This window comes from Gobio gobio, assembly GCF_949357685.1.
Source record: "Gobio gobio genome assembly, chromosome: 4".
In the NCBI taxonomy this organism is placed as follows: domain Eukaryota; kingdom Metazoa; phylum Chordata; class Actinopteri; order Cypriniformes; family Gobionidae; genus Gobio; species Gobio gobio.
This window is the reverse complement of record NC_137100.1, coordinates 5,325,391-5,435,004: the sequence shown is the minus strand read 5'-3', so window position 1 is coordinate 5,435,004 and position 109,614 is coordinate 5,325,391. Positions and strand designations below refer to the sequence as shown.

Here is a 109,614-nt window from a genome sequence, read left to right as displayed (position 1 = left end):
CTATAGACATATAAATACAAATGCACAAAACTGCAAGTTTATGACAAAAAATAGTCTGCAATTTGGCCTTTATTACTCATTTAATACATGTCTACATTACAAATTAAATAAAATTAGATATTAATCTACATTTCTGACAAATTACCAGGGTTACAGGTGTTACCACAGTAAATCCATGATAAATTCGAAATGCGAATTGTTGTTTGAAAATGATTTTGAATCGGCTCAGCTGATTTGCACGTTAGTGTTGTTTATTAAGTCAGCGCTGTTTAACTGGATTTAAATTAAATCAAATCACAGAGAGATTCAGTACCGGAGACCTCTGTGCCGAACTCGAACGCTTCTCATTGGCTGTTCAGTGGTCATGTGATCGAGACACTCAGCAGGTAAACACATTTGTTCAGAGTCAGAGCTCGTGAGTTGCGCAGAGCACAGGTAGCGCTGTTTCGTTCCGCTTTGGGCGCTGTTTCCCTGGCCTAAAGTCTAGTACTGCCACCTTGCGGTGACATCGTGAAACTGCATGATTTGTAAATGACGGGCCACATATAATACATTTTAATAGACGCGCTGCGGGCCGTTTGAAATTCATCCCTGGGCCGGACTTTGGACACCCCTGTCATACAGCGATCGGTCTGCACAGCGCCGATGCATCTCGAACAAGCCTTCCATCAACAATGGCGAACGTTGCGTTACTATTGTTCGCCGGTAACCCCGGCCCCTGGCACAAGCGGTTCTTACTTCTAGCCCAGCAATGTTTTGGTGCTACTTAAGAACCACTTTTCCTGGTTCAGAGCTGGTGCTTTGGGTGTGGAAAGAAAAAGAACCGATTTGAAACTAGGCTCTGGCTCCGAAGCAGCACCAGCACCAGCACTGCCTTGGTGGAAAAGGGGTATAAGTGCAAATATCCCGCCTTGTTGGCAGAGGTTATTTACACTAGCTCCGCCCACTGACGCCTGGTTGGGCAGGGCAAAATTACAGAAGACGCTGAATTGCTAACAGTAGCAATAGTGAAGCGTAAGGCGCGTGACAAAGTTGGCACAAATCGACCCGAGTTTGAATCCACCTTTTGCTGAACTCGCTCTTCTCTCTTTTCCCAGCACATATCAGATCGGAAAGGCATTTCTCTTCAATAAAAATGCCGAAAATATTTGAAAATTGGAAATAAAGTATTTGGAGGTTAGGGGTCGGTGTAGGGAGGGCTTTATTGTCCCAATAAGGCGGCATCCATTTAATCATTTTAATAAATATAATAATTTACACTGTTATTATTGCATACCGTTTAATGTACAACAACACTGAGGCGCAAATAGTATCTGCCACAATTTATTAGTATAAACAGCATCTAACTACTATTTACAAAGAAAACAGCTGTTTTTACAGTGTAAATAGAATATATCGCTTCTCGCACTTAGTGTAGATCTATTGCTATTCAAACTTCCAGAGTAAATTGAACGTGTCGCTGTATCCGGTCTCAACCACTTCCAGTCATTTTAAGCTGTACAAAACAGCTCATTATGCTTCTTGATATTTCAAACGGGTATTTCTCACCTTATTATTTGATGTATTTTAGTGTTGTAGTACTCAAGACCGGTTTTTTGAAGGTCTTGTCTTGGTCTCAGACTCAGGATTTTGTTTCAAGACCACAACTGCTGGGATATCACTGATGGTGCAGTGTCTGATTTATTTATTAACATCAGTAATGTGATTGGATGTAAAACTCACTGCTTCAGATGCAATCAATAACTTATTTCTAATTTGATTTATGTATTGTGCTGATTCAGAAATTAAAATGAACATGCTCAACAAAATTCAAAATATTATTGCAAAAAAGTACTTGTATGAGATCTGGATTTTTATATTATAACGTGATATAATTCAGCAATATCACAAGAGAGCTGTTTTCACAAATTTGCAAACATGATATTGCTTTTATACAAACATTCAATCTAATAAAAAAAACATTATTCTCTATTTATGCATTTGTAAGTTACCAATTCAGATGCATCTTCTGTGCCACCTCTGCAGTGCAAAGATGAATTTTGTTGTTAATGAGTTTATATGATTTGTAACAGCTCTATATGTGTATTCTAATTATAGTTATTGATTAAAAATAAGTCATTTCTCAGGCGGTAATGTCATGTGGATCTTTATGAATTCAAGGAGCCCTGGGGCTGGTTGTATAAACCGTTAAGACTAGTCTTACAAGTTAGACATACATTTTTTTCTTTAAGACTGTTCATCATTTTTTTTAAATCGGTTACATAAAAACATAGACTGGCCTAATTTGATACGAAAAGTAAGACTGAATGCCACTTGCCTAACTGCTAGTGGCTCATACTAGATCTTAAGACACTGTCTTAACATAATGGCTTAGTTTATGCAACTGCTCTGGGGCCTGTACCATGATAGTAGTTTAACAAACTCAGAGTTACAGGATTAGTTTTGAGTTGACAAAACCAAACCAATTCAATCAGGCTTTGTTGGTCCCATGATTCTCTGTCAACTCAGGCTTTGATCTGACATCAGTAGTGAACAGCCAATCACACGCTGTGGATCAACTGAGATTCACTTCTCTCTTCTGCACAATATTACAAGATTGAAAAATCTCAAATTTACACAGCAGGAAGAAAAGAGCTGTCTATAAAAGAGGACAACTTAAAGAAAAATCTTTCAGTGCGAGTAAAAGTTCTGAAGTTAGTTCAGTTGATATATAGAGAGAAATGAACATTTAAGCTCACGTGTAGTCATTTAATAGCTTTATTTATTGATTTTAAAGCTTATTTGTATGACCTTTATTTAGGCTATTTTAGTGTCTATTAATGATTGATTAACTAAAATGATACATGTATAATTGATCAAGGGTATACTAATTACATAAATGCTATCTAAATCATTCAAAAGTATAATTATTATAAACAAGCATTGTTAAAAGCCAGACGCTTTAGTCTTTAATAGCCATTTGCTATGTAGTGACCTTTAATGTGGAGTAGAAACTGGGGGAGTGGCTTTATTGCATCAGAGGTGTGTCAGTTTGCTCACAGCTGATTGGTCCAATTTCAGTTTGAGATGTCTTATCCAGAACATAACCTGTCCTGGAGCAGGTTAGCCGTGGAGCGCAAGTTTCTGTGGAGATGAACACTTTAATGGCACCTAAAACCCAGGATTAGCACAAACTAAGCTTAAACATATCTGGCTAGGCAGCTAAACCGGCTTCATGGTATAGACCCCAGGTCTTGTCTTGGTCTCAACACACGTTGGACTTGGTCTAAGATTTGGTGGTCTTGACTACAACAATAATGTAACCTATTGTCATAACACACTGGTTTGTAGTGCAAACAGTTTTATCTTTTACTGAGCTTTGTTATTCTTCTAATTATTTACCATAGCGGCTAATGAATTGGGAAATGGTTTGCCCCATCACTGCAAAAATAGGTGGATGTAACTTTAAAAAAAATTAAAAATAAAAATAATTAGAGTGAAAGAAATGCATCTTCCAAACTTTTTTTTTTTTGAGCTGTCGGGACGGATTTCGCGGGAAAATGCACGTCATTCGCCCGTGCGTGTCACGTTCATCACAACGAACGAGAAAAAGCTTGACCATAAATCGTTCAAAACGGCTAACCAACCGGAATCGCAGTTGTAAAAACAATGTCCTGTATCCATGTGTCTGACCATATTTATCTGAGCAGAAGAGAGAGGCAATGACTCGTGCAGTTTAATTTTTAACCTCTAGAGGGGGCAAAAGGTGCATAGATTGAGGTCTTTTAACATTTCTTGTCATTAAGCACTGATGATGTCTTCATAACCCATATCATCTGACACTGATGAATGATGTGGTGTATTTCTCTTCCAGAGAATCCCATTATCTGAAATGACTCGCACTGAGATAAACAATCTCTTGGCAAAGCTGGGCTTTTATAAAAAAGAGAATCCCGAGGACCAAGTGCCAGAGGAGTTTCGCTTCTCTCCAGCGAAGGACAGTCCCTTTGAGGGCCAGCCGTCCACCAGCCCAGCCCCTGAGACTGACCAATCAGATGTGGATTCCCAGCACACAGATCTGTAGCCCCTTATATAAGAGCGAGAGTGTGGGACGTCAGCATTGTGAGATCTGGTTGATTTACAATTACCGTGAGAACTAAAACTGAGCCAGATCTCCTCGTTAAATGTGGCCAAATTATTGCTTAAAAATAGTCCACCACACATTCAGGAACTTGATTTGAGTGGCATTATTCAGTTCAGACACTGATTTGAAATTATGCATTTAGAAGTTGCGAGTAAGTAGTTGATGTTTGTGGCAGTGAACTGTTCCGCGTGTTTGCTCTCACTGTTGTGGTCATAGCCTGATTTGTGTCCAGAGGGGACGTTAATGATGTCCACAGCTGTAAAAGCCTGACTCTGGCTGGGGACTGATGCTCCGTGTTCTCATGGGCACAAATCAGGCCTGCAGACAGACTGTGGGAGCGGAAAGGTACCACTGAGAAAATAAAGCTTTTAAATATCACTGGGAATCACTCTTTTTTTATTATTATCTAATAGAAATTATGTGAAGACCTAAAGTCAGGAATAAAATAAAAAGTTAGTGTATAAGAGCAATTTGACTATTATATTATTAATAATCACAACAATCATTATATATAAACACACACATATATATATATATATATATACACACACACACATATATTTATCTGTATATAAATACATATACATATATATATATATACATTACACATACAGATAAATATATATACATACACACACACGTACAGAAAAAAATAATAAAAAAAAATAAATATATATATATATATATATATATATACACACACACAATTAAATATATGTATATAAATATGAAAATATATATATACAGTCAAACCAAAAATGTTTTACTAGTGTGTGCAGGACACTATAGTTGTGTAAGTGAGGAGAGCAAAATAAAGCAAACTGTGACGTATTATACCCAAAAATTCTTCATACAGTGACAAACACTAAAATTTATAAAAATTTGGGAGCAAAATGATTCCGACACTTTGACCTGAGCATGTTTTGCTTCAGTGTTTTTTCTTTAATTGCTAATGTGACCTTTGACACCACAGACTGAACTAAATGAAGCATTGCTTGGTCATTGGTTGACCTAAACTGGTATTATCTGATTGTGTATTTAAATTTAACAGCTGATTGTAATCCATTACATCCCTTTCTATCTGACATTATCAAGATGAATTTGTTCCGACACAGTTTAACTCTGCGTTCTTTACATATTTTATTACCATTTATTAAACTATAGCAAATAAACTGTGAGAATGTTGGTGTCTGAATAAATTTTTGTTTGACTGTACATATGCGTGTGTATATATATTATATATTATATATATATATATATACAGTGAGGAAAATAAGTATTTGAACACCCTGCTATTTTGCAAGTTCTCCCTCTTGGAAATCATGGAGGGGTCTGAAATTGTCATCGTAGGTGCATGTCCACTGTGAGAGACATTATCTAAATAAAAAAAATCAAAAAGAAATCAAAATATATGATTTTTTAAGTATTTATTTGTATGATACAGCTGCAAATAAGTATTTGAACACCTTTCTATCAGCTAGAATTCTGACCCTCAAAGACCTGTTAGTCTGCCTTTAAAATGTCCACCTCCACTCCATTTATTATCCTAAATTAGATGCACCTGTTTGAGGTTGTTAGCTGAATAAAGACACCTGTCCACCCCATACAATCAGTAAGAATCCAACTACTAACATGGCCAAGACCAAAGAGCTGTCCAAAGACACTAGAGACAAAATTGTACACCTCCACAAGGCTGGAAAGGGCTACAGGGAAATTGCCAAGCAGCTTGGTGAAAAAAGGTCCACTGTTGGAGCAATCATTAGAAAATGAAAGAAGCTAAACATGACTGTCAATCTCCCTCGGACTGGGGCTCCATGCAAGATCTCACCTCGTGGGGTCTCAATGATCCTAAGAAAGGTGAGAAATCAGCCCAGAACTACACGGGAGGAGCTGGCCAATGACCTGAAAAGAGCTGGGACCACCGTTTCCAAGGTTACTGTTGGTAATACACTAAGACCTCATGGTTTGAAATCATGCATGGCACGGAAGGTTCCCCTGCTTAAACCAGCACATGTCCAGGCCCGTCTTAAGTTTGCCAATGACCATTTGGATGATCCAGAGGAGTCATGGGAGAAAGTCATGTGGTCAGATGAGACCAAAATAGAACTTTTTGGTCATAATTCCACTAAACGTGTTTGGAGGAAGAAGAATGATGAGTACCATCCCAAGAACACCATCCCTACTGTGAAGCATGGGGGTGGTAGCATCATGCTTTGGGGGTGTTTTTCTGCATATGGGACAGGGCGACTGCACTGTATTAAGGAGAGGATGACCGGGGCCATGTATTGCGAGATTTTGGGGAACAACCTCCTTCCCTCAGTTAGAGCATTGAAGATGGGTCGAGGCTGGGTCTTTCAACATGACAATGACCCGAAGCACACAGCCAGTATAACCAAGGAGTGGCTCTGTAAGAAGCATATCCAGGTTCTGGCGTGGCCTAGCCAGTCTCCAGACCTAAACCCAATAGAGAATCTTTGGAGGAGCTCAAACTCAGGCCAGAAACCTGACTGATCTAGAGAAGATCTGTGTGGAGGAGTGGGCCAAAATCCCTCCTGCAGTGCAAACCTGGTGGAAAACTACAGGAAACGTTTGACCTCTGTAATTGCAAACAAAGGCTACTGTACCAAATATTAACATTGATTTCCTCAGGTGTTCAAATACTTATTTGCAGCTGTATCAAACAAATAAATAGTTTTAAAAAATCATACTGTGATTGTGATTTCTGGATTTCTTTTTTAGATTATGTCTCTCACAGTGGACATGCACCTACAATGACTATTTCTCCATGATTTCTAAGTGGGAGAACTTGCAAAATAGCAGGGTGTTACAATACTTATTTTCCTCACTGTATATATATATATATATATGAATGTTTTGGATTTCCTATTTCAGCAAGTGCAATAAAGGACAAACACAATTTTTTGGTATAATTTATGGTTTTAATGATTACTATAAGAAACCATAGTGTAAGGAAATACTGAGTGAACAGTACAGAGTGTGTACAAACAATAACGTTCACCTTTGATTGTGAATTAATGCTAATTTGACCTACTGGTGCATCCTTCAAGTACCAAAGCACAGTCGCTCTTCTGGCGTGGCTGCAGTAGTTCGGTTATCGGCTTCATTAGTCCATGTTTTTCTCATTAAATTATGTGCAGTCATTAAAACAATTAACTAAATCCATCTTTAGAACCAAATATATAAACATCAATTGACCTTTTCAGATGCATTTACGACTAATACATTAAATTATTCTCAAATTGTCTCTACTCATACGCCGTTTAAATGACACTTCTTTATTGGCTGAAAGCCGTGTCGTAAAGATGTAGAAGCGAGACAGCTTTGTGTTTTAGGGACGTCATTGCTTCCAAATGAACTTCAGGAATATGAACGAATCCTTAAATACGCACCATCCACAAGTGCATCTATACATGCATGTAGCTTTGTTTGTGGTGTGTATCACTTCAAAATGAGCGTTTCCTTCTGACTAAGCAGGCGAAACGAACCCAAATGCTCGGTGTTCAGTGTAAAACCAAACGTTCAAATAGAAATATGAATAATTAGCTGAGTGACAAACACATTTCAGAACAGTTCATGAGCTGCATCTCGCGCTAAAGCAGTGAGATTAATGTTCTTGCAGCGTTTTTAAATAAACACAATATCGTATACAGGTGGAAACATAACAGTTTAAACAGAACTAAAACTTCAAGTAAACTTGTGAAAAAGCATGCAGGTCTGAGCTGCATTAACAGCAACAGTACCGTGGGACAGGTTTAAAAGCTTTTAAAACCAATCAACATAAAATAATGCTTCGTTTTTAGCATGAAAACTTAATTTAACTGGCAATTTTCTTCTCTTTTTACCATCAACAATTTACCTTTTTTAAGTTTAAAAGCACTATTCATAAAAAATACCCAACATCTTGTACGGGGGGAATTGTTTGGATCTGTCTGGAAAGTAAACACGTTGAAATGTAACAGGACGAGAATGGTTTTGATGAAAGCTTGAGTGTGGAGCATCAGAAGTCGGTGCTCTTCTGAGCCCGGCGGGCCAGCATCATCTCGTACTTGCGGAGATGGTGAACCAGCGACTGCACGTAAGTGAAGACACACTTGGAGTCTGGTTTCTTACCCATTATCATCATGTCCTCGACCTCCAGCAGGGGCATGCAATTAGCACAGGCCCTAATGTAAAGAGACAAAGACAGACAAATAACACAAGCGAAATGATTTCTAATGTGCTGTACATGTCTACTCTACTCCTGACCAACAGGGCGCAGCACTGCCATTTGAGACGGAGAGATTACTTTCATTCAGTACTAGTTAAAGCTGCAGTCCGTGACCTTTTGCGCTCTAGCGGTTGATAAACAGCGTGTTGCGGAAGAACATTGCAGCCGGAGCTACTTCTCTCTGTTTATATCTGTGGCGAGTCACGCAGGGACTGTGCTCCTCCGCAGCGCTTCCTACCAGACCGGCCTGAAATAGTCCCAATAAAAAACACTTATTATAAGTGTACCATAATGATTCAGGGTAAGACAAAACACAGTTTGGAAAATGGATTCATGTTGTACATTCTCATTATATCATTTTTGTATAAAAAGTTACGGACAGCAGCTTTCAGCTATAATAACAGCAATTACCACAGAAAAACATTTACATTTTCTTTGTGAAAAAAATTGATTTGTGTTAACAGAAATGCGCCTATAATGCAACGAGGCTGGAATAACACAGTTTTGAAACATTTTATGTGTTTAACGTGAGACTAGCAATTGGTTAAGTATAAACGGGTCAACAAAAAAAAACTGCTATTAGGAACCTTGTGGGGAAATTTTAAAAGAAAAAATTAAATAAAACTATATATAAAATGCATTATGAAGGTATTTATAATGTACATTTAATGCATCATATCTTTTCATAAATATTTGTACGCCAAACTTCATCTGAAACTGAGACATCTGAAATTGGTTGTTTGTCATGTGTTTTCATGCATTATACTTTCTATTATAACTTTAGTTACAATTATTCATTAAACTATACAATGCATTATAGGTGAATTACAAGGCATAAATAATGCATTTAAATACTTTAACAGTGCATTATATATAAAGGCTTTAGGTAAAGTGTTACCAAATACATTCTTCACTTAAAAACAGAAACCAAAAATATGCATATAGTTCATGAATGAAATATACTTTATTGTCCCATAAAGGGAAATTTTAGATGGACTTCATAGCCAGCATTGAACAGAACCTGATACATTATAAAATGTATAATGTATCAGGTTCTGTTCAATGCTGGCTATGAAGTCCATCTCAAATTTCCCTTTATGGGACAATAAAGTATATTTCATTCATGAACTATATGCATATTTTTGGTTTCTGTTTTTAAGTGAAGAATTTTCAGTGAAAATCAAAGATACAAAGTTATTAATAATATGCTTATCTTTCCCTTGCATTTTGTGAATAGGTCTACAAGAAAATATAGAGCCATTTTATATATTAGGAACCTTGCATAAATGTAATAGGGTGTTTGGAAATTTTCAAGAAAAAAATATATTAGTACGGTCAATAAAAGTTTGTGTTTACATAATATATGTGTGTACTGTGTATAATTATTATATATATATATAAAATTACACACACATGCATGTATATATTTAATATATTTCTTAAATATATACTTGTATGTGTGTGTATTCAAATATACATAATTATACACAGTACACACATGTAAACACTAACTTTTATTTTGGATGCGATTAATTGCAATGAATCGATTTGACAGCACTCAAATGTAAAACAAATATTCATATAGTTTGGTGAAAAAAAGTTCAATCAATGCATAGTATGAATGGCTCTACATGAAAATAAAATTCTATTTTTATGCGTTAGGAACCTTTATTTTATATTATGTTTTGTATAAATGCACATTTCTGTATTAAAACCCTTCAAAAATGCACCGCTCCATAGACTTCTATTATAAGTGCATTACTGTAATCAGACTTTTTTGCTCGTGTAAACAAAATGAGAGATTGTCTGTGGTAACCGACGCATGTTGTACTGAATTCTGAATCATTTATACTTTGCTACTTTTTAAATTCAAGTCTCTTGCAAAGGCAAAAGAGAAATCTTATGATAGCAAACATTTCACGTGCCAAGAACAAGCAAACAATACTGTTTGCTTCTGTTTTGTGTCCCATGTGCTCTTTAAAGTGCGAGCTAAACCGCCAGGCTTTGATTCTGTCGTCTTGTCTCCTCATTTTACACGTCTCTGAGCAGGACCATGTTTGGGCATCAGCGTCTTCGGTGCAGTTTGTCGTTTCATATGCTTTCCCTCCGTCAACCCAAGCTGGCAGACGCACAATATTTTGTTATGCTAATCATCAGACACTGATAAACAGCACGCTGAAGAAGCCCTTGTCATGGCGCGCGTGTGAGACCGAAAGGCCTTACCTTTTAAGCCGAATGTCTAGGTGAGGTAAAACTGAATCCAATGCTTACATGTTAACTTGCAGCTCCCTAGAAAGTATTTTGGCACACGATATAATATCAAACAAAAACCATCAACCCAAGTGGAATCTGTCAACAAATGATGCTAGACCTTTCTAAGAATTAATTATAATTTTGATACGTTTCCCCCCGTAATGCATATGAAATAAAACAGCTTTTATTAAAGGGATAGTCCACCCAAAAATGAAAATTAGCCCATAAATTTAGTCACCCTCAAGTCATCCGAGGTGTATATGACATTCTTCTTTCAGACGAATAAAATCTGAGTTATATTACAAAAGTCCAGGCTAATCCAAGCTTTATAATAGCAGTAATAGTTGCTCTGTTTTTGAAGTCCATAAGAAATGCATCTGTCCGTCAAATAACATCCCCACGTGGCTCTGGGGTGTTAATAAAGGCCTTCTGAAGCGAATCGATGCGTTTGTGTAAGAAAAATATCCATATTTAAACATTTTTTTAATTTTTTTCTATGGCTCTGCATCAGCCATCACTTCCGGCAAATAAGGTCAAAATGGCATGCTTTAATATGGATTTGTATGTCTGTGTGTTTTTACTCTCATTGCTCTCATACTCTAAAATATCCCCATTGACATGCATTATACGACTATCACACTGCAACGGTTGGAGTTTAAAATCTTCATTTGTGTTCTACTGAAGAAACAAAGACACCTACATCTTGGATGCCCTGGGGGTAAGCAGATAAACATTAAAATTTAGTTTTTGGGTGAACTATCCCTTTAAGTCTTTTTTCCAACGCAGTTTCCGTTGTAAATAGTGCAGCGCTTTTGAGATCTTCGGCAGCCGATGCTGTCCACGTGAGCACCACGACACTGCGTGTGATGACGCAGGAGCTGCATTGTATTTACAACGGAAACTCTCGTCGATCATAAATTTAAGGTTGTAATATCAAACAAACGATTTTAACGATTTTTAATTACCTTTCTGGGCCTTGAAAGTGTTATTTACATTGCTACGGAGAGGTCAGAGAGCTCTCGGATTTCATCAAAAATATTGTCATTTGTGTTCTGAAGATTGGTTTGGAATAGAGGATGGATACCCGACCCAAGCCCGATGGGACCCGTCGGTAACGGGTTTGGACAGATATTTAGAAATGATGTTCGGGTTCGGGTCGGGCTCGGTCACGTCAGCGCGATAAGGCATTGAACATTTGAAATTTAACACAGCTTATTATGTAGGTAGCCAATGGGCCAGTTTAACTTGATGCAAAGGTTTGTTTTTGTGATTAAAATAAATAAAAAATATTAACCTAACATCCATCTTCCTGTGTGCGGAAATTTGTTGACAACGCGCGTGTGCATATTGCATATTAAGCTACATGTGGCTAGCAGCGTAACTTCAGAGCCATCCAGAGTTCATGCAATCCTTTTTCTGCATAAAAACCTGGATTAGCCTAAACTTTGATGGATGGATTATGTAAAAATATCCCATGTTGCAGTTTAGTAGCCATACAGTTTTCGAGAAAAATGGTAAGTGATTTTCATTTCAATAAGCTGCATTTGTGTTCCGTTAATGTTTTGTTCTGTAAGCTTGGGCCATTTTTGGTAGACCTTTGTTCATTTAATTTCAAGAACAATTTTTATTGTTGTCAGCCACTTTAACATTGCAAATACACGTTTGTACATTAACACTGCACTGTGCTTACATACAGGTAAATCAAAATAATTAAATAATGATTCAATTCAAATGTGTTGTAAAGTTAAATTAAAACTGTACTGTACTTAAATGTAAAAAACAAACACTTTACTCAAATAAATATTAAATTCAAATGTCTGTTTTAACATTAATTTATTTCGTGATTCCTCTGCGTACCACTAAAGGCAGCCTGCGTACCACTAGTGGTTCTCGTACCACACTTTGAGAACCACTGGGCTATTTGATTGGGACTTGTGTTAACGTGTGCTTTGTTGCCCCGTGTGCGCGCTGATAGGCTCATCTATAAACATATCAGAATGCCTTCATACAGTTGCTTAATAAAAGCGGGCTTTCCACACAAACAAATGTACATATGTCATTAGAACAGAAAAAAAAAAAGATTTTAACTGTGTCAGGCTCGGACAAAAATATTTGAATGCCTGTCGGTCTCGGGTCGGGTTCGGTTACTGCTCTGTCGGTCTCGGGTCGGGTTCGGTTACTGCTCTGTCGGGCTCGGGTCGGGTTCGGTTACTGCTCTGTCGGTCTCGGGTCGGGTTCGGTTACTGCTCTGTCGGTCTCGGGTCGGGTTCGGTTACTGCTCTGTCGGTCTCGGGTCGGGTTCGGTTACTGCTCTGTCGGTCTCGGGTCGGGTTCGGTTACTGCTCTGTCGGTCTCGGGTCGGGTTCGGTTACTGCTCTGTCGGTCTCGGGTCGGGTTCGGTTACTGCTCTGTCGGGCTCGGGTCGGGTTCGGTTACTGCTCTGTCGGGCTCGGGTCGGGTTCGGTTACTGCTCTGTCGGGCTCAGGTCGGGTCGGGTTCGGTTACTGCTCTGTTGGACGCGGGCCGGGCTCGGACAGAAAAATGCCGCCCAATCCGCACTCTAGTTTGGAACGACAGAATTTTCATTTTTGGGTGAGCTATCCCTTTAGAAAGTCAAATGATTCGTTCCTGATCATGAATGAATCGGTTGAATCTCAATGACTTTAACCATCATTAACCGTGACTTGCTGCCACCTACTGGTGGTTTTAATTTTACATTTAAAGTATCTTTTCATGTTTTAAATCATTTCATATATTAACATTCAACGTTTCATATTCAAATCATTATGCATTTGTTGGTTATTCATTAATGTCCCTCTGAGCTGCACTAAACAGTCTAAAAGCATATAAATGCCACTTCAGACGCAGCTTCTGTGCGTCCTATTGCAAAGATGAATTATGTTGATACAGATTTAATTGGTAACAGCCTTATTGCATCTTATTATTCCAATTTAATTTATTGATTAAATGTAATAATTTGACGCAAAAGACGATAATGGTAAAAGGTAAAAATCCCTGTGATATATCGTCTAATTATGGTTATATAGAAAATATCGAGATATAATTTGTCAATATCGCACGCCCCTAGTTGTGCATAAGTATTTGATCATTTCAAGTAATGAAAATGGTTTAACTATAATAAACCTGCTCTCAGATCCAAATTAAGTGAAATATTTCAGAAAACCCCCCCGATATTTTCAGTATTGTGAATACTTTCAATGAATAGTTTCATCTAAAAGATAAAAGAATGTGTTTGTTCCATCATGTTCAGTTCAAATCCAGCCAGGATTGTCCGAGCTGCGTTTGTCCTCAAAGGTCTGATCTGGCTCTCACCGTTTGCTCTGAGTTCTGACCCTAGGAGGAGTTTTTGGTTTTGACCAAGCCCTTCTGCACCAATCCCCTGTAGAACTCCTGGAGGTACGTGTACACGCACTTCCAGTCCGGCTCCCGCATCCGCACCATATCCTCCACATCCAAAAGCTGCGGACAGTCGGCCAGCTTCCTACTCTCACGGCGGCGAGGCCACGGGGGGAAAGAGGAAGAAGAGGAGAGGACAGAGAAAGGACAGGTGGAGTGGGAAACACGAGGGCCAGTGAGGGGAGAGAAATGAGACACACAAGACAAAATCAAAAAAGCCACATTAAACTCTGTGATGACAGTGTTTTCATGCTTTACAATCACAACAAATACATGTGCAAAGACAAACAAAATCAAATAGAGCAACAATGCATCCATGTGGTGATCTCATTAGGCAAATGTGTCAGTGAACAAGAACATACAAGTATGGGGACAATAACGGCAATGCAACACGTAACCCTTCAGCTCCAGACAAACACGGTTTGTCTGACTGTAAAACAGCCTGTTGGGTGTCTGTAGAAGCTCAGTGAAGGCTCATGCTGGAGCAGTGGAGACTGCAATCTTTAAAGGCACACATCTGTTACTGCTCGTGAAAAAACAATACCACCCCAGATATTAGATAGACTTAAAAGGTGCAGTAAGCGATTTCTGAGAGACACACACCCAAACAAACACACCCTTTGTTGCTCCGCCCCTAAAATAACAAACACGCTATGCAACACATGCGACGACTAACAGCTGGTGCGCCAGACAGTTTGCACAAGTATGGATGAATGAGCTGTGATGCATTAGTTCTGTGAAACACAGCAAAACCTGCTACTCACGAACATCTGCATCCATTTTCAGGCCTTCACACTCTCTAACGCAGGACCTAATGCCAATGGGTAGTGACTTACCGGACATAAATATATTTTACCAGCCATTAAACTGTTCAAAATTGTAGATTCTCTATTCCTATCAGCTAAAACTAATAATGTTTTAAATGTATATTAACTAGGCTGGTAAAGACGAGCAACGGTAGTTTTCAGGTAGAGACATTGAATAAAGTAAATCAAATGTAAAATAACCATAGATTAATCCTTCAAAAGTTATTCAGGCAAGAGCAGCGAGTGTTTTTTTCTTTGTTCTTTTTTAAAATAAGAATATACACAGAATATAACAGGAATATTAGGCTGCTGTCACTTTAAGACAATGAACAGATCATATATACTGTTACACATGCTTTGTCTTTCGCGACTGTTTACGTTCACTCAAGCCATAACTGACTGTTCACTAGGAGATTGGCATTTTTTGACAATTTGGTGTGAATATGTGCATGAAATAGAGCTCTTTTCAGTCTGAGAAGCGGTTTTTCCCATCTACAGCTGATGCCCAACCTAAAACTGCTGGCAATGGTGGTGAATGAATCGCCAGTGCTCAGATACCTACAATTAAATATACAAATATTATTGTATCAAAACTACTACAAATATTATCAGCTATAATTATAGCACACCAAGTCTCTATAAACCGCGCGCGCGTGTGCGTGTGTGTGTGCGGATCCATACCTTAGACCAGGGTAATTCAAATCTTGCCCTGGAGGGCCAATGCGCTGCAGAGTTTAGCTCCAACCCTGATCAAACTCACCTACCTGTGATTTTCTAATGAACCTGAAGACATTGATTAGCATGTTCAGGTGTGTTTGATTAGGGTTGGAGCTAAACTCTGCAGCGCATTGGCCCTCCAGGGCAAGATTTGAAGAACCCTGCCTTAGACATACTGTCAGTCTCTGTTCAGGATCAACTGATTCACAGAAATTGGTGGTCTTCTATGTAATCTGTGGCTCCAGTATCGCTAGCAAAGCATCAAACTGAGCCACTGACATTCTAAAGTAAACTTCTGGTCTGGATAATCCCACAGCTCCTTGATAAGGAGGTGGAACTGGACCAATTATTTCCTCTTTCTTTTTCTCTTTTTAAGAAGAGAGAGGACAAAAAAATAATCCTCACTACTTGAAGACAGCATTTTGTATTGTTTTTGCATTTTTTTTTTCCGTAATGCATTCATTAATACGCATCGGACTCTTTCCATCTGAATTTTTCGGATCACGAATACAAAAAAACGCATGCGAAAATTTCGGACTCCGTGTGCAAAGGCCTTAAGGCTTTAACTTTAAATGCTGCGCTGGCCCGTCATCTGTCCTGAGCGCTGTTCATATATGTTCATGTTCCAACAATATTGCACTGTTAGAATGCATAAAAATGTTACTGGCCATCAGGTGATTGACTAGCCTGGCTCCGCCCTCCTACGTTCTTCCACTCAATTTTCATTTTCCTTCAGTTCTCCGTCTGGGATTGCAGTATATTCTCTGGTTTTCTCCGGTCAAATTTTAACCCGTCCAATCAGTGAACAGAGGGAGTGGCTGAGAACGATGACGTTGATGTCGTGCGCTAGTTTGAGATGACATAAGTCAAGACCAAACGTTAGCGATTGGTTATGGCAGATCCAGAGTGGCTCTGGGCAGATCCAATGGTTTTAAACCTCAAAAGAGTTCCCGCCTTCAAGGAAGTTAACGCTTGTCAATGGAGGGTGGCCAGACTCTCTGTACAAATGAAATGGACGAGAGTCTGGTAGGACCAGGCTAGTGATTGACCACATTTCATTTACTCGCCAACGGCGATTCTTCATGGCATTTGTCGCTTAAAGAGTGTTCATTTCAGGTCCTGCTCTAACATCTCTCCTAATAACAATATTAATGCGGGTTCTAAAGATCTTGCCTGATCGTAGCCCTTCTTTTTCCAATGATATTCCTCTGACCTTTTCTTCTTTGGTAATGTTTCAGTCTTTCTACAAATGTCCTGCATGCTCACGCTCTCTCTCTCCTCCCCCATCATGAGTGGACACGTCCCTTATTGCTGATTGGCTACAAGAGTTTTGCGGTGCTTGGTCTGGGATGCGTCTCCCAAAAGCAACAATGGTCGTTACCAACAATGGAACTTGTGACAATAGTGGACTAACTATGTTTTTTTGGGAAACATCCCTGATAGGTTCGATCCACTTTGTTTTTTCTCCTATTTTCATAGCTAGGATTATGTACAAAACACAATTATTTTCCCAACACACTTTTTTCAACTGTGTTTCTCAGAACGCTTACTGCACCTTTAAGGTGTTCTCAGACCTGTAGATTGTTTGCTTGGTTTCCAAACAGGGAATTAAATTGTTACTATATATTGCATTTTCTCTTTGGTTTGGTTTGCTTTCACAAGGCAACATTTCAAGATGCACCAAAATGTGCTTATGGAAGTCATAGGTGAGCTGCACGAAATGGGCTAAAAATCGAATTGAGAATTGTGACTGTGGTTTAAAATGCGATTTCATTTTTTTTTGTTGACGTTTTTCTTTGTAGGGCTGCACAATTTGGCCAAAATTGTATGATGATAAAATTGTATGATGATATATCAATATGGACATAATAATATATTATATATATATATATAAAATATATTATATATATATATAAAATATATTTTAAATAATTGTATTACTAAATAAATTGTAAGTAATTAAAAGAGTAAAAAAAAATATAATAATTATATTTTAAATAACAGCTGTAAAATTACAATACTAATATTTCTGGATTCCTTTTTTCAATTTTGTCTCATTAGTTAATGCATTAACTAACAATGAGCAATACATTTGTTACAGTGTTTATTAATCTTTGTTAACGTTAGTTAATAAACATACAATTGTTAATTGTTAGCTCATGCAAGCTCTGGTCCATTATATAATACATACACAACTATTGATGGGAATAATGTATATTAGCAAATGTTGCAATTATTCATTAACTAAGAATAATAAATGCTTTATTTCATATTTTCATGAACAAATGGAACCTTATTTTACCAAGAACAACCAGACTCGTGTGATTTGGCCGAGACGACTAAACGACTGAATCCACCTTGAGGTCAAACAGCACTAATGACTCGCAAACTGAAGCAATTACAGATGGTGCCTTTAATGATGATGACAGCCAGGGTAGTGAGATAAACCAGTGCTCACGGTCAGGTGAAGGAGAATGACATGAGGAAGTGTCTACTGGGATTACCTGGACACAGACCAGCCGGGTCAAAGGTAATGAAAGGGGAAGCAGGTTAAGGCCTATTCTCAGGTCACCAAACAATACTGACTTTGAGCAACGCTCTTCCGTTAGCAGACACTAGCCGAGCGTTCGGCTGGATGTTTCCCGTTTAGAAAGGAGCTTAAATGCATGAATGTTATGTTACTGGGAAATGGAAAAGGAAAGGAGCAGAGGAGAAATGCAAATAATCATTTCAAAAGCTAGTAATTAGGGTTTAGTTATTTAAGTGGACCTGACTCAAGGAAATGACAGCTATTAAAAGATGATTAATCTCAGAGGACTGGAGATGCAGATCAGATTAACTTGTTAATAGGTTCAGTTGTATTAAAACAAAACAAAAAGACAATGCAAGACGGATTATGAGCCATAACTGATGTTATATAGTTACAATACCATTCAAAAATTGAAGTCGGCACTATTTTTAATACTTTTATTCAGCAAGGAAGCATTCAATTGATCAAAAGTGACAGTAAAAACATTTTTAATGTTACAAAAGAACGCGGTCTCTAATCATAAATGTTTCTTGAGCAAATCCTCATATTAGAATGATTTCTGAAGGATCATGTGACACTAAAGACTGATGCTGAAAATTCAGCTTTGATCACAGGAAAAAATTACATTTTACAATATATTGCAAAAGAAAACAGTTATTTTAAACTATAATATTATTTCATAAAATTACTGTTTTTACTGTATTGATCAAATAAATGCAGCCTTGTTGAGCAAAAGAGACTTCTTTTAAAACCATTAAAACATCTTACCAGTCTTCTCCTGTGTTATTTGGAGTTTGACAGTAATAGAAATATGGGGCAATTCACTAAGAATCAATTGCATACACTGTCTGCATAGTTTCAAAATCTGATTCATAAAAAAAAAAACAAATATGCCTACAAAATGATTGCATGGCAATAGAGTATTTTTTCCATTCATTTCTCCAATAGGGATTTAAAAAAGGCTTGGTCAAAGTGTTATAAGTGCCATGAACCGATCCAACCAATACAAACTTTGATTGGAAGCAAGAAAATTGGACAAAAATACATTGACATAAGACTGTGTACTTAACAGCTTTCATGATGGAAAGAACTACAATCCCATGAAGCATTGCAAACAGCATAATCAAATTGGAGAAACTATTTGAAACAATGTAGGGAGACCAACTTGATTACGTCATTCACAGTGCTTCATGGGAGTGGGCGGAGCTAAAGAGATCTTTTGGCGATTTGTTTGCAGTGACTTAATAAATTAACAGACCATAAATTCTGCTATTAAGCACAATTCTAAAAAATAAGTTGAAATAATGCGGTTTGAATGCTTCAACAGAAGCAATTACCAGTGATTAACAACCTCATAGCTTACAGTAGGGCTGTCTTTAAAGGTTTACTAGTTATCGTTAAAAATCAATTTCCCTATGGAGAAAATGAATGGAGTTTTTCCTTTTATTCTCCTGCCGGTTCTGAGGGTGCAGCAGACCACCTCCACCTGGCAGATTTACTGTGATTGGACAGCATTACTCCACCACTGTGACATCCAGACAGCTTCAGCTCAAGATGCAGAAAGTGCATGTGACACGTCTGGATATTGGCCCGGTTATAAATGTCATTAATAATGTACACAAGCACTACTTGCATCAGGCCAATGTTTCTGAAATTCGGAGTGTTTTCTATTTTATGCAAATTGTCATCCAATGCAACAATTCATGTAAGAATGCATTTATGATCAGTGATACACATTTAGCATGAACTAAACACCTGATAAAGTTTGGCTGTGAACAATGTCAGAAGCTGCAACTGTTTAGTGAATTCGCCCCATAGTGCAAACATTCACAAATTGAATTGTATTCCTGCCGGGGCATTTAATGGCTCTTAATTCTTGCATGTATCTGATCATGTGATATGAGCGCATGGACTCACTCTGCTGTGCTGAAGGCCACCTCGAAGTTCTGCCTGCGGTTGTTGGGACTGAGGCTGGAGTAGTCGAAGGACTCTGGAAAGAAGTTATGCACCAGAGCACAGAACGCCATCCCGTCACTCCAGCTGGAGGAGAAGTTCTGGATGTCCACATTCTTCATGACATGTAGGAGAGAGAAAAAACATGGAGGCAGAGAGCAAAAGTTGGCAGTAAGAACGTACTCTTTCTCTTCAAAAGTTTGGGGTTGGTAAGATTTTCAAATTATTTTTGAAAGTCTGCATTTATTTGATCAAAACACTGTAAAAACAGTAATATTGTGAAATAGTGTTGTCAATAATGTCGATATGTATCTGAAGAGGTTCCAATACTCCGTTTCTGCTGTATCCATACACCGATACCACCTGTGCTTTCTCGCACTCAACTCTCTCTGACGGTGAATTGACACACACCGCCTACTCTCACTCACTCGTCTCATTCGCTCTGTGTTAGTAGTGCTTGTAATGCACATCATTTTACTGATTCCTGCAGGTTTCACATTCACACCAAAAGCGCATGCATTACTGATCTATAAGTGGCGCTCTAATAAAGTCGCCTCTCAAACAGCTCGCGAGTGGCAAATTTACTTCTTATTGCACTTAAATGGTCAAATAGACACACATTAGGTCACGGACACAGGTGAACACAGTCAGTTTTGAAATACGCATGTTGTGTATAGGGCTGTAATCAGATAAATATAAATAGAAAATCTTGGTCGACTGCTTCACATTTTTGTGGAAACCGTGACATCTTTTCTATTCTTTGTTGAATAAAAAGTTCAAAAGAACAAATATTTTGTAACTTAAATGTCTTTACTGTCACCTTTGATCAATTTAATGTGCCATTGATGAATAAATGTATTAATTTCTTTAAAAAAAAAAAAAATTCTTACTGACCCCAAACCTTTTAACGGTAGTGTAAGTATACAAATACACAAAAAAATAAGAATGAGAAATCAGAAACGAGTGAAACGAGTCTGTTCTTCACACAAAGCAATTGAGGCTTTATAATCGCACACTAATGCACTATTTTCCAAGTCTAGAACTGTTTTTAGGGCAGTTTTGTGGTGCTTTGTCGTCTTGACCTCACTCACTTTTTAATTGGAAGCACACGCTAAATAACTTCGATGGAGGAAAGAAGGTCCAAAATGCTTGAGGGTGAGCAAATGACGACTGTGGTTTTATTTTTCAGATTTTCTCCTGTTACCTCATAGGAACGGGTCTTGGATCTGCACCAGTCCAGCAGCATCTGTTTGATGGAGTTTGCGTTGGGCACACCAAAGCTTGTGGAGCGCTGCACCTTGTTTACTTGAGTAATTGCGGAGTTGCTGCAGGCAGAGAGAGAAATGTTGCTCAATGTGTGTTACTTCTTGTGAGCTAAATGAGCCTGAATGTGTCTGCAAACCATGCACTCACCCTCCAGAGCCTCCGGTGTTCTCAAGCTTCTCGATCATGGCTTTTCGCGCCTGTGCGGCAGATGTCTTGGGTAACGTCTGAGCCCTCGACAGCTCTGATCTCTCTGTCTGTCTGCGCTCAAGAGCTGATGATCTACTTGAGCTACGAGACGTGTTGTCCTCGCGGTCAAAAACACTAAAGGAAATAAAGAGACAGGGGAAAAAAGTAAGACAAAAGATCCCAATTATTATATAGTCATTTATATAAGGATTTATAGTCAGTGTGCTGCTTAATATTTTAGTTGAAACCATGATATATTCAGGATTCTTTGATGAATATCAAGTTTAAAAAAAAAATGGGTTACACTTTATTTTAAGGTGTCATTGTTACATTGTAATTATATATTTAAGTAATGAGTAATAATAATTAACACATACTTACTAGCGGTAGGCTTAGGGTTTGTTTTAGGGTTAGTTGCGTGTAATTATGCATAATTTACTGTTATTACTATGGTAATGTAACATATGTAACAAGGACACTGTAAAATTAAGTGTTACTAATTTTTGTAACATTGTAAATGTCTTTACTGTCACTTATGATATATCTAGTGCATCTATGATGAATAAAAGCATTCATTTCTTTTTAAAAACAACTTTTATTGACAAACCTTTGAACGGTAGTGTATGAAGGATGCGATCTGATTGTACGAGACATTACGTTAACTGCGTTATCTAACACCTGAATAGTTATTTTAAAAATGAACTTCATAATTGTGCACAATAAGACCAGGCCCAAAAAAGAAAAGTCATTTTTGAATTCATGTTGACTTTAAAACCCTCACCTTCCGACCTTCCTAGTGGACGTGGTGCTGGAGTAACTGTAGGATTTTGTTTGCACTGAGCCCTCTGAGATGAGAGAAGAGAGCGATTGATATGGGTGCTGATAGAAATTAAGACTACAAATACAAACAGAGCTCAATAAACTCACTGTCGGTCTTTTGAACATAGCTGGATTCCATGATAGTGCTGCGGGACGTCCTGCCGGTGTCATCTGCACACACAACCAATGACAGTGGGATGTAAAAGACAATTGGCATTCTTCAGAAATATTATTGATTTAACTGCACTGACACTATCGGATGAAAACAAAATTTGACCTGAATTGAGCTGGATAATGACACTAACTTTTCAACAGTTAATGAAGCGGATTGAACTAAACTGAGCTGAATGACAACACCATTGCCACCTTTAGAGCTGCTTTACAGCTGAATTTTACAATATTTAAAGGGTTAGTCCACCCAAAAATGAAAATTAGCCCATCATTTACTCACCCTCAAGTCATCCTAGGTGTATATGACATTAGTTATATAAAGTTATATAAAAAATGTCCAGGCTAATCCAAGCTTTATAATGACAGTAATAGTTGCTCTGTTTTTGAAGTCCATAAAAAATGCATCTGTCCGTCAAATAACTGCTCCACACGGCTCCTGGGAGGACTTCTGAAGCGAATCGATGCGTTTGCGCAAGATAAATATCCATATTTAAAACTTTATAAAGTAAAGTTCCGGCCGACCGCCTTCCCTGTTCAATTTATGGAAAAAGTCTTTAAAGGTCCGATCGAAAGACTAACACGACCAGGTCCGCTCGTCATGACGTCACGTACGCATCTTGAGTTTCACTTTCAGCTTTCAACACTTTTCCACGGAAGGCGGTCGGCTGGAACTTTACTTGATAAAGTTTTAAATATGGATATTTTGGTAACACTTACATTAGTTAACATTAGTTAACTACATTAGTTAACATGAACTAATAATGAACTGCACTTATAAAGTATTTATTTATCTTTATTAAGGTTAATTTCAACATTTACTAATACATCATTAAAATCTTGTTAACATTAGTTAATGCACTGTGAACTAACATGAACAAACCATGAACTGTAGGATTTTTATTAACTAATGTTAACTAACGCTGAACAGAGGTGTTGTTCACGGTTAGTTTATGTTAACTAATACAACCTTATTGTAAAGTGTTACCGATATTTTTCTTACACAAACGCATCGGGCAACATCGGGCTGTTTTTGAGCATCGACCGACTTTTTTCGGTGTGTTCCGCACCATTGGCTCTAGTTGGATGTCAATTTTTGGCCGATTCAACATGTAGAATCGGTGTTGGGTCGTCGGTAAGAGAGAGAACTCTGATTGGCTGTTCAGTTAAATGAATAACAGCAAAACAGCGAGCAAAGAAGTCAAAATGGTTGTTCTAATGTTATGTCATCTTACAGAGAGTTTCTGGGTGAATATTTTATTTGGGCAAATAGTTCTGTGGTGTTGGTTTGGTGTGTCCCTACCCTTACAAAACATAAACATAACAGGGGAAAGCATCAAATGAATCAAGAGATCACTACATTACTGCTGTGGTACCTGAGTGGGAAACACGATTGGTGATCTGGCTGGTAGTGGATCCGTCTGTGGACCGCTCGATCTTCTTCACCACCACTTCACTGGTGTCTGCACCCACCCGGCCTTTCTGAGTTTTCTCCACCCGCTGCTGTCGGAGCTCCTGCAGACGCAGATCTCGCTCCTTCTCTCTCTGGTCTGAGGACAACAGCGTCAGGATGATGTATGAAAGGAGGGAAGAACACATCAGTACTTCCAATGATCAATGCACAGGACTGTGTGTTCAGTAGGGATGCACCGAAATGAAAATTCTTGGCCGAAACCGAAAACCGAAAAAGAGGAAACCAAGGCCGAAAGCCGAAAACCGAAAGAAATTATGCCAAATATTAGTACCATTGCATTTGTGGCTATGACTGTGTACTAACTTTACTAAAATCAAGGCATTGCAATTGCATACATTAATATTAAAGTTTCAAAGAATAAATCAATTACAAGTTATGCCAATATTTATTTAGCACATTGCAACAATGCACAGTATAAAATAAAATTCAAACTAAAATGTTTAACTTGACCCCACTCATTTGTACATTAAATAATAATGTACAGGCCTACAGAAAGGTTTTTAAATGAAATGTTCTCTCATAAAAACAAAGTGCATTTAGGTCTAGTGCATTTAAAATTGTTCTCTGTAGGACTACAAGAAAGTGCATTCAGAACAAGTGCAACTGCTTAAAGATACATTTATTTTCTCTGTAGGCCTTTAACATAATAGTGTATCAAAACAAAGACTGCCATAGCCCATATGTTAACTGTAGAATAGGGGTGTAACGGTACACAAAACTGACGGTTCGGCACAGCAGTTTTACAAAATGGCTTTTTATTTATTTTTATTGGTTAACTGAAAAAAAAAAGTCTGTCCTTAAATGAATTAAATTATAACTAAAAGTTTATTGAATATATTGCTCTAAACTATATAGGGAGCCCTTACTTGCACATTAATATTAAAGGTTAAAAACAGAGCCCAAACTATTAGCCTAAATTCAGTTGCTATGTATTTTTAGGTCTAATAATCAACACTCAAATAACATCGTACACAAACATGTACACTTCACATAAGGCAGTTTTTGCAATAACTTCTAAATCTAATTATAAAATAGTTTTTTATCCAATTCGTTGTTGAAATATAATCATTTATACACAGTCAGTGTCTGTCATTTTATTTAAACATACATGAAATAATCAAGATATCATTAACAGGTTAAGTAAAATATAATGACTATAACGGCTAATATAGGTCATATATTTAGTGAAAGAGTTGATTTTTCTAGTGAACTAACAGCTGTGGACACTGAATGACTGCCTGAGGTAAATGATGCTAACGTTAACGTACATGACTGTTTAGTTTACAGCAGTTATATAGAGGTCTTTCCGCCGTTGAAACACTGACTGAGCGATTACACCACATATATACACATGACAGTAAGTTGTAATGTATCCTCAACACACCTTAGATGTTCATTCATGTTTATTCTTTAGGAAGAGATGATCGATCGCGCTCACAGATGATCGCGTTCACGCGCGCGCGCTGCCGCTAGATTGAAGTGTGTTCCGCGCTTAAAACATGCCCACTGTTAAAGATTGCGTTCGGTTTCACAGTGAAGTCTGGTCCTCTTCTCATCATGAGCTCTTCTCAACATGAGCTCTCGCTGTCAGTGCCTGTGCGTGGAGCAGACGTGGGTGTTTCTCAGATATACTGAAATACGTCCACACCGCGGACATGTTGCTTCAGACAAGCACGTGCAGGTCGCGGTTTCTGTTTGCGTCATCACAACATTTCGGCCATGTTGTTTCGGTGATAAAAGTCTTTCGGCCGAAAACCAAAAATGCACTTTTGGGGCATTTTCGGCCGAAATTTTTCGGTGGCCGAATATTCGGTGCATCCCTAGTGTTCAGGAAACCTTTTTGAAAACATTATTTTTGAAACTTTGGTGACAGAAACTACACAGGGGTGTGTGATATTTATTGTCTACGATATCACAAAATAGTATCATTCTCAACAAAAATATAGAAGATATATATTTGATGTCATATCACACACCCCTACACCTCAGATGAACATAGCACCATGTACACACATTTTATCAAGCAAACACAAATTTTATCAAGCAAACACAAAGCAAGCAGTACCATATGATTACAAACTAAATTCACTTTCATGCATGGTCAAACAACAATACAATGACAAATCACACGTGGCACTTGAGTGAATAAAAACACACCGTATCTCAAATACACACCAAATCTTTAGCCAATGAAGCTCTAACTGACCCTTGACTAAGGCCCTGGGCATTAGCAAGGGGTCAGTGGTGCAAACGCACACACAATCCAGAAACCCTACCCATTTCCTCCTGTGTGCATCCCAGCTTAGCCTCTGAGAGCAAAGAGGGAGAGAAACAGGGCTGAACCATAGGGAAGTGAAGACGACACACTGTCTAGAACTGATGCACTTTATATGTTGTCAGACACCCATCGGTATCTAGAGAGGAGAGCAAGAGATGAGTGCTGTACAATAATCACCTCGCTTTTTCTTTCGCAGTTCTCTCATTGCAGTCCTGATCATTTTCCTTTCTTCAAAATCTTTGCAATCGTCAAGCTGTAAAATCAAATGAAAAAACAAAACAAAATAACCCAAACAAATTAACAATAATATAATTATAAAGAATACTATCATACTGATATGCATTTCTTCAAGATGTCTTTGTCGATAAACAAATCAATGAATGTGAATTAATGAATCACGCACCACCAGGAACTTATTATTATCCAATATTAAAGGTCCCCTTCTTCGCGATTCCATTGTTCAAACTTTAGTTAGAGTGTAATGTTGCTGTTAGAGCATAAATAATACCTGTAAAATTATAAAGCTCAAAGTTCAATGCCAAGCGAGATATTTTATTTAACAGAAGTTCCCTTTCAAAGCCTACAGCGAACGGCTGGCTTGGACTACATCCTGGTACTTCCTTCTTTAATTACGTCAGTAGAGCAGTAGAACAGACTAACCTCCGCCCACAAAGAAACGCGAAAAAGGGGGCGCGGTCTTGTTGCTGTCCCACGTGGAGAAGCGGACGGTCGCGTGGAGAAAAGGAACTGTTGCGTTGAGTGTGTTTATCGCCATGTCATCGAGACGCTGTTATTTTCATCCAGGAGTCAAATCACCTTTGTTTGGCTTTCCCAGGGACGCTGTAGAGATTATTGAACGCATACATCTCTCCGTTAAGAGGCGTGACCTTTCCAACGTGCGCTAAGCTGCTGTCAAATTACAACACAGGAACCGCTTTCACGTGCGCTAAGCTGTGGTCGAATCACAGCACAGGAACCGCTTGCACAATCAGAACTCGTTACGTATTTCTGAAGGAGGGACTTCATAGCACAAGGAAATCACCAGCCGTTTTTAGGACAGTGGAAACAGCGATACACAGATAAGTAAATTGTGTGAAAAATACTGTTTTTTTACACGCGAAACATGAACACATGTTATATTGCACACTGTAAACACAATCAAAGCTTCAAAAAAACACGAAGAACGGGACCTTTAATATATATAATAATATCAATATAATTAATATATATCAAAGAGAGATCAGGAAAATTATGTGGAGAAGAGGAATGTTGCTTGCCAAATTTAAACTCGTCACAAACTAGTCAAATTTATGTGCATAGTGCTTTTCACAATAAACATAAGTTTCAAAGCAGCTTTACAGAAAGTCTTACTGTTATGTTAATAATGCCTTAACGTTGTGCAAGATTTAGGGTTGGGCGATATGATTTTACATCTACTGTAGCTTTATTGTATTTACAGAATAGTGTTGTCTATCAGTGCTGCAGACACATGGGTACACGTCTGAGCGTTCATAGACAAGTACGATATTTAAATATTGGTTGGTTTTGTTCTATTAAGAGATTTAAAGGAACAGTTCACTCAAATTAAACATTTTCCATTATTTACTTGGTTCTTGCTGCTTTCCGAGATTGTGAACTAAACGGTATCGCAGTCGTGCATCACAGAGCTGGACCAAGGCAAACATATATATATATTTTTATTAGTGTTGTGGCTTTTTCTTTGGGTTGTGGCTTGTTTTCGTTGTGTTGTGGCTTTTTTTCCGTTGTGTTGTGGCTTGATTTTGATGTGTTGTGGCTTGATTTATTAGTGTTGTGGCTTGATTAATTTGTGTTGTGGCTTGATTTATTTGTGTTGTGGCTTTTTCGTTGTGTTGTGGCTTGATTTATAAGTGTTGTGGCTTTTTCGATGTGTTGTGGCTTGATTTCGATGTGTTGTGGCTTGATTTATTAGTGTTGTGGCTTGATTTATTTGTGTTGTGGCTTTTTCGTTGTGTTGTGGCTTGATTTATTAGTGTTGTGGCTTTTTCGATGTGTTGTGGCTTATTTGTTGTGTTGTGGCTTGATTTATTAGTGTTGTGGCTTTTTCGTTGTGTTGTGGCTTGATTCCGTTGGTTTGTGGCTTGATTTATTAGTGTTGTGGCTTGTTTTCGTTGTGTTGTGGCTTGATATATTAGTGCTGTGGCTTGTTTTCGCTGTGTTGTGGCTTGATTTATTAGTGTTGTGGCTTGTTTTCGTTGTGTTGTGGCTTTTTCGTTGTGTTGTGGCTTGATTTATTAGTGTTGTGGCTTTTTCGTTGTGTTGTGGCTTGATTTATTAGTGTTGTGGCTTTTTCGTTGTGTTGTGGCTTGATTCCGTTGGTTTGTGGCTTGATTTATTAGTGTTGTGGCTTGTTTTCGTTGTGTTGTGGCTTGATTCCGTTGGTTTGTGGCTTGATTTATTAGTGTTGTGGCTTGTTTTCGTTGTGTTGTGGCTTTTTCATTGTGTTGTGGCTTGATTTATTTGTGTTGTGGCTTTTTCGTTGTGTTGTGGCTTGATTTATTTGTGTTGTGGCTTTTTCGTTGTTTTGTGGCTTTTTCTTTGTGTTGTGGCTTGTTTCCATTGTGTTGTGGCTTTTTCGTTGTGTTGTGGCTTGATTTATTAGTGTTGTGGCTTTTTCATTGTGTTGTGGCTTGATTTATTTGTATTGTGGCTTTTTCGTTGTGTTGTGGCTTGATTTATAAGTGTTGTGGCTTGTTTTCTTTGTGTTGTGGCTTTTTCATTGTGTTGTGGCTTGATTTATTTGTGTTGTGGCTTTTTCTTTGTGTTGTGGCTTGTTTCCATTGCTATGTGGCTTTTTCGTTGTGTTGTGGCTTGATTTATTAGTGTTGTGGCTTTTTCATTGTGTTGTGGCTTGATTTATTTGTGTTGTGGCTTTTTCGTTGTGTTGTGGCTTGATTTATTAGTGTTGTGGCTTGTTTTCTTTGTGTTGTGGCTTTTTCTTTGTGTTGTGGCTTGTTTCCGTTGTGTTGTGAACTTATGTTTGCTTTTTATATTGAGTTGTGTATGTAATTATGACTGTAATGACTCTTGAGTAACAAAATTTCAAGTGTCTAGTTTAAAATAAGACCAGATTTATGAGTATAGACCATAGGGTTTAAGAGCTGCAGACATTTTTATATCGGTGTCGTTTTAGAAAATTCTGTAAAATAGGGGTGCAAGTTAAGTGGTTAAATAACCCGGGGTGAGTAAATAATAAGGACATTTTCATTTTTGAGTTAACTATTCCTTTAAATATTGGTCGGTTTTGTTCAAAGCAAGAGTAAGTGATTCTCTAAATATATTAATGAAGATAAGATCGGATGTCGTAGGTGAAACAGTCTGAAAGGTCTGATGTTAGGGCACACGCCAGGAGAAAGTATTTAAGGGATTTAGATAATTAAGAGATTGTATATATGTAAGACTGTATATAATTGGTATATTAGTGTTCAGTGGGATAAATGAAGTACCATTTTGTCCAGGATCTCCTCGTCCTCAATGTCCTGCAGCTTCTCTGAGGTCAGCTTCTCACTTTGCGCCTCACTTTTGACGGAGGTCATGGAAGAGCCATTCGGAAGCACAGGGACTTCATGAGCCATGTCACTCACAGATTCACCCACAAGAGAAATGGGCTCCGTCTCCATCTGTGTGTGTGGAGGGACAGAAAGTCAGCAACATGACACCTGTATACATGATGCATTATACAAGGTACACTGTCAGAAATTACCATCATTTAAACAAAACTGTAAAAATTGGTTAATGGCAAGATTTCTTACTCTACAGTGAAAAACTGAAATGGTCTAATGGGGGAATAAATCTAATGGGAGATGTAATTTTACTGTAGAATGCTGTACATCAAGTCATCAATGAAAAAACATTTTGTGGAAAAGCTATTTGCGATGAACTTAGCAGCTGTGGTTTCCAGTACATACAATGAATCTGTTTTATTAAAGTTTTTACATTGAGAGAAAAGCTACTTATTTAAACTGGTCAAGCTATCCTTTTAACAAAGAACTGTATACATTTATACAAAAAATAAATCAATTCTAAAACCATGCATAACATTCCAAAGTTGTCACTATAATTGTAAAAAAGTTGCATGATCATCACAAAATTCATGTTAAAATGCATTTTACTGAAAATGATAATGCTGACCGAGAGATGCCTATTAAGATCTGATACTATGACACTAAAAACACAGTGATGACATTTATAACCCTGAGCAGCTAATCCCCAAAACAGGTTATAATCCACAGCAACACAATTGACACCAGGAATTAAGACTAGGGACAATAAAAATACCCGTCCAAAAATAAAACTGGCAAAGAGTGATGGAGAGATGGGCAAGAAAGAGTGAGTGAGTGAAACCATTACAGCAGAAAGAGGAGATGGAAAAAGGGGCTGGTGGAAGGCAGGGAATGTTTCTGAATCTGATCCATGTCTACAGCTGTGTTTACACAAAAGCCGTGGAAGCTCGTTGACATTTAGACAGGAATGAGAGCTCAATGATTTCTGTGAATGTCCCTGAGAGCCTTAGCCTGCCGCTCTCATCCGTGTCACACTCGGTTCTTCACTGATCCCTCCTTTAACAAACCGCCAGCGCCGTGAAAGTGCATGCCGGGTCGGACGGTTAGTAAAGGAGAGGGTTTAGACTAGAGCATTAGCACTTTGAGAGAATGGAAAGTAGGATATCCAAGGTATGGGATGCTTGAGACAAAGACAAAAAGCACAACTTTATGATCTGCATAAAGGCAAGTCAAATCAGGTTAATGCATTAAGGGTGTTAAATGTATTTAACGGCATTAGATTTGTTTAATTAACGGTAGTGTGCTAACTTTGGCAGTCTTATTAAAAAAACATTGCCATTTAATGCAAAAGTGCAATTTTCCAGATTGACCCCGAGTCTGGCATCCACTCACAGTGATGCACATCATCCAACACCAAACACATACAGAAATAGACCCTTATACCCACTGCAAATCTTGTGCCACAACGAGTTACCATCTTTTTACCTTTTACTAATCCCTGATTACCAAGGCTTTGCTTCACACCAGCCAACTCAGAGGGGATATCCAAGCAATAAACAACCCTTACTGTTTTCAAATCTAGGGAACTAATGTTCACTTTAGTATATGCATGCAAAATTAAATTACTACCAACTTTTCCCCTCCAACTGAACTACTTATATACTATATCTAGAGCGCAACTTGCCCTAAATCAAAAGATCCCTGGAAAATCTGATCTGACTGAATCAAATCTCTTCCTGGAAGCAAACTCAAACACTAAGACTTTCAATTAATCAGACAGCAATGGGCCACATGATTCATTATTTTTCAAATGTACTGTGCTAAGCCATAAAATCTATTTGAAGCATAACTTAATGCACACAAAATGAATTATTCATACTACTGTAGATGGGACTTTGGAAATTGGAAACGAGTGTAAACTTCCCATCAGTCTATTTTCAATGAAAGAAAATCTTAAGCATCTTAAAGTTTTAACTTGAACCCCTACATTTAGATGGCAGATTTTCCAGTCCACATTATTCACTATAAGTGCATATGACTAATAACACATAGTGGAAAAACGATGCTTCGAAAACGAAAACCATCCAAATGAAGACAGCAGATTTTCCATCATTCATAATAAGCATAAATATGCAAAATACTAGGTTTTCCCATTTTGCAAACGTTTGAAATATGCATCTTTCTGAGTCACAGATCACCTACAGGATGTAATCCTTTTTACAAACCACGTTTCAGGTCATTGCTATTAGTTCCCAAATCAAAAGAGCACATCCCAAGTGCTCTCTAGATATGGTTTGATTCGCAGGCAAGTCTGTTTTTCCCTCAAGTTGTTGCAAAACATATGTGCAGTAGTGATTCTTTGCCTCAGCAAGGACTGGAAAATACACACTCTTATACTACCATGCTATTGCTCCGTGAGACACTGGCGGTTGGAGACGATACAGGCGATGTGTGGAAATCCTCAGCAAAGGCAAGAGGCTGTAGCACTGGGTTTACTTCAACATCAGATGGATTGCCAATGGCTGGATTGACGTCTTGCTCTTCAGTTAGTTTCGGTCCAGGCAGTCCAAGGGCATCACAAAGCGCCAATACTTGCCTTGCAAGCTTCTCTTGCAGGATCCTTAAATTTGCATTTTCATATTGTAAGGTGGCAATTGCCTCGACAACAGGCGTTGTTGCTTCCTCCAGACGTGCCTCGATATCTTTGCCGAAAACCTTCAAATCGCAATGAATCTCTTGCACGGCTCGTTGAAGATTGAGTTCCAGCTCATAAAAGCGTTCATCACAGGCTTTTCCATCTTCATCTTCAACCGTCTGTAACAAAAGGTCGCCAATCACAGCCTCTAGGCCCGACTCGGCACAATCTTGATCCAGATGGAGCGGGAGACTGACTTCGTCGCCTAGATTAGGCGTGGGGTCCAAGCTGACACCAGGCATGGTATGGTTAGCAGCTTCTCTAGGTGCCAATAATGTGAAAAACTCAAATTATAGTCTATAAGAACAATCTGACCTTGCAACTACACAGAATACAACTAACTTAGACCCACAGTTGAAACAAAATCACAGCTCTTTATACCCCACTCCAAACCCCCATCAGCTGTCCAACACGTCAGCCAATGGCAAGCCTTGGAATTCTGTCGCCATGGCAGCTGGAGGCCCCAGAGCCCCCACTAACTCAGGTGCCAGTCATCTATTTATCAACAGTGGCCATTATTCCAGTAGGCAATCACCCATAAGCCCCTGGCTCTCTTTTTTTAGAGCTCTTGTCCTTCACACCTTTCACTAGCTGAGGACAAAGTCTGCAGGGCAACGCTGAACAATGTGAACGCATGCACATAGCTGCAAGTCCAAGGCACAAACAGCTAATAAAAGTGTCTGAAAAACCTTAAATCTTAGTAACAGATGTACTACATCAGCAGGGTAGGGTTGCACCAACCGCTCGCAAGTTCTCACTTAAATTGAAATGTACAGTCCACACTAGAGGCTTACTAACTATTAGCCAGTTTGTAACTAACTCAATTTTTCCGGTTGCACGGTTCCTCCCAAAGGCAGGGCATAGTTAGTAGGTTGTAAACTCTCTGCGTAGTTGCATATTGATGTTTTTACCCTCAATGATCCAATATCAGCCTTCAAATATGTGAGCAGAAGTTGTGTTGAAATGCTGTGAGTTATAGTTTATCCTTGATTCTAACTTCTACCACAGTAGATATATGGGAACCACTTTATTTTAGGGTTCAGTTCTCACCATTAACTAGTTTATTTTTTTTTAGCATGCATATTACTAGGATATTGGCTAGTACTTATAAAGCACATATTAATACCTTATTCTGCATGACCTTATTCTACATCCCTTAATCCAACCCAACACCTAAACTTAACAGCTACTAACTAATAATAAGCAATAATTAGGAGACAATAATTTATTGAGGCAAAAGACTGTTACCTTAATGTTTCCATTAAAATACAATACTACTTAATGATGAATAACATATGCTAATAAGATTCAAACTGAATTTAAAATGAATAATGATCGATATACATATACAAAAAAACATAAGAAATTACATTTATGACTGATTTTTATCAGATATGATATACACATAAAATTTATTCACAATGTTTTCAATCATAATGATAATCATAATTGTGCCAACCAGGCATGATGCAATAAAATATGAAAAAAATTACAATAACATTGTTTTTTCTAAAATGACCATTTTGATGAGATAATTGGAAGTAAGTAAGTTAGAAATGATGCATCTGTATGATAATTTATAGAACAGACTTCATGCTGACGTGGTAAATTTGTCAATACTGTACATTAAAGAAAAACCCAGCCTGGTCTCATTGGCAAAACGTACCTGTGGCAACGGTTTTGCAAACCACAAAATAACGTACTAATACGTACACTGCAGTTTCCAACAGAAATGAACACTAGAGGCAGTAAAACAGCAAGCACTTTTTTTTTCTTTTCTTTTTTTTACCATAGTCCATGATTTGTAAACAAATACATTTTGGAGTTTGCATCACTTAACCAGCTCCATATGTTCGGCTTTTCTGACCAAGCTTGCTCAGTAGTCAGCTGGCACAGATTTGTACTTGCAATGCTGAAAGCTCGGGTACGAATCCCGTGATAGACGCGTCATGATAAAAGAGCTCAAAGACGAGTTCAAAACACAAGCTAAAATGACATGCTTACAATTGTATTTTTGTCACATTTGCTTTTGTTAACACTATCGGGTAGGATTAGGGTTCAGTGTAGGTGTATGTTAAAAAAATAACGTAACAAAACGTTGCCAGATGCTTTTAGCGCGGCCAGTTGACATTTCACTTTGAAACTCTCGCGATATGAGCCAGGCTGGAAAAAACCCATTGTACAAGCACTAAAGTCCTGTTTCACGTTTCCTTGATTTGATGTGGCACAGCAGGTGTATCACTAAAACGTGCTTTAGCTGTCATTGGGAAACTTTGAGTGGCCAAAACCACCTCTGAACTCGTTGACCCATATGACAGATCATTCAATAGCATGACTGCGTCAGCATTTATTTGAGGCTCAGACCGCTATTCCAACCAGTCCAGTCTCACTCGAGAAACAATACCTGACCCTCAGATGCTCTGCTGCGACTTACTGACAGCCAAGCAACTAAAAATATCTTGCATAGTTTAAAACAGAGCATCTAAATATACCACTGCAATCTGTAAAGCAGTGCCCACAAAACAAGAATTAAGGCATGCACAGCCAGAAGGAACAGACATCACCTGGGGAAGGTTTAAGTTTAAGTCTGTTTTCCTTAGGCACCCACATATGAAATTAAAAACGACTTCTTCCTTCTTGGAAAGGGCAGTGAAAAGTACAGGTTGGCATTGTGCGGTGGATATCCAGAAATAGTCAGTGGGACTGTGTGGTTAGCAGCTAGCAGAATAGCACAAATTGCACAAACAGAAAGTATTTAAATATGCATGTTCACTAGCACTGAACATGGCATCAATGACATTATCCCATTCTACAAATACTAGGTTAATATGAATTTTGTTTTGCGCGACTAAAAGTTAAGCGTTGCAGGATTCATTTAAATACTCTCCTCCCATAGATTTGCATCTGAAAGGGAAACTTACAAATGCATATGCCTCAACAATAACTGTGTACACGCCTTTTAATCAGTAGTGTCTTGACTATATCATGACAGTAGACTATAAAGTACTTATACTACAGGGCTGTTGAATGCTGTTGAAGGTGTGCAATTGTTTTCAGTGAAACACAGATAAAGTAGTTCCAGCAGGTTTTGACCGCATTACAGCTCCATTAGCCTAACAAGCCAGAGCCACATTAAGATGTTGGGTCTGGGAACTCACCATTGGCAGGGCTCAATCCGAGGGGCGGGATAAACGGTTGTCTTTCAATAGCGCTACAACCAACCAGACCAACGAAGAAGGTGAAGCGGAGCTAGTTGATAGATTAAACTTTCACCGTATCCGGTCGGCAAAACTCAGAACACATCTTCCTTTCTTAAGAATGACTTCAGTGCCGTTCTTTATTCTTTTCTCAAAGAAAAGCTTAACTCCAAGAGTCGCTACCAAAGCCGATTCGAAAGACCGCTGTTCGCCAGCTTCTTTGTTTACAAGTAGCACGCGGTCTGCCGTCATTATGTTAAGCCCGCCCACCGACTCTATACACGACGTGATTGGCCTGACCAGAGTTTGGTTTTTCCAGCTCGCAAGCCAACGGAGAGTTGCTAGACTACCTTGACTGCAAATTAGATTTGTTGCTGCTAGGGTGCGTCTAGATTTCTAGGCTACAGTTCCATATCACTTCGTTATTTCAAACGGTCCTTACAGCCGACAACAGCAAAATAATCAAAACCCACAACGACACTGACCAAACAAATAAATACGACAAAATATTTTCATGTTTTTTGCCACACTACATTTTATTATGTACGGAAAGAACATACTCTCCCACTCACACACACACAAAGAGTACAGACACACACTCGCACAGAAAAATGTTGTCCGCGCGGCTCTGATGATTTTATCAGTAAAATACTTATAAGCTACATGATATTTCTCACTAGCGAGGGAATAACACCGCTGTTCTTGAAGCAGAAAAACTTAAAGTTTCACTGTTAGTCCTAGTGAAAACGCTGCTGCCGAAACACCATTGAGAGACGCACAGACTCAGGTCATTCACACACACTTAATCTTTCTCTCTCTCTCTCACTGTATTAATAACTGCATTAGTCTGCTATCAGTGGCCAAAGGCTCTGTTACTAGCTCTAAATTACGTTTTGAAACTCGAAATGGAGGCTTGAGATTATATGCGTAAGAAATTAGTCCTACACAAAAGACCGTTTTAAGGACAAAAATCTGACAAATGTCTTGAAATAATCATTATTTTTCTAATAATGCAACGGCTCGTTGTTAAAGCTGCACTATGTAACTTTTTCCGTCCGCTAGAGGTCGCCTGTTCAAAACAAAGGCGTAGTTTGATGACGCCACGTTTGAGCGCAGAATCTTGGGACATGTGGTCTCCACCTCACAGCCGATGTCACTTCCGCTTTTCCGGTCATGAGTGTGAGGTAACGCAGCTCTGTTTATCATATTAGACACATCTGAGTGTGTTGAAAATGATGTTATGACGTTACTCTGTGCGTTCTCGTGGCGGCTGCTATGACACTTGTTCACACTCCAGTGAGAGTAAAGCGTTTCTGCAAAATAAAACCGGAAAACGAGGGGAACGCAGATATGACGCCATCGACAGGCGACTCCCTCACACGTCTCAGTTCCTCGGTTAAAATAGCAATTTTCTCATGATTTACAAATAGTTGGAAACATTTGGGATATTGTAAGTACTCAACTGAACAAAATATATAACACTGGCCTAGTGGTTTTTGGATATTTTACAGAAAAAATTATACATAGTGCAAATTTAATAATTCCCTACATGAACTATAAAAAGTAGCTGAAATAACACAAAGACCGGCTGGTCCAGCTACATTAATGTTAAAAGGCCTAATAAAACTCATACAAAAAAATCTACATAGAAAAAAAATATTTTCACTAGGACAACAGCTATTAAATTCAAACAAGAATAAATTTTGGTTGTCGTTTGGTTTCTATTTCGGTCATGTCCTGCTGGATAACCCCACACACACCGTTATTTGCCCTCATTGGTCCATAATCCCCATCACATATTGATCGGCTGTGATTTTGTCAGCTTGATCAACATTTTTGTTGTCACACTGAAAACTTAATTCGCTGTGGTTGGGACAGTTTTAGATGATTTTTCATATACCGCTCCTTTTGGTTTTCACATAAGGGCTCTCCAAACCCTGCATCAGTGCTTAAAAGTTTGAACTGCATCTAGTACAACCTGTTCCTCAAATCACCATTAAGGAAATTACTTTAAAGGGAACATAGAAGCCAAGAGGAAACAAAATCCATTTTACGACCACCCAAATGCATCTGTTACGATCAACTTCAACAGTGCTAGACATTTGTCTGTCATCGCAGTTGTCATTGTTTTCGTAATAAAGCTCACAGAATGTGCACAACGGATCAGGCGAATGTTTGCTAGTACACAACACAGCAATCACATTCTACTCCTCAAATCCTACTCATATATTTACCTCTATACCAGATTGTCGTCTAGAAGTGTGCCTTCAAATCATGATCCCTGCTGTCTGTGTTTTCCCTCAAGGCTTTCTCTTTCTTCTCTGTCGCGTTTACACAGAGACATTAATCCCTCATTTGTGCAGAAAAGCCTCACCAACCTGTTAATGAACCGTCAGGACTTATCCTTTAACGAGATTACCACACTGCCCCACTTGCGTTAGAGATGCAAAGGGAATTACCAGCAAAATAACATCTACTTATTTACTTGTTCCTATGCATTACAAATATTTTACCTTCAATTAAATCACATAGGAACATCTTTTCCTCGCTTGTGAAAAAGTATGCTCGTAGTGTACTAATTTTAAAAGTATATTTTAAAAAGCTTTAGACATTCTACTAACTATAAGTAACTTTGCAACTACCTCTCATTAGAGTATTGGTAAAGAGTGCCACTGAAGTGCCTTGAAAACGCACAGCATTATTCAATGTGTCGACATAATTTCCACTGAAACAGGAAGACAGGGCGGGGCATATCGAACAGCTCCTCCCCTTTTTTAAAATAGCCAAAAGCGTTTAGTTTATACCTCAGCTCAGCCAGAGCTGTTGAGCCCAGTAAAGCTGCAGTTTCCTCCTAATCTCTAATGCTGCGTTCACACCAAACGCGAATAAAGCGTCAAAATCACATCTTACCACATCTAGTTGGAAACTTGAACATTTTGAATCCCTTCGCGCGTCCACAGCGAATTGGACGTGTGTATTAATCGAGCGTTTGAAGCAAAATAGACGCACGTTCAATGCGCTCCAGGAGAAATATGTCATAAAACACCACTCTGCCTCTTTTCATTTTCATTTAAAAAATATATTGAATATTAATAGCCACACAAATGTGGTCCTGGCTACTCCTACATTATCTTCACTGCATGTCTATTTAAATATCCTAAAAAATAAAGTTATGAAACTTCTCTTTGCCCTCAGTCAAAACGATTTGGCAGACAACAAATTATAGATCCATGAGAGCAAAGATCACCCGTTAGATCCACACAAGATGAACCACTACAGGACATCAGAGCCAGCGGCAGACGCCAGAAGGACTGGCCGAGGAAAGGCTGCTCTCGCCGGGGTTAATGAGCGCCGCTGATCGACTGGATCTCACAACTCAAAAAACGCCTGATTGTTTTTTTTTTTAAATAGGTCGATCACATGATCCGCTCTCTGCTATCGTGTCAATGGACTGACTCGATCAAATGATCCACTCTGTGCTGTCGTGACTCTGGACCTACTCGATCATATTATTGTACAAATTAATTCAACAGCCCTGTAGTATCATTGATAATAACTTTCACTAGTGTCAGATTCAATGTTACATGTAAAGTTGATATATTCATTGCAACTTCATCCTTACAAATGTGTGACTACAAATATATTTAAATATTTGACATTAAAAGTTTCAATAAAAAGGACAGTGAAGTATATTTTATATTGTCATTACATTCAACAATTTAAGACAATAAGAAATAATTATGAAATTTTACATAAAGATGTACTTAAGTACACCCTAAAATTCAGCTAAATGCATTTAAATCATGATCAATTTTAATATACTTTTAAGTGTATGAAAGCAAGTTATTGTATAACATTAAGTGTATTATTTTGAAGTATATTATTTCCATAATCCACATAACTTCTTTTAAAAGTATGCAAAAGTTTACTTTTTCACAAGGGCTATTATCCTTAATTCTTCACAAATTTGCAGACGTCAGCCCTTTAAGTGTTTTTTACACTCTGGCCTCTTAAAAGCTGCTGTATTAGCTATTAGGGGAGACCGAGGATGATTGTAACTCACAAAGGCTACACACACAGCACATTTTCGAGAGTTACAAATGCAAGACTGAATCAGAGTCACTCCCAAAATTGCTATGCTGTCAATCAAACGTTTTGGCATGTTGCAGCAGAAACACAATTGCCAACAATTTAACTTGTTTGGTGTCTGTGGTTTTTGACTGAAGTTATCTCAGTGATTGGAGATGTATTGTGTCAGACAATTTAAAGTAAACCACTTTCGACAGAGGTGCTGTGTTTTGCTCATGCTCGTAAAAGATTCTGCTTGTAAAGAGCGTGCTCTCTTTCAGTGTTGCCATGTCTGCTTTTTATAAGCTTAGTTTTTCCATAAAGACGCTTATTTATGGGCAGTCATGTTGTTTAATGCTTATTTAAAGAATACAGTCCCGTATTAGGTATTATTTTGGTGAGGCAAGTTGCTTGTTTTGGCCTTATTTTTCTAGAGAGATCTGGCAACACTGGTCTCTCCGGACAGTAATGAGACCACAGGGCTGATAGACAGATGAGTGATATGATACGAGTTCAGACACATACACTAAAAGAAAGAAGTGCCCCAAAACAAAGACCCAGCAAGGACGTATTAATTTGATTTAAAAATATATATATATTTCAAAATAAATTCTGTCTATCCAACAAAGAATCCTGAAAAAAATTCAATTGGGTTTTAATTTTTTTCAGGATTCTTTGATGGAAAGACAGAAAGAACAGCATTTATTTTGAAATATATTTATTTTTTAAATCAAATTAATACACATGCATACATACATACAAACAAACATATATGTGCATTGGGACCATAAATAAGGTCAATTTTGAATTATGCCGATGTTAATCTGTGAAAGCGTGCATGACATTCACAGGTCATTGTAGGGTTTCTTTCCCACGAACAGAGGAAACAACGTCTTTGGTCCTGGAGCCACTTCCTTTCTGAAGCTTTTGTGAATTGTTTACACTTGTCAACTGTTTCACTAGTGAGTGATGAGATGATTTGAAGTGTCAGATTTACACTGAGACAGTGCAGCTCAGAGGCAAGTGTCTCTATCAGGGAACACTACACTGGAAATACACTGTATGTGAGCACAGGAAAGCACTGTTACTCATTTAACGTGCAAAGGTGACGTTTACCCGATGGCCAATAAGGCAAAGCAGCAAAAAAAAAGATGGAAAATAATATTAAAATACTGACTAATATAAAAAGTGGAGCTCAAAATGGTGAGTATAGGCTTTCAAGGTCTCGTCTGCATGCAAATACGGTTTTGTTTTGTGTTAAATACCTTAACAGAGGATCCAGATGAGAGACTTGAGCTGGTGACTTTGAACGGTGTCGCTCTTAAACCAAGAGTCAGCTCTGAGAGAACAAGGGAAAACAGCAAAATGAGAACAGTGAAGACAGTTGACAAGATTTAGATGAGACTGAGCTTCTTAAGAACGACTAATGATGGTGTACGGCTTGTAAACATCACGCCACCCTAAGAAATATTTACACAGCACTGTTTAGATGTTAAATAGAGCTTCGGTCAGAGAGGATGGAGGGTGAAGTGGAGCCTTCAGTCTGTTATGTAAGCTGCCACAATGGCACCACATAGGGCTCATAAATTAGCATGGTCACATTACTGCTAATGTAAACACTGCTCAGCGCCCTCTGCGTTCTCTGGCTGTGTTCGGCAAGGGATACAATGCTTGCCGCATTACTGCCTAACGTTTTTGCTATTTGAAATAAAATGTAAAAAATCCTGAAAGAAAGGGGAATTTTTTATTTTTATTTTGTTTAACTTGATGTACCAAAATAACTACGGATGCATCAAATATCGGCCACCATATCGGTGGGGTTGGGTATCGCTTCTGCTTATTGATTCCTAATTTAGAGTCTAATAAGGTAAAAAAAAAAATCACATTCAAGTCTTATAGCAAAACATTTCATTATAGTTGAATACCATGAACAAAAATCAACAGGCTAGGAACTTTAGCCTATAGTTTAATAATGCTTGACATTTATATGAGTTAGGCTTTTTTGCTATGGTATTTTTTAAAGCAAATAAACACTCAGTAGTTAAAAAAGAACAAATAAACAACTGAGCAATTGCGCAAATAAATACAACTGAACAAAGGTAAGATTGAAATGAACATTTTCAGGTATTCAGGTACAGAAACTGTTATATGTAAAATAACACTGCACTTTATTAATAAAATAAAGGCTATTCATTACAAATATAGTAACAAAAGTTATTCTGTCTAGAAAAAGCAAGTGTATTTTCTCGTCTTTTGTTGTTTGATTAACGTTATCAAAGACGGCATCAGGAAAATCGTCACTTTAAGAGCTGCACGGATCCCATATAGGCTACTGACATGTCTTTTCATCTTTTTTTTCAACTTTCTTAAGACATAACGACTGTTTACGAGAATATTTTGACATTTTTGTTTGTATTTGTCTGTTCGCACGCTGTGCAAAAAGACAAGGAAGAGAACTCTATTAATTCACTATGAGAAGCCGTTCTGGGTGTGTGTGTGTGTGTGTGTGTGTGTGTGCAGCACAGAAAACACCACTCGTGTTTGCTCTTGAATGGTTCAAAAATCACAATAAAATCACCTTTTCTGTGCGCACATCACAGAAAACAGTCTTTTGAGCTTGAATGGTAAAATAAAAAAATAAAATTAAAATAAACATTCAAATGCGCACCCAGGAAGTGATAAGCGGGATCAAAATGTCAAGTCAAGTCAACTTTATTTATATAGCACAGTGTTAAACAGGAAAATAATGCAACAGAATTTTATTCGGCCGTCCAGCCGCTCTGGAGAAAACGGTGATGTCATCAGCTCATTTCAATTATCATACAGTAAAAATGTGGGCATTAGATCAGTAATTAGATCTGTAATTTAGTTTACTAATTAGATTTATTTGGATATTTAGTAAGAAAAAATTTGTCCCCAACTGAGCAAGCCAAAATGTGCGTTTCTTATCGTACATCTTATTTCTTTCTTATCTTATCGTTCTTCTTATAAAAGATATTTTGCGAGCCCTGTGGGACGAATCATTTCGGTTGCTGTTTCTCCACACGCTTTCAAAACAATTCCCCGTGTACTCGCGGGGGAGCCAAAGCTCGTTAAATATGCAAATCTTGGTTAATCGTTAACCAATCAGGAGCCTGCTTGCTGCTGTCACGTGGTAAAGTGACGTGACGAGAAACCCTGCATAATTTAAAAATACTACTATTGTGTCACAAAATGTAGTTTTAAGACTTTTTCAGGTGAGAATGTAGTTGTTTAAAGCTCAAATCTGTGGTTTATTTATAAAGAGAGCGCCTATTTAAAGTTTTTGGAGTTGTGAGATCCAGTCGATCTTTGGTCTCATGGATCTATAATTTGTTGTCTGCCAAATCGTTTTGACTGAGGGCAAAGAGAAGTTTCATAACTTTTTTTTTTTTTTAGGATATTTAAATAGACATGCAGTGAAGATAATGTAGGAGTTGCCAGGACCACATTTGTGTGGCTATTAATGCTTAATATATATTTTTAATGAAAATGAAAAGAGGCAGAGTGGTGTTTTATGACATATTTCTCCTGGAGCGCCTTGAATGCGCGTCTATTTCGCTTCAAACGCTCGATTTATACACACGTCCAATTCGCTGTGGCCGCGTGCAAATGGATTAAAAATGTTCAAGCGTCAAACTAGGCGCGGTAGACACTATTTTGGGGGGAGCATACATTTTGTGTGTAACAACCGCAATTTTGTCTTATTTCTGACCCTGTTTTGATATAAACAGTGGAAGTCGGGAATCGGAGTTGACTACAAAAAACCTGGAATTGAAGTTTCAACAAAAATATTAATCAGCACAACTGTTTTCAACATTGATAATAGTTTCTTGAGCTACAAAGCAGCATCTTAGACTGATTTCTGAAGGATCATGTGACACTGGAGTAATGATGCTGAAAATTCAGCTTTGCATCAAATAAATGCAGCCTTTGTGAGAATGAGACTTCTGTCTAAAAAAAATGTTTTTGGGTCGTACCCAACCCAAACCTTTGAATGCAAGTGTATAATACGCATGTTCAAAAGTCTCCAAATGTCTTGATTGGTTTTCTCCAAATCTAATAAAGTAAACTGCGTTAATACTGTTCATTGAAACCTTCACGTTTTATCCCAAGAGATCTGGTTTGCGTCAATAAATTCCCAATAAAAACCTCTTTGGACAAGAACCCACCGCTGATGAAATCAAAGAGTGGACATTGTTCTTAAATAAAGCCGTCTGCTCGGTTTACGGTGTCTTTCATCAGTTAGCGATTACATAATATGTCAGTTTCTTTATGTGGTTCAGTGAGACGGTAAACACTCTTTTACTGCAGGTCTATAGCATTAAATATCCTCAGGCTTTCACTGCCTGCGAGACCTTTCAGAGGCAAGGATGAGCAAAGCACTTCCTAATAAGGAAGATCTGACACAGCTGTGGCACTATGACAAATAAGGTCTGTTGATGATACTACGAAGAGACAGACAGAGAGAGAGATATGATGAAATGAGAAGAATAGTCGTGTTTATGCATCGGGCCGGCGAAAAAGGGTGAACTGCAATGTGAATTATGATTATATGACAGGGTCCTTAGGCACACATACCAACATATAATGGTTATTTTATATCATTGTGATGGTATATATGGCATAGCTATCCATGGTGTACAGTACCGTTCAAAAGTTTGGAAACTCTTCATCAAGAATACAGAAGAAAAAAAATATTATGAAGCATATTCAAATTATTTTATATTATAAATATATAATTTTTCGGCATCATTGGTCCAGTCTTCAGTGTCACATGATCCTTCAGAAATCATTCTCATATGATGATTTATTACAAATGTTGTAAACATTGTTGCTGCTTAATATTTTTTTATAACCTGTGATACTTTTTTGAGGAGTGATGAATTTACAAAGAGAACAGCATTTATTCAAAATAGAAATCTTTTCTAACAATATCCACTACCTTTCAAAAGTTTAGGTAGGGGTTATTTTTATTTATTTTTTTTGTTAAATAAATTAATAATTTTATTCAGCAAAGATGTGTTGAATAGATTTTTTAAAAAGTGATAGTAAAGACTTGTATTGTTAGAAAAAAAAATATTTTTGGAATAAATGCTGTTCTTTTTGTAAACTTCTTATTCATTAAAGAGTCCTCAAAAAAGTATCAAAGGTTATAAAAAAAAATTAAGCCGCACAACTGTTTCAAAGTTTTTTAAAATAGAAAACCAATATTTTGTAATAACTGTAATAATATTTTACAATAGTACAGTTTTTTTCTCTGTATTCTTGATCAAATAAATGCAGCCTTATGAGCAGAAGAGACTTCTTTCAAAAACATTAAAAATAGTAATGTTTCCAAACTTTTGACCGGAGAGAACAAAACATGTAATATGCTGCCAGGGCGTCTAGCAACTCTCCGTTGGCTTGCGAGAAACCAAACTCTGGTCAGACCAATCACATCGTGAATAGCGGGCTTAACATAATGACGACACTGCGTGCTACTTGTAAACAAAGAAGCTGGCGAACAGTGTCTTTCGAATCGGCTTTGGTCGCGACTCTTGGAGTTAAGCTTTTCTTTGAGAAAAGAACGGCACTGAAGTCTTTCTTAAGAAAGGAAGATGTGTTCAGAGTTTTGTCGACCGGATACGGCAAAAGTTTAATCTATCAACTAACGTTAGCTCTGCTACACCTTCTTCGTGGCTCTGTTTGGTTGTAGCGCTATCCTATTGCGTGCAGAGGGAATTTGAAAGACAACCGTTTATCCCGCCCCTCGGATTGAGCCCTGCCAATGGGTGTGTTCCCAGACCCAACATCTTGATGTGGGTCTGACTTGTCAGGCTAGACAAACATATCACTAGGAAAAAGTTTCTGCAATAGGAGACGTACTGTGGGTCTGTTTTCGTATATAATAAATAGGGATGCACGACATTGGATTTCTGCCGGTATGCCGATATTTTTCAACTCGTTTTGGCCGATGCCGATATCGATGCCGATATTGATACCGATATACGCTTATTTTTTCCCTTTGTTTGGAAACAACACCATTTTGAGCAACAAAAACAAAACAAAAATCATTCTGGTTTCAGTCTCCTTACTAAAAGGATACTTGTTAAAGATAATAAATCACTTTATTAACATTTATTTATTATAAGAGTATATTAAAAGCTCTGAAAATAATAATAAAATCATGACATTTTTCACCCCAGACAGATGTGGTTGTAACCTAAATATTTTATTTTTGGATTTAATGTTTGTGAAGTAACTTCATTTTATTACTGTAACAACAGCGCCCCCACTACATAACCTTCTACTGGGCGGGCACTAGGACCTGGAGGAGCTTCTGCTGCTGTGGAGGCTGCTGCATGCGCTAGAGTACACACACACACACACACACACACACACACACAAGGAGCTTCTGCTGCTGTGGAGGCTGCTGCGCGCGCTAGAGAGTGGGGAGACGCGATTGTGCTTGTTTTGGGCTAGTTTTGTTCTGAAAACCTGGCAACTCTGCATTGAACAGTCACATCCTTCTGTACACGCATTCACAAATTCAAGGCAACATTTAAAAACTGTCAATATAAAATAACCATACATGCAATGTATTTGCTTGTTTTTGCTTATTTAAACTCAAAGAATGGCCACACTGCTGACATGATCTGATCGCTATAGCACTCCTTGCACACGTGAGTTATTGCAGGCGCATATCAACACGGTATCATATCGGCAAGGCATATCGGCATAATTTTTTCATATTGGCCGATGCCGATTTGATATTTTAAGCGTTTATCGGCCGATTCCGATGTCGTGCTGATAATATCGTGCATCCCTAAGGACTTGCTGCTCAGAGCGCGCAGATGAAACGCAATAAACACAGTTATGTCATCTTGCTTTCCCAAACAACAGCTTCTGCCTCAGAAAGCAAGTGTGTAAGACAGTTCAGAGATAATTATTCCCAACCACTTTGACGACAGACTTTGAAAGACTTCAGAACATAATTTCAGATGCTGTGGCTATGCAAGGAGATTGGTCCGCTGGTTAGTCCAGTTATGCAAAGTCTTTTTCTTTTTAAACACATCTTGCCACATCTTGACTTTTTAGATGTGCATCTAAGAATTTATTTAGTTTTTTATTTTAAATGTGGTGGTTTATGCACATCGGATAAAAAACAAATCAAGCAAATTTTTAGAATTTATTCAGATCTTAGCGTTTCCATCCAGAGTTTTTTATGCAATTTCCAAAAATGTGCATTAAAAAATAGGTGGATGCAAACATGGTTATAGTTCACCCGTGTTAGTTAACGCACCAACTAATGTGACCTTATTGTGAAGTGTTTACCAATTCATCCAAGTGTTTGGAAGTCGAGAGCGTGCAATGCTGGTTCAACTGACAAGAAGTGGAAGTTAGAATAAACCATTCTAGGCAGTACTTAGAAAAGGTCTAATCTTCAAATTCACAGTATCATCAAGGACACTTCAGAGAAAAAAAAAACACTACTATTGCAACATGGAAAATACTTTGCTCAGATGAGACGAAGCTTTGGTCTAATCTTCATATAAAAATAACTGTATGGCTTAAAAGCTGCTAGTCACTATTCACTTTCATTTAATGTAAACAAACAGCCTGAACATTTTGTGAAACACTATTTCGACGGTCCACTGAAGACTTTCTGCTAACTATAAATGACTTTGCAATTACATGTCAACTAACTCTCATTTGAGTATTAGTAGACTGTCTGCTTAATATGATGCTTAAAAATGATTCAGAAAAAACATGTGACATTTAATGTTTTAAGTGTGTGCAGGACACTATAGTTGTGTAAGTGAGGAGAGCAAAATTAAGCAAACTGTGACATATTATACCCAAAAATTCTTCATACAGTGACTTCCAGTAAAATTGATATAAAAAAAATTTGGGAGCAAAATGATTCAGTCACTTTGACCTGAGCATGTTTTGCTTCAGCGTTTTTTCTTTAATTGCTAATGTGACCTTTGACACCACAGACTGAACTAAATGAAGCATTGTGTGGTCATTGGTTGACCTAAATTGGTATTATCTGATTGTGTACTTAAATTTAACAGCTGATTGGTTAATTGCAATCCATTACACACCTTTCTATCAAAGTTATCTGACATTATCAAGATGAATTTGTTCTGACACAGTTTAACTCTGAGTTCTTGTCATATTTGATTACCATTTATTAAACTATGGGTGAGTTGCACTAACAAGGATTCAATTAAAATCAGTTTAGAGCTAATCCCAGATTAACAAATCGGGGGTTAGAATTTAACCTGCGATTAAAACCTCCATTTATGATAAATTTTCGCCGCCATGATGGATTCGCCATTGACAGCAACAATACTAATATTCAATTTCCTTCTTTATTTATTGAAACTAGAAACTCTCTCTCTCTCTGACATAGTTCTTGCCGATAAAGGAAATAAAGTGAAAAAATGTCAGCTGTCTTTATAAAGCGCTACGTAGAGAGACCGTTAATGATCAAGCAGGCAATGAAAACATTGCTGCAGCGCGTGCTGATTTCATAAGCATGGAAATATATTTATAGTATCAATTAATGGAGTATATTGTGGCAGCGTAACTTATGACAAACAACTGTCATGATTGGCGGAGTGACTATCTCCACTCTTGACAGCACCGTTTGATCGCGATAAACTCACGGGTCGCCGCAACCTTCACATTCTGACAGCTCAATTCGCATTATTTTTATTTTTTATTTGTAATAAATATCCCTCTGAGACCTGACGAGAACACGACCTGTGTTCTATGTGCATAGTTTAATTATTTTATTTAAACCTCCTCAAATGCAAGTTTAAAATTAATCCATAATTGAGATTTAAATCTGAGTTTAAAGTTGTGGAGCAACAGGATTAAAGTTGATCTATTTTAAATATAAATTTAATCCAGGATCAAAATGATGGTTTAAATGTAAACCTGCTTATTTTTAATCAAGGTTTAAAGTTTGGTGCAACAGAATTATTAGATAAACCTTGATTTAATCTAGATTTAAGATTAATCCTTGTTGGTGCAACCCACCCTAAAGCGAATAAACTGTGATAATGTGAGAATGTTGAAGGTGTCTGAATACATTTTGGTTTGACTGTATGCTTTATTGTGATGCTCCCCAACAGACATTATACTGTCTAGAAGAAAATTTGCATGTACATGTCAACTTATTCGACTAACCCAAACCCCAACCTAACGGTCTACTAATGCTCTCACGAGAGTTGGTTGGCATGTAGTTGCAAACTTACTTATAGTTAGTAGAATGACTAAAGTGGACCAATACAGTGTATCCAATTGTTAAGCTCCACAGAAAAATAAAAGCAAGGGTTTCAAAGGATATGAGGGTGCATACAGTACATGGGATAATTGAATTTTTTTGGCGAACTATCCCTTTAACTACACTCATTAGGACACTAAAATGATATCCAAGTGAAATTGGTGAAATCCACTCCAACTTAAAGTTAAGTTTCCACATTTTCCATATTTTAAAGTTTATATGCAAAGCCACTAAATAGGCGTACTCATTCATTACTTGAATCATGGAGAAGGAATGCGTCAAACTATTTCATTTTAGGGTGAAATTTCCAACATGGCTGCCAAACTGAGAATATGCACAGCTTGCACTCCAGCTCGTTCCATCAGCCCGCTCGCCATTCCTCATAAAAACATCTGTGAAACGCATAGTGCTTTCCAAATAACCTGGATCGCTACTAGCTTTCCATTTTCCAGCTTTCTAGGCCTGTGATCCAACCACCCTGGGCAAAAATCCAGAATTCATAAAGAATTATTTTAGAATCATCATTTGAAAACCAAAACTAATGAAGCATAAAATAAAATTCCAAAACAAAACTAAAAATCGAGATCTTTCAGAGCAATAGACAAAATGCACCAAAAATGTATTTCCTTTAACTCTCCATTATCAATAGGCTATTCAACACAAGAGATTACACATTAACAAATAGGATTCAAAAACACCTGTAGGAATATAAGAAATAGGACCTTAATTTCTTAGGACTAGGATTCTTTAAAGGAACACGCCACTATTTTTGAAAATAGGCTCATTTTCCGTCTCCCCTAGAGTTAAACAGGTGAGTTTTACCGTTTTTGAATCCATTCAGCCGATCTCCGGGTCTGGCAGTAGCACTTTTAGCATAGCTTAGCATAGATCATTGAATCTGATTAGACCGTTAGCATCTCACTCAAAAATGACCAGAGAGTTTTGATATTTTTCCTATTTAAAACTTGACTCTTCTGTAGTTACATCGTGTACCAAGACCGACGGAAAATGAAAAAGTTATTTTCTAGACCAATATGGCTAGGAACTATACTCTCATTCCTGCGTAATAATCAAGTAACTTTGATGGAGATGGAAAATGAGGCTATTTTCAAAAATAGTGCCGTGTTCCTTTAAGACTGAATGTATGGTTAAAATTAATCTAATAGAATGGTCTGTTCTGGATATTTTACACATCCTTTGTATGTCTTGACTAAGGAGATCAACCGATCTGTTTTAGTAGGCCCAGCTGTTAGAAAACAGTGATCTGAAGATTTTCATTTCATTTTTATAAGATTCTAGGGTTGTCAAACCAGTACCAGTTGGTACAACAACAAAAAAACACACAAAAAAATTGGTACCAGGCTTATAGGCGCTGCTTTTCAACACTCTTGTTCGTGTTTGAGCACTCTATGAGCGTCAAAGGTTTCTATTTAAAGCCAGTTTTTACAAGCATTGTAGCCAATCACAATCATACCTGTTGAGCACAATTGCCAATCAGAGGTGCAAACGCAAAAAAACAACAAAAAAAAACAAAGCACAACGATTTTTGAAATCATTGATCATTGAAATGGAAACTGCAACGATTTACAGTAATAACCAATGGATGAGACAAAATGCGACAAATTCTTTAAAAGTACTTAACCGGCTCTGGTACCAAAATTGGAACTCAGAACTGCAAAATTTTACTGTAATGGTATTGGTGCCGACTACTAAAATTTTGCTACCGAGATTATGAGACATAAACTTCACTATTGTGTTTTTCAAAATTTGGCACTGCTTATTTCAGAACCTCACTCAACTCAAATCAAAAGATAATAGGGCTGCAACGACGCGTCATCGATGACGTCGACTACGAAAATACGTCGACGTGCGTGAAATGCGTCGACGCGTCGGCGGCACATTATTTACGTTCTAGAATAGAACAGAAGATCTAGAATAATGGCAGCTTCTGCTCCCGGGCATAGTGAAAATGATCATTTATCATATAAAGCCAGACCGCGACATTCAAAAGTGTGGGAGTACTTTAAACAGAAGCCGAGTAAAACTGTGCTTTGTTCGCTCTGTAACGCCGGTTTCACACTGCGCGTGGTGGCAGAAGCTGTGCGCGTGGAGAGCGGGAGCTTTCACACTGCAGTCAGTGTTGCCAAGACCGCGTTTTTTCCGCGGAATTGGGCTACTTCTACACTGTTGCTACACTGTTGTCTCATGTCCGCGGGTTGAAGCGATCCCAATTATGTGATATTTAGCCCCGGGAATGAGAATTTTAGCAGGCAGCCCTGCAAAAAAAACCCACATATTTAACCCCCCGAACGCAATGTTTACCAGAGAACCTCCCCGAAACGCGATTGGGCTTGTTTTGGGCTAGTTTTGAGTAACGAATGGGTGGGTTTTGTTGTCAAAACCTGGCAACCCTGCTGCCAGTGTTCTCTCGCGCAGCTGAACCGTGGCGCGTGTATTGCAACAGACGGTCACATTTTCCGGTGTTCTTCTCCGACCCCAGTACGTCTCGTGCCTTTATTTATTATGGGCTGCATATATCTCCTGTTAATGCAACCTGGTTCCCCTCTGTCCCAAACACATATGCATAATAACATGCTGTATATAGGTAGTTTACATGATTAAAGTAACATTAAAGTTAAGATATGCCTCTAGCTTTAATCATTTAAATATGTCTTTGAAATTTGGGCAAAAACTTCTGGCAGCTTTAGTCGTTGTTTATGCACATGTATATCTTCAAAATAGACGACTAGTTATACATTAAAACTATGCTGAAAGCTCCTGTATGTGAACCTTTTGCAGATAAATACAAGTGCATTTTCGTTTACTATTGACACAAATCAATAAGTAAATTATACTCAACTACTATAGTAAACAACTTTTCCTAATTAGGCCTACTCTGTATACATTTTATGATGAATAGTATCATTATACATGATGTTTAAAATGCTTCTTGTGTCCATATATTTCATTATAAAATGGCATACTATGTACACTACCCTTCCTGAAATACAATTAATATTGTCATCATTCATTGATTTCATGTTAAAATAATATACAAATTCACTACCCTCTTTGAAATACAATAATCAGTAAAAAAGAATCATAAAATCAATCCGGGAAAATAATCGTTAGATTAGTCGACTAATCGAAAAAATAATCGTTAGATTAGTCGACAGAAAAAAGAATCGTTAGTTGCAGCTCTAAAAGATAACTACTAAAGGAAAGTTTAGTACTTGGCAACACTTTCCTAGTGTTAAGCCCCCTAAACATTAATTTGAGGAGAAAAAACATGGTGGGTCTAAATGTCTTAGGTGAACGTGAACAGTTGAGAAAAAAAATGCATGTGTAGGGGTGTCGAAATTAATCGTTTCTTCGATGCAGACGAGGACGATTCGGTATCAGTTCAGAAATAGACCATAACCGATTTTAATGTACTGATTCTTTTCAGATGTCATTTGTCGCGTACGCGCTTTGTCGCGGTAGCATACAATGGCAGAGGGAGGCGAGACGCGAGTAATTAAAATTCTTTTAAAAACTACTTTTAAAGTCGACATCTGGGCACATCTCGGCTTTTATGAACAACCTGGTAAGCATGACCTGGAGAACACACGCGCTGTGTGTAAACCAAAACTATCTGATTTATCAAAACCATTTCATTTATACTTGGGCACATAAATGTATATGGATATAAATCCGATCTTCAATTCCTGCACTATATGCAGATTTAATGGAGTTCACGTCACTGAAAACAACAGATATGAGCAGCATTTTATTGATCATCAGCTCATTTCACAATCAAAAAAACTCTCTCACACGTTCATTTTTAGCATTGTTGCAAATTTACATATTTAGTTTCAACAACCAGATGCATTTAGTCTTTAGTTTTGACTGTAATGCGGCCAAGACCACCTCCTGAAGTGACTTTTAGTATTTTGTGTATTTGTTCTAAACGCTCCTGTTGTCCTCTGTGCCGAGACTTGAGTTTTGTTCGATACATTCAAGAAGCGGGTTTTCTTTGAGCAGGTCAAATTAACGGTTCAGTTCATATAACTGACTGACAAAATTGTATACATGAGGATGCAGTGCATCGTGATATCGAATTGAACCGAATCGATGGCATGATAATCGTAATCAAACCATGAGACCAGTGTAAGTTCACACCCTTAATGTGTAAAAAGAAAACTATGCAGTGTTATTTTACATTTGATTTCAATTTCTGAACTTTATTCAGTGCTAATTTGCTTATTTGTTCTTATTGTATTACTGACTTGTCTTTAATAATGTTTGAAAGACACAGAATAAACAAATTTGAAATCTAAATGTTTGACATGCAGAATTGCAAACGCTAAATTTTGTTTTTGTTTTTGTTTTTTTAACCAAAGTGACACATCACAATGTATACATTTTTACAAGCCGATCCAAACCCGTCAATTAACCCAATAATTGTTTTGGACCCAATACTCATGATTGTGTACATTCGTGTTTGTTTTACGAATAGCATTCGATCAGAGTATCATCCTTTGCTTACCTGTTCTCTTTGGAGCAGCGGATGTGATGAGTCGAGGGGTCATGTTTGCAGCCGTAGAGGACGATGACAATGAGGAATGTGAAGTTGGGTTTCGTCCCTCTCTGATCTCAATGCTAAGGAAGGTCTTCATGTTGGACTCGGGTTCACCCCAGGTAGACGCTTCTCCCTCAGGAGTCTGCACTTCTTCTGATCTGCTACACGCACGCCTGACATTTTCAGAGCCACCGTGTGAGCCGCCCACTGCGGCGTGTGATTGGTTGGAGAAAAGCTTGGGCTGGGCTAGCATGTTCTCAGTGGCATTCCTCTCTTTCTCTGGGATGGAGGAAGAGCAGGACAGGGTGTCCTGAGACCTCTCTGCAGACACTGTGTTTGTATAATGAGAAGAACTGTGGCCGCTTCTAGGTACATTCGTAACAGGTTCTGCAAACTTGCGCATCCTGTCACGAACAGAGTTTGCACGAACGAAGGGCCCAGAGTATGAGGCTTTGTTTTTAAAATCTGGAAAGAAAAAAAAATAGTATTAAATGTCTATGTACTAACAATTAATCATTTGATACAATGCACCATGTACATGTTTTTACATTGCAATTCTGTATTTAAAAATACCTGCATGTAATTTATTTCTGTTGACTGTTCCCTTACCTCTGAACCACCAAACCTGTTCCTAACTGTACCCATATCCACCTCAAAAGCAGCACAAGTGTTTTGCAATACATCAACACAAGTACATTGTACCTAAGAATCATTGTTTGGTCACACTTTAGATTAGGGTCCAATTCTCACTATTAACTCAGAGCTCAGATCATATTAGTCTTGGAAGAATTTGATGTGAAATGTTAATTATTAAATCTCTGACATTTGATTGTAGACTTTGGCATCTTGGCAAATCCGATCAAGACTCTAGAGGGGTCACACGTGACAATTCAGTTTTTTTCCCCTGGTAGAAGCAAGGAAGTAAGAGAATTAACTCTTTCCCCGCCAAACACAGAATTTTCCGGGTTTCTGTGTTTTCATTGTTATACGCTGGTTCTGTACTCATTCAGAGTTACGCATCTTCTGAATGAGTACAGAATCTCCTGATCAAAACACATGCGAAGAAGACGCAAAAAAAACCCCAAGTGATCGTATGTAAGCAGATGCATATGTAAAATAACGCGATTATCAACATTAAACATCATATAAATCAAAACGGCCTAATGTTACTGGATGAAATGTCGACCCAGGACGAGCTCTAGGACTGTGAAGCTTTGGGGTGTTGATGGGACTCCATCTACTCCACCTGTGTTTGATCATCGCTCTGAATCTGATCTGGATGTAGTCTTTGAGAAAAACGTGATTTTCTCAGATTTTTGTTTTTATATTTTTTTGTTTAATATATTGTTAATATTGCATGCTCAGATATTCATACAAGAAAATATTCTACGGGCCATAACATTTTTGTGAAAATGACACAAAAATGAAAATTCTGTCATGAATTACATCAAACCATAAGCCTTTCGTTTTCTTTGAAACACAAATTTGCAGTTTAACAGTTTAGAGCAGTTTAATTCAAGTCTTCAGAAGACACATGATCACTTAATATGATGAACAGATTTAATTTAGGCTTTATGTCATATAAACACTGATCAACGCACTCAAATAGCACTCAGAAGTTTAATTTTAGGTTAACTATCCCTTTAAACATAAGTCTTCACTTGCCATCCATTTAATTTAATTGTGCCAAGAATAAACAATTGTGATTCTAAGGATATTAATTCCATCTCTTTTGGGATTTTTCATCCCTACGGGTCATGCAGGATGTTTTGGTTTCTTCAGAGGGGGGAGGAGACAGGAAAGACTGATTAAAGCTTTACACCGGGCGGACTGGCCCCTAAGACTGTGAATGTGGTAATGGCCCTATTAGGTCATAAGGAAGAGTAAAGATCTTGGGATACGGCCCACTGACTGTGAGAGGATGACATCTCGATACTTTAAGCAAAAGCAGAAGGACATCAACTTGGCCATATGTGCTGCTGGGCAACTATACTGCCAGGTATGCAATATATGCAAGCTGGATTTGAAAAGAGAAAGATAAGTAATCTAAATCTATAGGACACAGGCTAAATCTATAATTAGATAACCTTTAGCTGTAGTGTATGTATATGTGGGCATGCAGAACTGCTCACCGGTATCCTTGCCGTTAGAAAGAGAAGTCAAAGGAGCGTCTCCACCTGATGCAACCTGAAGAAAAATTATTCAAAATCACTTTCTCATCGCATGACGTATACTTCCCCCCAAAAAATTTAGCAGCAAAAAAAAAATTCAACATTGATTAATAATCAGAAATGTTTCTTGAGCCGAGAATCATCATATTAGAATGATTTCTGAAGGATCATGTGACACTGAAGAAAATTCAGCTTTGCGTCACAAGAATAAATGACATTTCATAATATATTCACATAGAAAGCAATTATTTAAAATTGTAATAATTTGTATCACAGTTTTTACTGTATTTTTTAATCAAATAAATGCAGCCTTGAGAGAGACTTCTTTCAAAAACTGTAATACAATATTTTACCAACCCCAAACTTTTGAACAGTAGTGTATTTACACTACATTATAAGATTTGTAACAGTATGTTATAAGCATAATAAGTTGTAATAAGCATATAACTCCAATTGATATTCTTGGCTCTACATATGGCTCATATCAATGCAAGAATGAGAGATTATTTTGGATTGTTTTATTATCAGACAGGTCAGAACTGTAATAGCACACACTCTTCAAAAAGCAACAGAATTTGAGGCATTGTGTCTGTTGCAAGTGAATCTTAAAAATCCAGTAACCCTAAATATGAGCAATAGTAATTGTGATGATTCTCTCTGTCACATCTGAATGTGATGACACTGTTATGAGGAAGGTCTGGATGGATTACAACTGGACTATTAGGGTTGGATACCGTTCACATTTTAACCGGTACCTGAAATTCGATACCGGTACCCAACGGTACCTTTTTTTGATACTTTAGGGACGTTTACATCAATAACCTGTAAGTCATTCATAGAAGTGTTACTGACATTTTGCCAGAGCTGCCCTGGTCTCTGTCTGCCATTGTCTGTGATGTTTGTATACTGTAATATTTACTAGTAAATAGTAGGCTACTAGCTACTTAAATTTAATTAATAAAAACCACCATATTATTATTATTTATTTATTTTTCATTTCTATGAAAAGATTTCCCACAAATGATGTGTTATGTCTTCATTTGATTACCAGAAAATACACAAGACATTTAATTAATCTATCAAACAAAGTGCTGCACAACTGAGCTTTATACGGTTCAAATTAAAACATGAACAACATTTTTTATTTATTACTTAAAAGATAAACTTTTAATAAATTATTATTATTATTATATTAGTATTATTATAAAATGGTTTTAAATTCTACAGTACAACAGTAATGTATTTGTCGAGTTAAACCGAACTTTTATTTTGACGGGTTGCCGTGAAGAGCTTTTGAGTTTCTGTGTGTTTATGATATGACGGTAGTTTCTCTCAAGAGACACGGTAAAATGCTCATAAAGTGACTCTCGTGGGTCTGGAGATGACGTTTGTGCGTTCATGTCTTCATATGAGACGGCAGAGATGGAAACATGCGACCGTAATGCGCAATTCTGAGTGTGTGTGTGTGAGAGAGGTAAATTAAACCGTGCCTCTGCTCCATTCATTCGCACAGACACACGCAGGATTCGTGATTAAATAGTCTTTTTGCGGTTTAATATTCACAGACACTAGTCTATATCACCAGAAAATTGTTCTTGAAACTTAAATTAAAATTTAAATAGATTACTGGAGTGTGTTTTATAGGAAAACACTATTTCATTTTTTTTTACTTTGAAACTTCAAGTTTATTTCAATGGGTTTCTTTTTATTTGTATTTTTTATGAATTTTACTAGCAATTTCGGTTACTCTTTTATTTTAAGGTGTCATTGTTACAGTGTAATTCTACATTTAAGTACAGATTAATAATAATGAACTACATGAACTTATTATAGGGTTATGGTTAGGATTGGGGTGTTTTAGGTTAGTTGAATGTAATTATGCACAATAATTACTATAGTAATCACATAACGTCACCTTCCTAAAATAATTGCCCAAGTAATTTTTTCAGGTTTCTCAGAAAACACAAAAAACTGAACCAATAACTTCAGAGGTTGAGAATAGATTGTCATTCTTCTTGATGCAGCTGTCATCTTGAAAAGCTTGTAAAATTGCCTAAGTCTCATTGTCTTTAGACTTAGGCAAAATAAAACGGCTAAGTCACACTCTTGACATAGGCCATTATATTCTACCGGGGTAGAATTCCATGACCTGTTCAACTGAGGATGTGGGTGATTTTACCAGAGGTGGCCAGCATCATGAGGAGATTACTTTTGCAAAAAAAATTACTTTGGTATTTGTTTTAGGAAGGTGACAATATGTAACAAAGACACTAAAATAAAGTGTAACCAGATAAAGTGTAACCAGATAAAATGTAACCGAAGATTGGTGTAGAAACAATTTTTCACTTTGTTACACTGTAATTATACACTTAAGTACTGAGTAATATTAAGTTACTACGTGTACTTATTATAGGAATAGGTTTAGGGTTAATTGCATGCAATTATGCATAATTTATAGTTATTACTATAATAACTACATGTAACCCTGTCATTGTATAATTAAGTGTTACCCCCTTTATTTAAAGGTGTCGGTGTTACAGGGTAATTATACATTTGAGGACTGAGTAATTGACTACATGTACTTACTATAGGTGGGTTAGGATTAGGGTTTGGTTGCATGTAATTATGCATCATTTATAGTTATTACTATTGTAACCAGGACACTGTAAAATAAAGTGTTACCCAATTGTTTTCAATGTACAGGAGGAGAGAAGATAAAACAGGACAATCTCAAACAGAGACAAATAGTACCTCCTGGTGGACCAATCAGAGCAAGAGTTCCTTTCATTTCCGCTTACCTTCTGTCCGGCGATGTCTTCAGGTCTTTTACTGCTCATATTCAGTGAGAATTCTTGTGAACTTGTTGCGCTCCTAAAGGGAGTCGTCTTCACGCCATTGTCAAGTTTCTTGAGCTCTCGATCCTCTGAATTCACGCCAGACAAAGATGCAGCCGCTCTCACGTCCTCCCCGGCTGGGCCTGACCGCGATCTTTGGTCCCTCAGAGGATCTTCGGCAGTAGACAGGGATTCATGACTGCGGTCCGAAGCGCTGGAGTTCAGCCTCGTTCTCTGATGGGAGCTGTGGCTGTCACTCGACTCGCCGGAGTCTGAACGCTCCCGGTACGAAGGAATGACCTCTGATGAGGGCGAGCCATGGATCCTTTGGGTCAGAGGGCAAGAGACTTTCTCTCTGACCAAAGGATCTAGTACTAAAACCATGTCAGGGTTCGCACCTACAGAAAAAGAGACAGAGGCATAACTGTAAGTGCACTATTACAGAATATTTGAGGTTAGAATAAGGGTGATTTCACAATTGAGTCTTCTTTAAAAATACCAACCTCAGAGTAGTTTAAGTGTACTAAAAAGAAAAAGTATCCCACACCATTCCTGACCTTCAAAGTGGACTCAACCTCATTGAAGTCCACTTCAGCTGTGACTAGAGCTAAGTCCCAATTCAAAGACCGAAGGCTATCCCAATTTCAAAGGCTACTTCAAATGCGTCCATTTCTCGGGCAATGAAGGATACAACGGATGGATCCTTTGAGGCCCTAGCCTAATCCAGAATTCAAGCGACAAAAACATTCATAGGCTAGACCGTCCCATTTAACAACGCTCGGTCCGACTTCGAAGGATGCACCCTCTGAATTGGGACACAGCTTAGGTCTCAGTCTCAGCTCGCTTTCCACTCATAACATTGATTTTATAACTTGGACCACTACAAAGTTATAGCAAATATGATATTGATTTATTAAAGTGAATTGGTGAAGTAAACCTTTTGACTACCGTTCAAAATTATGGGATCAGTAAGAGTTTGTTTGTAAGAAATTCATATTTTATTCAGCATGCATTATATAAAACAGTAATAAAAGGCATTTAAAATGTTACTTTTTTAAAAATTGAGATTTATACATCATTTGAAAGCTGAATAAATAAAGCTTTCCATTGATGTATGGATAGGACAATACTTGGCCGAGATACAACTATTTGAAAATCTGGAATCTGAGGGTGCAAAAAAATCTAAATATTGAGAAAATCGCCTTTAAAATTGTCCAAATGTCCTTAGCAATGCATATTACTACTAATAATATATTAACAGTAGGAAATTTACAAAATATCTTCATGGAACATGATCTTAATATCCTAATGATTTTTGGCATAAAAGAAAAATCGATAACTTTGACCCATACAATGTATTGTTGGCTATTGCCACAAATATACCCGTGAGACGCACGACTGGTTTTGTGCTCCAGGGTCACATATCAGAATGATTTCTGAAGGATCATGTGACACTGATGACTGGAGTAATGATGCTGAAAATTCAGCTTTGATCACAGGATTAAATTGCAATATAAAAACTGTTGTTTTAAATTGTTATAACTGGGGCTGCCCCCTAATAGTCGACTAGAAGATTCTTGGTCGAAATGTTGTTAGTCGTTCTGTCACAGAAAAAAAAACTCCACAGGAAGTGGCAAAAATCAAGCAAGCTGTGACGGACAGATTGTTAACGGCAGGAAATCCAAACATTCGCCCATCATTTATCAACCTCAAATATAACTCATCACTTGAAACCAAGCGGCAACCTCCCTCAGTTTCTCTTGAAGCCAATACGGAAGTGACTTAAACTGCAATTCATTGACTGGCCACTAGAGACAGGCTCCAGAAGGAGCAGAATCTCATTGAGCTCATGTTAAAATGCCCAACTTTACAGCAGAAGAAAACATGTTTACAGTCTGCTACAAACTGTGGTTTTGGTCTCTACGGCTAATTTTGCCCTTCATGACGACTGTGAGGGGGGTGAATGTTTTTATTACTCATTCGTTTATATTATATAAAGCCTTAAAGTTCTGATAATTAAGGGTGTGGTCACTGAGTGACAGGTGGATTGCCGTTTGTCTGCTGTCTGTTAGTCATCGCGTCACCTCAGCTCCAGCCACGTCCCGCCTCTTTGCCCATTTTCTGTTATCCGGGAGTGAGGGCCAAGTATTTATCCGATCACTTGTCATTTTTGGTCGTACTGATAGGAGTAATGCAAACTGAAAAGGGTCTACCTTCATTTCTGTAAACTCACAATAACAACAAAACGTTGTACTTTTGCAAAATAAAGAAAACAAACAGGATGCGCTTTCTGCCGTCTCGTACACATAACTCTGTATCGGCATGTAAAACAAAAATTAACCGAAACTCAGAGCAGGGCTCTGAACCAGTTCAAGGAACGAAAACCGGAAACGAACGAAATTTTAAGAGGAACAAAAACGAAATCAAAATCAATTTGAATCGTTCTGAACAGAAACGTTAATTTGAAATGACCATTAACCGGTTAATAACTTTATTTTATCGTTCTGTTTAATATTTTAATCTGGCAATGACCAATCATGAATAGAGTAGTCCAGCATGTGACGTTGACGGGTCAAGCGTGAGTGAAATGTCATCTGTAAATCTACCGGTAACGCAAGTCAGTATGAGCGCGCATTTTCATGCCTCAAGTACATTTCTTTCCCCACTGAGGTCTTCAATGAAAGCGCAGGTATTGGAGGACATTCTTTTCATACGTTTAAATAAGCAGTACGGACTTTAAGCTCAAATAGACTGATTTAGGCTAGTTTGTGGATTCCGTTTAAGCCTATCCAAGTATAGCATCTATCAAACATTTTTCCTATAATCTTTCAGATTGCCAATACAGGACAATGTTTTTTATATAGAAGGTTGATGCTTCGTATGAAATGGTATGTTCTATTGCATTAAATGATCAAGCTTTATTAGCTGACTGAATTTGATTATGGGATGCAGACGTGTTGCGCAGTGTTTGCTTTGAAATTACCAGTTGACAGTGCATTAAAAGAGCAATGGTTATCCAGTTTATTTATTCTTTATTCATGCAATTTTTAAAACAAGTCGTGTTGAAAAGAAAAAGTGATGTACAAAGAATGTTATCACTCTTCTGAAAAGAATAGGCATATAGAGGGCCACTTTCCGCTCCATTAAAACAGGTCAATATTTGTCCCGCTGTTTATGCTTTGTAATTAAATGCATGTATTTCTGTTGTGGTTTTAAAAATTTTATTAAATAAATATTCAAGTTGAATTATCATGCGTTATATTATTATTGAGTGAAAATAAGTCTTTATTAATACATGTTTGTTTGTTTGGCTAAATTAAATTAAAATAACGTTATTAACCGTTATATTTTCAAATCAAACCGTTTTCGGAACAGTTTATTGAGGAACGCAAAAACGGAAACGTTAAAATATCGATTCTGCTCGGAGTGAACCGATTGATTTTTTTTTCCGTTTTTAAGCCCTGACTCCGAGTATAGTTGCCTCACAGACATGAGAAATATATCTATAGGAAGCTTGGAATGTCAAGCGATTGTCAACCAATTCAGGTGGAAAACAAATATTCTCAGATTATGTATTCTGTATGAAACGTGCATATAAGCGTGTCCACTGCTGAGATGACGAGTCCGCATCGTCGACTTAATTTATTGATAAAGTTTTTTCTGATGAAGAGATTATAATAATGTTTAGACTCCTTCTGGTTTTTTTACGATACAGTCATAATCATAACGTTTGCCGGTGTGCTGTGTGTGTTTGAGCACTGATTAGGCTATGTGTTATATATAGGCTATTAAAGGCTATTATTATGATTTATGGCTTATTCATGAAAAATCTTCAGTCAAGGACAGCCCTGGCCAGAATATTTCAAAATATTAGTCTTATTATGTTTTTGAATAAATGCAGCCTTGGTGAGCATAACACCATAAAAATAAAAATCATACCGACCCCAACATTTGAACGGTAGAGTAGGTTTTATATAAACCGTGCCACAGACTTAAAACAAATCATTTCCCACTGCTAAATAAAGGTTGTAAGTCACATTTCTTCCTCTAAAATTATGTTAAGCTACAATAGCCTAGTGTTGTTGGGGGGGGGGGGGGGGGGGGGGGGGCATCATATCAGTTTCTGAATATTATAGACTCTAATTTTACTCTTACCTTTTCCAGTATTTATTAGGGGTGTATCAGTTCACAAACATTACAGCTCGGTTTTAAAATCTCCATTCTGTACGTTTTAAGTACAACAGAGGAAATTTTTTTTTTTATATATATATATATAAACAGTGAACAAACTATGTCTGACCTTAAATTTAAAAGTCTGTCAATATTGCTGCAACTGGAAGCATCATACGCAGTTTATGGTGCTGTTGTAATTGGGGGAAAAGATTGGAAGTGCTTACAACTTTTGGACTTACACTTTTTAGACTAAGTTTAGTATTATTGCACTACCATTCAAATCCCAATTTAAAGCGAATGCACACGACGTCACTCATTCATTGAAGTCTGTGAAGTTAAACATAGATTCGCTAGCCGTAAGATGCAAGCTATGCACTGAGGAAAACGCATCTCAAATGCATTAAACGCATCTTTTTTAAATACAGGAACACAACAATTAGATTGCATTGTAGCAAAGTCCCTTCACTCGGCGGCCATCTTTGAAACGCCTCTCAGCCATACAAGTGGAGCTCCTATCTCTTTGAATGGGGAAACATCAAACTTTCCAAAAACTGTTCGCCAATCGTACAATTCAATTTCAGATTTGAAATCACCAATGAAATCTGACAACAACGTTTCATAAATTGTGTTTCTAAATGCTTATATTAATAAAAAAACTGAATTTGTTAATTGAATGTATGAATACTGCATACTGAATTTCTTTCAGGAGACTTGCAAGACTTTCATTAGCATGTATGGTGAAATACTAGTTCCTTTTCCACATATAAAAGCAAATATATGCAGCCAGGCACAGACAAAACGAACAGAACCAAGCCAAAGGAATGTCAGATGGTTATTGTAATGAGCTGTGCATGCTGGGTGGAGATAGGACATTTCCTTTCACATTTCCTGAGTATATGCACACTCAGGGCGAACAAGGACAGAGATACCCAGACAGAGAATCCATGGTGAGCACAGGAAGTGACATTGGTGTCAAACCTTCAGCTAAATATTTGACAACTTGGCATGTGTACCAGCTCAAATATGCAGATATAAACTCAAATTGGCTACTTTATTATATGTGGCTGTTATTGAAAGCTTCCAAATTTAAAAACCAGAGACATGAGACATTTTTATAGTAGCAAAAGCAAAGACTGCGACATGTCAAAATGCTCATCTGACTGATAATACGAGTGTGACGCGTCGGTCACACGCTCTATCTGTAATGAGAGAGAGCTAATGCTCTTTTAAGGTAACAGTGTTTCTGAGCAGATCCCTGTAATTTGTAGGAAAGCAGTCGTGCCGACATCCTGATACTTTTCACATCTGGTCAGGAAGTATCGTTGTGTTTCCACCATTCTCAGATCTCAGAGCAAAGTCTGTGCTTTTGGGCTGCTTAGTCTACGTCTTGTGTTATTTTCACTGCTTACAGAGTCAGGATATACTCCTTAAAAGGTCTTTTCAAAAGAAGGTTGTCTTATATTGAAGATTTATGATTATCATGAATGTCAAACATTTACTATTCAAATATTTGAAATACGAAGTGCAAGTGTGATAGCTTGCAACTTCAACTATATATAGCGTAAAAAAAACGTTAATGGCGATCAGAAAGCCCCTGGCTAAATTAAGAGTAAGTGAATATAAATGACACGTCTTAGACGTGTAACTGTGTTGAGGCTCAAGTGCTTAATTTGATTACCATCTTGTCTGCTTTGTTTACCACAAGTGATGTGGCAGGCAGTGAAGTTCAGAGATCCAAACCCCAGACGCATTCTTCAGCACAAAGAGCGGCTCTCCACACTCTCAGACAAATGCTAGGCTATAAAATAGTGCATGGCAAAGCCAACAAAGTCCCTCAATCATCTCTTTGGATAAACAGATTGGTTTCAGCTGGTATGGAAAACAGGTATTATAGATGCACTGCGTCTTTTATTGAAAGAATAATTCACCTAAAATGGTAATTAACTCCAAAAATGACACAAAAGCACTGGTTCATACGACTCTTTATTTGTGTAAGTATTAGATTAACTATATATTAAGTCGTTCATTCACGTTTTTCATGTAAATTGTATATAATTGGGATTTGTATGGAAGCCCATTTCAGCCACATAAGGAAAAAAACTTATTTTGGTAAATCAATTATGACAGAAAAGGTCAAAATGATCAAATATTAGGTCAACTTTTTTTATCTCATAATTTATGACACAGTAGTATCTAGTATCAATCATGGTTGACAATTTCGACTACAGACTTTATACAATTATGCCTAAATATGTCACAATTTTAACTCTCTCATAATGACTTAGTATCTCATTTCCACAGTCATAATGCACCCTTCGCCAGGAGTTTGATTGACAGGTGATCTGACCAATCATAATCCGCCATTTTTGTCCGACAAAGCAGTCAAGAGAGTTCGTAGATTAACGTTGGTGGACTTGAACTTGAAAAACGGTGTGTACTGACGTCTTTCCGCGGTTGAAACAACATTCCTTCTGAAGTTCATTCATGTTTATTTGATACTATAAATTAACTAGAAGGAAGAGATGATCGTTCACATCTCGAGCAGCTTTAACTGAGGCGCTACAGCGACCTGTCACCACACATTAAAGAGACACAAAACGGTATTTATTGTTTACATTTATTTTAAAAAAAGACAACATTTTAGAGTTGAGACTTTGTTTGATATTAAAAGTCACCTGCTCTGTCCTGTCTGTCAGTGCGTTGTCAGTGTCCTCTTTGCTCTGCGATGTGTTTTTCACTACGTGAGAAAGTGTGTGTGTGTGTGTGTGTGTGTGTGTGTGTGTGTGTGTGTGTGTGTGTGTGTGTGTGTGTGTGTGTGTGTGTGTGTGTGTGTGTGTGTGTGTGTGTGTGTGTGTGTGTGAGAGAGCGCGGCTTGTCGGACATAGCAACGGTAACTAAAGGGGGCGGAACGGTCAATTATGACTCAACTTCTCAATTATGACTTTTCTCATAATTATAACTTCGTTATTTTTTTTGTCATTGACATTTTATCAATTTTTTTTACTTATTTTGACTCTCATAATTATGATTGTCATAAAAAGTCATAATTATGACAGTCAGTCTTTTCTCATTTTCAACTTCTCATAATTATGACTCTCTCATAACGCAGTACTTCATAATTTCGACTTGCGTTATAATTATGAGTGTCAAAAGCCTGAATTTGTCATGATTATGACTTTCTCAATTTCGACTTTTGAATAGGAATAAATAATTGCCAGAAAGAAATAATACGTGTGACTTATTCCTTTAACATTTTTATATATGTTTTATTTTCAGATTATCCCAATACTTACTAAAAAATACTAACATACTTTTAGTTAAAAGCCTGACGTCCCATGGTATTACCACCTGACACGATCACTGTACCACCACAGCACTATTTCTATGTGAAATGAAAAAGCAGCAAGACAGTCTCCCTTTATCCAATTTATAAACGTCTTCAACTCAAAATGTGCTTAAGTCTCTGACCCCAAACTTCAAAATACTTGCGAGACAAAAGCATGTCCCCTCCCTAATTCGCCACAATGCTCTTCCCTGTCCTGTCCCAACCCCAAACTTCCTTTGTCTCCATCTGAACAACAAACAGTGGCTTCCCAAAATGTCTAATTTCTGCACTCATTAAGGCCGTCTTTGCTTGGCGCTGCTCTCCCCCTGGCCAAAATTACTGGGTTGAGCAGCTGAGTAAGGACCACTAACATCACAAATGTCAGGGTCACAGGAAAGGAGTTTAACTTCAACAGACTGAGTGTCTAAATATAGGGGTTGACCTGGAAGGGGGGATGAAAGTCTGTTTGGTAGACATAAATGAGCTTTACACCCCCCTCGCCATAGTCTACTTTGGTGTGGAAGAACATTCTATACTTTTTGGCAAGATTAAACTCTTTTCTCAGATGAGTAAGTGATTGTTTTGTGTGAGTTAACTTGCCTTCTCTGTGGTTCTCAATTCTCTCAGATTGGCTGATGAGCGCTTCTGCCTTGATGTTATCCTGCACGCTCTGCAAAAAATAAACAAATACATAAACTTAAATACATTGCATCTGAAGTCATATTCAAATGATAAAATCATACTGAATAGGAGACCAAGATAAATGTGGCCAAAACACAAAATTCCATTTCAATAGCAATTCAACCATCAGAACCGCATTGATTTGGGACAGAACAAAGTAAACAGAGCTGCACAATTCTGGATAAATTGAGAATCACATTTTTTTTGTTTAAAATAGAGATCACGATTCTGAATATACAACTAAGCAAAACAGTATATTACAAAAATATATGCAATTCAGTTCGCTAAAAATTCACTCTCAGAAAAAAAGGTACGAAATATGTCACCGGGATGGTATACCCTTTAAAAAAGTTCTAATATTTACCATTTAGATATTAATATGTACACTTTTGGTACCATAAGTATGTATCTTTAAGGGTGTGTTCACACAAACCGTTTGGCCCTGGTCCGTTTAGTGTTCACATTGGCATTAACACCGAACATAAAGGCATATGTATGATTGGTCAGGTTTTATTACGTATATTTTGCGACTGAACATCCAAAACAATGCTGTGCTCTGGGCTAAATGCGCTCGTTGTTTGTGCGTATCCTATTTTGACCAGCTGAGAACTCGTGAAGAGCTTATAAAATGTGTCAAGGAGTCAAAACAGTGGCAGGAATCCCTCCGTCACACACACAAACCAAGATCTGCTGCGAGGAGACGCGGTTCTGACGGCTGTACTGAACTGTATAGGGTCGCATCTTGTGACAATGTGTCCCATATTTGGTTCGTTTGCACGTCTTTGGTCCGTGTTGCGTTCATATTTCAGTCGAACCACACAAGAGTTCGTTTGGAAGCGGACCAAGACCCATCTTTTCAGTGTCTCTGTCCGCACCAGGGTTCAGATGAACCGCACTAACAGAGCAATCGCACCAGGGTTCGTTTCAATTAAACCAAACAAGACACGTGTGAACACACCCTAAGGTACTAATATGCACTCTTTAGGTACAAAGGTATACCTTTTGAAAGGCTACCGCCCCAGTGACAGCTTTTGTACCTTTTTTCTGAGAATGTTCAATGACTCAGCGTTTTTGAACGAATCTCTTGAATCAATGACTTGCTCTCAGGCGTCTCAGTCTCCACTGGGCTTGACTAAAATGATAATGTAGTTACAACCTTATTAAATAACCCTACTAAGAGTAGCTGCTGTACAGTACTCATATTGCTCCTCTCCTTCTACTCTAAGTAGGGGGGGAAATACTATGGAAGTCAATGGGTGCCGTCACTTGTCTGGTTACCAACATAATTTAAAATATCTTCTTTTATGTTTAACAGATGAAAGAAACTCATACAGGTTTGGAACAACTTGAGGTTGAGCAAGTGATGACAATTGTCATTTTTGGGTGAATGATCCGTTTAAAGCTCAAGTAAGTGTTGCCAGATGTCACAAAAAAAGCCCATTAAAAACTCTATATAAATACAAATACTTGGCAAAACTGTACCGGGGAACAAATATAAACAATAAAACTACTATTGGCAATATCCTAAAAAAGTAAAAGGTTATTAAAATAGTTCAATATAATATATTTCGATAGCCTATTATAAATTGATTGATGAAATAAAACAATAACATGAGAGTAAAAAATACTATAGTATGGGGGCTGTTGAATGCTTGAATCTGATTGGTTGATGAATGTTCTAAGGTGTGCAATGCACCCTTCGCCGGGAGTTTTATTGACAGGTGATCTGACCAATCATAATCTGCCATTCGCCAAATCCGCCATTTTTGTCCGACAAAGCAGTCAAGAGAATTTGTAGATTAAGGTTGGTGGACTTGAACTTGAAAAACGGTGTGTACTGACGTCTTTCCGCAGTTGAAACAACATTCCTTCTGAAGTTCATTCATGTCTATTTGATACTATAAATTAACTAGACGGAAAAGATCAGTTCACGAGCAGCTTTAACTGAGGCGCTACAGCGACCTGTCACCACACATTAAAGAGACACAAAACGGTATTTATTGTTTACATTTATTTAAAAATGACAATATTTTAGAGTTGAGTCTTTGTTTCATACTAAAAGTCAGTGCGTTGTCAGTATCCTCTTTGCTCTGCGATGTGTTTTTCACTGCGTGAGAACGTGTGTGTGTGTGTGGTGTGAGAGCGCAGCTTGTCGGACATAGCAACAATAACTAAAGGGGGCGGGTCTTTGCGAACGGTCAATTATCTTCATTATCTAACAGGGAAACGCACAGCTGAAGTAGTTCCCGCATTACAGCTCCATATCACTCTGCCAAATAATTTCAGTTATTTCAAAAGGTCCTTACAGCCGACAAGAGCAAAAGAACCAAAACCCACAATCACACGGACCAAGCAAATAAATATAGTAAACAATAGGATAAAAACGACTAATTTCCATTTTTGCCACAAAATTACGTTTTATTATGTACGGAAAGCAAACTCTTTCTCCCGCTCTCTCTGCTCTCCCACACACACACACACACACACTAGTGCAGAAACGTGTTGCCAGCGCTGCTCCCACGGTTTTATTAGTAAAATAGTTTAGCGACTTAAAAGCTACATGACATTTCTCACTCCGCGTCGCGTCATGACCGCACTACTACCTCGCGTGTGCATTATTTTTAGAATATTTCAACGGCCCGTCGTCAATTATTCCTTACTTAAATCAACTTCATTCAGAGTTTAATACACCTATGAGTTGTATTAAATATCAATCAATAGAGGGCACAAGTTTTTCTTATATATAAGGACGGGAGGCTTCAAGGACAATAAATTAAATAAAATTCAAAAACAAGTTTAGAATTCAATCTAAAATCCAATCTATGCATAGCCTAGAAATCTAGACGCAACCTAGCGACAGCAAATCTAATTTGCAGCGAGGGTCGTCTAGCAATTCTCCGTTGGCTTGCGAGCTGGAAAAACCAAACTCTGGTCAGACCAATCACGTCGTGTATAGAGTCAGTGGGCGGGCTTAACATAATGACGGCAGAGTTGACACAGTTTCACGTGCTACTTGTAAACAAAGAAGCTGGCGAACAGTGTCTTTCGAATCGGCTTTGGTCGCAACTCTTGGAGTTAAGCTTTTCTTTGAGAGAAGAATAAAGAACGGCACTGAAGTCATTCTTAAGAAAGGAAGATGTGTTCTGAGTTTTACTGACCGGATACGGCGAAAGTTTAATCTATCAACTAGCTCTGCTTCACCTTCTTCGTTGGTCTGGTTGGTTGTGGCGCTATTGAAAGACAACCGTTTATCCCGCCCCTCGGATTGAGCCCTGCCAATGGTGTGTTCACAGACCCAACGTCTTAATGTGGGTCTGACTTGTCAGGCTAATCTATGCATATATTGAAACAATTCAATCAATTCAAATTCGAAAATGTATTAAGCAGCAATTATTATTTAATTTTAAGCAGCTGATGCTCGTTCAAACGCAGAATTATAGAATATATGAGAATATAAATAAATACAAAGAATTCTCTCACAGTGAACCAGACTGAACCTTTAAGCTTTTGAGCTTGTATGTGAGTTGTAAAGAAGGCTGAAAGGACTAAGATGTTTAGTGTTAGCTTAACGCTGTGGACTTTAAGTCTTTTTGGCTTAACGTGATTGTCTACCTGCTGTAAAAGGATTAACAGTTATAAGGTACAATAAACACCAAACCGCAGTTAATCAGCAGCCCAACACAAACAGAAATAATCAGGCATTACACGAGGTCATGCATTGGAGTGTTTTTGTTTCAGACCAGCTGAAGTGTTGAGAGAATGATTTAAACCTAACATATGTAAATGACCATTTTGTCCCAGAGTAAACCTGCAAGATTTTACTTGCAAACAGCAAAGCATCATTTCTCCGTTTGTAAAAAACAGATATAAAGCACACAGACGCAGACGCAGCTCAGCAGCAGTCACATCCATATGTCTACACTATAATTACAAGATGCTTGCCATGAAAAACACATGAGAAATGGCTTTTTCTGAAGTTCAAATCGAGGTTGCCATTCAAATTTTAGCCTGTTCCTTACACAAAGCTGTCGCGTGGCTTTCAAACACTTTGATTATAGAGCACGAGTTGCATGAACAACTTTTACTGTACTTTTTTGGTCTTTTAGGAGCTTGAAAGCCCCGGCTCCCCATTTACTTTTATCATGGAAAAAGCCGCTTCCCTCCATAGACGAAAGTCAGTCATATATGTGGTTCTGAGTGACGAGAGGATGAGAAAATTTTCTGTGCATGTGTATGTGGTAGATCCTTAGTGACAGGTTTAATTTAGTAATCATGCTAAAGCAGTTATAGAGGAACTCAGATAGTGACCAAAGTAAATTGTGAGCCAAATGGACTCTCCTGAACTCCCACAAGATCTCTGCTTCTCTCCTACAAGCATGAAAAACATTTTTCCCCCAATGCCACATAAAGCTTTACATCTTCTAAATTGTCCAATTTTGAGGTAGCCGAGTGCAAAAAGCTCATAAGATCTAGTGTGTGTGAAGCAGTCGGTGTCATTTTCCATGAGCGTCTGGATAAGTCTGGTGAACCACACACACACTTAACTCATGATGAGTGAAATACAGTAGCAGGGCCTGTCATTTTTGCTCCAACACATACACACACGGTAAAATGAGAGAAGAAGAGATCACACACCACATTCACAGGTCAGTTTCCCTTTGTCTCTCTCAAACAATTCGAGGGAAATTTAATTTTGCATTTTTAGATTTATTTACATATTTTAGTTTCCTTTATTATGCAGACACTACGGTTCAAATGTTTGGGGTCAATCTTTTTTTTTTTTTTTCAATCTCAAGGATGAATTAAGTTGATCAAAAGTGACAGCAAAGACAAGGATTCATATTTCAAATAAATGCTGTTCTTTTGAACTTTCTATTCATCCAAGAATGATGAAAAAAATGTATCATGTTTCCACAAAAATACGCAAATGTCATTGGGAAACAGTCAAGCCAAAACGGTTTTCAACATTGAAAATAAATGTGTCATGAGCAGCAAATTGTCATATCATAGAATGATTTCTGAAGGATCATGTGACACTGAAGACTGGAGTAATGATGCTGAAAATTCAGCTTTGGTCACTGGAATAAATTACAGTTTATAATATATTCACATAGAATACAATTATTTTAAATTGTAATATTTAACAATTTTTTTTTATAAAATACATTTGTGTATGTGTGTATACACAAAATTACACACACACACATACTAAAAATGTGGTATATATACACCTTAGTCATTTAATTTTGTACTACTGAAAAATGTAACTTTAATTCTAATGTAAATTCATTAACATTTGAGCAATGAATACAGTTAATTAAATGTAAAAATGTATGGCATTTAATCCATATTAATGAAACAGTGGAAGCTATGACCCTTATGTCAACAGCACAATATTTATAGTAACCCATGATAAAACCCTTCATGAAAGACTCATTTACCTTCTTCTGGAGTTCCTGTATGAAGCTCTCAGTCCACACGTGTGTACGGCACATAAAAGGCAGCACTCAGTCACTGAGCTCAAGCTACCGTACACACACACACACACACACACACACACACACACAATCACACTGGCCACTCCCCCTTCTTCCTGACCACTCCCACTCTCTTCCTCCTCACATCCCACCCTTCCTGGTTAACTCAAGTCTCTTGCTTCTCATTATATTGCAGGTCAACAGATAAACTGCAGACGTGGACCCCTCAGTTTCAAACTTTGCACCTTAAAGTGACATAAAAACAGTCTTAAACTGCCAAATCATATAATCATATGTATTTAGGGAATCTATTTTTTCTAATTATTTTTTTGATTAGAACAAATTCATTTTTAGGGCTTTATAAATAGTCTACATCTAGTAATAATTTCATATTATTCAATGAGTTCATATACTGTCCGTGTATGTTCATATTCATATACTTCATATACTATATCAAAATTGAAACTCAAAGTCAAAACCAGCCTCCACACTGGAGTCCCATGATTCCCAAAGCCAGTCTTTGTACACAGGAAAAGATGTCAAACTGAGATATAACAAAACGAAGCAAACAAAACATGAAAGCACAAACGCACAGACCTCATGTCACAGAAGGAAAACGTTCAAAAGGAGAATTCTGCTGGTAAACACGAGGGAATCACTCAGACAACACACAGGAAAAACATTCATACTCTGGGACTTAAGTGAAATACTGTATACAAAGCAGATGTAAATATCAAGAATGAACAAGAGGGCCCATTCTTTCCCTTTTTGAACATATTGTATCTGTCATTTGTGGCGCAATATATGAAAAGTATTAAATCAAAGCTACAGTTTTAAAATATTTATGTTAAAACACTATTTCCTTGCTTACTTAAAGCTAGTGTTTATCTACAGAAGACTTAGGGGTCGTGCAAAAGATGCAACATGTGAATGCTCAAGTTCGTTATTTTAAAGGGGTCCTATTATGCTCCTTTTTACAAGATGTAAAATAAGTCTCTGATGTCCCCAGAGTGTGTATGTGAAGGTTTAGCTCAAAACACCCCACATATAATTTACAGCATGTCACTTTTTGAGGGTGAACAAAAATGTGCCGTTTTGTGTGCGCCCCTTTATATGCAAATGAGCTGCTGTTCCCGGCCCCCTTTCAAGAAGAGGGCGGAGCTTCAAGAGCTCATGTTGGCAGTTCCGATTACCTCACGCAGACACACACTAAAACTGTCAGAAACTGTTCAGCCTTTTATGTTCAAACCGGAGACAGTCAATGATGGAGAGACTCGAGAAGAAGTGACAACATGTAGAATGAGACATTTCTGAATGGTTAGTTGATGAATTTATGTAGCTGATGTGGAGTTAACAATCTTCAAGGCACTTATTAGCATCAGGGCCTGAAATTTACTTTTTTTGACCACCAGCCACTGTGGCAGGTGGATTTAAAGCAGTTACTTTTTAACAGCCACTTTTCTTTTTTTGCCTCACAGGGCTCGACATTAAGCCTGTTCACATCCTTGTCCTGAATTTGTGTGTGTGTGTGTGTTGTAAATAATTTATTCTGAAGAAATATTCTCAACAGATCAATCTTATTTGACATATTTAAATCTGCATATCTTTGATATTTTTACCTTTTATAAAGGGCATTTTTTTTCCATAATCTTATTAAATATAGGCTATGCTTCAGCTTTCAGTTTATATTCTTAAATTTGATCTATAAATTAAATTAGAATAATAAGACACTATAGGGCTGTTACCAATCAAATTAAATAATTTACACTGAAAAATTACAACTGCATTAAAAAAATGTTATGAGATTGCTTTAAATATTTTGAATATATACAATTAACTAAGAAATGTTGGAAAGAATGTTTAAACATGAAACTTAACAGCCAGTAGGTGGCGGTAGGTTTTAATGAGCGAGTCATTGAGTCGATTCGTTCAAACGGCTGATTCATTTAAGAATGAGGCAGTCGTTTATGGTTAGGTCATTGAATCTTTGATACAAACGATTCATTCAAACGCTGAATCATTCAGTAACACACTGATGCTGTGAGATGCGTTATGGTTCTGCTGTGGTCTTTGTTTGGAATGATTTTCGCTGCTGAAATCGAACAAAAACACTCAATAGTGCATCTAAAATGTAAGTGACTTAATGTTAATTAATTGATTTCTCCGCGAGAGGCTGTGCGATCAACAGCGCAACATTGTTACAGTCAGTTTATTATACATTACAATAGGCTAAATATTATTATCCACTATGGATCGCCACTTACACTAAATTAATGCAGAATCATTCTTGCATTTTGGTGATTCCCTAGTTGTTTTTTGTTATTGACGTTTTAAACTGTCTAGTAGGGCTGCTCGATTATGGAAAAAATCATAATCACGATTATTTTGGTCAATATTGAAATCACGATTATGTAACACGATTATTTCACATGACTTTGGGAATGTGTTGTATTTATTAAAAATACACCTTTCAACAATTCAATTGAAATTGTAACATTTGTTGTACTTTTTGAACTATTAAAATAAATAATATAACATATATTCAAATCAAAGTATAAAAGTATTCACGTAAAAATGATAACCACAAATAAATAAGATCAACAATATGGTTCGGCTATGCTTTTCATGTACGTCTAACATTAGTTTTCAGGTACAGAAATGTATCAAATGTAAAATAACATTGCATATTTGAGTGCATAAATTAAAGATTAATCCTATTAAACTTACAAAAGCTATTCAATCAAGAGCGGTGAGTGATGTCCTTGTCTTTTGTTGTTTGACATTAAACAGACAGCAGTAAAGGCTACTGCCCCTTTAAGACCTCGCGTCTTCTTTATCGACTGTATAAAGTTCACTTAAGGCATATACAGACTATGTCTGCTAAGATACTCATCAAGATGGACATGTTGACATACGTTTTGTGTGAGTTTGTCCGTTTAAGAGCAAGACTTGAAAGAGAACTCAATATTTGCGCGCTGAGAGACGTGTGCGCGCTCTCGGATGACACAGAGACACATTTTCTCACAGCGCGCGCGGCTTCTCATTCTAAACCTAAACCCTAAAGCACTAAACCCGGGTGATGACGGTGAAAACGACTGGTCATATTCGAAAATATGGCAGCACTCGCAATCTCGCATGCATTGAACAAAGTTTACAAAGAGAGAATTATTTGAAAAATATGAAGGAAAAAAAGGACGTTTACACGGCAACCCTGCTCTCGTCAGTTTTTGTTTCTTTATTAGATTGTCATAGGTCACTCTGTTTAATTTTCAAGTGGTTAAACAAATTCGTGGTGTTGCCTTGCGTTGCAGCCACTACCATGTAGAAAATCTTAGCATGTTTCTGCTCGTCGTCTGATTCCTCGAAGCCAAACTGTTCCCAGACAACGGAGTTGGTTTTGCCTTTTTTGCTCACCAAACGCTGCTGTAACTGCCCTCCTTCTGCCATCTTTACTCGCGCCGAGTTTTTAAATTCCAGCGGATGATATGCACACGAGACTCACGACCTGAGATAGATTTGTGGGTTCGAGAGGGGCGGATGTGCGCGTGCGCGTTTCATTCAGAACGCAAGACAAAATAATCGTTTTTTCTCGATTGTACTATTTTGGTGATCGTTGGGAGGCAAAATCGAAATCGAAATCGAAATTCGATTAATTGCACAGCCCTACTGTCTAGTAAAATTCTCTTTCACTTGCCCCTTCAAAAAATCCACTAGTCCCACAAACATTGTTCTTTAACTTGTAAGAATACACATTTAAAGGGTTAGTTCACCCAAAAATGAAAATGATGTCATTAATTACTTACCCTCATGTCGTTCGACACCCGTCAGGCCTCCGTTCATCTTCGGAACACAAATAAAGATATTTTAGTTGAAATCTGATGGCTCTGAAAGGCCTCCATTGGCACAATGCACGGTTCACTCTCAAGACCCATAAAAGGTACTAAAGACGTCGTAACAAAGTCCATCGTTACAGTGGTTCTACAATAACTTTATAAAGTGACGAGAATAGTTTTTGTGCGCAAAAAAACCCCTAAATAACGACTTGTATCATGATGACCGATTTCAAAACAAGGCATCATGAAGCTTCGAAGCGTTATGAATCAGTGAGTCGATTCAGCGGTTTGAATCGCCAAAGTCACGTAATTGCAGCAGTTTGGCGGTTTGACACACGATCCGAATCATGATTCGACTCACTGATTCATAACGCTTCGAAGCTTCATGGTGCCATGTTTTGAAATCGGTCATCATGATATAAGTCGTTATTTAGGGTTTTTTTGCGCACAAAAACTATTCTCGTCACTTTATAAAGTTATTGTAGAACCACTGTAGAGAGATGGACTTTGTAACAACGTCTTTAGTACCTTTTATGGGTCTTGAGAGTGAACCGTGCATTGTGCCAATGGAGGCCTTTCTGAGCGATCGGATTTCAACTAAAATATCTTCATTTGTGTTCCGAAGATGAACGGAGGTCTTACGGGTGTCGAACGACATGAGGGTAAGTAATTAATGACAGAATTTTCATTTTTGGGTGAACTAACCCTATAAGTGCTGTCAAGTTATGTCCCATCTCACCAACAGTTTAATACTCGCACATCCAAACGTCGAGAAGGGCCTCATCTTCTTTCTGATCGTATAAACTTTCCGAAACAGCAGTCACATCCTCTCAAACTGCCCAATGAATCACTCAATTCTCATTGGCTACCTGCCAATGTGGCAGTTAGATTGACAGTGTTACCCGCCAATTGCAAAATTCACCCGCATTTGGTGGGTGGTCAGGTGTTAATTTCAGGCCCTGATTAGCATATTCTGTCATGATAATCTATAAATCGCTGGTGTGGGAACTGTTGTAAGATGCACAGAGCCAGAGAATATCTGCTGCATGAAGAGAGAACAGGTGTAGTTTAGTTTAATTACGGGTATAACTCATTTTGTCATCATGCTTTTATGGCATGTGTGTTCGTACTGTATTGCAATAAATGTGAAAGAAGGATGCGACAGCTTGAGCGACTCCCAAATCTACTACAACAACTCTTCCTCTTCTCAACATGGCCTTTGTTGCGTGTTCCCGGGGCCGGGGTTTATGTACATTTTAGGGTTAGGGATGTCACTAACTCTTGAATACGCTCATAGTCCCTACCAGCCGTTTGTTGTAGCTCTTAAAAAGAGATTTCTCTGAAAGAAAATATCTCCCTTTGCTTTGAACTTTGAGTGCCGTATCTTTGCAGATGTTGCTTATGCTCAAACAGCAACATTACACACTAACTTAAAGCGAAATCATAATTAACCACCTATTTCCAGGTGCGTCTACGCCACAACGAGATAAAAAAAAAAAACATGTGACAAGAACATAAAGACTAATTTTGAGTAAAAAGAATCTTGCAAACAGCATATTATGTGCACTAACCAACACTTTGTGTGTTGCCTTTGTCCTGAGCATCAACTGAAAGAAGATGGGTGGGAAGTTTTGCATTAAATTTCAAATGTTGATGGCAAACTCACTGTTACATGTCCTCTGTGACACGAAAATAACCTGTGCCATATTACCATAGGAGACTTTATTCCCTCATTGAAAAGCTGCTTATGAAGATGTGATACCCAATAAGTGAAGATATGATCACACTGGATCTCCTTATATCTTTCTTTCCCGTTGCTGAAAACACATCACATTTGGTTACCTGTTAGTTTCAGTAAACGTACTAGGCGTTCAGTTGGATGTGGGTAATATTACAAACAATTATAAACGGATACACAGGTAAGGGTGCTGATGTTTACTCTAAAGTCTCGCTGAGATACTGCCTGGGAAAGAGCAATGGAAAGAGAGGAGTAACTTGAGGATAAGGAAATGAAATAAACAAATTTGACATGGAGGAGTGGAGAGGGACAAGGGTAGATTAAGGTGAAAGAAGCAGCACATTTTTAACATTCCCCACATTTCAGTCGGCGGAGAGATCTGATTTAACACATTAAAGTCACTGGAGGACAAAGGTGTGTGTGTGTCATATGGGAAGTTGGAATGAAAAGAAAGTGAAAGCAAAAAAAGTAGAATAAAGTAAGAGGATAGAAGGTTGCTAAAATATTCAGTACACCTATTTGCATATTCAGAAAAACTTTTTGCAAATGTTCTTTTAACATACTTTTCAACAAATTCATACATTTTAGGTGTTATATTTTGTTGTAAATAAGGGAGTAACAACAAAATTGCATTTAGCGACCAGAAAAATCTTCATTATTTAATCAACTAATGTTTCTAGAGCCAAAACCACATTTTAGAAACTGTTTGAAATGTTCAAAAAACACATTCTTTTTCCCATATTCTCCATTGTTGCTGCTCCTTTCTTCCCAGGCTGCGTTCCACTACACTTTTTTTAGACATGCACTTGCGAACTTCCCCTCGAGGGAATGCCCGCCACCCTTGCAGCCCTCCACTTCCTGAAGTGGACGAGGGAAGTTTATAAAGACAGACCCTCGTCTCCTCGATTTTGACAGAGGGAGCGAGTCTACTCTTCAAGTACACTTCAAGCAACTCTATATCCCACAATGCAACTTAATTGTGACTTCACAGCAGATCACGCTTAACTGAAGTGTATGATATATTAATTATTTTGAGAATTAAAATCACAAGTGTATAATATTTTAATTATGTTGAGATTTAAATCGCATAATACTTGTAGCTACCTTATGTTTACAGTCAAAGTGTATACTATTGAATTTTTTTTTTTCGTTTGTGTAATTTTATTGTTCTCCAACAGCTCACATACCTATGATTTTATATATTTTCTACAACAACTTATATGCATATAGAATGGTGCATAAAACAAATTCATAATTAAAAAAAGGGTTCAAATAATAAATCAACTCAAGTGATCAACGCTTAGTGCGTTGCGTTTAAATCTTATGCATGAGTTCCGCCAGTAGTGTGCACTCCTGCAACGCAAGCAATGGACCCCGCAAAACGCCAGGCGTAAAAGCGTAATTTTTATGCTGTGTTCACACCAAACGCGAATAGAGTGTTAAAATTGCGTCTACCGCATCTAGTTAGACGCTTGAACATTTTGAATCCATTTGCGCATCCACAGCGAATTGGACACGCCTATAAATTGAGCGTTCAAGGCGCTCCAGGAGAAATGTCATAAAACACCACTCTGCCTCTTTTCATTTTCATTAAAAATCTATATTAAACATTAATAGCCACACAAATGTGGTCCAGGATTTGGCAGACAACAAATTGTTGATTCATGACACCAAAGATCGCCCGTTAGATCCACACAAGACAAACCACTACAGGACATCCGAGCCAGCGGCACAAAAACACAAGATAATTTTTTTAAATAGGCGCTCTCTTTATAAATAAACCACAGATTTGAGCTTTGAACAACTACATTCTCACCTGAAAAAGTCATAAAACTACATTTTGTAACACAATAGTAGTATTTTTAAATTATGCAGGGTTTCTCATCATGGCACTTTACCACATGACAGCAGCGAGCAGGCTCCTCATTGGTTAACGCGGCGCGAATTGATGCCAAAGTTCAGATTTTTCAACCTTGGGCGTCAGACACGAATTCGCTTCAAACGCGTGAATGCACAAAAAGCACCACTCGCGCATAATGCGCATATCGCGCAAGACGCTCAAATGAGGCAGAATCGCGTCCATCGCGCCTTGCGAAACGCGTCTAACGCACCGCAGAAACCTCCAGACGCGCGTCAACGGGCCTTTCCATTGACTTAACATGGAAATCACTCGCGCCAGACGCTCTATTCGCGTTCGGTTTGAACGCAGCATTAAAAAAAACGCCTCGGGTTCGTTTTTTTATTTTGACGCGGTGCGTTAAACACTGGCCGACCAATGATATCAGCGCTTTTGTTCACGTGCCTGAAGTTACAGTAAAACACGACTTGGCACCTTGTGTACCGGGAACCATCTAATAAATTTGTACGTTCACTCGGCGCATCGACAGTGACAATCGCTTGGGTGTGAACACTCAAGACGCGCCGAAAAACGCTGGTGTTAAGGGCGCGCGACATTCGTCCCGGTGTGTTTAGGCCTTCAGGGAGTTCAGAAACACTGATATAGGTAGAGAAGAACTCCCTTTGTAACTTTACAGATATTTTTCATGTTCAATGTTGCTCAAACAGCAACATTAGACACTAAAGAGAGTTGAACATGTAAAAAAGCTTAACAGGTCCTCTTTAAACAAACTTATAATACAAGTGTATTTATCTGAGCCTATAAAGATGTCAATAAAGATGCTTTGTCCACTACCTAAACATAAATCACATTTGCACAGTGATATGCCATTATATTCATTACATAATTTTCCATATATGTACTTAGATTTTAGTGCAAATTATTAGAAAAACAGAAAACTTTAGTTTAGCGTCCAATTCTCACTAGTTGTTTATTAGCATGCATATAACTAGGATATTGGCTCACTTATAAAGCACATATTAATGCCTTATTCTGCATGATCATTTTCAACATCCCTTAATCCTACCCAACACGTAAATGTAACAACTACCTTACTAACTATTAATAAGCAGTAATTAGGAGTTAATTGAGGCAAAAGTCGTAAATAATAGTGAGAATTGAACCCTAATCTAAAGTGTGACTGAAAAATTATATAAAATCCTAACCCTGACCCTATTTCCCACTTAAATTGAATTCATGAACTTTTGAAAATGCTAAAACAATCTCCAGTTGAGCGTCTACAGATTTATCTCCCCTCATTCCACATTAATCCACAAACTTCAGCCTAGTTATCCCTGAGATTTGTAGCTTCTGATATTCACCACGCCACATTTACTCACCTGTAGGTCAAAGCTGCTTTGAGGATTTTGTCGTCGCTCTGTTCTTTGGCCAGCGGTCTGAACCTTCTCTAATGCTCCTATGAATGAGAACGGGGGGGAATGTAAACACACACAGACGTATAGAGATATTTTCCCAGCCCTTTAGATGCAATCTCACCTCGTATCTCCTCATCTCTCAGCCGGCGAATGGCTGCACGAATGAGTTTTCTCTCTTCATATTCACTGGTGCTTCGCAACTTGAAAGAAGGAAAGAAAAGAAAATAGAGGGCAAGACACAAAAACAGTAGTTAGGTTGACATGACTGATACTTAGACCCACACAGAATGTGCATTGTGCACCCACAGAATTCCCCAGAAAGAAAATCTTGGTATATTTCCACAGAATTCAAACAATTCAACGCAAATGGTATCATGCAGATTCCTCAATATAACTTTTTGAAGTGCAGTACTCTCATCTCTGTTTACCATATTTAAATAATTTTGCATATTTTTTTACTGCAAAGAACTGGGCAGGAACACTACATCAATTCCATGTGCAACTGCTAATAACATTGTAATAAAATATCCCATTATAATCAGTGAAGCTGTCTACACTGGAAGTACCCACAACTTCTACACTAAAAGTGCCCAGAGTACTTTTGATCGAAAGTAGGGATGCACGATATATTGGCCTCCATATCGGTATCTGGCGATATATAACATTTTTTATGTTACTTCAGATGTGCACTGTCCGACATGATGGCTTTGAATTGCTCGAAATATGATTGAAATCACTTCAAAACGGAAATTATGGTTCAAAATGTGCAGCGCAAGTCTGTCATATAGACTACATAAAATTATAATAAAAACATTATAATTGTGCGCTTGGGACGTGGCTTTTAATGTTGACACTTTTGTTTTTGTAATCAGGCGCTCAAAAATTACGTATATGAAAATTTGGATTTAGATTTATCTGCCAATATATCGGTTATCGACTCTCAAATATAAAGAATTATCGGTTATCGGTATTGGCCAAAATGTTCAAATCGGTTCATCCCTAATCAAAAGTCACATTAAGGACATCTATAATGTTACAAAATATTTCTATTTCAAATAAATGCTATTCTATTGACCTTTATATCAGGGTTCCTACACATTTTCCATTTCAAAATTCCATACTTTTCCAGACTCAAATTTCAAAACCTCCCTGTAGATTTTCAGACCATATTTAACATAAATGGTTCATACTAGGGATGCACTATATATTTATATCTGCCACCATATCGGTATCTGGCTGCCGATATAATTAATTATATTCTAATTCTTAATGTTATTGTTATCGACCCCATAAGAAAATTTGGCCGATATATTGAAGTTACTGAGGCACATCAGATGTGCACTGTTCAACATGATGGCTTGAATTGCTTGAAATATGATTGAAACCACTTCAAAAAAGGAAAACATGCAAGTCTGTCATATAGACTACATAAAATTATAATAAAACATTATATTTGTGTGCTTGGGACATGGCTTTTAATTTTGAGACTTTTGTTTTTGTAAATAGGCTCTCAAAAATTATATAACATTTTGGATTTAGATTTATTGGCCTATATATATTAAGAATTATCGGTTATCTGTATCGGCACATCCCTAGTTCATACAGCATTATATTTGGTATAAAGTAGTCATCTGTAAATATTTATTTTCTCAGGGGGGTTTTCATTGCTTTTCTCGAATTAACAACATACAGAGCCCCTAAAATAAAATAAAAAAACAAGACTTTTGCATGCACACAAGAAACTTTTCCGTGCCCTTGAGAAACTATTCACATGTGCACTGAAATGTGTTCCCTTTGTGTGTAACTGCCATCTTACTATGAAGAAAACAGAAGCATGGATGCACATGAATTTGCCAGGTTCTTGGGTCTATAAAAAAGACTGGTACTATTAAAAAAAAAAAGTGTTCAAAATGTGGCTTTTGTTAGGGCAGTACATCATATTTAAAGTCTTAGGTCTGCTTTAATACATACTCTGTGGCAACCAAGAATCCAACTCTCAAAATGGGCTGATGGTGCAATAGGTGGCTCAGTGTGTATTGTCCTATATGCTAAGTTTAATGGTTTCTCATGCTCACACAAAAGTCTGTATGGTCTATTATAGAAAACTAAATAGGGGCAATAGTCTGGAATGAAACAGCATTCAGAATTTATACTTTAGTCAATTCATTGCTTTCATCAGGAACAATACACCTTTTATACATAGAAACAATAAAACTTGAATGTAGAACAATGAGACTTCATTTGGAACGGGCTCATTGCAGCCTTTTGTTTTACACTAACAAAGAACTTCAAGTAAAACATTCCATGCAGGGCAAAAACACTTATCAATCATCTCCAGAAAACAACACAATCTCACTGAAGGAAATGTTGACAGGAACAACACAAGAGCATCATCAACAAACATCTTTACACATGGCCTTACCAGTCCAGTAAGTTCTTCAATGTCATGTATAGCCTGAATCTTCCCTGATAGCATGTCTAAGGAAGCGGTCAAATCAGGACTGCAAATACAAGCAAACAAGATCATGATAAATGCAATGGTTCATGCTGTGCAAAACTTTTCATTGCATTTTATACAAAAGATTTGAGCATTTGCAAATTTCGCATTTCAGATTATATTTCAATAAATAAAGCTTCATACCAGCACTGGTTTTCTTTATCCTCATGTCCGTGCTGGTGGGCACGTCTGAACCGCTTACTGGTTAGCGCGGCCTCCATTTCTTCAATCTCACAGCGCCGCAGCTCCCGAATTGCTGTCCGGATCAGACGCCGCTCGTCTATATCGATAGTTTTATCAAGCTGGAGAAACAGAGAGCAAGCAAAGTTAAAGTATGTAAAAGACTATTTTGGGGACGCAGTCAGTGGGGTAAGCTGCGCCACTTTTCACTTTACATTATCCTCTAGGCACAGGGATCCAAGATAAAAAACTAATTATACATCAAGATATGCATGCTATAATTTGAACACTCGTTGAATTATGGAAATACTTCATTTATTTGTGTAAGTAGCTCATTTATGTTTATATTATTCCAGTTGTCTTCGATTTAATGAAATGTATTTAATGCATTGATTCTTCTTTTTCGGTCTCATTTTTGCAGCACATTTTCTTATATTCATGCATTTACAAGCCAGAAAAGGGATAAATACTAAGAATATTTTAAAAGTAAATAAATTTGAATTAATTTTACTATTCATTACACATATACATATTATAATATGAGGAGCTCTTTTCCAAAACGCTATAAATCCATTTCAATAGTTTTCAGGAAAATAGTTTTTTTTACCTAGACCCACACATTTTGTGAATATTCAATTTATCCTGTTAAAATGTTGTTTTGGCTCAGTCTGAACATGCTGAACAATGATTATTAAATCAAACAACAATATTGTTGATGATAAATTCAAAGTTAATTAATTTTTTTTTTCAAAACGCTATAAATCCATTCATTATTTTTCAAAACGCTATAAATCCATCAATTTTTTTTATTTATTTATGGTTTGTCTTTTTTTTTTTTTTTTAAACAACAACAAGAGAACATGCAACATATAATCAGGGACTCATAAATTAATATAAATTATTGATAATAATGATAACAATATTCAATAAGTTATTTAGTAATACATATTCAATATAAATATAAAACATATATTATACATCTAAATATAAAACATATAATACACATAAAAATACAGTCATTTTTAGTAAAGTGTAAAACCTGTAACAAATAGGACCAACTTGTCCACTACATATGCATCGGAAAAAAAAACGAATTATTATATTCAATATTCAACAATGCATTTAATAGTGCATACAGTAAAGTGTCTAACCTGTAAAACAGTAGGACCATTGTCTGCTATACATTTTTTTAAATCACATAGTGTGTGTGTGTGTATGAGATGTGCTTTGAGTGTGTGAGAGGACAGAGTGAGTGTGTATGCGTGTGTGTGTGAGAGTGAGCGTGAGTGAATGCGAGTGTGTGTGTGTAAGTGAGTGAGTGTATGCGTGTGTGCTTGTGAGTGCATGTGTGTGTGTGTGTGAGTGAATGCGTGTGTGTGTGTGTGTGTGTGTGTGTGTGTGTGTGTGTGTGTGTGTGTGTGTGTGCGCGAGCTCGTGTGAGTGAATGCGAGTGTGTATGCGTGCAAATGCTAGCGTGCTTATGGTCCTGGACTTTCGGACGCTTTCTTGTCACTTGCGTGATGTCCATGAGATGAAGTATGGCGTGATCCTGGTCAACCTTGTTTGGTTTTTCATAAAAATAATTTAAATGTATCCTCAAATCGTCCGGCGACAGCCTCTCGGCCTGACAGAAACCTTTGGCAGCAGCTTTGTGTTGACATCCCACTGTTGTTATCAACGCGCTACCTGAGTGACAAAACTTCTTTTTTTGTTGTTTTTTGTGATTTTCTTTGTCCAGTCGGCGTTTTCTACCCCCAGGTGTAGGTCACACTTGCTCATCAAGGCCATCAAAAGTGTTATCAGAGTTTAAAGCACTCATTTTTATGAATGAATGAACGTAAACAAACAGCTGTTCAGAGTGCCGCCCTGTTGGATTACGTAGTACGTTCATCGAATTCTGATTCGTCGAGAGGATATATCGTGTTTAGGCTAAAAATAGGTTCGGCGTTTATCGCGTTTTGGAAAAGAGCTCTTCATATGTATATGTGTAGTAACATGAATAGTAAAATGAATCATTCAAATGATATATCTTTTGATTATATTTATGCATTTAATAATTAATGACTAAAACGTCTTATGGTAATTGGAAAACATGTTTGATGTATAGTTTTAGGGAAATTTGTTTTGACAAAATTAATTAATACCTGCCTTGTATTTACTTTGCAAAAAAATGTATCACACATTTTTAGTTTGTCCTTCAAAATATATATTCTTATGACAAGCATTGTGCACAGTGGCCTAGATTAAGAGGGTGACACATTTACCCAGCGACCCATCTTACCCCACTCTCTTTAATTGAGACCATGACCTGGAATGTCCAGATGAAGACACAAAAGCAGGTCATCTGTACAGCAGGTGAATAATAAGGGCTCTATATTCACTCTAGAGCATTGGCATGCAATCTGTGTAATCTGTGAATGCTCTACATAACAGAGCCATATTTGCAGAATAAAATGTTGGAAACATGCATGCAGCCGTTCTCAAATTATTCCATTGCCAATCGTCAATCTGTTACAGAGGGATTCAGCACATGCACAGTTAGCTTTTCATGTGCTAGAAAATCTATACCCAAATTAGAGATGTCACAGTGAGGAAGTTTTCACACTGGTATATAAACTTGTGTTAAAGGTCCCATGGCATGGCATTTTTCTATTATTTTATAGTGTTTCCTGAGGTGTACTTATATTGTTAGTATGATTTTTACATCATAAAATGTCATAATTTAGAAATAAAAGGCATTTTTTCTATACTGCTGTTTGCCCTGTGGCTGACTGCCCTGCTTCAAGAGGCGTGTCTGCTGTGAGACTTCAGGAAAAACGCCCACTGTTGTGATTGGCTGACATCTTTGCATTTTAAATGAGCGGAGGGGGCGTGGTTTAACGAGGCACGAGCAGGCACGAGTCTGCCAGAGACAGATGGACCTGTGTTCACTTCACATCAGTTCTCTCAGCATGCCTCAGTTCAGGGTGAACTGTTGTAGTTACTAGAATATACTTCAGGTTATTAGTTTATTTCTAGTCAGAGGGGCTGTCACTCATGTCAGAAAGTTAGTAAATTATGGATCAGCGCTGACTCGAGACGCGAACCGTTTAGAACGATTCAGTCCGATTTGGTGAACTGGTTCGGTTCACTAAAAAGAACCGATTCAAAAGAATGATTCGTTCGCGAACAGGACATCACGGAGACGGAGCGATTGCTAACAAAGTTATTTATAGTAACTACTGAGTTATGAGAGCGTTGTCTGTCAGCGCGAGTTTATTGTGTTTGTATCTGAGAGTTCTGAATAAACACGAGTCCCAGTCACACCGAGTCCGTCTTCATCATTATTCTACCAACTTTGTAACACATGCAATGTACCATTACAGCGAGATGAACGAGTTAGTAAGTTTGATTAAAGCATTATTTCTAGATATGTTCCAATCATATGAATAGCGTCAGTGATGCGCATTGAGTAACTTACACAGCGCAAACAAAGACACAACAGCAGTAATCGAATGTAATCCAGTTTATTGTGGGGAAAACTGGCTAGCCTAGCCCAGATACCCTCACGCTTACCCCCCTTCTGCTTAATCTCACGCCGCGTTTGGTGCCTCCGCTGTGGGCCAGATGCAGTACTGGGGGTCGGGGATGTTGAAGGCCGAGCTTCGGCGTGTGTGAGGTTTATCTCTAAAGATGTTTCTGCTGATGTTAAACAGAAAAGACTGTATGCACATTTTAGAACAGATAGACGCGACGAGGACGTACAAAACACTGACTCACAAGATAGAAAACACGAAAACACCGTTCTGTCGGGAGAGAGAGAAGCCGCAGCGTGTGCACGAATAATAAATAATTAGCTACACATCAGAAATCAATGATCACAGATCAGAAGGAACTGAAGAAAGACTTCTGTTTTCATTTGTACATCCAAACACTGAGAAACTGCCAGTTCACTCGTTCACAAGTAACGTTAATGATCTCGAGTGTTTGCATGGGCGTGCCAGATTCTCTGGGCGGGGGAAAGGGAGGAAACCGTTCCTGCTTGGACGTCAAACCAGGAGGCTTCAGGATTGGCTAGTCTGGCCTGTCATTTTCTCAAAGGCAGAGAGAGACAGCCAGAACTCGGGTTTACACCGATCAACATTTCTATCCACTTGGGGACAATATTCAGGCTAGGGGAACTCATATTAATGTTGAAATACCTCATAAAATGAAAATTTCATGCCATGGGACCTTTAAAGGAACACTCCACTATTTTTAAAAATAGCCTAACTTCCACCAACATGACAACCTGCTTGCACAGAGAGTGTGCTGGGGACTATTTTCAGGCGCTGTGTAACATCATTGCGCCGCTGCACTCATGTTACGGCAGCAAAGCTCCTTGATTATTACGCAGGAATGAGAGTATAGTTCCTAGCCATATCGGCCTAGAAAATCACAACTTTTCACTTTCCGTCGGTCTTAGTACATGATGTAACTACAGAAGAGTCGAGTTTTAAATAGGAAAATATTGAAAGTCTTTGGTCATTTTTTTGAGCGAGATGCTAACGGTCTAATCAGATTCAATGATCTATGCTAAGCTATGCTAAAAGTGCTACTGCCAGATACAGAGATCGGCTGAATGGATTCAAAAACGGTAAAACTCAAGTGTTTAACTCTAGGGGAGTTGGAAAATGAGCATATTTTTAAAAATAGTGGCGTGTTCCTTTAACACTGGGTTGGACATCTTGAATGCTCGCTTGATTTTCACTTTTGCTTTTAAGTTCAGTTCGGTAAGGATACATGTACCATTGCAGCCTTTAGATGCTACTATAATTGACATGCGCTTTGCAGTATTAACGTTAAAGATTAACTAATTAAATGATTGTTAATTTGAATGAAAATTGACATCTGTCTGCGTGTGGTTAGGATGTTACTGTATACCCGGGTTTAAAATAAAAAAAGAGCTGTTGGAGGGCATGTGCCTTGGTTTATGGTTTATTATCAGTAGGAAACATGTGTATGGGGTAAATTTACATCCTATGTAATATCAATACGTCCATATATTAAATGTCCTTTGCGAAGAATGACAAGGTTTTTGAGTGATAAATATTTTGTGAACACTTCATAATATAAACAAACAGAACCATATTAATCAAAATTAAATCTACTATTAAAGTTATGCGGTCATATTAAACATTAAACTCTCTACTTTTAATTTTAAGTAGTCATAGACATTAGTTTAGATTGAGATGAGCTAGAATTTAGTAAACTAAAGTAACCCTAAATTCTCATAAGGAGAAAAAACTTAAAAACATAAATTCCATCAATTTTTTCGTTAATGAAAATGCAAGTTCTCCCATTGTGCTCCACAGAAGTAAGTCTTACAGTTTGAAATGTCATGAGGATGTGTGTATTCTATATTCTGTCATTTCACTAGTACATCGATGACAGTTAATAATTATGTCATCAAGTCTGAAAAATAAAACTTGTTTGCATTGATGCCAAAAGACCATCTCTGAACCCAAGTCTGATTTTCTCTATTGGAAAATAGGTTGGTCTAGGAAGGTGCGCCATCATCTTCATTCCTTTCAATATTTTACCAAGTTGGAAGGGAAGGTGGTGACGGCATGGAGAAACAAATGCAAAAGCAGCTGTTTGGCAGTTCAGCAGCAGCGTTCAAATATTCATGATGACACTAGCTTTTGGTATTGCTAAAGCATACGCACTGCAGAGTTATTATACAGAGTATTCCCTGACTGTGAAAACAGATGACAAGGATGAGCGCATTCACATCTGGTATTAAACAGTCCTCAGGTGGTCCGATTACAAGTGAACAGCGGTAGCTACAGGTGCAATCGGGATCCAACATGTCTTGGAGATGACTAGCAAGATCCAGTCACTCAAAGGTATGCATTTGGCCAAAATGCTTGGAGATCACTGGGTTCAGACTACACAATATCAGGCAGATTTGGACACAATCCATTAGACGTAGGGTGTCGTGGTGAATCATAAACGACAATGGGTGTCAGGACGCAAGAATCAATGGTTTTAGCTCATACAGTGGCCTACACTCTCAGAAAAAAAGGTACAGTGGAGGTAAAATTTTTACAAAACGTATAACTGTTCCTTTAAAAAAGGTACACAATTGGTCTTTAGGGTACGATTATACCACCGTTTTCCTCTACTTAGAGCAGGGGTAGGCAGGTTCAGTCCTAGAGAGTCCTGCAGAGTTCGGCTACAACCCTGAAAGACATCTCTAGAAGCTCTTATTGAGAATTAACAGAGGTTTAGATGTTTTATTGAAAATAAACGCCATTATGGTGATCAGTGTTTCAATTAGTAGGCCAGTTTGACTCTTGGCTTTTTATGTGAGTTTGTGGTTTTTGTTACAGTGTTAACAAAACACATAATCTGTTCAAATCAAAACGAGCCAAAAACAAAATCTCCACAATCTGCTTTTGAAAAAATACACCAGAAGTGCACAGGCACTAAAAGCCTGTCAAACAGCGCCTGGTTACTGGTGTTATCTTTTGATTCTTATTGCGCTAATACTATCAAATACACACAAGGTTTACATAAACACAGTTGTTTATGTGTGAAAGTAAACATTTAATGTGTCTGTATTAGACTAACATAGGCGCTTGTCCTTAAAAGGATAGTTCACACAAATTAAAATTCTGTCATTATTTGCTCACTCGAATATTGTTCCAAACCTATATTCATTTCCTTGAAGAATGTGGGTAGCCAAACATTTGCTGGTCCCCATTGACTTCCATAGTAGGAAAAGCATATACTGTGGAGGTCACTGGGAACCAGCAACTGTTTGGCTAACCACATTCTTCAAAATAACTTTTTTAACAGAAGAAAGACACTCATTTGGGTTTAAAACAATTGAGAGAGTAAACGATGACAGAATTGTCATTTTTTGGGGAACTATTCCTTTTAAATGTTAATAAATAGCAAAAGATAAAGAAGAAAAACACTAGCTGCTCTTGACCGAGAACTTTAATACATTAGTTTTAATAAGAATCAATGTATAATTTATAAAGTGAAGTCTATGTAGTGTTTTATTTTTATATTTGTTCATTCCATCTCCATCAATGGTCAGTCAGTAGAAATTGTCAACAGTTTCAGGTACCTTGTCGTTATTTATGGACAAATGACAATAAATAAGTTTTGACGATCACATCACAGACATTCATAGACGCTGCCAACAAAGACTATTTGTCATACGTAAACTCAGGACTCTCTCAGTCAAACCACACATCTTGTTTCTCCTTTACCGTAGTATCATTGAACCCATCCTCCTGTACTATGCCACCTGCTACTTCACCATGTTCTCTCTAACTCAGGGGTGTCCAAACTTTTTTTAAAGGGGGCCGGATTCGATATTGTGGACATAGCCGGGGGCCGGTCCCTTTTCTAGCCTATTATATAAATATATATATATATATATATGACATGTTTTGTTTCTTTGAAACATGACAGATTTTACAAAAGCTTGAGCTGACAGTAGAGTAGCTTGAGATAGGACACAGGAAATGTAGATATTTAACAATATCTGTAAAACTTTCATCAACCAAAAAGTTTTAATGGGTGAAATTTTAATATTATTACAGAGTTAGAACTCTATTCTTATTTAAATTTAATAAGTGCTCTATTTAGATCACCACAGGTAAAACCACACTACAAAACACGCTTTTGTGACTTGGTATTTCTGTCTTTTTTCCAGTCTAAATATCTAAAAATTCTTAAATCAATATGCTTTTACTAGGAAAATTACATATTTTTTATTGATTCCTGGGGGAAAAAATCTAAATGAATTGAGTTATTGCTTGAAACAAACTAAATTATCTGCCAATGGATTAGAAAAATAATCTTCCAAAATCTTCCTTAAAGATTCCAAACAGAAACATAATTTTTCTTACCCCATTGCCAGATATATTTGCTTGTTTTAAACAAAAACTCACTTAAATTTTATTTTATTTTCCAGAAAACAAGAAAAAATATCTAATGTCATTTAACTTATCTCGTAACATCTTGATTTAAGAATTTTTTGATATATTTAGACTAGAAACAAGACAAAAATACTAAATGACAGCATTTTTTGCAGTGCACACAAGGCAAAAAGTAATACATACACATTATGTGTTACTACAGTAAATCCATGATAAATTCGAAATGCGAATTGTTGTTTGAAAAGTATTTTGAATCGGCTCAGCTGATTTGCACACATTATGGTGCGTTCACACCAGACGCGAATGAAGCGAATAAATCGCTTCAAAACGCTAGTTGGACGCTTGAACATTGAGTTTACTCACTTCATTCGCGCGTGAAATTTACTTCATTCACGCGTGATACATATATGTATTATATATTAGTCAACAAAATGGCCGTCAAGACATGCAGTGCACACATAGCAAGAAAATCAATTGAAATCAATTATCAAATGCTGCAATTTTAGTGGAAAAGATTGAGTTTATCAACTAGCCTAAACAGTAGAGTTATGAGTCAAACCTATTTGCCTTCGATTTTGGTGATGGAAATACATGCAAAAGCAGTGAGAGAGAGAGAGAGAGAGAGAGAGAGAGAGAGAGAGAGAGAGAGAGAGAGAGAGAGAGAGAGAGAGAGAGAGAGAGAGAGAGAGAGAGAGAGAGAGAGAGAGAGAGAGAGAGAGAGAGAGAGAGAGAGAGAGAGAGAGAGAGAGAGAGAGATGAGAGAGAGAGAGAGAGAGAGAGAGAGAGAGAGAGAGAGAGAGAGAGAGAGAGAGAGAGAGAGAGAGAGAGAGAGAGAGAGATGTGAATCAGCAGTCCATTCCAGCCACAGCGTGAGTATGCCCATATATGGACACAGACCTCATAACCCCGCCTCTGGACTGTGATGTTGGCTAAATGAGAGCGGTGAAGGGCAAAGAAGGAGAGCTAGATAATGAGAATATTAGTGACACACATTCAGGAAGATGAGCAATGACCTGGAACACTTACTAAGGCAATGAAACCCAACATAAACATTTCCCTATAGATGTCACTTCCTTAAAACATTCCAAAGGAAATTCAAGTTCATTTTGGTTATCCAAACAGTCTTAATAGTGTGTTTTTGGTATTCAGGTAGCCATCAAATGTGGGATTATCTTTTCCAGTGCAAAAAATCTAAGAATATACTTAATGCCCACTTTTACAATAATAGTTCAGCACTATATGAATGACCACACAGGCACATTTTGTTGACGTTTGTGGTACATCTGAGGTAAAAGAAGCTTTTCAAAGTACATTTTTGGAACAGAAGGGCTGTTTCCACATGTAAAACCCTCAACCAAAACAAACTTTAAGTCCTCTTAAAACTTTAGTTATAAACAGTTTGGATAGAGCGGTGTCTATAATTCACTTGACCTAATATAGGTATGAACAAAAGTATTTTTTTTTCCAAAACTGACTAAAAGTTGGGTTATCTAAAGGATTAGATGACTATAGAAGTGACTAATTGCAAGTCTCTATATAAAAACTGATCTGATTGGCGGATTTAAAGGTCATTTTCAGGGTCAGGGAACACAGGACACAAAAATCACCACGTTTACAAAGTACTGGGCTGCAGCAAATTTCTCAAATCATAGCTTTAAAAAATATTGGCTCAAATAAACAGAGTTGCTCCTGTAGAAAAAGACAACAATAAGAAGGGTTAGATAATATATGTAACCTTGGACCACAAAACCAGTCGTGCGTCTCACGGGTATATTTGTGGCAATAGCCAACAATACATTGTATGGGTCAAAATGATCGATTTTTCTTTTATGCCAAAAATCTTTAGGATATTAAGATCATGTTCCATGAAGATATTTTGTAAATTTCCTACCGTACATATAATCAAAAAAGTATTATTAGTAGTAATATGCATTGCTAAGGACTTCATTTGGACAACTTTAAAAGGCGATTTTCTTAATATTTAGATTTTTATTAATATTAAATATTGTCCTATCATAACAAACCATACATCAATGGAAAGCGTAGAGATGATGTATAAATCTCAACTTTTTAAAAATATACCGTACTTATGACTGGTTTTGTGGTCCAGGGTCACATATGACAACTAAAACTTCCCCTAATTTTGAGCAGACTGCTTAGAAATACGTTAAAAAAAATCCTGTTCCTGCAATCTCATTCAAACTTCCTGCATTATCTCATCCAGCACCTGAGCAGTCACAGACAGAAGACGTCAAGTCACATGACAACATGAATCATATAAAGACCAGATGCTCCGTTATCCACAGTCAGGATGTGAAAAAGAAAGATCCTAACTGATCAGAGTGTTCTTTCCAAAAGTCTGTTGGGCAAAACCATTTGATTTTATTAAGTGACAGTGACTTTTGGCGATGTGACGGGGGTTTGTCCACACGCCAAAGTTTAAAGGGCTAGTTCTCCCAAGAATGAAAACTCTGTCATTCATTAATCATCCTTAAAGGAACACTCCACTTTTTTTGAAAACAGGCTCATTTTACAAGTCCCCTAGAGTTAAATAGTTGAGTTTTACCGTTTTTGAATCCATTCAGCCGATCTTTGTATCTGGCGGTAGCACTTTTAGCATAGCTTAGCATACATCATTGATTCTGATCAGTCCATTAGCATCTCATTCAAAAAATGACCAAAGACACTTTCAATATTTTTCATATTTAAAACTTGACTCTTCTAGAGTTACATCGTGTGCTAAGACAAACTGAAAATGAAAAGTTGCGATTTTCTACACCTATAAGGCAAGGAACTATTTTCTCATTCCTGCGTAATAGTCGCGGATCTTCGCGGCCGTACCATGGCTGCAGCAGCGCAATGATATTACGCAGCGTCTGAAAGTAGCCCAGCTAGGTAACTTTCAATGTGACCGGCACTAAGTTCGTGTAGTTGCAGAGAAAGTTTCAGGCTTGCAAATTGTGTTGTGGATTTAGCTGTGTGATTAGCCATGGTTCTGTGTGTTGTAAAGGGCTGTGATAGTAAGTCGAAGGTGTAACTACCACCATGTTTCACAGAATACCAACGAATCATTGCGCCGCTGCAGCCATGGTACGGCCGCGAAGATCCGCGACTATTACGCAGGAAAGAGAAAGAAGTTCATAGCCTTATAGGTGTAGAAAAACACAACTTTTCATTTTCAGTTTGTCTTAGCACACGATGTAACTGTAGAAGTGTCAAGTTTTAAATATGAAAAATATTGAAAGTGTCTTTGGTCATTTTTTGAATGAGATGCTAATGGACTGATCAGAATCAATGATGTATGCTAAGCTATGCTAAAAGTGCTACCGGCAGGTACAAAGATCAGCTGAATGGATTCAAAAACGGTAAAACTCAACTATTTAACTCTAGACCCTGAAAATGACCTTTAAATCCGCCAATCAGATCAGTTTTTATATAGAGACTTGCAATTAGTCACTTATATAGTCATCTAATCCTTTAGATAACACAACTTTTGGTCAGTTTTGAAAAAAAAAAATGTTTTGTTCATACCGACACCCCAAATCAGAAAAAGACTTGTAAACTGAGCCTGTTTTCAAAAAAAGTGGAGTGTTCCTTTAAGTCGTTCCAAATTTTTGTTTAACTTTAAAATAAATTAAGATCTTTTTCATAAAACCTGTCCCTCCACTGAAAGTGTATGCAACCAAAACTTTGGCACTTCCAAAAGTTCATAAAAAACATAAATCTCATCTATACATATTTAGTGGTTTTGTCGCATTATGATGAACAGATTTAATTTAAACTTTTATTGACTTATAAACATTGTTCAATGCACATCCATAGAGCACATAAAAGATGGTAAACATAAGCTCAGCCAAACTTTTTGAAGCATCAGAGTAGGGCTAGGCGGTATGACGATAGACATTTTACACCATGATAACAATATATATGCTATATCGTGTATATTGCGGTATATATATCAACCCTCTACGCACACCTTCGCAATAGAATCGCCATTGGCTAGTACATTTTTTTGTTTAGTCTTTAGTCATTAGAACTAAAACTGTTGGTAACCATGTATGAATGCATATTTGTCATTTAACTGAACTTTGGACTGGTGGTGGTGCTTAAGATATTGTTGGTGTTTCTGTAAAAAAAAATAGATAAAATAATTATTATATTATTAAAAGATAATAATAATACTACTACTAATTCTACTAGTTATTTATTAGCCAATCGCTAATGATGGATATTATTTAATCGCCCAGAGTGAAGATTTCCTCACATATGCGAGTGTTTTACTCGCATTGTAGAGGGTTTTATATGCGCATCACAACACTATTGACACTTCAGAATGATGGAACGCATGAATGAGAATATAAAGAGTGGGACGTGTTTGATGTTAAAAAGAGTTATAAACGCAACATATCCTGAAAAGCAAAAGTGTTATTAAGCACAATAAGCAGTGAAAGAATTGCACAGAAAGCCGCATCTTTCAGCATGCAATCGCAAATTCAGTTCTCTTTCACATCTTATTGTGCTTGAATGGTCGAACACACGCAATTATGTCAAAATGCCCATCGTGTGGAGTATTCATGTAAACATAGTCTGTCTGAAATTCAACAGCTGGGTGTAAACTGGGTGTGTATCAGTATAATCCGTGCGTTTGTTCTTAAAGGCTGATCTGAATATCATTTTTTGAGCTTCGGTAGTAATCAATAGGGGTGTGACGAGACACTTATCTCACAAGATGGTTTAATGTTTAAACTCATCATCTTGTAAAGCATGTCATTTCATGTCATATGAATTATCATATGCAGTAAAAGACAACAAGCACTGTAAAGGTTTTGCCAAAAACTTTCCTGTATGATTGTCTCTTCAGACCTAAGAACTGCACATGAGCTTCTTTTGACCTCCTAACTTCCCACAAATTGATCATAGATATTAAGTGCAAACAATAACCATATACCATAATCAAAGTAGCCTACTCAATATTCAAAGTGAAAATAGAGAACACATTTTTCTTTAAGTATGATACAGAGCTAAGAGATGGTTACAACGAGCTAGCTTTTATATTGGGAGATATTCGCGTGCCTCAGGGAGCCGCTTTCAAACAGCGATATTGAAAATCGCATTTGAATGCGCGTTCCCGTTTATTTTCAATTTCAATTTTGTGTTTATGCGTACTCTATGAATAGGGAGCGGTGGTGCCGAACGCGCATTTTAAAATACAAGTCTGACGCTTCTGCTGCCCAACGAATCCTCTGCCACGGTCCAGTCCACTAACATGAAACACACGCTCAATGCAAGCGCTTCACTAACACGTAACACACACTCATAACCACTGTTGGGGAAAGTTACTTTGAAAAGTAATGCATTACCATATTGCGTTACTCCCTTAAAAAGTAACTAATTGAGTTACTAATGCGTTGCGTTACTTTTTCTCACCTGGGCTGGGCTTGTTTTTCTAAAAACAAAAAATATAAGAGAGCGAGAGAGAGCGCGAGAGAGAGAGAGAGAGAGAGAGAGAGAGAGAGAGAGAGAGAAAGAGAGGAAAACAAACAAGCATGCAAATGGTAATTATCGCGGCCGGAAAAAATAGAGCTCTTTATTAAATTTTTTTTATCATGCGATTAATTTATTTATTGACTATCGCGAAACAGGCCTATAGTCTATTCGTGTCTCAGCCGCGAAGCTGAGCTGATCCTATGTTTGAGCTGCACAGAGCGGCTGAAATGATAGTGTGTCAGTTATTATAATATGGCAAAAGCAATTGTCTAAATTATGTTGCATATTCCTCAAAAGTTCTTGTGATGATATCACTAGTTGACAACATAGTACTATATTTTCGGAAATCATAGGCTATGATATTGCGCAGGTGCACATGATGCATTGCTGTCAGAGCCGACAGACTCGTGTGTCAGACTCATTTCAGTCCAAAATAATCAGGTCAAAAACGATTTAATATACTGCAAATAGCCTACTAGTTTTTGTTTATTTATAATTCATTTAGGCAGTCAACAAGGCTACCAAGTTCTGCGCAGCTAATTCATTTAACGTTTTTTTCCTAACGTCATTTTAAGTCGATTTTTAGTAAAAAAATGTAGGACTTCAGTCGACCAAGATTTTCTTTTGTTGATTACAGCCCTACTTCGGAGGGAGGGGGCTGAACATATTCTTCTCACTAATAAAGGCAGGAATCGAGAACGGACACTGCACTAGTGATACAAAACACATAGGTCTGTTACATCCAAGTAAAAAGCTCCAATATTTCACAGTAGATTCATTTAGATTGATAATAATAACAACAACGGGTAATAGGCTTGCTGTGATAAGCATAACACTGGTTTAACAGGAATAACAGGTTAAATAATAATAATAATTACTGTATAGTATTGTATTTCGCCAGATTTTATAGTGTAAACATATAATGAGAACCGTTTCAAAGGGGATGACAGGTGTGCGCGAAAACAACAACAACAACGAATATTCGAATCTCAAAATTGAAAATCTAATACCAACCCACCGAACAAATATTTGAATATTCTGGTCCAGCCCTAGTGTTTACACTGGCACAAAAAAGAATTTTTTTTTTTTACTCGCATCTGACACAAATTGGAATTTGTTGCACGTGTAAACCCAAAAATCCCCACGAGATCCGTTCTTTTACGCATCTGATCCAAGCCATTTCCAAAAGTGGTTTTAAATCAGATACATATCCGATATCTGGACCCGTATATCCGATTTCCCTTTGAATACCAAGGCGAAGTCGACACATTTGCTCACAAAGATAGCTTTTTAATGTTGTATTATGAAGCAGACGTGCATGTATGCACTCGCTCGCAGCTTTTTTTATTGAGGTGGGAACTTTATAAAAGAAAGAAATTGCAGGCTCACGCAAACATTCAGGAGCTGGTTTTCAACCTCTGCCCAGTGTGCTTTAGGCTTCATACTGAAAGCTTCATTTTATTTCTCAGCAATGAGGTGATAACTTCGCTGTAATTAAACCAACAAGCTGCACTATTAGGCTACTCGCTCGTTCTCTTTCCCTCGCTCATTCATTTATTTGAATTCATTCAAATGTAATCTTTCAGCGCTACTTTACTTCACATCAGAATTCTAGATAGACGAGCCGTAGATAAAATTTAGTGATTATACTATACCCAAATTTTACATGCGTTTCTCTAACAGCTAAAAATAAGCCCTATGGTCAGTCAACAAAAAAGTTGGAGAAACCTCCACATTTTCCACAACCCATGAGGGACTGTGACACTTCTGACCTTTGTGGAATCGTGTCTCAGTGACATCCAAACATTCTGAAGAGGGGAGAGTGGAAAATATTTGAAGGGGGAGATTTGTGCGTTTGTGCCGTGACTTTCCTTCGGCTCACTCACACTTTATTGAAAAGACACGTTCAGTTTTTAATTGTAGTGTCTGTTCTCTAACTAAACAAAATGATTTTATTACTATGAAAATCAAAACAATGTTGGGGGCGGTGTGGGAGTGGGCAAGTGATATAACCAGTAGCCGTGGCTTTGGGAGTGGCCTCGTAGGGCAGCGAAGCAAGTGCATTCTGGGAGTTGTTGTCTTTCATCCACGAGACAAAAATAAATTCTGTCTTTTCTCAGTCTAGAAGGCACCAAATTCAAAAATAATTTCACATTTCTACTACATAAATGGCCCAGTTTAAATACACATTCATCTTCCCAGCGCTGAAGTGCCCCTTTAAGTATTTAATACCAAAATTCTTACATTAAATATACATATGCATAACAGTTAACAAAGTAAGTTAAAAAAACAATGCCATGTAGCTATTTCAGCTATTTAGGACTTTTTTTTTTTTAGGAACTTAAGAGGAATGGTGAGTGGTTTTCCATTTAACATGCACAAACTATTTACATTCCACCAATTTAAAGGGATATTTCAACCCAAAAATGGCAATTCTGTCATCATTTGCTCACTCTCAAGTTGTTCTAAACCTGATAATTTGAAGAATGTCAGTAACCAAACAGTTGATGGACCCATTGACTTCCATAGTAGGTCAATAGGGATTATCAACTGTTTGGAAGAAAGACATTTAAACAGTTTTGGAACAACTTGAGGGTGAGCAGATGATAGAATTTCCATTTTTGGGTGAGCCATCCAATTTTACTATTCACATGTGAGCAAGAGACAGCACTAGGGTATTGAATTGACTTGATACCAAACTACTTGTATATTTGACATCCCTATTTTTACAAAGTTCCTAGCAGGTCAAGGCTGGTCATTTTTTGGGTGATATTTGGTCTAAATGCTCTAAAAGCTGGTGGTGCCTATAGTTAACTTTATAGACCAATTTGTTCAAGCTGGCTAAGCTGGTTGAGACCCAATGAACACCAAACTATGTACCAGCTAGTGGTATAGTTAATTATCCAAACCGCCTCATGCTGCCATGACCAGATTTTTCCAATGAGGTGCCCTTTCTGTAAACTTAACTATGCGTTAGGAAATAATGGTGGAAGGAAAAAACGGATGGTATTTGTATATCCCTATTGCTGTGAATGCAGGTTTTGTGCTCTGTGTTATGAGTCCTTATGCATTGATGGTTTAACCCATGCCTTACAATGTGGCTTTATGAAGCTCATGACTCGAGTCACAGAAGTGATTATTCAACTCTTTGGGAATTTGTGACGCTGTCCTTCATTGGAAATTTTCCATTAGGATCAATCCTGAAAAGCTGTCTCGTTGTCAGTGAGTTTTGACACCACATTCGCTCTTTTCAGAAGCGATTTGTGCGTGATGGCATATGCTGCAATTACTTTACGGACACAGTAAATAATTCAACGTTTTTTTGTGATTACCACACCTCTAATGCAATTTGGTCTGTAAAAACACATGAATCCCTTATCAAAGTACTAATTAACAAACCTGTCATATAGATTTTAATCTGCAGTCAATTTAGCGTTGCTTGAACGTGCAGTGGCATGTTTAGTTATTTAAAAGTTAACATCTTTCCTATATTCTTGAGTCCCTTCTTGATCTATATCACCAATTTGTAGGGACTTTTACCACAAAAAAAATGCCTTTGGGACAAATGAGATGTAATTGTGTATTAAAGGGTCATGAAACCCTAAACCAAATTTTTTGAGATTTTAACAGAAGTACACTCACCTAAAGGATTATTAGGAACACCTGTTCAATTTCTCATTAATGCAATTATCTAATCAACCAATCACATGGCAGTTGCTTCAATGCATTTAGGGGTGTGGTCCTGGTCAAGACAATCTCCTGAACTCCAAACTGAATGTCAGAATGGGAAAGAAAGGTGATTTAAGCAATTTTGAGCGTGGCATGGTTGTTGGTGCCAGACGGGCCGGTCTAAGTATTTCACAATCTGCTCAGTTACTGGGATTTTCACACACACAACCATTTCTAGGGTTCACAAAAAATGGTGTGAAAAGGGAAAAACATCCAGTATGCGGCAGTCCTGTGGGCGAAAATGCCTTGTTGATGCTGGAGGTCAGAGGAGAATGGGCCGACTGATTCAAGCTGATAGAAGAGCAACTTTGACTGAAATAACCACTCGTTACAACCGAGGTATGCAGCAAAGCATTTGTGAAGCCACAACACGCACAACCTTGAGGCGGATGAGCTACAACAGCAGAAGACCCCACCGGGTACCACTCATCTCCACTACAAATAAGAAAAAGAGGCTACAATTTGCACGAGCTCACCAAAATTGGACAGTTGAAGACTGGAAAAATGTTGCCTGGTCTGATGAGTCTCGATTTCTGTTGAGACATTCAGATGGTAGAGTCAGAATTTGGCATAAACAGAATGAGAACATGGATCCATCATGCCTTGTTACCACTGTGCAGGCTGGTGGTGGTGGTGTAATGGTGTGGGGGATGTTTTCTTGGCACACTTTAGGCCCCTTAGTGCCAATTGGGCATCGTTTAAATGCCACGGCCTACCTGAGCATTGTTTCTGACCATGTCCATCCCTTTATGACCACCATGTACCCATCCTCTGATGGCTACTTCCAGCAGGATAATGCACCATTTTCCTCTGACTGGCGCTTCAAACAGTGAGATTGCACACAGTAAGTGAGAGATGCATTAATGGATAAAAAACGAGCGTTATTTCCGCTTCGTATGAGTTTCTGCGTTGTCTACGTTCTCTTCAGTTGATCCTGAGTCTTCACACAAACGCGATTCATCCACACTGTGAGTGTAACCGCTCTTTACGGCCATTTAACCTTCCAAACGGCTTATAAAAACTCCACAAAATAAGCCTCAAAAGTTACCAAAGTTATGCAACAGCGTGTTCATATATATTTTCGATGCAGAGAACAAATTGAGTGTGCATTTAATTGTCCATTGATTTATAGCGGTCACAGGATATATATGTATTTGTGTAACGTGAGCTTACAAATCCATGTGTGTATTGTGTTCTGTGTAACTTGCATTTGTGGGAAGCTTTGATGCTTTTAATGAGAGCGAAATAAAAGTCTGAATCAGAAGCCGTTGATGTGCTGTCTCCACTCGTCCCCCTCCACTCCGCCGCTAAACCACGCCCACTTTTATAGCATTTTTCAAAACTGTGGTGAGAACTGACGGCTGCTGCAACATGACCCTTTAAATGTAAAAATGACGACATTACATTAAATGACATTTTAGGTCATTTGAACACTAATGTACTCACATTGGAGCATTATGTAATATTGCATATGCATAACTGCAAATTGATAAGAAATTCCACCAGCAAAATTGAATAAACATTTGTCTTATCTTTGTAATAAACCTGAATTCTTCAGTTTTATGCCCACACAAGCAGAATGCCAGAGTAAATTGATAACTGGGCCACAACTCAATTGCAGAATGTATTAGTTTTTAATTCTCATGGATTTTTCCCACACATAGCTTATAAGATACGCAAACTTTTTTTGGTGTATTCCCAAATGTAGAAGAATGCGGTGGTTTTTACCAACGTAGCATGTAATGCTGTCACTCCAGTGTCAGATCCTCCTGATATAGGCAGTTGTTTAGGGCATAATCGTTGTCTAACGCTGCTCCCACATTTCCATTCCCAACTGTTCTCCCTTCCACTTTCACTGGAAATGATTTGTTCCCTTCCAAGCACCTTGTATCTCGCCTAGGGCACCATGTTCGTCAGGACCGCCACTGCACTGACTCAACAGAAACCAGTCAGATGTCTTTTTTGTTTCCAAGACTCAAGTTTGTCCCATGTAAGCGCACAGCAAAGTTTTGTTCTTCTGTTAGGGGTAAAAATAAGTTTGAAATATGCAAGCTTTACACTATACTGTTAGCAAACACGACGTTTAGATCAATATGGAAATATGCATTCGGCTTCCGCTCAACAGCAAAATGAACATCAGTTAAGAAAGCATCTGATCATAGCAATGTGGATGTTCTCCAGTCATGTCATGTCGATTTATAAAACACTTTATACAATAGATTGCTTTAAACCCCTTAAATGTCACCGCCCCGCTGGCGGAATCATATATTTGAGTAATTGTCATAAATTATGTATCATTTGAAAGTTTACGAACTCAAAATTCATCCTGTGAAAACCATTTTGAAATCAGACGTTGCGTTACCATGGAAACGGTACTCTAAAACGGGCTCCTCCCCTAGTGGGCGGCGTCATGTTTCGTATTACAAAATGTATTTTAACTACTTTATAATCAAAATCTTTTCTAATCTTGACAAAACACATATCGTCGGAAAGGTTCCAAATTTGGTGACTTGATATTTGGACAGAAATTAACAGGAAAATGCATTAAAAAAGCAATCAATGGAATTTAGATGACACCCGGTGGCTAGTTTTGGTACAGCGCCTAAACAAAATCTCATGGGGACTTCAATTTCTGTGATATCAACTTCAAATTTGGAACACATATTGGTTAGACATATGGCTTCGATTTTATAGTAAAACTTTTTTGTAAAATATACATATTTTATATAAAATAAAAATATTACAGTATTTTTCATTTACAGTAAATGTAATCAGCAATAATCTGCCGAGTGTCTGCTTTAAAACAAGACCAAACTCTATAGGTCTATATTCCAAAGCATTCTTGAATTACAGCCCTTTATGTTTGGATAGCGCATTTTCATGACTATTCTCAAAAAGGGGGGGTTAAAGCAAGCAGCTTTACATTATTAAACATGAAAAACAATGTCAGTGTCGCTTTCAACTAGAACTTCAGTTTCTGCTATAAAGTGGCTCTCTTGTTTTTACTCGCGTCTGAAAAGAAGAAACGAACCAGAGAAGAAGAAGGCGGAGCCTCAGAGCCACGCCCACCTATTACGTAATCACCATGGACCAATAGTAGTTAGAAGGTGTTTACCAGCCTGAACGAACCTTTCCAGAAAGTTAGCTTTGGCAAGCTGTTTCAAATTCCAGAAATTATCTCCAAACAATAGAGGTGTAACGATACCCTCGCGTCATAATTCAATAACGATACTGAACTCACGATTTGGTATTACATTGCGGGTGGAAACGAATAGGCTTGGACTTGGTGCTGGTAACCCAATGCACAGCTCAATGGTGACACCAGAATACAAATATTCATGATTCTGAAGCTGAAAATACACAATTATTTTAGGCAGATTTGCTTGCACTCGGTCACTGACTAACATAAGGCATTTGGCATTATCAGCAGGACCCACAAATATCCCCCCATTGCATTATTATACATTACATTCAACAGAATATATAGTAATTTAATGTAGTACTAACACCAAAACTGTAAAAAATTATCATCACCATCCACATATGTATTGCAATATATTTTGACACAATATATTGTTACACCCCTACCAAACAAACTTTGTTTTGGCCTGATTGTGTTCAAAATTGTCACACTAGTTTGTTCTTGGAGTATATCAGGGTCTTATAATGCAATTTTGTATGCGTTTAGCGGACTCCAATTCATCCCAGACATTATACTGACATCTATCCACCAGGATGCATTTAGTCTGTTTACTATTTCCCGCTGCTTCACACCTCATCTGTCTGTCTCATATTGCGCACGCTGACTCAAGCTCTGTTCTGTGTGACTGCTTGTTTTGACATTTCATTTTTCCACTCATACTCCTTCTGTTTGGACTGTCTGGCGGATCACACACACACACACACACACACACACACACACACACACACACACACACACTGATCTGTGCCTACGCTGCTGACTCATGCTCTGTTGTGTCTGTAGTGTGTATATATATTGTGTCCATTCAGCTTGTAAAATGCCTTGAGAACCGGCTGAAACTGCTACATTACGTAAACATAATCCCATTATTAAGCGCTTCGAGTGCCTAGAAAAGCGCTATATAAATGTAACAAATTATTATTATTATATTATTATTAAAGGGTATTCAAAAGTTCATAAAGAAATCGTAAAACTAATCCATGAATTGAGCGGTTTAGTCCAAACTTTCTGAAGATACTCGATGGCTTTATATGATGAACCGATTGAATTTAGGCTTTTATTCACATATAAACATCAACTCACACATTAGTTGTGGTAAACGGAAGCTCAAGCATGTTCGCTTGACGTGTGAGAACCAATGAGGTTCATTCACGTGTTACGCATCACGTTTGGGCTTCAGCGAGAGCCAATGAGGTTCATTCTCGTGTTACGCATCACGTTTGGGCTTCAGCGAGAACCAATGAGGTTCATTCTCGTGTTACGCATCACGTTTAGGCTTCAGCAAGAACCAATGAGGTTCATTCTCGTGTTACGCATCACGTTTGGGCTTCAGCAAGAACCAATGAGGTTCATTCTCGTGTTACGCATCACGTTTGGGCTTCAGCGAGAGCCAATGAGGTTCATTCTCGTGTTACGCATCACGTTTGAGCTTCAGCAAGAACCAATGAGGTTCATTCTCGTGTTACGCATCACGTTTGGGCTTCAGCAAGAACCAATGAGGTTCATTCTCGTGTTACGCATCACGTTTAGGCTTCAGCGAGAGCCAATGAGGTTCATTCTCGTGTTACGCAGCACGTTTGAGCTTTTCAAGAACCAATGAGGTTCATTCTCGTGTTACGCATCACGTTTGAGCTTCAGCAAGAACCAATGAGGTTCATTCTCGTGTTACGCATCACGTTTGAGCTTCAGCAAGAACCAATGAGGTTCATTCTCGTGTTACGCATCACGTTTGGGCTTCAGCGAGAGCCAATGAGGTTCATTCTCGTGTTACGCATCACGTTTGGGTTTCAGCGAGAACCAATGAGGTTCATTCTCGTGTTATGCATCACGCTTGGGCTTCCGCAAGAACCAATGAGGTTCATTCTAGTGTTACGCATCACGCTTGAGCTTCCGCAAGAGCCAATGAGGTTCATTCTCGTGTTACGCATCACATTTGGGCTTCAGCGAGAGCCAATGAGGTTCATTCTCGTGTTACGCATCACGTTTGGGCTTCAGTGAGAACCAATGAGGTTCATTCTCGTGTTATGCATCACGCTTGAGCTTCTGCAAGAACCAATGAGGTTCATTCTCGTGTTACGCAGCACGTTTGAGCTTTTCAAGAACCAATGAGGTTCATTCTCGAGTTACGCATCACGTTTAGGCTTCAGCAAGAACCAGTGAGTACGCAAGAGGTTTGTTCTCGCATGCCAAACAGGTTCGGTTGAGCTTCTGATTATGTTCGCTGATCAATGTTCATATGTGAATAAAAGGCCTAAATTCAATCTGTTCATCATATAAAGTGATTGTGTCTCTTTCGAAAATTTTGACTAAACCAGTCAATTCATATGGATTAGTTTTACGATCTCTTTATGAACTTTTTAAAGCGTCAAAGTGGTAGTTGCATAGCTGTCAATGGAGGGACAGAAATGTTTGTCATGTTTGTTTGGAACAACATGACATAAACCCTTTAACACGCTCATCTCTATGGCATGAATGGTCATGTAATGCCAGCAAAGTGGACATTTATTAAAACAGTGTTTTTTGTCCCTGTAACTTAGACTGATGTTTTTTTTCTCTCATGTGAGTGAACATCAGTTTAATGACATTTCTAAAATATGCTGTTTACATCTTTACTTCAGAATTTACAATTTATCTGTCAGAATCATGTCATGTCTGCCAACTAGAAATGCACTGATACAAAAACAGAAAGCATTTTTAATATTATTGCTTATATTTTAAACGTCTTTTTGCTTGTTTTGATATTTTACTATAAACATATATCATTAATTACGTAGTAAATTCAAGTTTCTGAAATGTATTTGGGGAAAAAATAACAAATAAATAAAATATTATTGGCAAAATCATCATTGTTATTGTTAAAGTTTAACTGTAAGACGGTTTTCAAACGGACCTCGTTAATTTATAACCGCTTTACAACATGGCACGTGCTCGAAATGTATATTTACACGAGCAGTTTTATCACACGGATGTGAACATTAGATAAAGCACGTACCATTGTTTTTAGCATTATTAATTTTAAAAAATCCTGTCCAAAAAAAGTGACGCTAAAACTAATCTGTTATAACTAAAAAGTGACATTTATGAGAGCTGAACTCACCAGATTGCGGAGCGAGGACTCATCCATGCTGGAGTATCTCTTCTCTGACATCTTCTCTGACATGTTATTATCGATTTGAACGGCTAGCTTATTCGATACGAGTGTAAAACACTTGATAAATAAACCGTCATATACACATAATAGAATGGCTCACTGTGAATACAATAAAGAAAGTGTAGGTCTCGGTTCGGATGCTTTGTGAAGATGCTCCCTAAAAAACACGACCAACCCGTCTGTGGTACAAGCTAAAGAATAAAGCCTAAAACTTAAAAGCTGTCCTTGTTAATGAACGACAGCCGGTTGTTTCCATACAAACTCCAACCGTTTCACGGTTCACCGACAGCCACAGTCAGACTACATGCCTTCGGAGTCACAAGCGGTGAGTGATTTGAGTTGAAGCCCCGCCCCTCAGACACCGCCAGCCAATAACAGGCCGGCAAATTCAAAACCTCACACGCTCGAATGAGAATGTTCCTGCCTGATTGGTGCTTTGTTTGTTTGTTTGTTTGTTTTTTCTTACAGTAGGTACATACTTTGTCCCGGTGATCTGCCAGCTATGAAGTCTGTCATATTTTCTTTTTTCATATTTTTTTAATTTCCTCCACGCCCTGTCTGCTGACTAAACCACTTGCGCAATGAACCCTGAACCCACTCATATGGCCTGCAGCTAGAAAGATAGGCAACTACACTTTTAAAACAGTATCAAAACAACATGAAGAATGCGGGTAAACATATCATTAGTTAATTAAAGCAAAGTGGCCGGTTGCGTTATCTGCTTACACTGGTCTTACAAGTTTTAGTCTTTTTTTAAAGTCAGTTACATAAAAGGTAGATTGGTCAAATTAACCTAACTAATTGCTAGTTGGCCAGACCATAGATATGTATAGGTATCTATGGGTCAGACTAGTTCTTAAAGGGATAGTTCACCCAAAAATTCATTAATTACTCACCCTCATGTCGTTCCAATCCAAACCCGCAATCATCATCAAAAACACAAATGAAGATCTTTTTGATTAAAGGTGCACTATGTAATATTTTTTCAAAAAACAACAAGGCCAGTGTTATATATTTTGTTCAGTTGAGTACTTACAATATCCCAAAGGTTTCCAACTATTAAAATAAATCCGACTGGAGCCCGTGTTTTTTTTTTTTTATCCTCCCTATTACACATTAGTTGCAGCCATTAAAATAGTTCAGTTTTGTTTTTAATGTCAAAGTTGTTATATTTAGTTTTGTTTCTTTATTAAGTTAATTTAGACAAATGTTTGAAGCATTTTGTTGCTTGTTAAATTAAAGTTTTTGTTATTTAAAGTGATGACCAAGCGGCCAGCGGCCGACAGTGAGTTAACCCAACGCTTTAGCCTCTCAAATCAACACTTGACTTGTCTTGCTAATAAAATCCATATAAAACACTTAAAGCATCGTTTAAATGTTTAGCCTACTATCACCACCATCACAGTGAAAAGGCATTTTGACAAGATGAGGCAGGCAGATCACGACGGCGCGCGCTAACGAAACGGGCTACACAATCAAAACAAATAATAAAAAATAAAAAAAACATGCTGGTTGTCTTACCTACCTCTCGGCGAAATTAATATACATCCGATCTTCAATTCCCGCGCTATATGCACATTTAACGGAGTTCATGTCAACGAAAGCAACCGTTAGGAGCGTTTTATTCATCAGCTCATTTCAACATCAAAGACCGCATTATGAGAACGAGTGACCTAAACACTGCTAAGAGCCTTTAGTCTCATTAATTTTAATGAAGATTGTTGTGTTTCTGAGCATCTAAGACTTAGCCTACTTTCAGTTTCACTTGCGGCAGTTTGCGTGTTGGCTTGCTTTACTCATTTGCGGCGATCCACCAGCGCAGCATATCTCATTGTTTCTTTTAATAATTGTATGTCTAAAATATAAAATCTAGGAGAAGCCTAAAAAGGCCCGAAGCCCGGCCCGCGTTTGAGGTATGACGGGAAAATTGGCCCGAAGCCCGGCCCTAGGGGCGTAAAAAAGTCGGGGCCCGTGCAGAAATGCAGGGCTCTAGCGTTACCTCATACTCATGACCGGAAAAGCAGAAATGGCGACTATGCCATAATAAAAGTCCCGCTGCTCGCGAGGCGTGTGTTGCGTTCATCTTATTAACAATCGCTCGAGCGGCCTTGCTCAGCTCCACAACACTCGCTCCTGCTCTGCTTCAGACTATAGTAACGTTAATAATCTCATCCATCAACATGATTTCTGCCCGAGTCCTATCCCGATTCTTTCCCACCGGCTGTGAGGTGAAGACGACATCTCCCATGAATCCGTGCTCAAACTTGGCATCATCAAACTACGCCTTTGTTTTGAATAGGCGACCTCTAGTGGACAGAAAAGTTACATAGTGCAGCTTTAAAGGCACAATGTGTAATTTTTTGCC

At 37.7% G+C, this 109,614-nt stretch overlaps 2 protein-coding genes across 8 annotated transcripts in view; one reads left to right on the top strand and one right to left on the bottom strand.

Annotated features, from left to right (window-relative positions):
* selenom (selenoprotein M) overlaps positions 1 to 4,676 on the top strand; it is a 12,778-nt gene extending 8,102 nt beyond the window's left edge. Inside the window, exon 5 of the mRNA XM_079814666.1 lies at positions 3,854 to 4,676. Within this exon, the coding sequence (XP_079670792.1) occupies positions 3,854 to 4,063 (210 nt within the window). The 3' untranslated portion in view covers positions 4,064 to 4,676. The remainder of the gene's footprint in view (positions 1 to 3,853) is intronic.
* A 2,370-nt stretch (positions 4,677 to 7,046) lies between these two features.
* On the bottom strand, positions 7,047 to 107,569 carry smtnb (smoothelin b). 7 transcript variants are annotated; one of them, XM_079815451.1, is made up of 20 exons: positions 107,196 to 107,569; positions 83,726 to 83,883; positions 83,507 to 83,585; positions 81,206 to 81,284; positions 81,049 to 81,125; positions 66,683 to 66,752; positions 58,549 to 58,982; positions 55,712 to 55,766; positions 53,547 to 54,044; positions 40,986 to 41,059; positions 29,704 to 29,877; positions 26,396 to 26,471; positions 23,843 to 24,016; positions 22,407 to 22,469; positions 22,261 to 22,324; positions 21,441 to 21,614; positions 21,232 to 21,352; positions 19,992 to 20,143; positions 13,938 to 14,106; positions 7,047 to 8,307 (listed from the first exon to the last, which is right to left on the bottom strand). In XM_079815451.1, exons 1-19 carry the CDS (start codon positions 107,256 to 107,258, stop codon positions 13,959 to 13,961), a joined length of 2,733 nt encoding a protein of 910 aa, XP_079671577.1. In that variant the 5' UTR covers positions 107,259 to 107,569; the 3' UTR covers positions 7,047 to 8,307; positions 13,938 to 13,958. The 7 variants fall into 7 exon arrangements, with proteins under 7 accessions (XP_079671577.1, XP_079671575.1, XP_079671576.1 ...); XM_079815449.1 differs by lacking the exon at positions 13,938 to 14,106 and adding an exon at positions 26,217 to 26,249 and having other exon boundaries at positions 107,196 to 107,567; XM_079815450.1 differs by lacking the exon at positions 13,938 to 14,106 and having other exon boundaries at positions 107,196 to 107,567.
* Positions 107,570 to 109,614: the final 2,045 nt, after the last annotated feature.

Coding starts and splice junctions, on each gene's coding strand:
- smtnb (XM_079815449.1), bottom strand. CDS start 107,258: ATGTCAGAGAAGATGTCAGAGAAGAGATACTCCAGCATGGATGAGTCC. Junction 83,586..83,725: donor GATAAAGAAAACCAGTGCTG/GTATGAAGCTTT, acceptor TTGTATTTGCAG/TCCTGATTTGACCGCTTCCT. Junction 66,753..81,048: donor AAAGCAGCTTTGACCTACAG/GTGAGTAAATGT, acceptor TATTTTTTGCAG/AGCGTGCAGGATAACATCAA.